The sequence below is a fragment of the Dermochelys coriacea genome, chromosome 17 (assembly GCF_009764565.3).
Source record: "Dermochelys coriacea isolate rDerCor1 chromosome 17, rDerCor1.pri.v4, whole genome shotgun sequence".
Lineage (NCBI taxonomy): Eukaryota > Metazoa > Chordata > Testudines > Dermochelyidae > Dermochelys > Dermochelys coriacea.
The window spans coordinates 23,741,809-23,884,948 of NC_050084.1; the positions used below are offsets into that span (position 1 = coordinate 23,741,809).

Genomic DNA, 143,140 nt, shown 5'->3' on the forward strand with positions numbered 1-143,140 from the left:
CATTCATGCCACGCACTCCAGCAGGAAAAGCTTCTCTTCATGCAGAATCAATTAGTAACTTTGAGAAAATGGTTCATATTTATTCAAGCTTCAATTATTTTTGCCTCAATCTCATCTCTGCCCTAATTTACAAAGCATGTTGGGTCTTTAGATTGCAGCCTTGAAACCAGGCTGTTTCCCAGTAAGGGGTACAAAAAAGTAAAATATTTATGAGTTTCTAACAAAGGCGTATTTTTCTTCTCTAACTCCAAAATGGCTGGGTTCGTTTTCTTCAAGCTTGGCAAGAAATTCTCCTCTGGCCTCACAAAGTGCACCGGTTTTCAGACAAGGGGAGGGTGCTTGGTAATGTTACAGCAGAGCACAATATAGGGTTTCTAATAGGACAATTTTCAGAGTAGCAGCCGTGTTAGTCTGTATTCTCAAAAAGAAAAGGAGTACTTGTGGCACCTTAGAGACTAACAAATTTATTAGAGCATAAGCTTTCGTGAGCTACAGCTCACTTCATCGGATGCATTTGGTGTTTTTTTTTCCACCAAATGCATCCAATGAAGTGAGCTGTAGCTCACGAAAGCTTATGCTCTAATAAATTTGTTAGTCTCTAAGGTGCCACAAGTACTCCTTTTCTTTTTAATAGGACAATGGTTGCATGCATGACTAATAGAGCCACTAGCTAATGCAGCTCCATAATCAGAGAAATTACAGGCAGCAGACCTCTTAGATCCTTCTGTCTCTCAGGGCCAATGCAGGAGTATGCTCTATGTATGCTCTCCAAGCACCTGAGCCTGCAAGGCACTGAAATCATTGCCAATTTTGCGAGAGTACAGGCTGCAGGATTGAGCCACTATCAATTTCAGGGTTTAATAGACCAACTAGGGGGGCTTCCTCCAATTCAGGAAAGTTTTCCTGATGTTCAACCAAAACTGTCCCTTTCTTAATTTTATCCCATTACTCCTTGTATTGGACTAAATAATAATTCTCTCTCCAGTTTCACAGACTTTAAATATTTGTAAACTTGTCTCCTACTTCCTAATGGTTGCTTGGTTAAAATAGACATAGTTAGCACTTTGAATTTGAAAGGAGATTAAAACTCTCCAGCCCCTTGATCATTTTTGCTGCTCCTCTCCGATTTCCACTCATCATGTTCACACCCTTCTAGTAAAAATGAGCACAAAACTGAATACAATTGAATATAATGTTCCTGGTCCAGTCTCATTAGAACCATGAAAAGAGGGATTTGTCAGCTACCAGCTCCGAGATATGATCACTCTGCAGGTACTCATAGAATATCAGGGTTGGAAAGGACCTCAGGAGGTCATCTAGTCCAACCCCCTTCTCAAAGCAGGACCAATCCCCAACTAAATCATCCCAGTCAGGGCTTTGTCAAGCCTGACCTTGAAAACCTCAAAGGAAGGAGATTCCACCACCTCCCTAAGTAACCCATTCCAGTGCTTCACCACCCTCCTAGTGAAAAAGTTTTTCCTAACATCTAACCTAAACCTCCCCAATGCAACTTGAGACCATTACTCCTTGTTCTGTCATCTGCTACCACGGAGAATAGTCTAGATCCATCCTCTTTGGAACCCCCCTTCAAGTACTTGCAAGTAGCTATATAATCCCCCCTCATTCTTCTCTTTTGCAGACTAAACAATCCCAGTTCCCTCAACCTCTCCTCCTAAGTCATGTGTTCCAGTCCCCTAATCATTTTTGTTGCCCTCCGCTGGACTCTTTCCAATTTTTCCACATCCTTCTTGTAGTGTGCGGCCCAAAACTGGACATAGTACTCCAGATGAGGCCTCACCAATGTCGAATAGAGGGGAACAATCACATCCCTCGATCTGCTGGCAATGCCCCTACTCCTACAGCCCAAAATGCCATTAGCCTTCTTGGCAACAAGGGCACACTGTTGACTCATATCCAGTTTCTCGTCCACTGTAACCCCTAGGTCCTTTTCTGCAGAACTGCTGCCTAGCCATTCGGTCCCTAGTCTGTAGCAGTGCATGGGATTCTTCCATCCTAAGTGCAGGACCCTGCAGTTGTCTTCGTTGACACTGGTCCTTGTTGAACCTCATCAGACTTGTTTTGGTCCAATCCTCTAATTTGTCTAGGGCCCTCTGTATCCTATCCCTTCCCTCCAGTGTATCTACCATTCCTCCCAGTTTAGTGTCATGTGCAAACTTGCTGAGGGTGCAATCCACGCCATCCTCCAGATCATTAATGAAGATACTGAACAAAACCGGCCCAAGGACCGACCCTTGGGGCACTCCGCTTGATACCGGCTGCCAACTAGAAATGGAGCCATTGATCCCTACCCGTTGAGCCTGACGACCTAGCCAGCTTTCTATCCACCTTATAGTCCATTCATCCAGCCCATACTACTTTAACTTGTTGGTAAGAATACTGTGGGAGACCATATCAAAGCTTTGCTAAAGTCAAGGAATAACACGTCCACTGCTTTCCCCTCATCCACAGAGCCAGTTATCTCGTCATAGAAGGCAATTAGGTTAGTCAGGCATGACTTGCCCTTGGTGAATCCATGCTGACTGTTCCTGATCACTTTCCTCTCCTCTCCTCTTCTCTAAGTGCTTCACTATTGATTCCTTGAGGACCTGCTCCATGATTTTTCCAGGGACTGAGGTGAGGCTGACTGCCTGTAGTTCCCAGGATCCTCCTCCTTCCCTTTTTTAAAGATGGGCACTACATTAGCCTTTTTTCAGTCTTCCGGGACATCTCCTGATCGCCACGAGTTTTCAAAGATAATAGCCAATGGTTCTGCAATCACATCTGCTAACTTCTTTAGCACCCTCAGATGTAATGCATCCGGTCCCATGGACTTGTGCTCATCCAGCTTTTCTAAATAGTCCCGAACCACTTCTTTCTCCACTGTGCTGCCCTGTGCAGCAGTCTGGGAGCTGACCTTGTTCGTGAAGACAGAGGCAAAAAAAAAAAAAAAAAAAAAAAAACATTGAGTACTTCAGCTTTTTCCACATCCTCTGTCACTAGGTTGCCTCCCTCATTCAGTAAGGGGCCCACACTTTCCTTGACTTTCTTCTTGTTGCTAACATACCTGAAGAAAGCCTTCTTGTTACTCTTAACATCTCTTGCTAGCTACAACTCCAGGTGTGATTTGGGCTTCCTGATTTCACTCATGCATGCCTGAGAAATAATTTTATACTCTTCCCTGGTCATTTGTCCAATCTTCTACTTCTTGTAAGCTTCTTTTTTTTGTCTTTAAGATCTGCAAGGATTTCACTGTTAAGCCAAGCTCTGCCTGCCACATTTACTATTCTTTCTACACATCAGGATGGCTTGTTCCTGCAACCTCAGTAAGGATTCTTTAAAATGCAGCCATCTCTCCTGGACTCCTTTCCCCCTCATGTTATTCTCCCAGGGGATCCTGGCCATCCGTTCTCTGATGGAGTCAAAGTCTGCTTTTCTGAAGTCCAGGGTCTGTATTCTGCTGCTCTCCTTTCTTCCTTGTGTCAGGATCCTGAACTCTACCATCTCATGGTCACTGCCTCCCAGATTCCCATCCATTTTTGCTTCTCCTACTAATTCTTCTCAGTTTGTGAGCAGCAGGTCAAGAAGAGCTCTGCCCCTAGTGGATTCCTCCAGCACTTGCACCAGGAAATTGTCCCCTATACTTTCCAAAAACTTCCTGGATTGTCTGTGCACTGCTGTATTGCTCTCCCAGCAGATATCAGGGTGATTGAAGTCTCCCATGAGAGCTAGGGCCTGTGATCTAATAACTTCCGTTAGTTGCCGGAAGAAAGCCTTGTCCACCTCATCCCCCTGGTCCGGTGGTCTACAGCAGACTCCTACCACCACATCACCCTTGTTGCTCACACTTTTAAACTTAATCTAGAGACTCTCAGGTTTTTCTGCAGTTTCATATTGGAGCTCTGAGCAGTCATACTGCTTTCTTACATACAATGCAACTTCCCCACCTTTTCTGCTCTGCCTGTACTTCCTGAACAGTTTACATTCATCCATGACAGTACTAAAGTCATGTGAGTTATCCCACCAAGTCTCTGTTATTCCAATCACATCATAATTCCTTGACTGTGCCAGGACTTCCAGTTCTCCCTGCTTGTTTTCTTTCATTTGTGTATAGGCACTTAAGATAACACCCTGATCGTCCTGCTTTCTCAGTATGAGGCAGGAGTCCTCCCCTCTTCCGCTCTCCTGCTCGTGCCTCCTCCTGGTATCCCACTTCCACACTCACCTCAGGGCTTTGGTCTCCTTCCCCCGGTTAACCTAGTTTAAAGCCCTCCTCACTAGGTTAGCCAGTCTGCTTACATTCAAACTCCTATCTGATTTACTATCCCTAATACCTCTACAACTGGTTTCTATCAGCATTACTGCTTTCTAGCTTACTTCCCTCCCATTGATTTTGTATGGTTTGGATTATTTTCCCTTAAAATTTTTTTTTCCCAATCTCATTTTGTTATTTTGTGGCCACATTCCTACTCCCTCCACATCCATTTGTATTTATCTGTCCTCACTGCTGTTTCAAATTCCTCCCAATTTAGTCTCATCTGAGGATTCTAGAACATGTTTACACTAGCCTAGATTGTTAAAGGAAGACTCCTTCATTCTTGCTATTCTGATGCTGACTTCAATATCCAGTCTGCCATTTCCTCTAATGAGGCTTACCTTTACTATTATAATTTGTGTTGCTGCTAGCACTATACGGGTCCAGGCATTTTCATTATAACCCATTTTTACCTGCTCAATCTCCTTTTTCACTGAAACTCACCATGTGCAGGCACAGGACAAATGCCGAGTTTTAAAGTTAGAAATAAATCTATTCACCTATTTTTCCAGTGCTGAGAGTACACACAAAAATTTAGAGCAGGAAAAGGATGAGGGCCAGTGTTTGCACTTTAAACAGGTCACAGTCTTTGTTGGGGCCAGAACCTTCAACAGGAAAAGTCACCAGGCAGACTCAAAAATAGATTTAATCTTCCAAAGTTATAAGGGATGAAAATTCGATGCCCAGCTCTTGCAGATATGTAGCTGGCTGTTTGAAGCGCATAACCCTCTGGGCCCACACCAATATGGCTGTCACAGCCTTGCGGGGTGGATGAGGTACAAAACTCTCCACATATGGTGGAGAATGTGGGCATCGACCAGGGCCTGATAGAAGGACCCAAATACACAGGATGGAAACCAACAAGCTCCTGAAATGGCTGCTGGAAAACCAGCAGCAACAGGCTGTACAACAACAGCAGACACAGTTGTTACAGCAACTGGGTACTCAACAGCAACTGCAGGCAACAAAGCAACAAGAATCACAGCAACAGCTGATGCGGGAGTTGGCTGCCCAACAGCAAGTGAGTCAAGATCGACTCTATCAACAGGTGACGATCTTGTTGAATATGGCATCTAGTCCTCCCCCACAACCCAGGAGCACCTGGGGATGGCTTTGGGGGGGGGACTGTCGGTGTGGCTGACAAAGATGGGGCAAGTGGCCAACTCGAGGCCTTCTTAGTGACTTTTGAATGGGTAGCTACTGCCACTCAATGGCCCTCCGAGCATTGGGCCACTATTATAGCCCCGTATTTAACAGGACCAGTGCAGGCCGCTTACCGCAATCTCAACTCACAGAGGCGCTGCAATATGAGAAGGTTAAGGCTGCCATCCTAGACCAGGCAGGCATCAATCTGGAGATGTACTGGCAGAGGCTACGTCAGGAGAAATATCCGCCAGGAGCCAGGCTGCGGGCATTAGGCCAGAAGGTCCACGACCTCTGTTGGAGGTGGCTAGAGTCTGAGTGCCATCCTATTTGCCAGGTGGCTGAGGCTGTAGTGCTGGAGCAGTCCCTCTGGATCCTTCCCATTCGGGGGGGAAGGAATGGGTGCACTGGCCGAGGGCCCTCGCGGAGGCTACATCCCTCACTGAAGACTACATGGAGGCAGAGCCGGAGGAGCGAGCAGGTCGTAAGACAAGGACATCAGGAGGGGGTGATTGACCCCCAGAAGGGGCAGTGCATAAGACTAGCAGGGGCAGTCCCTCTTTGCCCGCCCAACAGACGGGCTCTCCGACAACCCTCAAGGCCCAGGGTCCCTTGGGGGCGCGCCTGTCCCAGGGCCAAGAGGAACCATCAGGTGCATCAAGTCTCCAGCAAGGCATCCTACCCATGGAGGGGAAATCAGGATAGATGCTACCAGTGCGGACAAATGGGGCACTTCAGGAGAGAATGCCCCTACATGGACTGTAATTATGGACAGGTCCTGACGACGGACCAACGAGCCCAGAAGGAGGGCCACCAAAGATTGTGATCCCGGTGCGAGTGGAGGGAACCCCAACCTTAGCACTGGTGGATTCGGGATGCAGCCAGACCATCATCCACATGGGACTGGTAGAGTACTCCTATCACCTCGGGGCACCGATACAGTTACAATGTATACATGGGGATGTGAAGTCTTACCCCACCATTTGGGTGCAACTGGAAGCCGCCCAACAGGAGGCACGTTGCTTAGTGGGGGTGGCCCCTAGATTAGCATACCCCGTGGTGTTGGGGCACGACTGGTCGGGTTTTGCTGACCTTATATGGGGGTGGAGCGGAAAGCCCCAGAAGAGAAAGAGAGCCCACTATGGGAGGCAGGGTTTATTAGGCCAACCAGGGCCACAGGACCCTTGGAGGGGACGTCGAGAGGTCCCGAAGTAGATGAATGGAGTCAGGCCCCGACCGACTGTCCGACACAGGAAGGGACGAGTTGGCTGGATATTGATGGAGATTTCCTGGAGGAACAGAGAGGGGACCCCAGCCTTAGCCAAGCCTGGGAGCAGGCAGCCGGCCGGGCTGGAGAGGCCGTCCTTGGCAGTATCGGCCCCAAGGCCCCCATTTTGAAATCCACAAAGACTTACTTTATCAGGTGGCCCAGGAGCCAGAGACACGAGTCAAAGTGTGCCAATTGTTGGTCCCACGGAGGTTCCAAAGAGGACTACTCCGTCTGGCTCACGCGGTCCCTTCGGCAGGACATTTGGGGCGAGAAGAGACCTTACGAAGAATAGCCCAATGATTTTTATGGACCAGGCATACACCAAGAGGTCCAGGATTACTGTCCCTCTTGCCCGGAGTGCCAGAAGGCCGGCCCGAAGGGGTACCAAGGGCCCCCTTGTACCTTTACCAGTGATTGGCACTCCTTTTGAGCGGATTGGCTTCAACCTGGTGGGGCCCCTGGAGAAAAGTAGCTCAGGCCATAGATACATCTTGGTTGTAGTAGACTATGCGACTCAGTATCCTGAGGCAGTACCATTACAAACAGCCATGGCCCCCTTCATTGCCAACGAGCTATTGCAGATATTTTCCCACTTGGGGTTGCCACGAGAGATATTGACATACCAGGACACCAATGTAACCTCCAAGTTGATGGCAGAACTCTGCCAATTACTGAACATCCGTGCCCTTAAGACCTCTATCTACTATCCCCTGACGGACGGGTTGATGGAACACTTTAATGGGACCCTGAAGGCAATGCTACGGAAATTCTTGGGGGACGACCCCCGCCAGTGGGACAAGTTCCTGCCAGCGCTCGTCTTCACCATACGTGAGGTGCCACAAGCTTCCACCGGGTTCTCCCCATTCGAATTCCACTACGGGAGACAACCCCGGGGATCTTAGACCTCCTGAAAGAAATCTGGAAAGAGCAAGAGACCTGCATCAGAGATTCAGTCCAGTATATCCTCCGTTTGAGGGAGCGGCTTTGCGAACTGGGCACCCTGGCCAGGGAGAACCTGTTACAGGCACAGCGCAACCAGCAGATCCAGTACTATCGGGCGGTGAAGATGAGGAACTTCAAGCCGGGGGACCGAGTCCTGCTGTTACTGCCCTCTGCTGAGCCTAAACTATTAGCCAAGTGGCAGGGGCCGTTCAAGGTGGTCCCTTGATTACAAGATACGGGTGTCTGGACGATGAAGGAACAACTGGATATAACATGTAAACCTGCTGAAGGCGTGGAAAGACCGAGAGGGTTTTATGATTGCCCCAACCTCCCAGAACCCGACTTGGGCATTAGCTGGGGGGTACGAAGAGTCAAGCACAGTAGCCATTGGCTGAGAACTCAACCCTACCCAGCAAGAACAGGTGTGGTAGGTGGTAGCAGCTTTCCGCACAGTATCGTCTGCTCGACCAGGAAGAACGATGGTGACCAGTCACCACATCGCCACTATCCCCGGCCAAAAGGTGAGAGAGAACCACCACCCACTCCCCAAGAAAATGTGGAAGACTATGCGGAAGGAGTTGGAATCGATGTTAACCCTGGGGGTGGTGCAAGAGTCAAAGAGTGAGTGGAGGAGTCCCATAGTCCTGGTCCCCAAGCCAGACAGCTCAGTGAGGTTTTGCCTCGACTTTCACAAAGTGAACGCTATCTCTCGCTTTGATACCTCCCCCATGCCACGGGCGGATGAATTGCTGGAGAGACTAGGCCACGCAGAATTTATTTCCAACCTAGATTTAACCAAGGGTATTGGCAGATTCCCCTGACACCTACCTCACGAGCGAAGACAGCCTTTCCCACACAGTTCAGCCTTTTCCAATTTACAGTGATGCCTTTCGGGTTACATGGTGCTGCGGCTATATTCCAGCAACTCGTAAACCAGGTACTGAGCCCCCATAGTTTGTATGTTGCAGCATACATTGACGACATTGTCATTTATAGCACCAGCTGGGGAGACCACGCGCGGGAATCCTGCGGGCCAAGTACCATCTAGGACAACAGGAAGTGACTTATTTAGGCTGTATGGTAGGGCGAGGGAAATTACGCCCCATGGTAGATAAGGTACAGGATTTGAGGGACTACCGCAACCCTAAGTCCAAAAAACAGGTACGGCAGTTCTTAGGGTTGGCAGGATATAATAGGCAGTTTGTCCCTAATTTCTCGACACTGGCCGCACCCTTGACGGACCTACCGAAGAAAAAACAGCCCCAGAAGGTCCAATGGACGGAGGAATGTGAACGCTTTTCACGCGCTCCGACACCAGCTGACCCAGGAGCCCGTGTTAACCCAACCCAACTTTACGAAGCTCTTCATTCTCCAGACAGACGCATCAGGAGTAGTATAGGAGCTGTATTGTCGCAAGAGGTAGAGAGGGAAGACCACCCCATTTTGTACCTCAGCCAGAAGCTCTTCCCACATGAGACGCACTATGGGACTCCTCCACTCACTCTTCAACTCTTCCACCATCCCCATATGTAGAACGGGAGGCCCTCGCAGTTAAGTATGCAGTCGACACGCTGCGGTATTACTTGTTGGGGAACTCCTTCCTAGTGACTGATCACGCTCCCCTTCGCTGGATCAACAGCATGGAAGAGATAAATGTCTGGATCATGCGGTGGTATGTGTGCCTCCAGCCATATTCCTTTCAAAGTATTGCATAGGTCAGGTAAGGCCCACGGAAATGCAGACTTTTCTCCTGGGCGGGCGAAGAGAAAGACTGGGAGGGGGACAGGGTGCTGGAAACCCTGACTACCGTTCTAATGTGAGTTGGCCATTGACCTATGGAGTCAGCACAGCATCCTGTGCAACAGGATTTATTTTCTGTGAAAGAAGAAAATTCTCTGCAGAAACCTGAGCTGATGCTACATTAAGGCTGCAAATTAAAATATGTAGAAATCAAAACATGATAAAGTTATCACAATTAAAATGCTCCTTAAACCTTTTAAGTGTTTTACTACACTGCAATGTAAACTCCTAGCCAGGCTTCAGTCTCATGAGGACAATGTCAGACCCTTTGGGTCTTGAACCTAGGTCTGTGAGGTTTCTGGGAGCCACCTCACTCCAATTCTCCACCTGGCAGCTCACAGTCAGCAGCTGGGACCAGGGTCCATGAAATCCAACTGGGGCACAAGCCCTGGACCATACACTCTGATTGGGAGAGCTCTATGGCTAATTGGGCCACAGCTCCTATTTAAGCCAGTGAGACTTATGAAGTTGTCCATACAACTGGGCCTCACCCTGCCTCGGACTACTGGTGTGGTATTTACCTATTCTTGACTTTTGATCCTGACCTCCTGCTATCTTGACTCAGCCTGACTCTTGATCCCTGCCCTCCAATTTGTGTGTCTGTTCTGATCTCATGAGGTTCCAACCCAGCCTGATTCCCAGTCATTTGTTCCTGACCCCAGCCCACACCCAATGCTAATCCCTTGGCCAGGCTGCCCACACTTTGGACCTGACAGCTAGTTACAGAGGGCCTGTGTGGCAAAGAGGACAGTGGGACTGGCACCAGGATTTTGGCAAAGACTCCATGCCCCATTCCCATGCTGCTGGTCAAGGTTCCATAGGTCTGGTGGAACAAGCAGCGGAGAGGAACAGGCATTGAGCCTGCTGCACAAATGAGGTGTGGAACTGTAGCCGACAGTTCAGGGAACTGGGCAGAGGTAGAGAGCCTCTTTCAGTACTCAAATGGAAGGACTAAGCCCTGGTACGTTCTTCAGCTGTCTCACACTCCCACCCACCAGACCAACTTCCCCCAGGTGACCAGGCGAACAGGAAGCCCATGTTCCTGCATTTGTGCAAGCCAGGGGGCCAATGGCAAGTCATTTTTTACCTTCCTCTGAAAGCTTTTGGGGGCCCTGCTGGTTGCACTAATGGAGGAGGAAGTTTTTTTATCAGCAAGTTGCATGGGTGTAGGCGACTCTTCTGGTAAGTGGCAATATTCACAAAGATTTATTATTGATGCTTGAGTTCAGACTGGGGAAGAGATTATGAAAAAAAATTTCTAAGTTAACTGAGGTTCAAGGAAAAACTGAATTCTCTTCAGTCCTGCATGAAGGTCAAGGATGACATGAGGCTTCAGCAGAAAACTTAGGAGATTTTATTTTGGGACATGATGAGCCAAAATAACAAAACAAAAAACAAAAAAACAAAAAACCACACCTGATATAGAAAGTGAAAAATCTTTTAAGAAGCCTCCCCTCTCATATTGTTTAGAGCAGGGGTCGGCAACCTATGGCACACGAGCCAATTTTTAATGGCACGCTGCTGTCTTTCTGGACCCAGGCAGACAGCACCGTGCCATTAAATCATAGAATATCAGGGTTGGAAGGGACCTCAGGAGGTCATCTAGTCCAACCTCCTGCTCAAAGCAGGACCAATCCCCAACTAAATCCTGCCCAAACCACTCTTTTCTGCCCCCCCCCGCCGCTCTCCCCTTGCAGGGCAGGCAAGCTTCCCCCTCCTGCCGCCTCTTCCCACAGCGTGCTGGGTTCCTGCCCTTCCTTCTCTCCCTCCCTACAGCTGATGGCCCTTGCTACCAGCGGGGAGAGATAAAATAAAAGCGGAGCTGCAGCATGCTCTCTGCTCCGGGGACCTTGGGGAAGGGGGTGGAATCAGGGCATATCCCCTCCAGCCCCCTGCCGTGAGCCACTCAGGGCAGGGGGCCGTGAGCCACTCAGGGCAGGGGGCCGTGAGCCACTCAGGGCAGGGGGCCGTGAGCACCCCCATGACCACAACTCACACCCCAGCCCTCTGCCCTGACCCCTGCACCCCCCCACACCCCAGACCCATGCCCTGACCCCTGCACCCAAAAAGCCCAGGCCTGACTCCGGCACCCCCCCACACATCCCCAGTCCCCTGCACCCCCCCACACATACACAGCCCCCCAACACTTGAGGCCCTGACTATTGCACCCCCCACATCCTCACTCCCACCCTCAGCACCAAATGGGAGCTCCTGCACACACACACCACATTCCCACCTGCACCCCTTGCACCAAATGGGAGCTGCCCAGGTAAGTGCTCCACACCCAAACCTTCTGCCCCAATCCCGAGCCCCCTCCCTCATTCTAGCCCCTGGCCAGATCCTGCACCACAACCCCCAGCCTGCTCCTTCACCCCCAGCCCTGTGCTCAGCACACTCCCATCCTCATCTCAGTGCAGAGAGAGGAAGAGAATGGCTAGAACCAGGGATAAGGTAGGTACCTACTCTATGTGGACAGGGCCAGGACTCCAGACCGGCAGTGGGCTGAGTGGGGCCAGCAGCCGGGACCTTGGCTGGCAGGAGCTGGCAGATGGGACACCAGACCGACAGCAGGCTGAGCGGCTCAGCCCACTGCCAGTCTGGGGTCCCGGCCACCGGCCCCGCTCAGCCCGCTGCCGGCCTAAGTGAACAGAACCCCAGGCTGGCAACGGGCTGAGCGGGCCGGCGGCATAAGATCAGCATTTTTATTTAAATTTTAAATGAAGCTTCTTAAACATTTTGAAAACCTTGTTTACATACCACAATAGTTTAGTTATATAATATATAGGCTTATAGAGAGAGACCTTTAAAAAAAAACAACATTAAAATGCATTACTGGCACGCAAAACCTTAAAGCGAATAAATGAAGACTCGGCACACCACTTCTAAAAGGTTGCAGACTCCTGGTTTAGAGTCAAATTTTCCAGAAAAAATCCACCCTTGCCTATTATGACTTGTGAAAATTGAAGCGGCTTGGTTTAGTTTTGCTGATATTCGGAACAATATAGGTGCAAGTGTAAAAATCATACTTCTAATAGAAAGCTAGCATCGATCTTATCAATGGAGAAACTAGGTTCCCTGCAAGACTATGGAATACATTTAACAGCCACATTAGGAACCCAAACTATTGCACAAGTGCAAAGCAGCAGAATTACCATTGCTCCAAGAGAGCTTTACATTTTTCATTTCCTGACTTTAGTGACTTCAAATTTACAGCTCCTTTGTTGGCATCCTTTCGTCTGCAAGAGACGGTAGGCACTGCAGCCTATGATGTAACTAACTAGTCCAATCCGAAATTTGCATGATCTTTGGCAGTTATTGCAAATGTCTGTATTTTGGTTAGGAGCTGCTTGCTTCCTACGGGCTCCTCTTCAAGCTGTAGGAGCCAGCTTCTGTCATGGACTTTGATACCCTGATGGAGAGGATTGCGCCACTTGCCACGATCACTTGCCAAGTTTTCCCGTTCGTCAGGATCAATTCCAAAATTCCTTCATATCTCGCTTGTATCTGTCTTTATAGTGAAGTTTAGAATGACCTGTTCTTGTTCCCTCTGATAGCTCCCCTTATAGCATGCCCTTAGGTATGCATCTGTCTTCCAACCTACTCAGATGGCCCAGCCAGCGCAGTCATCTTCGCTTGAGCAGGGCTGTCACACTTGGTAAATTTGCCCTTCAAAGAACCTCTGCATTGGTGACTTTATCCTGCTATTTGGTGTTGAGTATGTGGCGTAAACAAAGTAGGTGGAAACCGTTTAACCTTTTCTCCTGAAAAGCATAAGTTGTCCATGTTTCCCAACCATACATGAGAGTGCTGGGGACTTAAGCTTGGTACATTAACATTTTGGACTTGATGGTAAGCTTTGAGTTGTTTGAGTTAGTTAATGATAAATATGGTGGCAGCCTTTCCAATGCAAACATTTAGTTCTTCATCCAGTGAGAGGTTGATGGTCACTGTAGAACCTAAATAACTGAATGTTTGGACTACGTCTAGCTGGTTTGCATTTAAGGTAATTGAAGGATCTTGTGGAATCCCCTGTCCTAATACCATAGCATCAAGAAAATGGTTGAGAGAGCAAATGCCTGACAGGCATTGAAAGGCAGTCCATGAGTTCTTGTAGTAGATCTTCATTGTGGGCTACGTGGTCAGCATCATCAGCAAATAGAAGTTCCCTGATTACCACCTGTTTTACTTTGGTCTTTGACTTAAGTCGGACAGGTTGAAGAACTTTCCCATCCGATACTGTGTGGAGATGGGCTCCATCTTTCATGTCCTTAAACGCACAGCTCAAGAGTACAGAGAAGAAGATTCCAGAAGTGTAGGGGCAAGAACACATCCTTTCTTCACTCCACTTTTCATCTCAAAGCTGTCCGAAGTGGACCCGTCAAACTGGACAGTTGCTCTCATGTTGTTGTGGAATGAATGTATAAGACTTAACAGGGTTGGTAGGCATCCTATCTTTTCTAATGTTGCAAACAGACCTGCTCTGCTGACTGTGTCAAATGCTTTGGCTAGGTCCACAAAAGGTGATGTACAATAGTTGGTTTTGCTCTCTGCACTTTTCTTCGAGTTGATGCAGAGAAATATCATGTCTATAGTTGATCTTCTAGCCCTGAATCAGCACTGTGATTCAGGGTAGACACAATCCGCCAGCTGTTGTAGGTGCACCAAGATGACTTTTCTGAAATCTTTTCCGGCTACACTTAGTAACAAGATACCCCTGTAGCTGTTGCAGTGGCAGTTTTCGCCTTTATTTTTATACAAAGTGATGATGTTTGCATCATGCATCTCTTGTGGTACCTTTCTCTTTCCAACATTTAAGTAGCAGCTGATGAACATATGGCAATAGGCTGTCTTTCCCGCTGTTGCGGGTTTTGTACCTCATTCACCCCTTCTATCTGGGTGGGGGCGAGGGGTAACCCCACCTTTCTGCACCTATGTCTGTTCTACTACTCCTCCGGTAGTCAGTACGGTGCATCTCAAGGGCCAGAGTCCCCCTAAACTCTCCCCCTAGTGGGTAGTGCAGCCCAGCAGCTGGAGTCCATATAGTAAGCTCCTAGAGTGGTATGGCCCAATGGCCCAGGGTCCCTCTAAATCCTCTGAGGCAAGCGAGGGGTTGGGGAATTATGTCACCTCAAGAAAAAAGGGGGAGGCAGTGACCACCGGTAGGGGAGCCCAGGCCAACCCGCCTTCACTGGGCTCCAACCCTGTCAGAGACGGAGTGATCCACCACGGGGTCAGCGGGGAATCCAACCGAAACACGCTGACCTTATAGTAATGGGAAGTACCACTCCCTTACCTTCCCTGGGTCTCTTCCTACCAGTCCTCCGGCCGCCGTAGTCCCTGTGGTATCAGGGTCTCCAGGGCTCTCAGCACCAGACGCTTTCTGGGGTTCCAATAGCTGCGGGCCTCCAGTCCAGGTTCTTGGCTCTTCAGCTCTCCCGGGTAAGGGCTGTAACAGCTCCTGGGCTGGAGCCTCCGCTGAGTGTCCTTCCTCCTCGGCCACCAGCCCTGACTGAGCAGCTCTGCAGGCTTTTATGACCTGACCTCCAGTTGGAGCATGCCCAGCAGAACCTCAGGGAGCATGGTTTCCTCTGCTAGGAGGGAAGGGTTAACCCTCTTAGTCCCAGTGCGAGGATGGTCCGCCCTGTCGCACCCGCATTTGAGAATTTCTGCTGGGATGCCATCTTTTCCAGGGGCCTTGCCACTTGATAGCAAATCAATCGTCTTGCTTAGCTCTTCTACAGTGGGCACCACACCTAGCTTTGGTATGACCTACAGAATTGGTATTTGGTCCAGTGATTTGCTGGTCATGTTTCTTGAGAGTATAGCTCTGAAAAGTGTTCAGCACAACAAGACAGCTCACTCTTGCATTAATGTAGCATTTTATGTTTTGTAGGTCATACTTAAGGACAGAGGATAATAGATTAAGACATGTGTAATAAGAAAAATAGGAAAAAAATACTACATATGTCAAGTGCAATTTGCTGGAAATGTAATTCTGCATGTCCTGATTTCTTGCAATTGTGGAATCTTAGCACTGCAGTTTTTGCAGATTTTTCTAAAAAGATTTTTAAAGGAGTAGAAATATCTGGTGTTATTCAAAACTCACTGCCACAGGTTTTGCCAACAAAGCTCATAAGCTAGTAGGTCTGCAGTTACTTGGGTTTTATTATTAACAAGGTCTACCTGCTACTTTATTATTATCAAGGTCACCTTGATAGAAAGGCTATTCAGCTTCTGATTAACAAACTCTGCTGGATTCATCACCAGAGTCAATCAGTGGTAGTACTCTGGAGCCTTACGGTTTGTGGAGTTTACCAGCACAACTTGTCAATTGCATTAAAAAGCAATTCGCTACTGCATTAAATAGCTATAGGTGCACACATATCCACAGCCTCTATAGTTCCATGAACACCTTACATGTTACTGACAACATTCCCTATGGTGTGGGCGTAGAGCCACATGTTCAAATGTTAACCTTAATTTTAAAAAAGGTTTTTGAAATTTCAAAAGTTCAGCCATTTTGTAACTAACTCCTCAAAATAATGGTGTCCAATTTTCTTATGCACGAAAAGTATTTGATACCTTGAAAATGACTGAGGGGATTTGGTGCAAACCTTCTTAAAATAAACCAAAGCAAAATAAATTAGACAATCTGGCTTTTGACAGAGACCAAACATTTCAGCACAAAAGCTACAGGTCTTGGAAAACATAAGGTCCATCTAGTCCAGTAGTCTTCCAACAGTGCCCGATGACAATTGCTTCAGAGGGAATGAACAGAACAGGCAATCGAGTGATCCCATCCCCTGTTGTCCATTCCCAGCTTCTGGCAAACAGAGGCTAGATACACTCAGAGCATAGAGATGCATCCCTAATCATCTTAGCTAATAGTCATTGATGGACTTATCCTCCAGGAACTTATCTAATTCTACAGTATTTTGAATCCAATATTACTTTTGGCCTTCACAACATCCCCAGCAATGAGTTCCACAGGTTGACTGTGTGTTGTGTGAAGAAGCGTTTCCTTTTGTTTGTTTTAAACCTGCTGCCTATTAGTTTCACTGGGTGACCCCTGGTTCTTATATGAAGGAGTAAATAACACTTCTTTATTCACTTTCTCCACACCAGTCACGATTGTATAGACCTCTGTCATATCCCCATTCAGTGATGTTTTTTCCAAGCTTCAAAGTCCCAGTCTTTTTAATCTCACCTTGTCTGGAAGCTGTTCCATACCCCAAATCATTTTTGTTGTCCTTTTGTGCATCTTTTCCAATATCTTTTTTCAGATAGGGTGACCAGTATTCAAGGTGTGGGCATATTATGAATTTAGATCAGTGTTTCTCAACTTTTGTATTGGTGACCCCTTTCACACGGCAAACCTATTAATGTGACTCTCCCCTTATATATTATAAAAACTTTTTTTTATTTAACACTATTATAAACTCTGGAGGCAAAGCAGGGTTTCGGGGTGGAGGCCGACAGCTCGTGATCCCCATGTAATAACCTTGTGACCCGCAGTTTAAGAACCTGTGATTTATATCGAGGCATTATGATTTTTTCTGTCTTATTTATCTCTTTCCTAACTTTGTTAGCTTTTTTGACTACCACTGCACATTGAGCGGATGTTTTCAGACAACTATCCACAGTGACCACTCAAGAAAGAGATCTTGGAGTAACAGCTCATTTAGACTCCATCATTTTGTAAATATAGTTGGGGATTATGTTTTCCAACGTGCATTACTTTGCATTTATCAACAGTGATTTTCATGTACCATTTTGTTGCCCAGTCACCCAGTTGAATGAGGTCCCTTTGTAATGCTTGGCAGTCTGCTTTGGACTTAATTATCTTGAGTAGTTCTGTATCATCTGCAAATTTTGACATCTCACTGTTTACCCCTTTTTCCAGATCATGTATGAATATGTTGAACAGCACTGGTCCCAGGACAGACCCCTGGGGGACACCACTATTTTGTAGAATCATAGAATCTCAGGGTTGGAAGGGACCTCATCTAGTCCAACCCCCTGGCTCAAAGCAGGACCAATCCCCAATTTTTTGTCCCAGATCCCTAAATGGACCCCTCAAGGATTGAACTCACAACCCTGGGTTTAGCCCGCCAATGCTCAAACCACTGAGCTATCCCTCCCCACTATTTACCTCTCTCCATTCTGAAAACTGACTATGATTCTATGATCATTTATTCCTATCCCGTTTCCCATCTTTTAATCAGTTATCAATCCATGAGAAGACCTTCCCTCTTATGCCATGACAGCTTACTTGGCTTAAGAGCCTTTGGTGAGGGACCTTGTCAAAGACTTTCTGAAAGTTTAAAGTACACTATATCCACTGAATCACCCTTGTCCACATGTATGTTAACCCCCTCCTCAAAGAATTAATAGACTGGTGAGGCATGATTTCCCTTTACAAAAGCCATGTTGACTCTTCCCTAACAAATTGTGTTCATCTATGTGTCTGGTAATTCTATTCTTTACCCTAGTTTCAACCAGTTTGCCTGGTACTGAAGTTAGGCTTACTGGCCTGTAATTGCCGGGATAACCTCTGGAGCCTGTTTTAAAAATTGGTGACATATTAGCTATCCTCCAATCATCTGGTACAGAAGCTGATTTAAATAGGTTACATACCACGCTTCCTTATGATCATGTGAAAACTGGGAGCTACAAAAGAAAGCTTTTTTCTGTTTTAACTACAGCAGAAAATTCAGGTTCCACTGTTAGAATCCCTACCTAGAGCAGCGGTTCTCAAACTTTTGAACTGGTGACCCCTTTCACACAGCAAGCCTCTGAGTGCGACCCCCCCAACCGTATAAATGTACAACACATTTTAATATATTTAAACACCATTATAAATGCTGGAGGCAAAGTGGGGTTTGGGGTGGAATTGGTAGGGGAAGTAGAAGTGGGTGGCAACCTAGACAGCAGTGAACATGAAATGGTTGAGTTCAGGATCCTCCCAAAAGGAAGAAAGGAGAGTAGGAAAATACGGACCCTGGACTTCAGAAAAGCAGACTTAGACTCCCTTAGGGAACTGATGGGCAGGATCCCTTGGAAAGCTAATAGGAGGGGGCAAGGAGTCCAGGAGAGCTGGCTGTATTTTAAAGAAGCCTTACTGAGGGCACAGGAACAAGCCATTCCGAAGTGCAGAAAGACAGCAAATATGGCAGGCGACCAGCCTGGCTTAGCAGTGAAATCTTCGGTGAGCTTAAACTCAAAAAGGAAGCTTACAAGAAGTAGAAATTTGGACAGATGGCTAGGGAGGAGTATAAAGATATTGCTAGAGCATGCAGGGGTATAGTTAGGAAGGCCAAGGCACAACTGGAGTTGCAGCTAGAAAGGGATGAGAAGGGTAACAAGAAGGGTTTCTACAAGTATGTTAGCAACAAGAAGGTGGTCAGAGAAAGCGTGTGACCCTTACTGAATGGGGAGGCAACATAATGACAGATGATGTGGAAAAAGCTGAAGTACTCAATGCTTTTTTTGCCTTGGTCTTCACAGACAAGGTCAGCTCCCAGATTGCTTGACTGGGCACCACAGTATGGGGAGGTGGTAAGCAGCCCTCAGTGGTGAAAGAACAGGTTAAGGACTATTTAGAAGAGCTGGGCATGCACAAGACCATGGGTCCAGATCTAATGCATCCAAGAGTCCGGAGGGAGTTGGTTGATGTAATTGCAGAGCCATTGGCAATTATCTTTGAAAATTTGTGGCGATCGGGGGAGGTGGCAGACGATTGGAAAAAGGCAAATATAGTCCTCATATTTAAAAAAGGATTGAAAGAGAACCTGGGGAACCACAGACCGGTCAGCCTCACTTCAGTCCCTGGCAAAATCACAGAGCAGGTCCCCAAGAAATCCATTTTGAAGCACTTGGAGGAGAGGAAGGTGATCAGCAACAGTCAACATGGATTCACCAAGGGCAAATCTTACCTGACCAACCTGATTGCCATCTATGATGAGATAACTGGCTCTGTGGCTATGGGGAAAGTGGTGGATGTGATATATCTTGACTTTAGCAAAGCTTTTGATATGGTCTCCTGCAGTACTCTTGCCAGCAAGTTATAAAGTATGGATTGGATGAATGGACTATAAGGTGGACAGAAAGCTGGCTAAATTGTCAGGCTCAACGAGCAGTAATCTACAGCTCGATGTCTAGTTGGCAGCTGGTATCAAGTAGAGCGCCCCAGGCGTTAATGTTGAACAAAACCAGCTCCAAGACCTTTATCAATGATCTGGATGATGGGATTAATTGCACCCTCAGCAAGTTCGCAGATGACACTAAGCTGGGGGGAGAGGTAGATACGCTGGAGGGTAGCGATAGGGTCCAGAGTAAGCTAGACAAATTGGAGGATTGGGCCAAAAGAAATATGATGAGGTTCAACAAGGACAAGTGGAGAGTCCTGCACTTTGGAAGAAAGAATCCCATGCACTGCTACAGGCTGGAGATCAACTGGCTAAGCAGCAGTTCTGCAGGAAAGGACCTGGGGTTTACGGTGAACGAGAAGCTGGATACGAATCAGCAGTGTTCGTTCGTTGCCAAGAAGGCCAACGGCATATTGGGCTGTATTAGTAGGAGCATTGCCAGCAGATTGAGGGAAGTGATTATTCCCCTCTATTCGGCACTGGTGAGGCCACATCTGGAGTATTGCGTCCAGTTTTGATCCCCCCCACTACAGAAAGGATATGTACAAATTGGAGAGAGTCCAGCAGAGGGCAACGAAAATGATCAGGGGGCTGGGGCACATGACTTACGAGGAGAGGCTGAGGGAACTGGGGTTATTTAGTTTGCAGAGGAGAACTACCTGAAGGGGGGGTTCCAAAGAGGATGGATCTAGACTGTTCTCAGTGGTGGCAGATGACAGAACAAGGAGCAGTGGTCTCACGTTGCAGTGGGGGAGGTTTAGGCTGTATATTAGGAAAAACTTTTTTTTACTAGGAGGGTGGTGAAGCATTGGAATGGGTTACCTAGGGAGGTGGTGGAATCTCCATCCTTAGAGGTTTTTACGGCCTGGCTTGACAAAGCCTTAGCTGGGATGATTTGGTTGGTGTTGGTCCTGCTTTAAGCAGGGGATTGGACTAGGTGACCTCCTGAGGTCTCCTCCAACCTAATAGTCTATGATTCTATGATTGGGGTGGAGGCCCACAGCTCGTGACCCCCCGTGTAATAACCTCGTGACCCCCTGCAGGGTCCCGACCCCCAGTTTGAGAACCCCTGACCTAGAGTAATATTTTCAAAAGCGACATTGGAGTCTCAGTGAAAGTCAATGGGACTTGGGCTCCTTAGTGTCAAAGTCGCTTTTGAAAATGTTACCCCCTACTAAAATAGTTCCTTACCTAGATAAGGGCCAGACTGAATGGCCTTATTCATATTTTGAGCAGTTACTCAGACAAGCAATCCCGTTGACTTCAGTGGGGCAACTCATGTGAGTAACTGCTCACCAGCTTGAGCAAGAGATCCATAACCACGCCCTGAACTGCTGGAATTAAAACTACATATTTCTTTTCATGAAGATTTTAACTGGACTAGACTGAACCCCAACCACCATGGTGCCCACAGGGCACTTCCTCCAACTCGATGCATTGCTACTCAATGCATTGTTTACTTCCATGAGTCAGTTTTCAACACGTGATGGTGCAAATTTCCAAACGAACGAATCAGTGAGGTTTCCAAGCGCTGCTGTAGCATATACTCTCCTAAAATCAATCTTACCATCTGCCCTTGAATAATTATTATTCTCGTTGATCAAAAACTGATCCGGTTCATCTGGAATGATATTTTCCTTTAAAATCACTATGCTGTCTCAAACAGAGTATGGTTCCTCAGCCCATGGCAAGAAACCTCCCAGACCAGGCTGACAGACTGGGGCTAGCAGGGCTCGTGTTAGCTCTCTAAAAGTAGCTGTACAGACAGCGTTTTGTGCTGCAGCTTGGGCTCAGAATCCCACCTCTTTCCCTAGCTATATAGCCCAAGCTTCAGCCGAACCACAACTTCAAAGCATTGTCTACACATCTAGTTTTAGGGCACTAATGTGAGCCCCGCAATCCCAAGTCTTTCAACCGAGGCTGGGAGGCTCGCTGTTGCCGGCTGTGTAGACATAGTCAGAGTTCTCAGACTGACTCCCTACAGACACTTCTGCTCTGATACATGTCCAGCTTCTCTCACGGATGGGGGTGTACACAAATACACACCCTTCTTTTTGCATATAAGCTTCCCTACAGTCTTCGTTTAGAGTTTGGATGCTCATTCATCGTTTTTTTTCTTTTTGAACTAAAAAAAAAAATCTAATCAGCTCCTCTTTTGTTAGGGCTAACATCCTTCTTCGACTTGGAATCATATGGCAGGGTAGTCCTCCCACCATGATATAATCTCAAATGATGAGGAAACCAACTTTTACCTTTTCTGGAGTCACATCATCACTCCTCAAAGCAACATAGCAACCTAAGCATCCACTCCCAGGTCTGTAATAAAAGCCAAGGGGCCTCTTGCATAATTTTTGGATCCCAGAGCCCTCCAGTGTCGAAGGTGGGAAAATTCTAGTGCCCAGAGGCCTGGGCTAGCACACAACTGCTGCCAGACAACACTATCTTCTCACTTAGGTGCCATCAAGCAATGGCACACACTTGTTCTGATCCCTTTCTTCTACTTAATTCATTCTCCATTCCCCAGCAGTTTGGGTCCTGCTTCAGATGCTATTGCCACAGCTTGGAACATCTCAGATGCAACCACACTGGCTGTGTCTAAGATGCAGAAGGTAGGTGCATGGACTCTGGAGTTTCCACCTACTGCAGGGAGAGAGGGTAAAGCTCTGAAGAGAGGAGAGAGAGAGAGAGAGAGAGAGAGAGAGACTGACTAGAGAAAGTACTCACCATCATCACAAGGCTTGGGTCCAGATCTCTCAATTCAAATCCAGACTGTTTTCTCCCTCTCTCTATCTTCCTCCAGACTCACCTATAGCAAAGAGAAAAACCAGTATAGAGGCTGAGGGCAGACAGTAATGGTACTGCAGAGTGTGCACAACTCATGCCCAGAAAAGAATTAGCATATGTAAGGTTAACAAGAGCACAGCAACCTACACACCTCTGACCATTAACCTTGTTATCTGGCTTCATCTTCATCTCCGCAGAGTCACCACTAACAGAAGTGCCCTCTGTCAGGGCAACCAGCCTCTCACTATGGCACCTATCTCAAGGGCCAATTGCTTCTCCTGGGAACAAATGTTCTCTCCCCAACATATTGGGCAGAAGAACTCTGTCCATTCCCCAATGGAGAGAGATGGGCAGGGCAGGTCCCTACCTACTCCCTTTCTTTTCACTGAGGGCTGCTCCAACTTCTGGGCAGCCAGCAGGAAAGAGGAGCAGCCTTGGTTAGACAGGTTTATGAGCAGAAAATAATCAAAAGAACACTGAAATGTCCCGGCATGAACATCTTTAACACCCAGGCCATGATTTTTCAAGAGTGATGTGTGATTTTTGGGTGCCAAACTTGAGACACCATAAAAGGGGCCTGAACTCTGGAAAGTGCCGAGCACCAGCATCTGAACATCAGGCCTCATGGAGGTGTCTCGTTAGGCAAGCAAAGTCCCCAGTCACTTAAAAGACTTGTCCTCTCTAACTTCAGGAACAGCAATAAACACTGAGGCCAGTGCACAGTGACTGAGGCATCATCACTGAGACGCTTCAATGCTGGCTTTCCAAAACCTTGAATGGAGAGACAGCATTATCCAGATAAATGGAAAGTCACCTTGGATCTGGAAAGGATGTTTTACTCTTTGAAGATTAGTTCAAGATCAGAGACCTGAACTAAGCATGAAAAGTGACATGAGCAAGCACAAGCTAGTACTCAAGGGGTATGTCATCTCTGGTTGCCCAAGATACCCAAAGGGAAGGCTCCAGACTTGGCAGAACCTTTGCAGTGCAAGAGAAGTCATGAGAACAGTCCCAGCAGAAAAACAGAGGGTCAAGCCTGCCCAGTCAGCCAGGAGACTCAGAGTGAAGAGGTGCAAGCTGCTCCCAGCTGGCAGGTAGAACACGGGAAACAGTCTGCCAGGTATCACATGGAGAAATAAGAGCAAGCCAAAAGGAGGGGGCATCCTGGAAGGGAAACAAAATGGTGATGGGCGGGGGGGGGCAGAAAATCGACAGAACAGGACTACTCCAGTAGTTTTCCTGGTCCTCCCTAGGGAATCTGATTTCTTGGCCAGCCCATGAGAATGAGGACTGGCTGGGCAAGGAGACTGGGAGCTGCAGGAGAGGAGAGGAGAGACCGATCTGATAAGGAGACAGAGTGTGCAGGGAGAACTGGAAGCCAGTGAAAAAAGGGAACATGGGCAGGAGGAATGAGAGATCAGCTGGTAGGGAGGAGGGGAGAATCCAGAGGGGAAAAATAGGATGTGATCAAGTAGTTAAAAGACTGTATCATATAAAAGGAGCTCAATTAAAGTCACAAAGGCAACCTTAATTCTAGCATTTCTCAACTTGTGAGCCTTGGCTTCACAACTTTAAAATGTTCTTTCAACAGTTTTCTTGTGTGCAGTATAGAATGAAAACAGCATACTGCATCATTTGAAGTTAGAGGACTTTTAGGAAAAGATAACTGGAACTGTTGAGACAATGGGACTAACACTCATGGGGAAGTGACGTGGCAGCTGTCACAATTCTCGGGTAACTGACTGACACTTCCTGCTATCTGACCACCGCTAAACCACGCCACACAAATAGGAGTCCCCTCAATACTACATTAAGCTAAACAGTCTGAGTTTAGGGGTAGGGGAAGGCCCTGGCTCCCATTCTCCGAGTCCTTCTTAGCATAGTGCTGGATTCACCAAGCCTCTCCTGATGTTGGTATATCATAGCATGCTGTCCCCTGGTAGGCACAGGGGATCAGTGAGTGGCCTTTTGGAGGACTACTTCTCTGCAGCTCTCCTGGGGTTCCTCTTGGGAGCTGTAGCACTAGCCTCTGTTTGCCTGAAGCTGGGAATGGGCGACAGGGGATGGATCACTGGATGATGACCTGTTCTGTTCATTCCCTCTGGGGCACCTGGCATTGGCCACTGTCGGAAGACAGGATACTGGGTTAGATGGACCTTTGGTCTGACCCAGTATGGCTGTTCTTAGGTCTGCTCTCCCGCAGGGCTGCCCACCAACTATCAGGAATTTCCTGCTTTTCAAACCTTATTCCACCCCGAGATGACTAACAGGGCTGGAGGGGCAGGGGCAGCCATCCCCACAGTAGCTCCAGGTCACCAATGCAGGTTTATATACCTGTCACACACCCTCTCCCTCAGGATTGGGGTAGGGGGTATCAGAGTACCCCATCATGGGGGGAAAACCTGGCACTATGCTAAGCTTTTCCGGCTCAGTGGTTGAGCTGGAACTTATAGGGAGATAGTTACACATGCCAATGCATTATTTGAGTGCATTCAACTAGAGTGCTAAGTGGTCAGTAATTAACTAAAAGGCATTTTCCAATGGATAGTAGCGTAAAGAATCCACGGCCTGTCCCACAATCAAGATGAGCTGGTAAATTTGGACTTTCCAACCAGTCTGGACACCTTGATTGACCTTGCATAAACACTGACAAATGCCTGATGGAATGCTGCCAAGAAAGGTGGTCAGTTTCCTGACTCCCCCAGTCCTGCCATCTCTGGCCCACCAACCCTCACTGCCTTCCCCACAGCCTGACCCCCTGCAGCTTGACCTCTCCAATGCAGAGAGAAAGCTGCATTGGGGCTATGTCTATTACTGTGGAAGACCAGGACATTCCACGATGCGCAGCCCTGCTAAGGTCCAATCTGTACCGTTATCAGAGAATGGCAAACACCAGTCCCTGATAGGGGGGTCCGGGCTGGGGTGGTGCTCTCCACCTCTCCTCAGTACCCAGCATCAGCACCTGTCTGCTGGCAACAACCAAGCGGGTCCCAACATCTCCAACTCCACCTGCAAGTCCAACAGCTTCCATCTCAGAGGTCCATCTGGAGGTATTGGTGGATTCAGGTACTTCAGACAATTTCATGAATCAGCACTTTGCACAAGTACATCAGATCTCCACCCAATGCAAGAACTCTCTGGTCTTGGTTGAGTCTATTGACAGCTTGCACCTTTCATCAAGCCCAGTTATCCATCAGATCGCACCAGTGCTTAATTTGTAATGCAAGAGGTGCTGGGGCACAAGCAATTTTTTACATTCATAACTGATGGAGCAAGCCCAAAGTTGCCCGGCAAATTAAGCACTGGATCACATCCCTGAAGGTTGTGACTCTCCAGGATCACCAAGAGACTCTCCAGTATGGATTTATTTGAGCACCATACCTTTCCAGTTGTTCTCAGCATGCTCTGGACTCACTACCTCTGCATTTGTTGGTGGGCAGGCACAATACATTTTAGCTTCCCACATTGCTGACAATTCTGTCTTCTGAAAACCAACTGTAGGGACCTTCGACTGGGAACCCCTTATAGTTCACCTCAGACTAGAGATTCTGAGTCTGTCATCTAGTCCCCAGGGAGTCTAGTTACCCTCTGTGACCCCATCCACTGCCTCTACGTTACTGATTAAATAAAAGAATTTGCTGTGTTCAACAAAAAGAACACAAACATTTTGCCCTTCACAACTATCACTGTCCCATCAAGCTCCAGCGAGAGCAGAAGTCCCTTTTGGTTGCATCTACTCCCTTTCAGAGTCAGAACGTCAAACTCTCCATGACTACCTCCAGGAAAATCTACTAATGGAGTTTATCCATCCGCCCATGCCTCCGGCTTGGTACCAATTTTCTTGGTGAAAAAACAACCACCCACTACAGATTGTTAGGGCCTTGTGTTGACTATTGGGTGTGAAACAGCATCACAATTCCATTTAACAAATTTGGGCATAAACTTTTGTGGGCTAAAACCCACTTCATCGGATGTATACAGTGGAAAATACAGAACATGAAACAATGGGTGTTGCCATACCAACTATAACGAGACTAATCAATTCAGGTGGGCTATTATCAGCAGGAGAAAAAAAAAAACTTTTGTAGTTATAATCAGGATGGCCCATTTCAAACAGTTGACAAGAAGATGAGAGTAACAGTGTGTGGGGGGAGGGGGGGAATAAACATGGGGAAATAGTTTTACTTTGTGTAATGACCCATCCACTCCCAGTCTTTATTCAAGCCTAATTTAATGGTGTATTACACGAAGTAAAAACTATTTCCCCATGCTATGTTTTCCCCTACTGTTACTCACACCTTCTTGTCAACTGTTGGAAATGGGACATCCTGATCATCACTACAAAAGGTTTTCTTCTCCTGCTGATAATAGCCCACCTGAATTGATTAGTCTCATTACAGTCGGTTTGGCAACACCCATTGTTTCATGTTCTCTGTGCGTATACATCTTCCTACTGTATTTTCCACTGCATGCATCCGATGAAGTGGGTTTTAGCCCACAAAAGCTTATGTCCAAATAAATGCGTTAGTTTCTAAGGTGCCACAAGTACTCCTCGTTCTTTTTTCTGATACAGACTAATACGGCTACCACTCTGAAACCATTCAAATTGATACCCTTTCCTCCTCAATAAGCTTTTTGAATGGCTCCACTCCACAAAGGTTTTTACTAAACTGGACCTTTGTGGGGCCTGCAATTTGGTCTGGATTAGAAAGGAAGATTAGTGGCAGACCATCTTCCGTACACAGTATGGACACCGAGTACCTGGTCTGTGCAATACCCCAGCAACATTCCAGCACTTCATAAATGATATCTTCAGGGATGTATTAGATCATTATGGAGTCATTTATCTCAACGACATCCTCTTCTTTTCTGACAATCGAGCGTCTCATGATCTGAATTTACACAGCCCTAAAGACTTTGTCAACTCCATAAGAACGGCCATATTGGGTCAGACCAAAGGTCCATCCAGCTCAATATCCGGTCTACCAACAGTGGCCAATGCCAGGTGCCCCAGAGGGAGTGAACCTAACAGGTAATGATCAAATGATCTCTCTCCTGCCATCCATCTCCACCCTCTGACAAACAGAGGCTAGGGACACCATTCCTTACCAATCCTGGCTAATATCCATTAACGGACTTAACCTCCATGAATTTATCCAGTTCTCTTTTAAACCTTGTTATAGTCCTAGCCTTCACAACCTCCTCAGGCAAGGAGTTCCACAGGTTGACTGTGCGCTGTGTGAAGAACTTCCTTTTGTTTTAAACCTGTTGCCCATTGATTTCATTTGGTGGCCCCTAGTTCTTATATTATGGGAACAAGTAAATAACTTTTCCTTTTTCACTTTCTCCACCCCACTCATGATTTTATAGACCTCTATCATATCCCCCCTTAGTCTCCTCTTTTTCAAGCTGAAAAGTCCTAGCCTCTTTACTCTCTCCTCGTATGGGACCTGATCCAAACCCCTAATCATTTTAGTTGCTCTTTCCTGAACCTTTTCTAATGCCAGTATATCTTTTTTGAGATGAGGAGACCACATCTGTATGCAGTATTCAAGATGTGGGTGTACCATGGATTTATATAAGGGCAATAAGATATTCTTATTCTATCCCTTTTTTAATGATTCCTAACATCCCATTTGCTTTTTTGACTGCCACTGCACACTGCCTGGAGAAGTCTATCTGAGAAGTCCAAAAAGTGTGAATTTGACCAGGATACAATAGGAGTTCTTAGTTAAATTATCTTCCCTACGGGACTAATAATGCACCCACACAAGGTTGCGGCCATCTCCAACTGGGCCACACCAACAGACAGCCACAGGGGCCAATGGTTCCTAGCTCCATTAATTTCTACAGTCAGTTCATTGAGGGATTTTCCACCCTAGTTGCTCCTGACTGCACTTCTGTGAAAAGGAAATCAGTTCAGCTGGCCGTTGAAAGCCCAAATTTCCTTCCATTAGCTAAATGAGAAGTTCACCACAGCACACATCTTGGTTCACCCTGCAAAACCATTCATGGTGGAGGCCACCACATCTCATTTCACCCTGTGTGCAGCATTGTCCCAGCTGGCAGGTCTTGTTGGTCAACTTCACCCATGTGTCTGTTATTCTTGCAAGCTAGCCCCACAGAGAAGAAATATGATATATGGGATAAGGAACTCTTAGCTATCAAGGCAGCATTTGAGGAATGGTGTCACCTACTGGAGGGGACCAAGTTCCCTGGTCAAGCGTTCACAGATCACAAGAACCTGGAATACATTTGAATGGCCAGACACATCAATGAATGAAAGGTCTGTTGCTCCCCCTTCTTTGCCCAAAAAGAAAAGGAGTACTTGTGGCACCTTAGAGACTAAACAAATTTATTTGAGCATAAGCTTTCATGAGCTACAGCTCACTTCATCGGATGCATTCAGTGGAAAATACAGTGGGGAGATTTATATACACAGAGAACATGAAACAATGGGTGTTACCATACACACTGTAACGAGAGCGATCACTTAAGATGAGCTATTACCAGCAGGAGAGTCGGGGGAGAGGAGGACCTTTTGTAGTAATAATCAAGGTGGGCCATTTCCAGCAATTGACAAGAACATCTGAGGAATAGTGGGGGGGTGGGGAAATAAACATGGGGAAATAGTTTTACTTTGTGTAATGACATTGGTCAAACTGGACAGTCTCTACGTAAAAGAATAAATGGACACAAATCCAACGTCAAGAATTATAGCATTCAAAAACCAGTCGGAGAACACTTCAATCTCTGGTCACTCGATTACAGACCTAAAAGTTCCTTAGAGACTAACAAATTTATTAGAGCATAAGCTTTCGTGAGCTACAGCTCACTTCATTGGATGCATTTGGTGGAAAAAATACCCACTCCGAGACCTAAAAGTTGCAATTCTTCAACAAAAAAAACTTCAAAAAACAGACTCCAACGAGGAGACTGCTGAATTGGAATTAATTTGCAAACTGGATACAATTAACTTAGGCTTGAATAGAGACTGGGAGTGGATGAGTCATTTCACAAAGTAAAACTATTTCCCCATGTTTATTCCCCCCCCCACCACCGTTCCTCAGACTTTCTTGTCAACTGCTGGAAATGGCCCACCTTGATTATCATTACAAAAGGCCCCCCCACGCCCCGCTCTCCTACTGGTAATAGCTCATCTTAAGTGATCGCTCTCGTTACAGTGTGTATGGCAACGCCCATTGTTTTATGTTCTCTATGTAAATAAATCTCCCCACTGTATTTTCCACTGAATGCATCCAATGAAGTGAGCTGTAGCTCACAAAAGCTTATGCTCTAATAAATTTGTTAGTCTCTAAGGTGCCACAAGTACTCCTTTTCTTTTTGCAAATACAGACTAACACGGCTGCTACTCAAACCCTTCTTTGCCCAGTTTGACTTCATAGTCACTTATCGCCCAGGAACAAGAAATGGGAAAGCTGACGCGCTGTCCCATAAGGCCAAGTACCTGGAACCGGGTAAGAACACTCCCTCTATGATTTTAAACGCATCCAAATTCATAAATGGCACAGCAGACAACAGCCTAATTGTGTCAATTTGTGCCTTGTTACCCAATGACCCCTTCCCTCCTCAGATCTACCAGACTCTGGAGAATATCAATGTCTCTCCAGCCTCCAGGTTCAGGTTCAGGTTCCAAGGTGAGGTCCTCTACCATAAAGACCATATCTACATTCTAAATGGGCAACCTATTGATTCGGTCACAGAAAGGTCCAAGAGTTTCCCTATTTTAGGTTGATAGTCAAACAGCACCAACCACAGGGGTCAACTTTCCAGCGACTTGCAGGTAGCTATTCACCTTTGTTAATGGGAGAAGGCCTGGGCGTCTTACATGGTGCTATGAAGGGGGCTAGCTTCTGGCTCATCTGAATTTCCAGTTATAGGAAATGTTATGGCTAAGGGCCTCCAGAGGTACCTGCTGCAAGGCCCCACACGTTTTACCTGGGAGACTTACAAATTCAGCATCCCTTCTCTGTTGAGTACAGCTGCTGCAATGGTATATAGAGAGAAAGCCTGTTCATTACTATCCCATTAAAGGCCTCAAAGACAAGCACCCAGATTGGGTTCAAGTCCTGAAGTAGATCGGGAGCACTCAGCATTGGGGTATCTACTTATAGCAGCCTGTCCCTCTTACATGGGCTGCTGCATTCTGAACTAGCTTCCAGACCCAATTCTCAGTTACACTGAGGCCCATTACACCGCACTAGCTGTACAAAGTGACCTTATACTCACTCTAAGTCTCCTTTGCACAGCCACAGTAGTATAAAGGGGTTTAATTGAGAACTGGGAACTCCAGGTGGCCAGTTGACCAGGGTGCAGCAGTCCTGCCTAGAGGATATAAAGGTGCATGTGACTATCCAAGAGGAAAGGGCATAGTTTCCTTCGTGCTTAGCCGACAGCAAAGGTGGCATTTCTGCCTTCTGCTGCAATGAGCTCAATTAATTTATAACTACTTTGTAGTTACCTCCCTGCCTGAAAGCAGACCACCACCACCACACAATCGGCACCAGCTGTAACCAAATCAGATATCCTACTGTGATTATAAAGAGAAGATTCAATGAGAGCCTGGAATAACTCCAAAAGAAGCCAGAAACCCCACACAGCAGGTCAGATGGTATGTACCAGATATGGGTACATGCTGTGTTCGATTTAGGCTTGGAAGGATTAAATATTTATCACTTAATGTTGATAAATATCAATTTCACTGTACACAAACAAACCATCAATAACAGAAATTTACTGACAGGCAAAAATGCTGATTGAGAAATTGGACTGATTTAAGGCTATTTACTTTGCACATTTTGACATGTGATGTTGACAATTTGTGTTTTAGCTGCTATAAAGCTTCAGCTTTCTGAATCTCAACATCTATCATTAAATAATTATTGTCTGACCCCCCCATATTGTGAATAACTACTTTCTAATACTCCCTGTAATTTTCCACAATTGTAAAAATTTACATTGCTAAAAAATAAAAAAAAGCTTAAAACCCATAATTTTGTGCAACTGTGAAAATTTACAATCAATAAACACTGATATTATCCAAAAAATTATCAAAAATAGGTATCAAATTCTGCCAAGCCTAATTACAGTTACAAGGGACTGTATTGCCTACAAGGGAGCATGCCTAACTGATGGGTCTGTAAATGTAATGATCAACAGGGAAATCATTGAGTAGGTGTGTTTCTAGCGAGGTCTCCCAGGCATCAGGTCTTAGCCCCACACTATTTAATATTTTTTATCAATCACCTGAAAAAAAAAAAACAGAAGTCATCACTGATAAAGTATGCAGATAACACAAAGACTGGGGGAGTTGTAAATAATGAACAGGAAAGGTTGCTGACAAAAAGTAATCTGGATCGCTTACAGGATGGGGGACTCTATCCTGGGAAGCAGGGACTCAACTTTAGAGGTCTTGGTGAATAATCAGCTGAACATGAGATCCCAGTGTCATGCTATGGCCAAAAGGGTTAATACGACTCTTGGATGCATAAACAGGAGAATCTCAACTAGGAGCAGAGAGGTTATTTTATCCTTGTATTTGACAGTGGTGCATTGCTGCTGGAATAGTATCCAGTTCTGGTGTCCATAGTCAAGGATATTGATAAACTGGAGAGGGTTCAGAGAAGAGCCACAAGAATGATTAAAAGATTGGAAAACCTGCCTTATAGCAATAGACTCAAGGAGCTCAGTCTATTTAGCTTTAAAAATAAAGAAGGTTAAGGGGTGACTTGATCACAGTCTATAAATACCTACATGGGGAACAAATATTTGGTACAGGACTCTTCAGTCTAGCAGAGACAGGTCTAACACGCTCCAATGGCTAGAAGTTAGACTGGAGATAAGATGTAAATTTTTAACAGTGAGGAGAATTAACCATTGGAACTACATCACTGGCAATTTTTAAATCAAGATTGGATTTTTTTTTTTATTAAAGAAATGTTATGGCCCAAAAGGAACTGTTGGGGACATTCTCTGCCCTGTGTTATGCAGGAGGTCAGATCACATGATTACAATGGTTATTTTTGGCTTTGGAATTTGTAAATCTATTAATCTAATTTACAGGGCAAGCCAGACACGTGACTGTTGCACATCAGGTGGCATCAAGAATGGACTCCTTGTTCAGCTTTGCTTTTTAGAATCATAGAAGATTAGGGTTGGAAGAGACCTCAGGAGGTCTTTTTGACTAACTCCTACTGTTTTGTCATTAGAAACTGGCTTGGGAATAGAGTCTACTGCCTATTGCATGCTCTCTAACAGTGCCAAGCTTGCTGTCAGTGCAGTACAAATTACAGAATAGTCATGGCTTGGCAGTAACTGTGTCCTCTCAATCACAAGCAAGTCAGAGAGCTAAGGTTCCCGCACAGACTTGAAGGAGACTCCTGCTCACTTCTACAGAGTAAGAAGGAAGCTCCAGCCACAAGCCACTCATGCAGTCAGACAGTATACACTGCCATATGCTGCTACAGATTCTGAATATGCAATACAACCCCTTGGTGCCATCACTCTCTGCTCTCCCATCATCACCAGGCCCTCAACTAGGGATTTACCCCATTTAACTCACCATCAAATCAACAGCCATGGAAACGCCAGAGGACAACAGGAGTTCAAAACAGAGAGCAGCTTTAGAGTTACCAGCTTTGCAGGATTCTAGCCCTTCTGGTTGAGATTTGAACTGAGCTGGAACAGTCAAGAGCAGGGATGGGCAAACTTTTTGGCCTGAGAAATTGTATTCAGGGCCACGAATGTAGGGCTGGGGCACAGGGCTGGGGTGCGGGAGGGAGTGCAGGGTATGGGAGGGGATGCAGTGTGCGGGAAGGGACAAGGGATTGGGATGCAACAGGGGGCTCAGGGCAGGGGGTTGGGGTGCAGGAGGAGTAGGGCAGAGGCTTAGGGGGCTCAGGGCAGGGGTGTGGGCTTCGGCCCGGCGCCGCTTACCTCGAGCATCTCCAGGGTGGCAGTGGTGCAGAGCGGGGCTATGGCAGGCTCCCTGCCCGCCTTGGCCCCGCACCACTCCCAGAAGCGGCCAGCATGATCGGCAGTGGCTCCTGGCGGTGGGGTGGGCTGGGCCACGCGGCTCCACCATGCGCTGCCCTCGCCTGTGGGTACCACCCCCGAAGCTCCCATTGGCCACGGTTCCCCGTTCCCGGCCAATGGGAGCTGCAGGGGGCAGTGCCTGCAGGGGAGGCAGCATACTGAGCCCTCTGCACCCCCTCTATCCTAGGAGCCACAGGGACGTGAAGCTGGAAGCTTCTGGGAGCAGTCCGGGGCTAGGGCAGGTAGGTAGCCTGCCTTAGCCCTGCTGCGCTGCAGGGCTGGCAATCCAGCAGGCCAGATTGAAAGCTTAGACAGGCTGGATCCAGCTTGTGGGCCATAGTTTTCCCTTCCCTGGTCCATAAAATCATAGAATATCAGGGTTGGAAAGGACCTCAGGAGGTCATCTAGTCCAACCCCCTGCTCAAGGCAGGACCAATCCCCAACTAAATCATCCCAGCCAGGGCTTTGTCAAGCCTGACCTTGAAAACTTCTAAGGAAGGAGATTCCACCACCTTCCTAGGTAACCCATTCTAGTGCTTCACCAACCTCCTTGTGAAAAAGTTTTTCCTAATATCCAACCTAAACTTTCCCCACTGCAACTTGAGACTCCTTGTTCTGTGATCTGGTACCACTTAGAACGGTCTAGATCCATCCTATTTGGAACCCCCTTTCAGGTAGCTGAAAGCAGCTATCAAATCCCCCCTCAGTCTTCTCTTCCGCAGACTAAACAATCCCAGTTTCCTCAGCCTCTCCTCATAAGTCATGTGCTCCAGCCCCTTAATCATTTTTGTTGCCCTCCGCTGAACTCTTGCCAATTTTTCCACATCCGTCTTGTAGTGTGGGGCACAACACTGGACACAGTACTCCAGATGAGGCCTCACCAATGCCGAATAAGGGGAACGATCACGTCCCTCAATCTGCTGGCAATGCCCCTACTTATACAGCCCAAAATGCCGTTAGCCTTCTTGGCAACAAGGGCACACCGTTGACTCATATACAGCTTCTCGTCCACTGTAACCCCTAGGTCCCTTTTTGCAGAACTGCTGCCTAGCCACTCGGTCCCTAGTGTGTAGCAGTGTATGGGATTCTTCCATCCTAAGTGCAGGACTCTGCACTTGTCCTTGTTGAACTTCATAAGATTTCTTTTGGCCCAATCCTTCAATTTCTCTAGGTTACTCTGGACCCTATCCCTACCATCCATCGTACCTACCTCTCCCCCCAGTTTAGTATCATCTGCAAACTTGCTGAGGGTGCAATTAATCCCATCATCCAGATAATTGATAAAGATGTTGAATAAAACCAGCTCCAAGACCTGAAGAGGCATTCTGAGGCATTCTACTTGATACCAGCTGCCAACTAGACATCGAGCTGTTGATCACTGCCTGTTGAGCCTGACAATTTAGCCAGCTTTCTATCCACCTTATAGCCCATTCATCCAATGCATACTTTATAACTTGCTGGCAAGAATACTGTGGGAAACTGTATCAAAAGCTTTGCTAAAGTCAAGATACATCACATCCACCGCTTTCCCCATAGCCACAGAGCCAGTTATCATAGAAAGCAATCAGGTTGGTCAGGCAAGATTTGCCTTTGTTGAATCTATGTTGGCTGTTCCTGATCAACTTCCTCTCCTCCAAATGCTTCAGAATGGATTCCTTGGGGACCTGCTCCATGATTTTGCCAGGGACTGAGGTGAAGCTGACTGGTCTGTAGTTTCCAGGGTTCTCTTTCTTCCCTTTTTTAAACATGAACACTATATTTGCCTTTTTCCAGTCGTCCGGGACCTCCCCCGATCGCCATGAGTTTTCAAAGATAATGGCCAATGACTCTGCAATCACATCCGCCAACTCCTTTAGCACCCTCAGATGTAGTGCATCTGGCCCCATGGACTTGTGCTCGTACAGCTTTTCTAAATAGTCCTGAACCACCTCTTTCTTCACAGAGGACTGGTCACCTCCTTCCCATGCTGTGCTGCCCAGTGCAGCAGTCTGGGAGCTGACCTTGTTCATGAAGACAAAGGCAAACAAAACACCATTGAGTACATTAGCTTTTTCCACATCCTCTATCACTAGGTTGCCTCTCCCATTCAGTAAGGGGCTCACACTTTCCCTGACCACCTTCTTGTTAACATACCTGTAGAAACCCTTCTTAGCATCCCTTGCTAGTTGCAACTCCAATTGTGATTTGGCTTTCCTGATTTCACTCATGCATGCCTGAGAAATAATTTTATACTCTTCCCTGGTCATTTGTCCAATCTTCTACTTCTTGTAAGCTTCTTTTTTGTGTTTAAGATCTGCAAGGATTTCACTGTTAAGCCAAGCTTATCGCCTGCCATATTTACTATTCTTTCTACACATCAAGATGGTTTGTTCCTGCAACCTCAGTAAGGATTCTTTAAAATGCAGCCATCTCTCCTGGACTCCTTTCCCCCTCATGTTATTCTCCCAGGGGATCCTGGCCATCCGTTCTCTGATGGAGTCAAAGTCTGCTTTTCTGAAGTCCAGGGTCCAGAGTCACAGAAACCAAGGACAGATGCTGGATGTTTGAAAAGCGGGGAAAGGGTCCTCACATCAGGCTCACCCAACAGCCAAAACTTCCATTCTCTGGTGAAAAAAGGCCTAGCCATTCAGACTGCCCGCTCCTTGAGGGAGGAACTGCATATATCCGGTACAGCACTAAGCCATCATCATCTGCACCTCAACAGGAAGACATGCAAGTGCCCAGGACAATAAAAAGCAACATCATGGATTTAGGTCTACTTCGTTTCTGGAGGAAGAACAATACCCCTTGCAAAGAACTTGCTTTCTCAGTCAGGCACTCCTTATACTTGATTTCTAGACAATCCCAGGTCTCCAGAGAGCTCTACCCATGAAACGTTTCTAACCCTGTACCAACGAGCACTAATATCTACTTTTCAGAGTTACAGGAACTAAGAGGCGGATCCTCTTGGCACTGTAATAATTACTTACACAGTAGCCTTGGGTGTAAACACTCATGATTTATTATGAATCTTGCAATATTTGGTGTTTTAATACAAACCACGGCTCTTGACTTCCCGTGATGATGTGAGAATCGCAAGTACTGGTCCTCGTGGTTGCAGTAAAAAAGCCTAAAAATGTGACTTGAGTGTACCCTAAAGGTCCAGAAACCAGAAGGAAAAAAAAAAAACCTTAAAAAAATAGTTTTTAAAACGTAATGATTTTTAGGGCCTGACTCATGAATTTTGGCTGGCAATACTGTGTAAAGCAGCGATACTGGATTCTTGGAAAAGTGTCTGTAAAACAAAAACAGTGGTGCAGTATCAGACCAGATTTTATGAGATTCTGTTAAGGTAATGTTGCATGGAAAGTTAATCCAACTTGTCTGAAAGAAAACGCACAAACAAAAAAACTGGAAAGAAAAAAGACATCTCTACAATTTGTTCTGTGCTATAGTGTTCCTAAAACATTACTAGGTTTGGCTAACCTCAGAGAGGTACAGACTGAAAGCTGTTTGGGGCAGGGACCATCTTTTTGTTGCGTTTGTCACAGGGTGCTGGAACAATTCGTATAGTGGGGGTGCTGACAGCCATTGAACCAAACCCTATGTTTCATGGAAACCACTTCAAGCCAGCAGGTGCGGCAGCAACCCCAGCACCCCTAGTTTCAGCATCATTGTTTCTGGAGTGCCTAGCACAACAGGGCCCCTAGTCGGTGACTGGAACTCTGGTGCTACCACAATTACAAAGGAATCTTAAATGAACAAACAAATTTACTCAAAAATTTCTAAGAGCTATTTTTCTTTTGCAGCAACAAAGTGAACACATTGTTAGTTAATGGTGTAAATGTGCACAAAATGTGCATGGCAGAAAGTACCCAAAGACCCCCAGAAGAGTTTTTACATATGATGGGTGCGTGTGTATGTATTTTACATATACAGATAGTTTTTTAAAAGGAGGTTTTAACTTCTTAACTTTGTGCAACTCTGACATGCCAAGTCCTGAAAAATAGAATGGCTTTCGTGGCCAAAGTTAATATACCCAGATGTACTGATGAGGAAAGAGGTGCTGGAGTCACCTACTCCATTCTCTGAAATGCTGACACTGAAATCAAATAACCACAATTAATCCAGCGAGTAAGTCATAATTTTTTAATAAAATCTTTGAACACTGGCTTCCCTTATTACTATGGAGGAGGCTACATTACTCCCTGACACTACAGAGGAACAGTCACACCAGCGTTAGCCAAGTTGACATAGCTGACAGTTCCGATGGCCACACCTGGCAGGCATATGGAAACTGGTTTTGGGATCAACCTCTCTGGATAGGAACAGGCATGATGTGATAAATCACAAGCCTTGGTACTCTTCTCTTGCTCTGTGACTTCACAAAAGATACACTTTTCATGGCGTCACACTGTTGCCATTGCTGTCCATGCTAGCCACTGACCCAGACTGTAATGGATAACAGCCACATTAGAGTCTGAGAATTTATCCTAGTGTTCTTCTCTAACCCTAACCAATTCTTGAAGAAAGCTCTGGGTATAAGGGGAACCTGTCAAGACTCTCAGGTCACCCATTTCTGTATCTGAACCACCAAGCCAGTTTTAACTAGCATCTGTTTGGAACGATTTCCATCGCTGTCTCCACACACAGGTTTGATTTCATTAATGAACTCACTACTAATTTTAATGAGCAAGGAAGGGGATTCAGATGAGCTTAAATCTGTTGCCTAAATATTTTGAACGTTGGATTTTCTTTGCCAGATCTAAAAGTGTACTATCATGCTGCCCCTTAAAAAAAACAGGATCCTGCTAAGGCAATGTTACATCAAAAGTCAATACAAATTGTTTCTGAAAGAATACACACTCAGACAGAAAAAGTAAAAAAGCAAAAAAAGTCTCTACAAGTGGATCATGTACCCTATAGTGATCCCAAAACATTACTAGGTTTGGTTAACCTAAGGACAGATTGTATGCTAAAGACAGCAGGGACTATCTTTTTGTTCTGTGTTTTTACAGCGCCTTAGAAATTAGCCTGTTGTGGAGTGGAAACAGAATAAGTTTGGTAGATGCAGACCAGCAAGCAAGTTTGTATCAAGTGACTGCTCCCTATCCATACCAGTGGTGCGACATACGTTTCACCAGGATGGATGCGTGCCAAAGTTAATGCTATAGGTAATCCATCCTCTTCGTACTCATCTGGTCTAATTCACATGTTGTCCTTTTTAACTTGGGTGATGGGAACAGAGGTGGAGATTAATTTTTTTTTTAAATATGCTTGGCTGTTTTTGTAATAAAGACAAAAATCCATGTCTCTCCTAAAGCTAACACACTAATGAAACATGCCAGATCTTCTTTTGTTGTCAGATGAGGAGCTTCCTTATTCTGCCTGAAATTAAAGTTACAAGTTTGGCAGAGTTCTCTCTCTCTCTCTGAGCAAACCCTCTTTAAGAAACGAACCTCAGAATAATGCAATTTCTCCATCATCTTTGTCTGATCAAGAAAACTTTATGATTAAATAGGAAAAGGAACTGTCACACCTTCTCCAATCAGAAGCACTGATCTCCAGGGCTGAAATCCCAGGGCTCCTGAAGTTAATGTACTTTTTATCAACTTCAACAGGACAAGGATTTCTCCTTAAGTCTTTTATACAGTTTGTTTCATTTTAACACATTCGTTAAGGCTTAACATAAGACAATGACACCAGATACTAGTATTAGTGAAAATAAGTAAGATGCAAGTTACATCTGACAGATATTAGAGTCACTTCATTCAATAGGACACCCTGCTTCACAAAACTCTGTTACCTCAGCACTGATCGCTTCTTCTGTGTTACGCTGCGGGGAAAAATATAATTGTCTTTTTAGTATCAAGTACTTTGGAGTCTTGTATCTTGGGTATTTGAACTCTGAGGAATGTAACAGATAATCAGATGCTAATTCAGTTTTTGGGCCAGCTGCTCAATCAGTTATTTGAAGGAGGGTAAAATCTCCACTCTCCTTTGTTGTCCGAATGGGTTCAATAGGCCTGGAACCTTGCATCTCTGTACAAGACAAGGAAGGCACACTCTGATAAGGGATACAAACTCACAGCATGCACTGTGCTTCTGCAGATTCCTTTAGCAAAAAGGTGAAAATAGTGAAATTTAATCCTCTACTCTCCTTTCTGCTTATTTTATTTCCATTTTTCTCCACTTCCTCCTGTCTCTCTCGTTATGTCTCTTCCTCTTCTCTAAACTCTGTGTTAGATTTAACAAATATGAAGTTCTGATCTAATTAGACAAAAACCTTCTGTTGCATTTCACGTCTGACTTAGCAATGCAGGCCAGAACCCTGTGCAGTGTATTTGTAATGGGACTGACTTTGGGATCTGTGGATTGGATCATTTTATAACATTAAAAATATATTTTAAAAATTAACCACCCTCCAGCCAACTCCTACCATTCACCCTCCTCGCCCAGGAAACAGCCACACCCAGGATCACGCTTCAATACTTTGCTCTTTCTATATTCAGGGGCCCCTGAGATTACAGGCTAGAGCAGTGGTTTTCACACTGGGATACACAAGCTCTTGTCAGGGGTACGTGAGAAAAATCCTGTAATGCCAGACAACACATTTTATTTAGTAAGACTTGGCAATCTAACAACAGGTATATTATGACCCTATCTCAGATGGGGGTACATGGTAGACTACATTATTTGGAAAGGGGTACGTAGCCTAAAAAGTCTGAAAACCACTGGGCTAGAGCAAGAAGACGGTCATGCTGGGTAGCATTTTGGGGGCAGGCAGGTGGGGAGGAAGCTTCCAATCCTTAAACAGGGAGCAAAGTTGGCATCCCTATAACTTACACCTTCTATTTTTAAAGGAAAATGAGGAACTGGAGAAAGAGGATGGGGGGGGGGGAACAGGGAACTGAGAGGGTGAGAAAACTGCTCACCCTCTCAGTTCCCTGTTTTTTGTTTTACTGGTGCTAACAGTCAACCTAGAGGAGAGGGAAATAATGATGGAAGAAGCAGCCTAAGGACACCAGCAAGGCAACCAGACCCCTACCAGCAAAGGGTAGGGGACAGAGGTCATTTGCATGCTGGCACATGTCTGTCTTTGGAAGCTAGTGCCTCAGGGTCCCTGTGTTCGGGCTGTGCTGCATTCTGGATAACATGGTGCTCCCCTCAGCAGCTGCCTGCCGATTTCCCTTCACTTTCCTCAAGTCTCCCTTGTATCATGCGCAGTCCCATGTAAGTTGGGAACCTCTGTCTCTCTGGGCAGGGAGACTGCCCTCTATTGTCAATGGGACAACAATAATCCTCCCAAGGGAAGACTAGGACAAGTACCAACTCTTCAGACAAAGGAGCAGATTAAATTCAACTCAGCACACAACCCCTCAGCATTTATTCACTCATCCCAATGACTGCAGGAAATCTCAGAAGTGCTTGCTCCCATTCCAAACACCAGGTCCCTGTGCACACAAACACACCCTGCATTCTCTCCCCTCAGCCACGCAATCAGTGCTCCTCCCTCCCATAACACTCAACCCTACAACTTGCTGACCAGCCTCTCTCTCTCTCTCTCTCACAGCAGAGAGTCATCAACATCACTCCTTCTCTGGAGCTCACCCTGACATCAAGCTGGTCACAAGGTTACCCGCATCGTCCATCAAGATTTATGGAATACATCAACCAATCTACTTCGAATTCCCACCTGCTTCCCCCCAGTGACCCAGTGCACACCATCTGCCTCCATGCACTCTCACCCCAATGCTGGACACTGCAAACATCAGTTAAAATTAGTCACCAATGCCCAGGTGCTGACCAAGAATGAAGATGCCACAAATGGCTGGGCTGACTTCACCTGTGGGACTGGAGCTTGCTGGAGTTAAGCTGTCACAGTGAGCAACTGCTGCTTCAGGAACTCTGCTTCCACCTTGCCCTAAGGAACCGCCGGGACTCACACTCAAGAGAGGCTCTGTTGGGATGTGCAATTTGGGCAGTGCCAGGGCATAGGGAAACACTGGGGCTTTCCACTAGACCCAATCCAGAATTTCTGCCTCCAACTCCTACGATTCTCTTATTAGATCAAAGCAGTCAGAACTGCTGCATTACCACTTCCCTTTTCAGAGGGATCCCATCCAGAAGAAAAGCACCTCCAGTGGCAGAGGGAAAGTTTCTCTCTGGCTAGGCTCTTCAATTACTGCCATTGCAATGATGATGCATAACAAAAGGTGCAAAACCCCCAGAAAACAGGGACTTCACAGCTTAACAGATACTTCTGCTTTCAGGGCCAAGGGACTTTCCCTTCCCATGGGTGGCAACGAGCTGTTTTAGGGCTTGTCTACACTCCATACATTGCAGGTCCACGTGAGTTATTTTGCCTTACAGTGCCTGGCCTCCACACATTGTTTTTGTCAGGAACCATCTGGTGTTTTAACCCCACTTTGGAAGTGGGTTCACTGAGCTGTGGGATGAGTTTACCTACAGCAGAGTAGATGTGGATATATCCCCATCCTGAACCCACTTGCCAAGTCCTCTTACTGCTATTTTGCTGCTTAGCTGGCTACTGGAGGTATCCTGTCTGTTTACCTCTGTGCCCTGTACTGCTCTGGAGCTATCCTGACCAAATGTCACCTCCCCATCCCATTGAAATGCTGGCAAGCAGACTGGTTCTGACTTTTGAGATTCCAGCTTTTGTGGAGTTCACAAATCCCTGTCAGTCTCTTGACTACTGAGCAGTCCAGTCTCGTTCTTCACCCTGGTACCATACTGAGATCCAAGACTTCACTGCCCTCTGGGAAGAGGGGCGTGATCAGGCATATCTGAATGGTAGTCACTTAGCTCAGGGGTACAAGCTGCTATCATAACAAATGCAGGCTAGGTGGCATGTCCAGGACAGCCTCTAGTACCATGGTAAGGCAAAGGCACTCTGCTGGAGTGCAGACCTGGTAAATACTATAGAAAGTCTGGGAGAGCCAGAACATCCTGCTCATACTGTGAGGAGCTGGACTGTCTGATTGTGGGCTCTCTGATTGATCCTCCAGATGAGGATCTTGTCAACTCTTGATCCCTGGGGCAGAGACAATCGCAGAGATCCAGAACCCTCCAATCACAGCCAGAGAATCAACCCGAACCACGTGCAGAGACCCAAATTGTGGCAGGGACCAAGACCAGTAAATATGAAATGACATGTTACATCAGAACTGAATGGGGAAAGGGGTAAGCAACTTAGTTCTGGGCACCATGAGGACACTACCATATTGGTCTACCTTCTCTCTGTCTCCTGGGCTTTTAATCATAGAATATCAGGGTTGGAAGGGACCTCAGGAGGTCATCTAGTCCAACTCCCTGCTCAAAACAGGACCAATCCCCAACTAAATCATTCCAGCCAGGGCTTTGTCAAGCCACTGCCTCATACCTCCGCTACCCAAACTGACAGTCAGGCCAGACACTGCAAATTCTATTCCTTTATTTCTATAAATATGCAAACATAAAAACACCACTTAAGCTTGCTGTATATTGCTGAACTCTCCCCTACCGAGGCACTTGCTAGTCTTCACCCATCCAATTGACCCCACCATCCCCACGGCAGTACTGCATGGACTAACCTGAAGAAAGGCACTTTTATTGCTGCAGAAAATACAGAAAAGTATAAAAATCATGTTTCTGGCTTCTAGTTTCATTATTGCCCTCAACTTAGCACAACCATGAGTTGTTATGCATTAATCACTCAAATCATGCTACATCCATTTCCCAAAAGAAAACTATTTTAAGGAACTTAAAGGCATTCATCCCTCTGAATTACTGCAGAATTCTGTTAATTTGGCAGTGCACTTTCTGCTGATCTGTGAGTTAAAAAGGAGAACTTTCTGCACAAGCAGTGCTCTAATTTAGCAGAGAATTTTGCACCACTGGTGCAAAAGTTCCATTTGTCATTGCAAAACAAACAAACAAACAAACAAACAAACAACCCAGGCTTTATAAAGATCCTAGTATCATGAACCTCTCCAGACTACCCCACATAAATAAGGCTACGATTTAGTCATGGGTATTTTTAGTAAAAGTCATGGATAGGTCATGGGCAACAAACAAAAATTCATGGCCCGTGACCTGTCCATGATTTATACCGCTGACTAAATTTTGTGGGGGAAGGGAGGGACACACTGCTGGGGGGCACCTCTGGGACCAGCAGCACCAGGTCATAGAGGTGCTGGGGGCCGCTGAGCAGCAGCTGCTCTGGCCATTCCGGGACCAGCTGCTCAAGCAGCCCCTGGCACCAGCCACAGCGGCTGCTGCTCAGGTGCTCCCTGGGGCCAGTTGCCTCAGCAGCTGACTGCAGAGCCACTCTAGCAGTGGCCAGTGTGGCTGACCCCAGGGCCGCATAAGCGGAAGTCCCGGAGGTCGCGGAAAGTCATGGAATCTGTGACTTCCACAACCTCTGTGAGCCCTACCCATAAATATTGGTGAACTTTCCATGGTGATCAACCAGGCCTTGCAGCACCATGGAGAAATATCCTTTCCTGTTGTACTCCAAGGCCTGGGGCCAGAGGTAAAAAATAGGCAGGTGGCCCCAATTTGGGAGCTGTATCTGTGCAGACCTGTTAATAACCGCCTGTGCAGTGCCCAGTCTTGTGACCTGGGGGTCAGCGTCTAGGACAGAAGGGACTACTAGATCATCTAGTCTGACCCTCTAGGCAAACACCACCACCCACCACTGGCACAGTGAACCCAACAACCAAAATAAGAGCAAAGTATTACCACTCACAGGAGACTGAACTAGTATTATGTGCCACAGGCAAAACAGACAGGACCAAGGCAAACCATCGCTAGAGCCTCCCCTAATGGCAGGGAAACGATTGAGTGAAATATACCCAGATAATCCTGCCAAGTGACCCAAACCAACAAGCTGCTGACGAAGGTAAAAAATCCCTAAGGTCACGGTCAATCTGACCTGGGAAAATTCCTTCCCAACCCCACATAAGGTGATAAGTTAGACCTGAGCCCATAATCAAGGCCAGACAGCAGAGCCTTCTGATAGCAGTGCACATTTCTGTGACAAAAGCCCCACCAGTTGATCTACCAACATCAAACTGGTTAGTTGCTGATCAGTAACAATCATGGGTGATTAGCTTCCAGATGGCAATAGCCACATGCTTCTCCACATGCTTCTCCACGCTTCTCCTGTGGGCAGCTCTCATAAGTGTTCTGCGGCGGTAGTTCCAGGAAGAGCTCTGCACAGATCACTGGGAAAAGGGCTTTTGACATCTTGATATTCTGCCACTACTGCTGGTCATCCCAGTCTGCAGCACTGTCCTTTCTTACCAGTGCCAGTGGACTAAGCCCAAAAGTGGCGCTCCATGGAGTTAAGCTGCTGCAAGAAAAGACAGAAATAGTTCCACCTGATTTCAGCATCCACCTTCTCAGGTGCCCTTATCACTCTGGTTCTAAATTCGTGCAATGATTTCAGACATGCTTGCAGCAGCCTGTTTATATTCATCACCATGAGGATTGCAGCAATCGCTAATATTTCCTCCATGCTGCCTGACAATGCTTTGAAAACGGCACTGGCTTGCAAACCCCAGATGGAGGATGGAATGAAAGAAGAATCATGGAAATTATTTAACCTCAAGTCCCAGAATTCCATTGTCTTCTGGTAGGTGTCCCACATGCACAGCACAAAAGTGCACATAGCAGAACACATATAGCACAACAACCGAGCAATGCACCATGGGATGTCTGACCAGAATGCTGAGCACTTGTTTCAAAACACCACAGTGCTGTCTGGCTGCAATGTTACCAGACTAAAGCATCTCAGTTGTGGGATAAGGTAGTGCACTGCTCTCACAACACTTATTACAGTTCACTAAATGTGGATACACAAACCCTTCGGCATGTTTCCAGAGTAGACGTGCCCTTATTCTATAGAGCTAATCCCTGCAGATGAAAAAGCACAGAGCGTCTCAGTAAGGTTAGACAACTCAGCTTGCCTTCACCTTCAGCTAAGAAGCTGCTCTTGTCCACCCCTACAGCTAACTGACTGAGCTTGAGAGGGTTAAGTTCTTGTCTACATGGTGTGTTAGGCTGTACCTGAGGGTTGTAAATTCTAGTCCGCACCAGCAACTCTCACACAGTAACTGGCCCTTGGGGACCCTGCTAGTGCACACTAGAAGTTCGCTAGTGCACATTAACGTAATCCCAGAACTACATTAAAAGCACACTAAGGAATTTATAGTGCATGTCAGCAAGGTCCACAAAGGCCACTTAGTGTGTGACAGTCACTAGTGCACAGTAATTCAGTGCAGACAAGCTCTAACACTCAATCTGCTGTCTTTTCTCCATTTGTCAGTAATGAGGTAACTTTTAAATGCTACATCAAATCAACTCCAAAGTTTCAGGAAATGTTCTAGGCACCAGTGGGCAGAATGCTAGTGATTTTGGTGAAAGTTAGCAAATCGGAAGGGAGACACGGAGACCCATGGAGCTTCCAGCATTTCATCAGGAGAGCCAACAGCTTCATCTGGGTTTTTAAGTATCTACAGAACAAAGATCCGGTTGATAGCAGCTGTTTTCCAGCATAAACACCCCCAGCTCAGCTCTGTCCATAGTCCCGATACAGTTTAAAAGGGGGGGGGGGCGCACACCTTATAGAGACACTGGCCTGTCTGCTCAGTGGGGAAAGGGAGCAGGGGGGGTGGGCAATGAGGGACCACAGAGTCCCTGGCATGGGGAGAGGACAACGGGGCAATGGTATAGAGGGAGGAGGGCATGGGAAACAGAATCCTTTGCTTGCCGGGGCTCTGTGAATGCAGAGAGAAGGAGCACTCTGGTATAGGAGATAGGGAAATGGGGGGGGCACAGAGATGCTGGGATGGGAGGTGGGCTTGCAGGGAGTCCCTGAAATATAGAGGAATGGAGGGCGCTTGTGGGGGAGAATGAAAAGATGCAGGAAGCCCCCTGGTGAGCGCAGGGAGCTTGCCAAAGAAGTCTATGACACCCTAGTTTGAATAATGATCATATCCCAGTTATTTAAGAGCTCTAGATAGCGAATACCTTCTCTGCACAACCCTCCCCTAGAGCACAGGGACTTCAGCGCTAGTGGAAGAGAAGCATACAGCACTTCCACTTCCTTTTTCCCCTGACAAGGGAGTGAGGAACGAGAGAAAGAAAAACCCTCTAGCAGCACAGTGCTGAGACACTGGTGAATGACGCCTCTAGGAAAGGCACCGCTTACTGAGCTCCCACATCTCTGCTTGCAGACAGGTATCCTCAGGCTGAGGGTACATCTACACTGCAAAAAAATGCAGCAGCGAGTCTCAGAGCCCGGGTCAACTGACTCAGGCTCGCACCATGTGGCTAAAAATAGTAATGTAGACATTTCCGCTGGGGCTGGAGCCTGGGATCCGAGACCCTTGCTGGGTTTCAGAGGCTAGGCGCTAGCCAACGTGGGAACGTCTACACTGCTATTTTTAGCCCCACGGCACACATCAGTTTACCCAGGCTCTGGGAGTTGCTGCTGCTGGGTTTTGTTTTGTTTTTTGCAGTGCAGACATACCCTAAGAGAAACCTAGATTTGCAAGGGAGGATCTGCTTGTATAAGCACAGGATCTGAAAAGCCTCAGCAGGGCAGACTCAACCCTTTCTCCTTCTCTGGTATGGACCACAAATCCCATGTAGTTTCCTTGATACTGGTAAGATGAGACTTTAAAAACCACAGTCCCACCCACTGTGCATAAACATAAACCCCCATAGTCCTGGGTGCAAGAGAAGGGTTTGCCCATGAGTCCTTGATCGAATTGTCCCTTCCTGGCATGAGCATGCAGAGATGTCGTGCATTGGCAGCTACCCTCCAACCCACAAGTGGCTGACTTTATCTGGGAGTGGATGTGTCATTACACAAAGTAAAACTATTTCCCCATGATTATTTCCTCCCCTCCCCCCACTGTTCCTCACACGTTCTTGTCCACTGCTGGAAATGGCCCACCTTGATTATCACTACAAAAGGTTACCCCCCCCCCCCCGCTCTCCTGCTGGTAATAGCTCACCTTACCTGATCACTCTCATTACAGTGTGTATGGTAACACCCATTGTTTCATGTTCTCTGTGTATATAAAATCTCCCCACTGAATGCATCCGATGAAGCGAGCTGTAGCTCACGAAAGCTTATGCTCAAATAAATTTGTTAGTCTTAAGGTGCCACAAGTCCTCCTTTTCTTTTTGTGTATTACACTAATTACACTGGTGCTCTGCTATAGAGGGACAAGGCATTCAGTAGGAAGGGAGCATCTAAAACAGACTTCCTACACCTGTGGGAGAGTACCCTGAACCCCAGCTCTCAATGCACACAGCTCTCCCATGCCTCTGGGCATTTACAGTTCCCTCTCAACACACAGCCTCCTCCCGAGGATAGAAGCAGTGCCCTAATGCATCCCACACACTACCAAAGGGGCAGAGTCGATGACTCCAACATACAGGCCTGCATCCTATAGGTGCACAAACAACTTCCCAGGTCTGTAGCCACCATGCCCAAGTGGACAGCGGTGGGGAGGCTGAGAGTTCCCCCCGGAATAGTTTGAAATGCCAGGCTCAGAAGTCTGTCTTTTATAAAAACTTATAACATTTCAGAGCAAAAAGTTTACATCAAAAAATGTAAGTGCCCTGAGGGCACTGATGTGGGAGTGTGTGTGGAGGCCCTGCTCCAGTACCACATGCACACTGCCCCAGGTGCCTGGCATCTCCTAGCAGATGCAGATGCAAGATTCCCAAATAGCAAGATATCCACAGAGCCTTGCCTCGTCCACCATGTGCCTGTGCTGCAAACAAGACAGTAGCTTCCGTCTTTTTTATATATATATTTTTTAATTCTACCCAGCTTTGTCACACAAACACTGCACTGCAAAGACAGCACTACTCACACACACACAGCCAGAGCATTAGGAGAGTACAAGAGTGTGTGTGTGTGTGTGTGTGTATGTACACACACGTACGTACATACACACACACGCGCGCCTCTCTCTCTTTCACACACACACACACACACACACACACACACACACACACCCCTACCCCTGAGCACTGGGAAAAAGTTATTAAAACAACAATAAGGCTTTTAAAAGCATTTTTAGGAAACCTCTGCCAAACTTTCCATTACTCCCAGCTAGAGAGCAGAGTGGTGCTGAAAAGGTCCAACACTTTTAAAAGATAATGACAGCAAAAGCATTAAGTCACTGAATCATTTTTGCTTAAACTGTCCAAACACAAAACAAAAGCAAGAGTAACAAAGCCCCAAACCCTTGGCCAGACAACAGGCCTGAAAATTTTCAGCTCAAAAAGAGAAAGATTGACAACTGAACAAGAGCTTTAAAATGGAATGCTTAGGGTATTTTAACTGCAGCTGTCACTAAGTACTCCAATAACGAGTGAGTAATAGGTATACATCAGTTTTGCTAGACTGAACAAGACAATTTCATCTTAGAATGCAGAAATGTATGCGCTCAAAAGGGAATAATTATTCTACTTCTCACTGAGCCAATTGTTCTCTACTATCTCCCAACTCACTTAACACCAGAGAACTGTGCGATTTGGAGCTTCTGATCAATTGTTTCACTCAGAGCTTGGATGCTTTTGGGGTAAAAAGGCTTAGAAGAGACTTCTCAGACCCATCTTCATACCCAAAAAAAGTCATTAAGATGTAGTTAAAGTTGATGAGTATTCCATCATTTAAAGAAAATGCAAAAGGAAACTACCAGAGTTAAAAAAAATCCAAAGTTTGGAAATTACTTAAGGGTGTACAGATCATAGTAAGATAATTACTTATATTGTAACTCTGGTAGGGTTCTCACTGCATAGCATAGGACTGGCACAATTCCCCTACCTTGGAAGTTTGTTTTGTTTTAACACCCAGGACAGCAGGAGCAGGGTAGAGTGTAAACCAGGCCTGCAGTAGTGATCTGTGCCACATCGGATGAAAACAAACACTGCCCTCCAAACATCCCAAACAGTTCCTCAATCACATGGGAGGAGAAGTTCCCAGCAAGAAGAATTAATTCTAGAGAATCAAAACTGTGTTTCGGGAGAAAACTGAACAAGTTACCCAGGAACAAGCACCTTAGAAAAAGGACATCTCTAAGGGAGTGACAAGTAACTCGACACCTTCAAAAATACAAATATACAGGCAAATAACTCTCTCACCTCTAAAGGTATGACCCCCTGCAGAGCAAGAAGCTTAAGGAATGTCCCCAAAGAAAAAAGGAGAGAAAAGCTGCAGAAGAAAGCAATAACAAGGCCTATGACAGCGATACAAGCAGGGAGGAATTGGTTTGGTTTTGCTTTTTCTGTATCACATTAACACCATTATCTCCCTTAAGAGGAGCCAGGTACCACTTTCAACTCCAACATCAGACAAAACATTCAAGTCTGTAGAAAAAGATAATGAACAGCAAGAAAATCCCATGTAAAAAACAGTGCCCTGAAAGTCACATCCCAAAATAAAGCATAGCTTTTGGGGGGAATGGGAGAGATTTTCCAACCCTACCTGGAAACAATCTCAGGAGCAGAATACAAAGTGGGATTCCCTGCTTGAGACTGAATTCAAAGAATAACTATTGGAAAGACGTGGGAGGGGATCATTCATCTGCTTTGCAGATGTCTAAAATGGAAACAGCTCCAAGGCAGGCCATGGTGCAATCTTGTCTCCAGTCAAGGTACCCTTCATCTGGCTTTTAGTTTCAAGCCAGCCAGGTGACATGGTCCTCTCAATAACAGCATGAGCCAGCAGACTAGTGTCAGATGAAAAAGAGCAGAGTAGACTTTCCTGAGGACTTAGTCCTCTCCAAACAGGGCTCCAAGAACCTTTGGACTCTGGGCATACAGAGAAGGGTATCCCTGGAATGGGCATGCAGTTGTAGGAAGAACATAGACAGGGCAATAGGCTCCAACACTGCCTTGGAAAGTAACCTCACATGAACCCACACTAACATCACGTTCTTGTAAAACCTGGTATAAGGCAGGTCAGTGTCTTGGGCCTGAAGCTCATGCTGTGAAGTAAAAATCACTAGCATCAGGACAGGTTTCAGAGTGGCAGCCGTGTTAGTCTGTATTCGCAAAAAGAAAAGGAGTACTTGTGGCACCTTAGAGACTAACAAATTTATTAGAGCATAAGCTTTCGTGAGCTACAGCTCACTTCATCCGATGAAGTGAGCTGTAGCTCACGAAAGCTTATGCTCTAATAAATTTGTTAGTCTCTATAGCATCAGGACAGTAACCTTCCATATAGGAAATGTAAGCTCTCTGAAACCAAACAGTTCAGATGGAAAATACACATTTCACTCCTTGTTTTTGGTATCAAACATTAGTATTATACCGCCCAGCTGGGGCCAAGCAGTAGTACAAGAAAGCCTATAACAAGTAACAAGCAATCTAAGTAGCCCCTGACAGGCATCAAAATGCATTACTATTTATAAATCAATCATCTGATCCTCCTAAGAGAAATCCTATCTCTTTAGACTCTCCTGCAGAGGACTGGGAGGGGTGGGGAATGTTTCTCTAGATGCATGTCCTTTATTAACTCAGTAGAAGCCAAATCCAATCTTTTAAAAGATAACATACTTCAGTCATCAATGGATAGTCATCATAGCTCTCCCCTATATGGGGGAAAATTTATTATTAGTTTAGCTCCTGGAGACATTAAATTGGAAAGCATAGGAAATAGAAAAGTCTGTCAACATACTGAAGGCTAGATTGTTCATTTGCTCCTTGCCCCTAATATGAAGCAGTGCATAGCAGTGCTGTTCCAGGAATCCCCGAGAAAGAACTGTAAAGGAATAGGTGATGTCAGAGGGGAACAAATGAAAAACCTGCATAGATTTGTTTCTTGTTTGGTAATTGGGTGGACTTCTTTTTGAAGCAAATGTCAGGGGTTATAGGCATCTTTATTTATTAGGTTCATCTATTTGTGGAAAAGTAATAATACATAAAACAAATAGTAAGCACTACCTTTTGAGACTTCGATTCCTCTTGTTTGTAGATGTGTCTAAGCTTATTCTACAAAGGCTGACATTTTCCTGCAAAGAGAAGTAAAAATCTCATAGTGAAAAACTATGCATTGAAATCCAGAGAAGCACTTTCAAAAAACACAATACCCATCCCTTTGACTTAGGGCATGGCTACACTTGTGAGTTAGAGCACATTAAAGCAGCCTCGGGTGCCCTAACTCATGATACGTCCACTCTGGCAAGGCACGTAGAGAGCCCGGACTCCGCAGCTGGAGCGCTCCTGGTAATCCACTTCGACGAGAAGCATAATACTTGCTAAGTATGGAGCACCATGGTGCCAGTGTGGATGCCCCCGTCTATTAATGCGCTCTGATTGGCCTCCAGAAGTGTCCCACAATGCCCGTTCTAGCCACTCTGGTCATCACTTTGAACTCTACTGCCCTGCCTTCAGGTGACCAACCATCAGACCCACCCTTTAAATTCTCTGGGAATTTTGACAATCCCTTTCCTGTTTGCTCAGCAAGGCATGGAGTGCTCTCAGCGACTCTTTCCAGGTGACCATGGCTCCACGCACCAGGTGATCCCCAGTATGGAGCAATAGCGAGGTGTGGGACCTCATCAGTGTTTGGGGGGGGAGGAAGCTGTCCAATCCCAGCTGCGCTCCAGCCGAAGGAATTACGATACCTTTGGGCAGTTTTCAAGGGACATGATGAAAAGGGGCCATGACAGGGATGCACTGCAGTGCAGGATTAAAGTGAAGGAGCTGCGGAATGCCTACCACAAAGCCCGAGAGGCAAACAGCCACTCCAGTGCTGCCCCCGTGACCTGCCGTTTTTACAAAGAGCTGGACACAATACTTGGGGGCAATCCAACCTCCATTCTGAAGTGTCCACCATGGACACTTCAGAGCCCAGTTCAACAAGGCAGGAGGAGGAAAATGGGAGTGAGGGTGCTGAGGAGGAGGGATGCAGCCCAGCATCCCTAGATGCATGCAGCCAGGAACTGTTCTCAAGCCAGGAGGAAGATAGCCAGCTGCAGAGGCCGGTGCTTGGGGAAGAACAAACACCAGAGGAGGTGCCCAGTAAGTGGCTTTTATTTTGGGAAGGAAGTTGTTCGTTGCAAGGTCTTGGGGGTGAGGAGCACAGCATTCCAGACAGGAAGGCTGAGTATGATAACAGGACATACGCAAATCTGTGATTGAACCATTCCCCAACCCACCCTCTTGCCCTGTTTCCCAAGCAGTTGTGTTTCTTTTCAATAAATACATTTTTTGTCTTTGAAAACATTCTTTATTATTGCATTAAGTAAAAGATACCTTAGTCCAGGAAAGCAACAGGCACTGCAAGTCACTGTAGCAAACACAGATTCCTGCTGCTAACATTGGAACCTCTGCACTTCACTCCTGTGCAGGCACCAAACATTATTGGTGGCTTTCAGCCTCAAATTGCTCCCTCAAGGCATCCCTAATCCTTACAGCCCCACACTGGGCCCCTCTAATAGCCCTGCTCTCTGACTGTTCAAATTCAGCCTTCAGGTGTTGAATCGCGAAGTTCCATGCCTGAGTGAATTTTTCACCCTTCCCTTCAAATATATGTTATGGAGGGTATACCACGTGGATATAACCGTGGGGATGTCGTCATCGGCCAGGTCCAGCTTCCCATACAGATGGCGCCAGTGGCCCTTTAAACGGCCAAAAGCACACTCCACAGTCATTCTGCACTGACTCAGCCTGTTGTTGAACCGCTCCTTCCTGCTATCAAGGCTCCCTCTGTAGGGTTTCATGAGCCACGGCATTTAAGGATAAGCGGGGTCTCCCAAGATCACAATGGGCATTTCTATTTCCCCTACAGTGATCATCTGGTCTAGGAAGAAAGTCCTGGCTTGCAGCTTCCTGAACAAGCCTGTCTTCCAAAAGATGCGTGCATCACGCACCTTTCCGGACCAGCCTGCATTCATGTCAATGAAACGGTGATCCACAAGCACTTGGAGAACCAAAGAGAAATATCCCTTCCCATTAACATACTCGGAGGCTAGGTGGGCTGGTGCCAGAACTGGAATATGCGTCCCATCTATCACCCATCCACAGTTAGAGAAACCCATTTGTGCAAAGCCAGCCACAATGTCATGCACGTTACCCAGAGTCATGGTTCTTCTGAGCAGGATGCGACTAGTGGCCCTGGAAACTTCCAACACCACGATTCCAACGGTGACTTTCCCACTCCAAACTGGTTAGCAACCAATCGGTAGCTGTCTGGAATTGCCAGCTTCAAAACTGCAATAGCTGCCCGCTTCTCCACAGGCAGGGCAGCTCTCAATCTTGTGTCCTTGCGCTGCAGGGTGGGGGTGAGCTCTTCACACAGTCCCATGAAAGTGGATTTTCTCATCTGAAAGTTCTTCAGCCACTGCTTGTCATCCCAGACTTGCATGACGATGTGATCCCACCACTCAGTGCTCATTTCCCGAGCCCAAAAGTGGCGTTCCGTTGAGGTGAGCATGACCATAAATGCCACAAGCAATCTCGTGTCATATGCATTATGGAGTCGACATCATCGTCTGGCTCCTCACTGTCAGTTTGTAGCTTAAGGAGTAACTCGACTGCCATTTGTGACATGCTAGCAAGACCCATCAGCATATTCCTCAGCACTTCGGGATCCATTCCCACAGACCGAAAGGGAAGACAGCGCACGTAGTACAAAAAGCATTGAAAAATGGCGCCAAATGTGGACGGAAGAACAGGGATTGCTGGGATGCGAAGTGATGCATCATGGGGCGTTGAAACAGGACCCAGAATGCCCTGCATCCCTCTCCCCCCTTCCCACAAGCCACAGCACCAAAATGGGAAGAGGTGCTCTGTGGGATAGCTGCCCATAATGCACCACTCCCAATACCGCTGCAAGTACCGCAAATGTGACCACTCCAGTGCGTTTGCAGCTGACAGTGTAAACACACTGCAGCACTTTCCCTACTGAGTTCTCCGAGGGCAGCTTTAACTCACAGCACTCTACATCTGCAAGTACAGCCATGCCCTTAGCTTCCCTCAATAACTACAAGCAGGGAAGGGAGAGAAGATTTTTGAAGATTTTTTTGTAATTATTTGTTACTTATAATTACCCGAGAGGCACTCAGATACTACCAAGGTGAGCATCACATATGATTAGATAGAACAAAGATTTCATTTCCACTTGGTGCTGTAATTTTTTTCAGTTAAAAGTAATCTTGTGTTAACTTTCATTTCTCTACTTTCACGCAAGGAAGTGTCCATGAATTTCTAATGGAGACAAACTGCACGCTCCCCTGAGAAATGGTGCCTCTGAGCTCTGGCATCTTTTCGCTGTATCTTCAGCCCAGTACTTGCCAGTGCTTTGGAGTGTTGGATTAAAATTCAAAATGATCTGGACAAACTGGAGAAACGGGCTCTGAAGTAAATAGGATGAAATTCAATAAAGACACTTAGGAAGGAACAATCAGGTGCACACATACAAAATGGGAAATGACTGCCTAGGAAGGAGTACTGTGGAAAGGGATCTGGGGGTCATAGTGGATCAAAAGCTAAATATGAGTCAACAGTGTAATGCTGTTGCAAAAAAAGCGAACATCATTCTGGGATGTATTAGCAGGAGTATTGTAAGCAAGACATGAGAAGTAATTCTTCCGCTCTACTCTGCGCTGATTAGGCCTCAATTGGAGTATTGTGTCCCGTTCTGGGTGCCACATTTCCAGAAAGATGTGGACAAACTGGAGAAAGTCCAGAGCAGAGCAACAAAAATTATTAAAGGTCTAGGAAACATGACCTATGAGGGAAGATTGAAAAAATTGAGTTTGTTTAGTCTGGAGAAGAGAAGACAGAGAGGACATGATAATTTTCAAGGACATAAAAGGTTGTTACAAAGAGGAGGGAAAAAAATTATTCTTATTAACCTCTGATCAGGGGGCTGGAGCACATGACTTATGAGGAGAGGCTGAGGGAACTGGGCTTGTTTAGTCTGCAGAAGAGAAGAGAGAGGGGAATTTGATAGCAGCCTTCAACTACCTGAAAGGGGGTTCCAAAGAGGATGGATCTAGGCTGTTCTCAGTGATGGCAGATGACAGAACAAGGAGTAATGGTCTCAAGTTGCAGTGGGGGAGGTCTAGGTTGGATATTAGGAAACATTATTTCACCAGGAGGGTGGTGAAGCACTGGAATGGGTTACCTGGGAAGGTGTTGGAATCTCCATCCTTAGAGGTTTTTAAGGCCCGGCTTGACAAAGCCCTGGCTGGGATGATTTACTTGGTGTTGGTCCCGCTTTGAGCAGGGGATTATACTAGATGATCTCCCGAGGTCTCTTCCAACCCTAATCTTCTATGATTCAAAGAAGCAATGGGCTTAAACTGCAGCAAGAGCGGTTTAGGTTGGACATTAGAAAAAACTTCCTAATTGTCAGAGCAGTTAAGCACTGGAATAAATCACCTAGGGAGGCTGTGGAATCACCATCATTGGGGCTTTTTAAGAGCAGGTTGGACAAACAGCTGTCAGGGACGGTCTAGATCATTGCTACTCAAAATGGTGGTCTGCGGAACGGCATCGGCTGCTGGACTGCGCGCACATTGGAAAAAAAAAATTTGCCGGTCCCCCACATCAGATAGCTTGAAAAGCACTGGTCTAGATAATACTTAGCCCTGCCTTGAGTGCAGGGAACTGGACTAGATGACCTCTTGAGTTTCCTTCCAGTTCTATGATTCTACTCCACTCCCCTGTAGGGCATGGGAATATAAAGTTGAGGTCAGGATGGTCTTATCTTAAGGGGCAGAGGCACACTCAGGAAGAAGCTGTCCCAAGAAGAGAGATTCATTGTGCTCATAATAATGGAGACAGAGTTATAATCTACATGATCACACCGTGCATGGGGGTGATTTTGTTGGGAGTCCCTGAACACAGCCATACCAATCCACCCTCCACAAAAGCCAGGGATAAGGAGACATTCTCTGAAGAGCCCCACATGTAGTAACCTTCACCCTGGCACTACCACCTGCTGCAGCTGTGATGCAACAGCACAGAATGCTGTCCTGGGGAGAGAGACAGCCAACGAGAGGGCAGCTCGGGATCCACTTGAAGGGGCAGTTGGGGAAAAACAGCTGTTAGAAAAGGAGAAGAATCTCAATGCTGAGCTAGCAGATGAACGAGAGCCTGGGTAGGAGGTGAGGTGATACGAGAACAGGCCAATAAAAGCAGGAGATTGGGAAGTGAGAAAGAGGAAAATAGGAATGGTTTCAGGTCAGGAGAAGCAGGTACTACTGGAGAAAGGCAGTAGAGAGAAATAAAATCTACAGACTTACCAGAGACAGAGAGTCGGGGGAAAAACTGAAAGGAAGTATCATTGGTGAAAAAGGGAATTGATCAAAAAGTTGTGTTAGATGAAAACAGAGCCTGAAAATATTAAATGAAAAGCCCACCCACAAACGACCTAAAGTGAGTGAGCAGAGAAAATGACTGTTCGAACATCTGTTGAAGGAATACAGTTCAAAGGTGCCTAATGGACAAGTGAGGGCCCACAAGGCAAAGAAACCCCACTTGTGGATAAACTCTGTAGAAAGAGGTACAGCCACAGGAACATCGAATCCATGGAGCACTTCAAGCCAAAGAGAGGAAAAGAAAGGACAGCAAGCGTGGAGCTGGACTGAGAGCCAAGGTCAGGAAGAGTTTCTTCTCTGAAGTGACAGTCTATTGTAATCTCTTTTGTTCTTGTTAACAACCATGCATTTGGTACTAACTGCACAGCATGTCCAATCACACAAAAGGTTAACAAGTTGGTAACCTATAGTTTAATATTGTAAGTAGTAAGCCTTTGGTAATGTTCTATATTATCTATGCTCCTGGCACAAGTTTGGGATTTTCCCTTAGAAAGTTATAAAAATTTCAAATTATCCCTTTTGTTGTGGTTTGCCTCTCCTCACAGTTAACATAGCCTAGCCAAGCTGGGTCACCACACACACACTTATCAGTTCTACAAAACGCACAAAAACAAACAAAACGAGGAGAGTATTTTGGGAAACAGAGGCAACAATGTAAGTTGGAGTCCCTTTGACCTCAGAAGCAACATTCTGAGGTCTGAACACCATCCTGACAGACTCCTGTCTGGTACTGGCTGGAGTTGCTGCTCCTAACATATTGCTCAAATTCTGCCCTGAGAGATGGGCCAGAGACTTCAGCTTGCTGGAGGGTTTCACTACACATGCTAACAAAAAGACCTCCTCCCGGCTAGGGTACAAAGCTGCAGGAAAACATGAGATTTGGAAGATGTGGTAAATAACACCAGCAATGGGGTGACACAGCTCTGGAAACTTACTTGCCCACCCTGCCCTCTTCAGAACATTAAATAAATTTTCATTTTTATCAGTGAAAGTTACAGTGCCCATTGCTGCAAACACACACTGATTTACAAACCCCTTTAATTAGATGTATCGAACTAGTGCCTGAACAAGTTAGTTTTCAGATACTCCCTAACTATATGAAAACCTCCTTACTCTCTCCCATGAATGCCCTGAAAGCTATCTGAACAATGAGAAGACTAGTAATTAAGCAGACTTCAAATCAGAATGACCAAAAAGCACCCTTACCACTTAGGGCTTCACATGCCTCAATATAAACCAAGCAAATACATTATAAGGTAATAAACTAGGAAGCCACACCAACTCAAAACACCCAACAGTCATTCATGAACACCTAAAGTATCAGATAAACTGGCAAAAAAAGGTGTCTTCAAAACCAATCCCCAGCCTCGGATGTTAGCCACAAACTGCTCCAAACCATCCCCCCATGTAGGGGAGTTTGTGGCCAGGCATCCCCAGCAGCCACATACTTCTAGTCAAGAGGGAGAATGACCTGTTGCCTCAGATACTTAGTCAATTAAACAGATGGACTCAGGCCAATGATGGCATAGGGAATCCACTAACATCTTGACAAACCCATGAGGTCAACAGATGTCACTGCCAGAATCATCTACTGCAGCAGGTTGGTACAGCAAGTGTACATCATGGACCTCCCCAGAGAGGCAGTAGCAAGTGGCTTTCAAGAGGGGCTTGCACACAAGAGATGGTAACCAGCCAGTACACTTAAAGAAACTTCCCAATAGAGGTAGGAAGAGGAGGGATGTTTTACCCCTTGTATTACTTTAGGAAGGAAGGAGGTAAGGGAAGAGACAAATATGTCCCTGCTATAAGATTCTTCAAACACAAGAGTATGTAAAGAGAGAGCAACAGTGCCAAAGTCAACCAGGCCTTTACAGCAACTGTGCAATGGCCAACATGCTGCTTCCCTTAAACTGGGTTGACTACATTAGATTGATCAAACCTGTCAGTGTCAAAGTACAGCATCCCAAGGGGTCTGAAAGGCTGTCATTCAATATAAATGACAGTCACTTGCACCGGTTCAGGTCATCATTTCAATTTAGAAATCCTACACAACTGAAATGAAAGAGAAGTTTCCTTATTAGCACGACAAACTGTACAGATGGCTTCAGAGTGGTAGCCGTGTTAGTCTGTATCAGGAAAAACAATGAGGAGTACTTGTGGCACCTTAAAGACTAACAAATGTATTTGGGCATAAGCTTTCATGGGCTAAAACCCACTTCATCAGATGCATGGAGTGGAAAATACAGTAGGCAGGTATAAATACATAGCATATGAAAAGATGAGAGTTGGCTTACCAAGTGGGGGGTCAGTTCTAATGAGATAATTCAATTAAAGTGGAAGAGGGTAATTATCAACAGGAGGAAAAAATCACTTTTGTAGTGGTAATCAGGGTGGCCCATTTCAAACAGTTGACAAGAAGGTGTGAGTAATAGTAGAGGGTTCCTACTGACCCCACACTTGGTAAGGAAACTCCCATCTTTTCATATGCTGTGTATTTATACCTGCCTACTGTATTTTTCACTCCATGCATCTGATGAAGTGGGTTTTAGCCCACGAAAGCTTATGCCCAAATACATTTGTTAGTCTCTAAGGTGCCACAAGTACTCCTCGTTGTTTCTACAGATGATGGTGCCCAGACACTACATATAACAGGAGTGGCCAAAATTACTGAACCTCCAAGCCGCATACAATAATCTTCAGAAGGTCGAAAGCCACAAGACACATACAACCTGCCCTGCGGAGCAGTACTTGCTGGAGTGCGGGGCTTCTGCCTTGATGCTCCCCCCCCAGGGCTAAAGTCCTTAAACTCCCCCCCCCCTTCCTGCAGGGTAGAAGCCCCTAGTCCCCCACCATGCCGCAGCAGGACAGAAGCCCCGAGCTCCCCCCTGCCCAGTCTTGTAGGCAAAGAATGGGTGGGGTGCTTTGGAGGCTCCTAGAGGCCTCCTCCCCCACCAACCTGCACTTTTAACTGTAAAAGAGCTGCATGTGGCTCACAAGCCACAGTTGGCCACACCTGACATAAGAACGACGCCCATATTGGGCCAGATCAAAGGTCCATCTAGCCCAGTAACCTGTCTTCTGATAGGGGCCAATGCCAGGTGCTTCAGAGGGAATGAACAGAACAGGTAATCATCCAGTGATCCATCCCCTGTCGCCCATTCCCAGCTTGTGGTAAACAGAGGCTAGGGACACCACCTTTGCCCATTGTGGCGAATAGCCATTGATGGACCTATCCTCCGTGAACTTATCTAGTTCTTTTTTGAATTGGGTTATAGTCTTGGCCTTCACAAAATCCTCTGGCAAAGAGTTCCACAGGTTGACTGTGCACTGTGTGAAGAAATACTTCCTTTTGTTTGTTTCAAACCTGCTGCCTATTAATTTCATTTTGTGACCCCTAGTTCGTGTGTTATGAGTAAATAACACTTCCCTATTCACTTTCTCCACACCAGTCATGATTTTAAAGACCTCTATCATATCCCCCCTTTGTCATCTCTTTTCCAAGCTGAAAAGTCCCCGTCTTATTAATCTCCCCTCATATGGAAGCTGTCCCAGACCCCAATCTTTTTTGTTACCCTTTTATGTACCTTTTCCCAATTGCAATATATCTTTTCTGAGCTGAGCGAACCATGGCTTTATATATAGGCAATATGATATTTTCTGTCTTCTTATCTATCCCTTTCTTAGTGATGTCCAACATTCTGTTATCTTTTTTTATCTGCTGCTGCACATTGAGTGGATGTTTTTGGAGAACTATCCACAGTGATTCTAAGATCTCTTTCTTGAGTGGTAACAGACAAGCTAGACCCCATCATTTTACATGTATAGTTGGGATGATGTTTTCCAATGTGCTTTACTTTGCATTTATCAAAATTGAATTTAATCTGCCATTTTGTTGCCCAGACACCCAGTTTTGTGAGATCCTTTTGTAGCTCTTCGCAGTCTGCTTTGGACTTAATTATCTTGAGTAGTTTTGCATCATCTACAAATTTTGCCACCTCACTGTTTACCCCTTTTTCCAGATCATTTATGAACATGTTGAACAGCATTGGTCCCACTACAGACCCCTGGGGGAAAACACTATTTCCCTCTCTCCATTCTGAAAATTGACCATTTATTTCTACCCTTTGTTTCCTATCTTTTAACCAGTTACTGATCCATGAGAGGACCTTCTCTACATCCCATGACTGCTTACTTTGGTGCGGGGGTTCTGTCAAAGGCTTTCTAAAAGTCTAAAGTACACTATAGCCACTGGATCCCCCTTCTCCACATGCTTATTGACCCTCTCAAAGAATTCTAGCAGATTGGTGAGGTATGATTTCCCTTTACAAAAATGGGACTCTTCCCCAACAAATTGCGTTCATCTAGGCGTCTGATAATTCTGTTCTTTACTATAGTTTCAACCAATTTGCCTGGTACTGAAGTTAGGTTTACTGGCCTGTAATGGCCGGGATCGTCTCTGGAGCCTTTCAAAAATTAGCATCACATTAGCTATCCTCCAGTTATCTGGTACTGAAGCTGATAGGTTACATCCCACAGCTAGTAGTTCTGCAATTTCACATTTGAGTTCCTTCAGAACTCTTGGGCGAATATCATCTGGTTCTGGTGATTTATTACTATTTAGTTTATCAATTTGTTTCAAAATTTCCTCAAATGACCTCAATCTGGGATAGTTCCTCAGATCTGTCACCTGAAAAGAATGGCTCATATTGGGGAATCTCCTTCACACCCTCAGCCGTGAAGACTGATGCAAAGAATTCATTTAGTTTCTCACAATGGCCTTATTGTCCCTGAGTGCTCTGTTAGCATCTTGATCATACAGTGGCCCCACTGGCTGTTTAGCAGGCTTACTGCTTCTGATGTACTTTAAAAAAAAAAAAATTGCTATTACTTTTTGAGTCTTTGGCTAGCTGTTCTTCAAATTCTTTTTTTACCTTCCTAATTATATATTTTTACACTTCACTTGCCAGAGTTTATGCTCCTTTCTAAGATTTAACTTCCACTTTTTGCAGGATGCCTTTTTGCCTCTAACTGCTTCTTTTATTTAGTTGTTTAGCCATAGTGGCACTTTTTTGGTCCTCTTACTATGTTTTTTAATTTGAGGTATACATTTAATTTGAGCTTCTATTATGGTGTCTTTAAAAAGTGTCCATGCAGTTTGCAGGGATTTCACTTTTGGCAGTGTACCCTTTAATTTTTCTTTAACTAACTTCCTCATTCTGTGTAGTTCTCCTTTCTAAACTTAAATGCTACCGTACTGGGCTGTTTTGGTGTTTTCCCCACCACAGGGATGTTAAATGTTATGGTCACTATTACCAAGCATTTCAGCTATTTTCACCTCTTGGATCAGATCCTGTGCTCCACTTAGGACTACATCAAGAACTGCCTCTCCTCTTGTGGGTTCCAGGACTAGCTTCTCCAAGAAGCAGCCATTTAAGGTGTCAAATTTTGTCTCTGCATCCTGTCCTGATGTGACATGTACCCAGTCAATATAGGGATAGCTGAAATCCCCCATTATTATGGAGTTCGTTTTATTTTTATAGCCTCTCTAATCTCTCTGAGCATTTCAGAGACATCATAACCATCCTGGTCAGGTGGTCAGTAGTATCTCTCTATTGCTATATTCTTATTATTCAAGCATGGAATTACTATCCATAGAGATTCTATGGTACAGTTTGGTTCATTAAGATTTTTACTTCATTTGACTCTACGCTTTCTTTCACATATAATGCCATTCCCCCACCAACACAAATTATTCTGTCCTTTCAATATATTTTGTACCCTGGTATTACTGCGTCCCATTGATTATCCTCATTCCACCAAGTTTCTGTGATGCCTATTTTATCAATATTCTCATTTAATACAAGGCACTCTAGTTCACCTATCTTATTATTTAGACTTCTAGCATTTGTATACAAGCACTTAAAAATTATCACTTTTTAGCTGCCTACCATGATGTGACATAAGACAGAGTGCAAGGAAGGGATACAGCCCCTCAATGCACCTTCCAATCTCCCACTCTTTGGTCCTGGGCTACTGAAATCAATGGAAGCATTGCCATTGAACTCAGTGAATGCAGGACATGACCATCAGGAAACAAGCTTCTGCTTTTCAAACATGACATGCTTTCTGAGCTAACGGCACAAAAGTATCAGGGCAGGGCAGTGAATAGACACTGGGACACAGAAAATTAGACACGCACTAAACTAGACATACCTGGGCCTCCTGACTAATGTATCAGGGAGTTCTGGACTGGCAGGAAAACCACTAGAAGTCCTGCAGACCTATTCCACTGAAATAGACCACTGAATAGTTCAAATCTAACAGTCCACAGACAGAAATGTCAGTTTCAGGGGAAATTGCACCTTTGAATGTCCCTCCCCACAATTTTCAGAGTAGCAGCCGTGTTGTTTCATGTTCTCTGTGTGTGTGTATATAAATCTCTCCTCTGTTTTTTCCACCAAATGCATCCGATGAAGTGAGCTGTAGCTCACGAAAGCTTATGTTCTAATAAATTTGTTAGTCTCTAAGGTGCCACAAGTACTCCTTTTCTTCTTTCTTCTTCCTCCCCACAATGTTCCTTGAGGGCATCCACTTAAAGTTTTAGGGTTCAGCCATCACCTCTCTTGGGGTGGAGACCTGCATTTCTCCCTCTCCAAATCAGGGGGTTAGACTGCAAGCCCTGTGCAACTCACTGCCATTTTCCAGCAGGTCTGACTTGGGTAAAGCATCTGTGGTTAACTCTTTCTCCAGGGGCTACAGCAGTGTACGCTAATTACTAACCAGCCTTCACAAAGCAAATTGCATTTATTCTTAGGTGGAAAGCATTACAGAGAAAAGACACCATAAAACACAATAAAAGTTCCTACATACATAACTCTTTACCAGAGGTCACCCATCAGCCTTACTGGGCCTGAGCAGGCCAAAGTCTTTCCAGCCCTTCTGCAAGAGTTGGGGGCCCCTTTTAGACAGAGGGTCTGTCTGTCTGCTGGATCAGAAAGAAGCCTTAGAGTCAGTTTAAAAGCAGCCTTTTTATAGCAAAAGCCCTTTCTTTGGCTTTTAGTCTCTGGAAAACCCAGCTTGAACCAGTGTATGCAACTGTCCCCAGGTGAGGCAGGGGGATAACAACCTAAGTAATTCTTCTTAATCACCCCCCATTGTTCTCCGTTCCTGGCAGAGTGGTGGCAACTCTCCCCCTCTACAGTTCCATATAAGCCCTGGCCCACAGCGCTACATAAACCATTCATATACTTAATAGAATAATATGGTCCCCAGAGATATTGCATGTGGTTGCAGTATCTGTCACAAATAATGATACTGACATTGACAGAATTATTCAACCCATGTTACTGTCTGGGTTGGAAGTGCATGACTTTAACTGTTGTGACAATGGGGCCTACAAATTAACGCTGACTGTGAGCTCAACTGTGAAAAGGCATGAAAGTCATGAAGCGTCACTATAACTTACAATAACAAACGTTGATGGAAAAAGTTGCAAAGGGGAGACAGATTGAACTCGTCCAAACAAAAAGACCTTCTAATATAATTCAAGGACTGTATTAAGATCATGCTGGGTAAACAAGAAAAGCTTTTCCACCCATCGTTCCCTTTTGGAGTCCTTACAGAAGGGAACTTTGGGAGAAAAACTGGCTCTTGGAGCAAGTTTTACCATTATGGCTGCCACACTCAGCATTTCCTGGGACCCCAGGCCTTTGTCATCCTGATCCTGAGAGGTTTCAGTGTAGCAGCCATGTTAGTATGTATTCGCAAAAAGAAAAAAAAAGAAAAGGAGGACTTGTGGCACCTTAGAGAAATTTATTTGAGCATAAGCTTTCGTGAGCTACAGCTCACTTCATCAGATGCATCCTGAGAGACCTGTTCTGACCAAACTGGGCCAAAAAGAGGGATCCAGATGATATTGTCATTTCTACCAACTCCAGCGGAATCCCACCTGGAATGTGAAACTCTGTCACAAAACCTCTCCTTGCCCCAGTGTCTTCTTTACACTGCATTTTGACCCCAGGTTAAGGATTTTCTGACCCATGCTCAAACCTAAGGCTCTGGCATCCACACTGCAGTGCACAGACGTGAGTGAAAGTAACCCTATCCCATAGTGGCTAGCACCCCCCAACACATGCGCACTGCATGTTGATACTCTAACCCTATGAGTGTGTTACACTGTGGGAAAACTCTACTGCCCACCCTGCTTCCTAACTCTGAGGGCGCTACTGATGGGACTCAGGAACAGAGGAGTAGATAACTGCATAATTAGCTCCTTTGGTGGCTGTCTCAGTAGAATGACTGCAGTTTTAGATGGCTTTATGCTGAACTACCATTAACGTGAGAACAGGGCTCTCCACCTTTAGGCTGAGTCAGATTGGCAGGAAAATGCCCATATGCACCTGTGAAGAGAATTAGGACATCAGTCTCCAGGGCTGTCAAACTATTATAATGAAACTTTGCAATTCTTAATTTTTAAAATGGGACATTCAGTGACGGTGTTGTTGTTTGGTTTTTTTATATATTTTTGTCTGTTTGTTTTGAAGTTTGACATAAAAATGTAGGTTTCAAAGGAAAAACACACACACAGAGTCTGCGGAGTGGTGAAGGGCATCCCCAGGGCTCCTCACCACCCCAGGATCCCTTATTCCTGCCCTTATCCCACACCACAAGAGGCAGGGATAAGGGATCCCTGGGAGGCTGTGGGTAAGTTTTGGGGCTAGCTCCCACTCACTGCCCTCAAACTGCACACTGCCTGGGCACCCCTACACATGCAGCCAGAGGGAGCTAGGGGGAAGCACCTGGGAGCAAGACACAGAGAGCAGAGCAGAGACCAAGCAGCTGACCTCCACCAAAATCTGGGTGTGCTCATGACTAGGAAATAACTCTTTTTGCAGAAAGCATCTTCTGATTGGTCTCCATTGAAAACCCCGCAGGCTCTCTGATAGCATGCATGCAGACTGGTGTCCAACAGATAACAGGTTAATGCTGATCATCGGAGCTGCTACGGTTTGCAAAGGGAGGTGTGGCTTCCGTTTGCAAGAGTGTAATAGACTGCACCACAGATTTTTGGCATAGAGAGGACTAAGGAAGGTGCCCCAAGGAACAGTGGGATACATTCAGAGCATTTCCAGGATCGAGACAAGAGGGGGCCAAGACATGTAGAGGAAAGCAATATATAAGAACTGAATTCTAGGTCCCAGCTTAATATGGGCTCGTACCCTTCAGCTTTGCAGGGTCCGCTGGGACCCTAGGGTCAAGCCCAAGATTAACACCGTTGGTATCTGGACGCAAGGGGCGTTAGGCTTATCACTTAAACCGTGCTTACTTTGCTGTGTAGACATACCCTAAGTGATTAAAAGAGCTAGGTTACAAAAAATGGGGGAAACACAGCCACTCCACTCCCTACGGCTGAGCGTGGGGACAGGAAGGCAGGACATGGGCCCCAGGGAGTGGATGACTAAGTTGAAATCTCTTTATGAAAGATAGAGCTGTAAAGACATTCTTTGTCACCTTCTGGTTGAGGTAATTTCCTACCGTTTTTTAATGCATTGGCCACTCTTATTTCAAGTGGCCCAAGTGATGGAGTTGTAATCCACACACTTCCTAGGTGTGGTGTTCTGTCCAAATCTAGCAGCAGCAAGACCACTTAAAGAAAAGGAGTACTTGTGGCACCTTAGAGACTAACAAATTTATTTGAGCATAAGCTTTCGTGAGCTGTAGCTCACGAAAGCTTATGCTCAAATAAATTTGTTAGTCTCTAAGGTGCCACAAGTACTCCTTTTCTTTTTACGAATACAGACTAACACGGCTGCTACTCTGAAACAAGACCACTTAGAGATTAACGAGTCTGCTCTACAGCCTTCGCTAAGAGCTATATGGCTTTTAGCTCATGCATGTAACTCCAGAGGTCCCAGGTTCGATCCCGTCCTGACCACCAGGGTCTATCGGTGTTACACAGTCACCACCATTTTCTGAGAGAGACTAGTACCACACAGTGGCAGATTTTCCCTGACTTAGTTTTGTCCTGCTACTCCTACTTATCTATCATCCTAAATCTCTCTCCAGCCTTGTTTGTCACCCACTTGACAGTTGTAGGTTGATGGCCCCTCTACTCAAGCTATATATAAAAAGTAGGTTGCGTTAATGACTGTTCCTTTAGTTTTCCCACCCATTGCAAGCTTAAATGAACTGAAAGTTACCATAGTTGCTCATGCACATATGTTTGATCTAAATAAATCTCATACCTGCAATTCTGCAAACAGGTGCTACATGATCAGAGGAACTCCAGCAATTATGGCTGCTCAGCAATCAATACATAGAAAAGGGTACTCAGCTTTTGATGACACTTCAACCAAAGCAGGAAACTAAAACCAAATAAACACATCATCCATTGCTATGTGATATCATTCCCAAGTCTCAGCAACATAAACCTCTTAGCCAACAGAGCAAACAATCTCACCTAAAAATATAAACAATGCTGTAGGCACTAGATGGAGATTAGGAAGAACAGATCCAAAACAGGTTAGACTTGCAAGATCTACACAGAATGGCAGATATTTTAATCACAGTGATTTGTGGACAGACTTCTTTGCAAAGACAGAAATAGCAAGTATATTAAACTGGAATTGGAAACTGGGAGATAAATTGCACAGTGCAATCCTAGAAAGATCAAGCATACAGCCAACGTGACTGAGAAGAAATTAAACCAGGGAGAGGGGAGCACTTTTCACTTCAATGTCTAAAATATGAGAAACAGCAAGACGGACAGAACCTCAAATTATCAGAAGTGAAAGAAGACTTCACTTGTCAAGTGAATTCAAACCCCATCTGCGAGTGAACCTTGGAAAAACAAAGAGAAAGCACTGCCCCATCAGCCATGAATTCATAGCCCTCAAGGCCAGAAGGGACCACGGACCATGTCCTCTGACCTCCTGCGTAACAGGCCAGAGACATGACCCAAGTCATTCCTTTAAAAAGGAATAAAGCAGCTAACCTGCATTTAAACCGGCCAGCGATGTAGCGGGGAGCGAGCCCATCGCGGGGACAGGGGCTGCCCAGTGCCCAACAGAACATCCTGGGGAAAGGGGCCTGCCGGGCAGCTGGGCAGGTCTGAGGGGAGAAGAGGAACCGCTCGGGGAGGGGAGAAAGGGAGAGAACCGGGGGCGGCCGGGCTTCCCTCAAGCAAGGGGCGGAGGGAAAACGGCGGCTCGGCTCGGCAGAGCTGTGGGGGCGGCCGGGGACCGTGGGCGGGGCGGGGCGGGCGGCCCGTGGGGCGAAGGATGAAGCCCAGGGCGGGCACAAGGGATGGGGGGGGCGTATCGGGGACGCGCACAGGGGCACGCGCGCGGCTCAGCCCAGCGGGAACGCGGGCCTGCCCGCAGAGCTCGGCCCCGGAAAGGCTGTGGGCGGAAGACCCCGCGCTCAAGGAGCGGAGGCGCGCTAGGCCCGGGGGACGGGACGGGAGCGGGCCGCGCAGAGCCTATACCCACCACGGGGGTCTCACCTCGGTCCGTCTCCGCCACTCCCGCCCCGCCGCGTACACCTCCGCGCACAGAGCCTGCCGCTGCGTCCAATCAGCGCCCGCCCCGCCGCGGGCCAATCAGAGAACGGAATCTCCTCCCGCCCTGCGGCACCGCCCAGCCTGGGCCCGCGGAGATCGAACCGCCCCTGCACTGCCAGCCTATCGGGATCGGGCGAGGGGCGGGACCGCATAGCGAAATGTCCAGTGACAAATCACAGCGCGTCCCGGCGAGCCAATGGGCGGGAATACCGCCTCCCCCGGCACCCCAGGCGAACGAACCCGCAAGTATTGGTCGCTCAGAAAGGTGGGGCCCTACCTCCCAGGAATTGGAAAGGGGCACTTCCGGGTCACTGGGGCCTGGCGGGTTGAGACATGTCACTCAGAGCCCTGGCCCCGCCCCGTTGCGCTCTGCCGGCTGGCGCGGTAAGGGCGGGGCGGGGCAAAGGGCTTGTCCAATGGCAGCGGGCAGCAGAGTGCGGGAGCCAATGACTAAGCCCGGCCTCGCCCAGGCGGGGGCGCTGCGGGGCGGGAGTGTTGGTCGGGGGTGCGGGCGCAGGCGCAGGCGCAGGCGCAGGCGCAGGGCCGGGGGAGCTGGAGAAGTCCCGGAGCAGGTGCACGAGGACGGCCAGGGACCCGGAACGGCCCGCGTGGCTTCACCAAGGGCACGTCAGGCCGGGATCACCGGCTCTGCGCATGAGCCGGCCCGGAAAGCTGCCGCTGCTCTGCCCCCGCCCCCGCCCCCACCCCACCCCTTCCCCTGAGCTACCGGCTGCAGCAGGGGTCGGGCACGCCCTGCACTCACCGGGCGGCGGGAAGTGGAGCGACCCAGCCCCAACCCGCCGGCTCGTGCCGGGGGGGTGGTTTTCCCCTGCCCCCAAGCCTGCTCAGACCCACCCCCAGATTTCTCCCCCAGCTGCAGGAAGTTCTGCAAACTCCCCCACTTCCTGCACCTATCATTCCTTAGCTGCAGGGGGAGGAATCCTGTACAGGGAGCTGCTCCCCTTTCACCCAACCTCCATGCATCCAGACCCTCCCGCTGAGCCTCACCCGCGCACTCAGAACCCCCCCCGATGAGCCCTACTCCCCCTGCACCTGGATCCCACCCCACCAAGTCCCACTCACCCAGCATCTAGACCCCCCATTGAGCCCCACACCCCCTTCCCAAGCTCTATCCCCCACATACCCAGACACCCCCTGCTGAGCCCCAACTACCTTCACCTGGACCCCCCTGCAGAGTCCCATTACCATTGCACCCAAAACCACCCAAGCCCCTGTGCCTCTTGATTTCCCCCCTCTCCCCCACATCTGGATCCCCCATTGAGCTGGCTGCACCCAAATTGTCCCACACAGAACCCTCTCAACCCAAACATGGGTCCCCCTACAGTAAGCCCCTCCACACTTGGATCCCACCTTGCTGAGCCACCCTGCCCACACCTGGTGCACCTGGCATGGAGAGGCAAGACCCTGGGGTGTTTCTGGGGCAGGCCTGGTCCTTGCGCTGTGTCAGGGTTGGGTGCAGCCTCACTGCTGAGTCCATGTTGTGGGGAGGAGGGAGAGCAGCACAGTGATCTCCCACCTCTGTGCAGCCAGTGGCCTGTGCTCCCCAATGCCATGTTGGAGCCTCCACATTTATTTGACAAATGAAATTTGCAGAATTTTTAATTTTTTGGAGCAGAATTTTTATTTTATTTTTTGGTGCAAAATGCCCTCAGGAGTAATTGGTGTCTGTCCTTTGTAGCTCTAGTGCCAAACGTTATGTCAGAAAGATCAGGCAGCCACAATCAATACTTTAAGGAAGATTCTCTGCTTTGTCCCCTCCCTTCCCTCTTCTGATGTGGAGCAAAGGAAAGGAAACCACTCCCAACCCCTGCTGGGAATGCTACTGGTGTGGGAGAAGCCCCCAGCACTGGTGTATAGCTTTATAGCCAACTCTTACACCACTGGTGGAAAGGGGTGCTCTCGGGTGAGATGGAAGTGGCTGGAGTGTTCTACACTCTGGCTGTCCCCAGTTGGTGTATGGTCCCTTGGGGACTGTTGCCAGCTGGCATAAGTTAGAGCAGCATCTCCCAGACAGTTCTGTGCCAGGACTGGGGCAGAGACTGGGAGAGCTGTAACTAGTTCTTGGCTTCCCCTGCGCTTTCCCTCACCTGGGCTATCCCTGTAGGAGAGGGGAGCCATCTTTTAACAGGCATTGCTCTAGCCTCAGGCAGAGTCAGCTGAGTTCTGCCCCTGCCGCCAGCAGTGGGTTATTTTTAGATATCACAATGTCACTCCTACCACTGCTTATTTATTACAGCCCAGCAGGGATGCCGGTGATGGAGCACCTAGCACTCCCTTCTCCCTTTCCCCTGTGATGCAGACAAGAGACAGCAGCTTCTCAGAGCTCTGCCAGCTCACACCCACTGCAATCCCCAGTGCAGCTCTGAAGTGGTGGGAGGCTGCTGAGGAGGACACAGCAATGCAGTTGATTCAGTCCAGAAAGCAACAAAGCTAAATTCTCCTTTCATCGCTTCACCCCATTAGTCCTAGTTCTACCCCCCATGTGTCATGCCAAAGAACCCTGCTCCCTTTATGATGTTCTTGCCTTGCAGTGGTGTAGACGGGTGTCTCTCGCTCATCATTAAGGACAAAAAGGGCTGCTCTAGAGGGAGAGGGATCTGTTCTTAGCACTGGTGCCAAGGACAGCAGTAATGGGCTTAGGTTTTAATAAAGAAATGTGGGTTAAGCACTAAGCCAAATGTCATGGACCACTTGCAGCCTCGGCACTCTGAAGTCTGGAGTTGACACTGGGCAGAATGTGGCCCTAAAATTATGGAGAATGAGAACAAGGTAGCGAACAGCTCAGTGAGGTTGGGAAATCACCATTGCACCTATTCAAGGCTCAGTCTGGCTGCCATCTAATGGGGATGACTTGGAGTGAGCTCAGTTAACCCAGCCTCGCTGTAAGGGGAACGGACACAGGCCCCTTCTATTCCAGGGGCTCTGTGAATTGCTGATAGCGAGAGGAGACAGCTGCTGCTGGCTACACTCCATGTTCCCCCCAGAGTTCAGCAGAATTAGCCCATGTGATCAGCACCAGGTGTGAGCACTGTGTTAGTCTAGCCTAGCTGTGAGCAGCCACACTGCAAAGCCCTGCCCGAGTTACTGCATCCCCACTGGTGCTGCGCTCCCCTGTGGGTCACTAGCACGTTTGAGGCATAGCCCATGGTTCTTTGTGCTGCTGCAAGGTGAGCCGCTGTATGACTCTTTCCCAGTGCATTTGTGGAACATGCCTGTCCTGGGCACCTGGGGCGGATTGTGGAAAGGCAGATGTGGACAGTGAGCACTCGAGTGATTTAGCCTGCATCCTCGCGGCAAAGTGGGTAGGCTCCCAGCCCCAATGCAAGCAGCACCATGCTCGAACCCACTGGTTCAGCTGGGGCAGCTAGCATGGTTGGAAAGCCCAGGAGAGAGGGTTTTATATGTGGAGGGGAGGGGACAAGAGCCTGGGCTAACTACAGTGAAGACGCCCCTGGTGTTGATATCCCTAATGGGAGACTTCAGCTTTTTACCAAGAAGGATGCGGCTGAGACTGACTTGTCTGACTGTCCTGGGGACTCAAAGTCTGGCTACCGGAGGGAATGATCAGAGTGCGTACTGGATCTCAGGGATGGGGCCATCTGGGATGTCAGTGCTATAGGATCTAGATAGCTGGGGGGTGCTGCTGTCTCTCGCTAGGAAAAGCCATTTTATAGAGATGTGGCAGCAGGAGCTTCAGGCTGATGCTGCGGTTGTCCTGTCACAAAGAGAAGGCACTTCCCCAGGGGAAGGGGCTGGTGAGAAGCTGAAGGCACTTCTGGCAGTTCAGAGGAAAGCTACAGGTGGAGAGTGTGCAGGCAGCCGGAGGAGAGACCTTGAGCTTTGTGCCATTGTTGAATGTGCAGACGCTGCCCTTCAGGAAGATGCCGACGCTGACTGTGGCAGGGCTCCCATGGGACGTGCTCTGTCTTATCTGGAGAGGAGAGAGAAGAGCGACAGTTCACCAGTGCAGCCCAGCAGCAGAGGCCACACAGTGGCTCTTCCTCCCCAGGATGGACTTTGCATTCACTAAGGATGCCATGTGTGCGGGAGTCTCATTTCTAAGCCAGAGCTCCTTCAGGTGAGCCTGGGGAACTCCCTTAGCTCTTAGGGATATCATATCCTTGAAGGCAGCAGGAGCAGGGTAGAGCACAAGGCTGGTCCCTGCTGAGTATAAATGCAGCTCTCTGAACGTTCTGTCACTTCCTTCCTCAGCAAAGACGGTCACTGCAAGAGAGACACTGGCTCTTCCACCAGCGATTCTGCATCCCAGCGGTGCTCATGAATATCCCTTCCTCTGCCTCCCAGTCTGATCCAGTAAATGGACCACTGCCTCTGGTATCCAGGGTCAGGGGTTTTGGGGAAGGGAATGGGGAGAGGCTGAATTTGGGGAGCTTGAGAGAGGTTTTTACTTGTGCACATCTGTCCACTCTGCAGGGGTTTTACAACTGGTTTACACATGTGCCCAGAACTCTGGGTGCCCTCCATCATAATGAACCGTCTTTTGTTCTTCTCTGACTCCCTCCAGTCGGTCAGTGCCTTGCTGGTGATGCTGTGCCCAGAACAGTCTAGAGTGTGCAAAGAGTCAACTCGCCCTTGCTCCATCATATGCTGTCTCTGTGTTTAACGCAAATCACTGGCTTATTGCACTACAACTTGTGGCTACCAAAGCCCCAAGCTTCCGCTCAGCAGCACTGCTTCCTGGCTGGGGGTTTGTTTTGGGAGTTTTTTCACCAAAGGAATTTTCTGCATTTCTCCACCATGAATCTCATTTTGTTATTTCCTGCCCACGTTTCTATACTCTGGGATCGGCCATGTCCCTGATAATGGTCCCGACCCCTGCCAACTTACTCCCCTCTCTTCCTTCACAATGGCAGATATTTAATAAAAGCAGGTCTAACACTGTTCTTCCCACAAGATACATTGCTGAAGATCACTTCCTTTCTTTCCTGAGCATCCTGCCGGTTTTCCATCCCAAGAGTGTCACATACAGCCCAGTGGGAGATCATTTTACACTAAGAGTGTAATAAATTCAGGGATGAAAGTAAGGCAGTACAGGCCAGTACCGGCCCTACCGCTTTAATGTCGCTGCTCCTTTTGCACCCCCCATCGGCAGCCCTGCCGGGTCCCTATCAGCAGGGCCACTGATGTGGGGGCACAAAAGGGGCAGCAACGTTAAAGCCACGGGCCCTTTAAATCACCATTGGAGCCACGGGCGGCACGGGCCAAGGAGCGCAGATGGACTGGCTGGGGGATGCTGACTCCTAGCCCCACCTCTTCCGCCTGAAGCCCTGCCCCTTCTGGGGGGGCCATACTGGTAAGAGCACCATTTTACATTCATCCCTGAATAAACTTCCGCTTTAGTAATATCCAGATATTGTAGCTGCTGCAGTCCCATTCTCCACTACCTTTATGGTTCAGTCTCAGAGAAGCTATTGTTTGGCTGAGATGATTTGCCCCTTCTCCCTATGCTGCTTCCTGCTCAGAGTTCCAGTGCCCTGGAGAGGATTACAGAGTTTTCTGTTTATTACATTGCTTCACTAGGGATTGAAATTGCACTCCCCGGATGCCGAGTTTCCCTCCCCTTTTGCTTCTTTCCTCTTCCTTCCTGGAGAGGTGTAACTCTTGTGGCTTCCCCTGTGTTTCCCTAGAATTAAAAGTCCTTTTCTGTGCTACGTGTCACTCATTTCTTCAAGCACAAAGCTGCTCTAAGAAGAGAAGATTAGCCACAGAAAGTTTTGACTACTAGAACTTGTCTATCCAGGCCTTTTCCTTCGAACAGCCAGTGTCTACGGAGAGAAGATTTTAGTTCAGTTCAGAGGATGGGGAGATCTAACTCGCCTGAACCCTAACGTAAGAGGAGAAGCTGCCTTCAAAGTGGAATCTAGATCGGCCAGACCCTGGTCAATCTGGAATCAGGAATGGAAGGTGAATTTACATGCTACATCTGGAACGAGAGCCCCGTCCCTTCAAAACATGTGCAGTTACTGGTCATAGTAGAAATATTTGTTGAGAGACTCCAGAAGAAGATACTTACTGTGGGGCTGATTCTAATGGCCTGGGAACAGATAGAACTTTTTTATCATGGTAGTTCTTTCCTTCGTGGGCATCTGATGAGGAAAATTTTGAAAAGAGAGCTGGACCTGAGATGGGGAGGAGAGGTCAGATCAGATCAGTCACAATTCCAGGGGACCGGCTGCACTTTAAACACAAAACTATCTGCTACTAGAAAGCATGGACCTTGAATAACATTGGGGAGAACAGGCAGAATCAGGAGCAGAAATTCCCCTGGGAATCTGCATGATTCACGCAGGTGCCAGGCTGCACCTCTACCTCCACTAGAGCACCTGCGTGCTTGAGCCACCTCTGGTACAAACACCTCACATGCTATGCATGTCACAGTGTGTGCCTGCCATCTGTCATGGCAGACATGCCCAGGCTGCTCCTGTCAGGCCCAAGAATGCAAGGAATGCTGCTGTGGTCACCAAAACCATTTCTGAACAAACTCTCCAGGGCAGTGGCTCTTTGAGAACTGGATGGCAGGGTGAAGCTGGAAGGTTCCATGACAGCTGGTGAGAGAGACAAAGAAAAAGGGGCTGAAGGGGGAAGAGCAAGCTCAAGAGGAGGGAGGTAACAGTGTGGAGGAACCAGGGTCCCAGGTGGAAGAAGAAATGGACAAAAACCTGCCCCCACCAGAAGGCTTGGAGAGAAGATAGGGAGAGGGTGTGGGCTTGATGCAGAAATTATTGGATGAGGTTCCCTGGCCTGCGGTATGCAGGAGGTCAGACTAGATCATCGCAATGGTTCCTTCTGGCCTTAAACAATGTGATTTGTGTGAGTGAGATCAACACAGAGAATGTCCCCATGGTCACTTCCCAGCAGAGCTGCAGGGTCTGCACTTACCAGCTGTGTAGTGGAGGAAAGTAAGTAAATTGTTTGTTTCTGAAATGTACATTACTGGGCCATCTTTGGAACAACAGCTTGAGTGGGTATGGATGGAGGGAAGTTTCACAGCAGAGCCACACTCCCGGGGCTAGACCCAGGCCCACAAAGGGATTTAGGCACCTGCAGCCCAATTTTAGGCACCATTGTGGCCCACAAAACTGCTGCTCGGCAGTAGGCGCATAAACTCTATATTTCTACTGGAAAAGTCTCCTAGATGCCTATATTCCTGCCGCTGGCCATGCACTCAGAGGCCCATCTCCCAGCTAACTCTCAGCACAATCCTCAAGCTAGGTGGAGACAGACGTTCCCCTTAGGGTGACCAGATAGCAAGTGTGAAAAATCAGGACAAGGGGTGGGTGGTAATAGCGCCTATATAAGACAAAGCCCCGAATATCGTGACTGTCCCTATAAAATTGGGACATCTGGTCACCCTAGTTCCCCCACCTATCTTGCCTGTGGGGGACAGTCCAGTAGATGTGCTCTGAGCATGCCTAACTCCATACAAAACAGCTGGGAGATGGGGAGAGGACAGGAAGATGTGTCCTCTATCCCCCTGGTTAGGGCAGTCACCTGGGATGTGGGAGACCCCCGTTCAATTCCCTGCTCTGCCTGATGAGGAGACGGGATTAGAACAGGATGAGCACTCTGACCACTGGACCGTAGGGTCACTCACACTCTGTCTCCAGCTCAGTTAATTATTTATCCACGGAGGAATGCCTGCAATAAGAGTGACCAGGGAGCCCCACAACAGACTATCCTAGAGCCCTCTCCGGAGACAGGAGCCCCCTATTCCTATCAAGCAGATGAGGGACTTGAAACTGGGTCTCTCTCATCCCAGGGGAGCCCTGACCACTGGATTAAGGTTTTGAGAGAGGATACGATTTCCTCACGGATTCTGTGGCTTTAACAAACCTCTGTGAGTTCTTTGGCTTCAGCTCCAGCCACTGCCATAGGGGCTGGAATCCCCCCACCGCACCGTCCCGCTTGGGTTGTCAGTGTCCCCCCACAGGGCTCGAGCTTCACTCCCCTGGGTGGTCAGACCCCCCTGTTATTTTTAGGGAAAGTCAGGGATGGGTCATGAGCTTCTGTGCATTTTTGTTCGTTGCCCACGCCCTGTCTGTGATTTTTACTAAAAATACCCGTGACAGAATCTTAGCCTTAGTTATGAGGGAGGATGCCCCCACCCCTGATCATATGGGGTGGAGCTGGGGTGCACCACCATTCTTCCTGCAAGAAACAGCTCACACAGAGGGGTTCCTGGCTGTGGAGCACAAGGGGAGACAGGCACCTCCCTGCAGCCTGGGCTTAGGTGCCTAACGCTCTGTGAGGGATGGGGCTTAACACGGACATTGGCATCTCGTTGGCATCTCCCATTGGCCAGATTAGGTGGCTCCCCACCTACCAGGCTGGCTTTTGTGGATGCCATCCTTTGGGCCTGTCTCTCCCCATGCACCTCACAGGGAGCCTGGGGCCTAGCTAACAGTGTGTGGAATCCACTATGTGGCAGGTTGCTTCCTATTTGGCACTGCAAGGCCTACGTCCCTTTGTGGATCCGGCCAGGCCATTGCCTCTCCACTCAGATTCCCCTGAAGACGTGTGCTGTAAACTCTGCTAAGACTCCCCTAGTCAAACAGACACAGAGCATGTTTTTAATATACTGTAGATGCCTGTAGGGGGTGATTTGCATGAGCAGCCAGAGCTCCTCATGGGGCTGGGGACAGGTCCCTGCTGTGGTACTGCTGATGGTTAGCAGGGGAGTGTGTTCCCAGTCACCCAGCAGGAAGGACAGAGTCACCTTTCGGAAGATCTCTTCCAAGGGGAAGCGGCAGGCATTGGTTCGGAGCTGCTCTATCAGGCGGGTGATGAAGACAGAGCCAGTTTTCGGAGATCTCCAGGACAAAGTGTCTGTGGAGAAAAAAGGCTGTTACACAACGTGGAGCAGGGCTGCTTCTCCCTCTAGACTACAACAGACACTGGAGATATGGGGGCTGGGGCTGGCAAAGGGATTTCACCCTTCACAGAGCAGCTGGGAGTGCTCAATGAGGCTGAAGATAAGGGAAGAGAAGAGGAATTATTAGGAGGGCAAAGCTGAGCAGTTCTGGCCCAGTGGCTGCGGGGTGGGGGAGAGGAACAGGCGGGTCAGGCTGGTAAGGCTGTTCATTGCCGATCGAGGGCTGCGAGGGATAGCCACAGACACAGCACTATGGCAAGCAGACCCATTCATAGCTGAGGCCACAAGGGGCCTGTATCAGGGTAGCTTCCCCATGGGCTGGAGAGCCGAAGGCCAAGCCAGCCCTGATGACAAGGATGAGCCATGCCTCGGGAGAATCAAGTGGTCCCATGGTAAAAGGCAGCCAGAAGCTGCAGGCTGAGAGTGACTGAGCCTGCCAGAAGCAGGAGAAAGCTCTCCAGGCAGGGAGAGATGGACAGACCCTCAGGGAGTCTGGGGCTGGGCCCAGCTGTAGCTGTAGCTCACAAAAGCTTATGCTCAAATACATTTGTTAGTCTCTAAGGTGCCACAAGTACTCCTTTTCTTTTTGCGGATACAGACTAACTCAACTGCTACTCTGAAATCTGCCTCAGGCTGTGGTTTGTTTTGAAAGCCTTTGTGTTAGATGCTGGGAGAGGGAGCCTAAACTACAATCAGGGGGCCAATGTGCACCAGAGGCTCAATAAACAGGATCCTTTGTGTTTGAATTACTCTGTGAACTGTGACGTCTCCAAGGGCTGCAGAAGAGATGGGACAGCCACAGAAGGGCTGGAGAGCAACCTCCAACCACAAGAAGGTGCTTGGGAGGCAATAGGTGGCCACACAGCTACAGGGCCATTATGATTATCTAAGCCAGTGGTTTCCAAACTTTGTTCCTCAAAGGACTCCTTTGGCATTTTACTAAGTGTCCTGGACCCCTTTCATTCCCAGTCCTAGCAGAACGCCCTGCCAGTGCGACCTCCCACACACAGTGTGGTCACACTGCACAGAGGATGCCATTTTGGTCTAAAAAGGGCTTCCTCCATGCAGCAAAAGTGCGAGAACATTGTTCTGGCATATTCCGGCCCTCGCTCAAGGGATGGACTCCCATGTGACCCATGGTGGACCCCACTTTGGGAACCACTGATCTCCTGTACAGCACAGGCCAGAGAACAAATGGAAAGGGCAAAAGCAGAACAGATCTGAGTCTCCGGTTATCCCAGAGAGGGACCATCACTTGCAAGGCTTTCTGGAAAGCTCACTAACGAGAGGGCTTCCCATTCCAAGTCTCTGGGTCACAGATCTCCTGCAGGAAATCCAGGGCTGTTGGGCCCTGACTGCACTACAGCACCACACCCTGTTACCCCCACTCTTTGCCAAACTAGGCTCTGCTCAATCCAGTTTAGTGAGTCCCCTCTGCAGAGCTAGATACACAGCACTGGCCGGGGGCCAAGAGGCTACTAGAAACTGTGAGTGCAGCCTCCCGGCTCTAGGTGCAGCCAGGAATGAGCCTCTGGACTTCCTGGCACACGGGCTGGCCTCAGAGGACTCCAGGCAGTTGGGTGGGTGGCTTGTGCTCCAGCATCTAAACTTTGCTTTCAAAAGAGGCCTCCAGCCAGTGTTCCCTCTAGTTTTTTACGTCCATGTGTGGAATGAATTTTGTTATGTGCATCAATATGGAGGTGATGTGTGGTGGGGATGGGGCTGAGGGGTTTGGAGTGTGGGAGGGGGCTCAGGGCTGGGGCAGGGGGTTGGGGTGCAGGGGGTGGTGGTGTGAGGGCCCTGGCTGGGGGTGCAGGCTCTGGGGTGGTCCTGGTGATGAGGGGTTTGGGGTGCAGGCTGTCCCGGAGCCGCAGCAGGGAGAGAGGACTCTCCCCAACCCTCTCTCCCACAGCAGCATCTGGGCTGCGGGGGAGAGTCACCTCTCCCCACCGCAGCAACTCCAGGGCTGGGGGAGAGTGTCTCTCCCCACCGTGGCAGGTCCAGGGCTGGGGCCAGGGGAGAGGCACCTCTCCCCGCTGCAGCCCTGAGCACCTATGTGGCCCTTGATAGGCTGCTGTGCAACGCACAGCTTAGAGGGAACTTAGACACCCAAAGGGAGATGTCAGAGAGCCAGGCCGAGAGGCAGGATTGAATGGCAGGAGACAGGCGAGGCATGGAGAGAGCTGTGTGAGCCATCAGCATAGAGATGAGAGCTGAGTCCTGTGAAACTGTCCAGGGAGTGAAGGGAGATGAACCAAGGGCAGAACTCCTGGGAATTTCCTGAGAGTGGCAGGGGGCAGACCCACCAAAAGGGCTCATGTTCAGAGGGGTAGGAGAGGACAGTGTCTCAGTGCCCAGCGAGTGGCTGAGAGGTTGAGACTGGAGTAGAGTCCCTATGGGCTGGCCAGGAAGAGGCTATTGGAGACTTTGGTGGGAGCAGATCAGCAGAGCAGAGAGAGCAGATCGGGGCTGGAAGGGACCCCAGGCAGAGCTGGATGCATGGGCTCAGCCAGTTTAGAGCCAATGCTCTCGGTGCATGTCACAGCCCCATCCCCCACAGCCCCAGGCCGGCTCTTGGCAGCCAGTTACCTGGCGTTGTAGCTTGGAAACAGATGAAATCGCTCTCCACGTGTATTTGGTGACTTGCATCATCTTCTAACCCTTCAGGGGGCAGCGGAATGAGGCTGGAGCCATCTCCCGGGAGCTCTGCAGAGTCACTCACCCACACCTGTCCGTGGTTCTCTGGGAAACATGGGCACCAGTTACGGCCAAGATCAGGCCATGTTTTCCCATTCCCACATCCCCATTCCAGTGGGTGCCCTTCCCCTGGTGGCAGGCCACCAGCCACGTCCCAGGGTGCAGGCTCACCCCCACGGCAGGCCTGAATGATGATCACTTTGGGTTTTTCCAGCAGTGCCTGGCAGTTCCTGTTGTTGAAGGTGCTGTAGATGGTATCAATGGGAAGGATGTCTGTGGACTCGTCTTGGTAATTTGTCCCGCACAGGCCAGCCCTGATGCCATGAGACATGAGCACAAGGAAGGTGCTATCTGAGGTCCAGTGCTCGTTCCGAGCAGCAAACTGTTTCAGGGTCTCCACCATGGCCTGAAAGCAACGCGGGGACAGCAGTGTCAGTGTACAGCAGCCAGAAGAATGACTGCTACTCCTGCGGGCACCATTGAGGGGTGGCGGGACAAGACCTCCAGCAGCAGCAGCCAGTGCCCTCTTGGATGGAGGATTCCCATGGAGAGAGTGTTCCCATCCCAGAGAGGGCTTCGGGAGAGATCTGACATCCCTCTACTGGCAGCTCCTAGGAGGAACCAGCCCCAAGACCCTTGCCAAGCGGGGACTGAGCCAGGAATGAACCAAGCAAAGGTCACAGCATCTTCTCCAGGGGCCTGGGACAGTCACTGGTGGCTTGGGGAGATCCTGTACCTGGGCGTTTAAGTTGCAGTGGATTTCCACCTTGTATCCCAGCCCTTCTAGAAGCCTCTTCATCCCATTCATGTCCACGTCAGCCCCGTTCCTCCTGCGGAGATGGTCAAACTCAACATTACAGATGATGAGGGCCAGGCGGGTTCGCGTTGCCTTGTCCCGGATGGAATAGATCTGTAAGAAAGGAAAACTCACGCTGGGCCGGTCACGACACAGGCCTCATTTTAGGGGCCCAGTGCACGTGGCAGGACGGAGCCATGACCCATAGGGAGGTTTTTACCCACATCTCTAGATACCACTCCTCAAATTACCAAGGAGCCCCTTCTGCTCCATGCCCCTTAGCATCCATACAAGGAGACTGTCACATGGCTTCTGGGCAGTAGGGTTTCTGTAGAGGAAGAGTGCCCCCCCCAAGTACCCTCTCATGGGGGCTGTTGTTGAAGGGAAAAGGGTCTATGTCATCCTGGTGGATGCAGCCAAACTTAGCCCAGTACGATACTGTTCACACAGCCAGAAACATAGCTGGGGCCTCTACAGCCAAACAGCCCAGCACAGCTGGGCCAGAGGCTGAGTGGGAAGAGCTAGGATCCAGCCTGATCCCAACGTCTGCATAGCCAGGCGGTGGAGCATGGGGTGGTCTCTGACTGGGATTCGTGTCAGCTGGTGGAGGGCTACTGCAATTTGAGTATGTGCGATTGTTTCTATGGGGTCTGCTAGCAAAAATGAGTCTGCGAGGCTGCGCAAAATCCCAGGAAAGCACTGCCTTGGGCCGGAGCTCCTGCCTTCAGAGCATTTTTAAGGGGTCAATGGAGCATGAGGATGATCTTGGTCTTTGGTGTATAAAGCAAACCTGCCTGTGATTAGTCCCTCCTGCCCGCATCGCGTGGGGCTGGCTGGGCATGGCCGTCCACAGAGGAGCCTGCAGCACACTCACAACCATCACGGAGAAGCTTAGCTTCCTCTTGGTGACTGTTCCCCAACTGCTCGGGTGACCGAGGGAGGGCTCAGAAAGATCTTGCTGCTTCCAAAGCTTCCCCCCTCCCTGACACCACACAGCTGATCTGGCATTGGAGGCACCTACCAAGGGATCGGATCAGCTGCCCCAGGCCATCAAGCTGCTGTCAGTGCTTCAAAGATATCTAGCAGAAAGGGGCAACTTGCAGTCTCCGTGCTGCTAAAATCAAACACTGTCAAACCGCCGAGACCAACCACTTCTCTGGCCCCACACAGTACAGACAGAGGTGTAGGGCTTGGGGGGCAAAATTGTCAAGGGTGCTTTCCACCCCCCCTGCACCCCAGTCCCTGGGGCCCCATCGGGGAGTGCAATGGCACTCATGTTGTACACATTCACAGTGATGCTAGAGGTAAAATCTGGCTTTAGCCAGCAGGCTGTGCCTGAGCTCTGGGGTCTCTGCCACACACACGCCCGACAGGGGAGGAGCCCAAAGGGAGCAGCACAGAGCACCTCCTTTGCTTCTTCCTTCTGGATCCGCTGGATGAATTCCTGGGGGCAGGGCCAGATCCATTCCTGAGATGGCGCTGGTTGGGTTTCTGCAGCAGACCCTGGGATCATAAACCCCACATTAGCTGAAAGGAGGCAGTTAGTAGCTGGGAGCCACACGTGCTGTCCTGAAATCCCCACTGGGAAAGGCAGAGGGAGAAATGCAGAACAGCCCACATCTCCTCCTGAGACAGGGAGCAGCAAGGTGAGGCGGCTCACCCTCCACATTGGCTAGTGCGATGGGTTGGGTCTGCAAGGGCACAAGCCACTGCCTGCTGGGGGGCTGGGATAGGCAGGGCTATGACTGTCCAACTTGGGGGAATATCCCCCATTCAGCAGAGACAGCCTGAGTTGTCCCTCTCCATCACCATGTCTGCATAGCCCCTCGACTGCCACTATGCATCTGGGAGTGACAGGATCATGGAACGTGGTGGGTGGACTCAGGGCATCCTTGCCCCATTGTGCCATGGGTTCCCTGCTCTGGAAAGAGGGAAGCATCTCCACACTCTGAGCAGCATGTGGGGCCTGGCTCAGCTGCTGCCCAGCCCTTGCACCAAGGGGAGATCACAGTGTGAGGAACCCCTCCCCCAGCGGGACACTCATGGGGCTGTGCAAGCACCTCTGCCGCTCAGGGCAGGAAGCTGCTCTGTCCTTTGCTGATGCCCAGCAGTGAGGTGTGGGTCAGCCTGGCCTCTCTAGCTGCCCTGCTGTTGGGAATCATGGGTCTGGGGAATCCCAGTGCAGACAAAGCCTGTGTTTGGAAAGAGCAGGCATGTCTGTGACATTGGCTCTGCCATTGCTGTGGCTAGTGGGAAATATGGGCCCAGGCAGCAGCACCCAGGGCTTTGTAGCTCGTTTAATAACCAGCGTGCAGATGTCACACACCCTAGAGGGGGAGAGAACCCTGCACGGAGAGGGGCTCCCAAAGGCCAGCGCCCATGGGAGAACCCCTGCACAGCCCAGCCTCCTGCCCAACTGTCCCGTGCATGCAGCCCCATAGAGACTGGAGAATCAGCTGTTGTGGCACCACTCACCCGACAGGGGTCTGAGCCCCAGCTCTGTGGCCAGGTGGACATCTCTGAAGCAGAGGCGCTCGATGAATATTTCGCTGGCTCTGGCACCCTTTTTCCTCACCGCATCAATCAGACACCTGGCTTGGTCACTCTTCTTACTGCAGCTCTCCCTCACCTCCTCCACTTCCTCCTCGTTCAGCACCTGTCTCTCCTGCAGGTCATCCAGGAGGGTGCTGATCACAGCCTTGCTCACACTCTCCACAAACCTGATCCGCACGTTGCTTAACTTCCGATCTGTAAGAGCAGCCACATGAGCCCCTGGGACCTCCCCTCAGGCCCCGCCAGCCCTCGGGGTATTTGTACCTGGCCATGGCGGTGCCAGGCCCTGTGTGCATGTACCATGCTATACCAGGCAGCTCCTTCACATGAGGGTTGCACTAGTGGAGCTCCGGTAGGGACCAGCTGATACAGCCTGGCCCACCCCACAGCCTTCCATGTACACCCCACACATTCCTTCATGCACAATCCCCCAATTTTGCCACTCACTCCACCAGCCTCCAGCGCCTGCCCAAGCACTCACACACACTGGGCCGGCTCGCTAACCCGGGACATTTTTATGAGGTTTCCATTTAATTTTCAAGACTAGCAGCCTTCATTACAGTGAGTCCCTCGCTGTTCCTGGCATGACAAGACCCTGCAGTGAGCCCTGCCTGTGGCTGCACTGCTCGGCAAGGGGAGACCTGTCCCAGGCACTCAGTGAGGGGTTAGCTCAGACCTCCAATGGCAATGTCGCTGTTTCACGTGCAAGTAAATGGTCAGGTTAAATGCTGTTGGTGGCAGTGACAACTGCTTTCAGTCAGGGTAAAGAAGCAATTAAGCTCCCTTGTGGAATCAGAGAGCTGACACAAGAGGAGCAGCCGCACATGCCAGCCCATAAGGAAGCCAGCTACAGCTGTGGAGGGATTTCACTGAGTGAGGGTTGGGGCGGGGTGTATCTGAGAGACACGGCAGATGCACCAGAGGAGCAGCAAGGAAGCATCAGACACAGCCACGTTCCCATGGGTCTTGCAACCCTGAGAAAAGCGCAGAGCTCCAGGAGCTGCGAGGCCAGAGACTGGTGACCCAGAATGCCCAGCTGCTCCGCTCTGCGCTGAACGGGCAGGAAGTGGCAGAGCTAGAAGGGCTAATGAGTAGTCTTAGCTCCGCCCCTCCCCAGAGTGACACTGTCTAGCTTCTCTTTCGCAATGGGGACATGGCTCCCTTTGCGTTACAGCCTGCCCGTAATGGGGGAGCGGGAGGGGAATGTCATAGGAAACTTAGGGCTGGGCTACACTGAAAATTCACATCAGGCCTAGCTACGTCTCCCAGGTGCAAAACAATCCACGCCCTCGAGAGAGAGATGCAGGGCAAGTCTACACTTAAAAGGCTGCATCAGCACAGCTACACCCCTGTAGCGCTTAAGTGAAGACGCTCCTACGCCGGCAGGAGAGTTTCTCCCATTGCCGTGATTAATCCACCTCTGCCTGAGGCAGTAGCTGTGTCCACAGGACAAGGTCTCACTGACACAGCGCTGTCTGCCCAGGCTAGGTGGGTGTAACTACAGCGCTCAGGGGCATGGATTTTTCACACACCCAAGCATCTAAGTCTGTAGTGTTGCTCTGGCTGTATGCCTGTATCTATCCAACCCATCCCCTGGTGGAGGAAGCACTAGGTCAGTGGAAGAATTCTGCCATCGATTTAGCTGCCTCCTCTTGGGGAGGTGGATAAACGACTGTGATGGAAAACCCCTCGCTGCAGGGAATGGCCCCACTGCCAAATTTGAAGTGCAGACATCCCCAAAGGCATGGACTACACTAGGAAATTTGGTCAGTAGAACTGCTTTGCTCAGGGGTGTGAAAAATCCACTCCCCAGAGCAACGCAGTTAAACTGGCCTAACCCCTGGTGTACACAGAGCTAGCACTCTTGGGAGGTGGCGTGCATGTGCCGATGGGAGAACCCCTCCTAGCAGGGTAGGAGGGATTCACTGAACTGCTCCAGCAACACCCCTATGGCATTTCAGCCATAGACAAGCCCTGAGTGTGTAAACGTAACGCAGCCACTAGTGCTGAAAGCTTGTAACTGTTTTTTCCTAAAGCTCCCAGGTTGTCTATAGTCCAGGGCTTGCCCTGGGGAAGCAGAGAGGGCACCAGATCAGTTCTTTACGGGGGGGCAGTGTTGCCAAGGCAGAGGAGGAGAGTCAGCTCCAGCTAGACACCTAAACCCAGATCGAGGCACCCAAGTGCGAATAGCCTGCAATAGTCAGGCCACCGATTTCGGGACCTAAATACCCAGGCGAACATGTCGGCCTTAACCTTTGCCCTCGTTCCCTCTTCTGTAAATGGGGCTGGGGAATAGCCTGTCATGGGCAGGGTGGGGTGTGGATGAAGCGCTAACAATCCCCAGATGGCATGTTCAGCCCCTAGCAGTCAGGGAGCTAGTGGCCCCAACACCCAGCTTCTTTGCAAAAATCTTTCTATTGCAGGCAGCTGGGCCTGGCCCCAGCTCACACCGGCGTGCTCTGCACTTGTGGAAGGAGGCTCCCTGCATGTGCAGGTTCGGCCACATCGCAAAGGATCCTTGGCCTGGCTCTCCGTGAGCTCCTGCCATTGACTGGCCAGGTGGGGGAGCAGGGGAATGGGGCAGCTCTGTGTAGGGCACAGGTGGGGGATGCTGTGGCACTGGTCTGTTGGGCTGCTGGCCAGCTCTCCCTACCCCAGGCTGGATTCAATACCTTGGGGCCCTCCCTCAGGGCATGGTTTATTCCTTCAAACAAAACCCACCCAAAGTAACACAAAACAGGTTGCAGGAGCCCTGCCTGCCCCCTCCAGGGCCAGTCCAACCTCCCCGCCCCTCCCCCTCCTGCAGCTCTGCTCCAGCTGAGCTCCCTCAGCCCTCCACAAAAACCCCTGGCCCCTTCCCAGCTGGGGCTGAAAACTAAACAGGGCTGGCCGGCCTCATGTCCTTAAAGGGGCAAAGCATCCCCTGTGACACGTCCCTTGTGGGGGGAGTGAGGAACGAGAGGGCACTGGCCCTGTCTGAGCGGAAGGTGGCAAGGAAGGCGGGATACCATGCAACAGTCCTCATCGGAGCGGGGAACAGAGTGAGTAGAGGGTGGGAGGGGGCCTGGCGCCATCCAGAGGGAGTGGGCAGGGATTGGGAAGTTGGAGGGGGGGACTGGCCCCATGGGGGGGAGGAAGGAAGGAGGGGAAGAACACAGCATCAACTCCACCCCGGAGGAGCAGGCAGGAGCATTTACTCAAGCCCAGAGGCCTGGCCTCGTGTCTGGCAGGAGCAGAGGCTGCCCACGCCTGCAGCTGCCAGGTCCCAGGCAAGGTGTGCACCAGGGCCTGAGGAGGGGGACAAAGCAGAGCCCAGCCTCCCTCCTGTCTCTACCTGGGGCTGCCCAGGCCCCTTCACTCACCAGCCATTGCCCCCGCTCAACCTGCAGGGTTCACCAAGAACTCTCAGTAACGGAAAGTGAAAGTGATGCCTGGTCCCCTCCTCTTCCTGCTGCTCCCAAAGCCTGCGCTGGTGTAAGGGGAGCGGAGCTCCACACACAGGCACGGTGGGGATGGCCAGCTGTCAGGGCTCCAGACAGGGCCCGGAGCCCAGCCCCACTCTGAACTCAGCGTGTTCAGCCAGAAGCAGCTGGTTGAGGGAGCATTGCTCCTCCAAGGGCACAGGGCTCTCCCCAGCCCTGGCCAAAGTGGCGGTGAACCCTGGAGGAGGCCCCCCACCCTGGCTCCCTGCCCCTGGGCTCAGAGGATACAAGGGGGGCTACATGCTATGCAGCACCACGGCCGGCCCACTCTGAGGAGCAAAGCTGCTTTTAAAGAGACATGAGAGGGAAGGGTCCCAGGCTCATCCCTTCCCCACGCCTAACCCCCATGCACCCTCTGCCTCCCACCTCCTCTTCTCAGCTGTCTGCTTTCATGGGGTGCAGCCCTAGGGTGACCAGATGACAAGTGTGAAAAATCGGGACGGGGATAGGTGTCTACATAAGAAAAAAACCCAAATCTCGGGACTGTCCCTATAAAATCTGGACGTCTGGTCACCCTATGCAGCCCTCACCCTAGGGAGGCTGGTGAGCTGGAGAACAGTGTGGCAGCTGAGGCCTGGCACACATGGGGGATTTCTGAGCCAGGCCCCTGATCAGCATCCAGGCCCAGGGCAGGGTGTGCAGCAAAGGCACAACTCTCTGTGATAATCACTTCCTTTCACAGCAATGAGCACTGGGAACAGAGGAGCCAGGGAATAAATGACACCTGCCAACCCCTGTGATTTTATTAAAAAGAAAAGGAGTACCCGTGGCACCTTAGAGACTAACAAATTTCTTAGAGCATAAGCTTTCGTGAGCTACAGCTCACTTCATCGGATGCATTAGCTCACGAAAGCTTATGCTCTAATAAATTTGTTAGTCTCTAAGGTGCCACGGGTACTCCTTTTCTTTTTGCGAATACAGACTAACACGGCTGCTACTCTGAAACCTGTGATTTTATTGCAAGTCTCAGATGCAAGACCCTAGCTCTGCATAGGCAGGAAACCCAGCATCACTACTAGGTGGCTACTGCCACCTGCTGGTTGGCCAGGGGAGGTCAGCCTTGGAGCATTGCCAAAGAAGAAAAAGCTTGGGGCTCCGTTAGGGGGAGTATTGCCACACGGCCTGTCGCAGGCTTGCTGTCATTCTCATAGCCTCACTGATTGGGCCCTGGTTATTTGTCTGCCATCTCCTTCCTGCCCAAGGCTGGAGCACAGCACTCACAGCCTGAGCTTCAGGGTGCACTGGAGAACAAACACGTCAGCCGAATCCAAGGGAAATTCCTGTCTAACTTCCTCTTGGGGCACTGAAAGGAAGGAAGTCCTACCGCCATGGAAAACCCATCCCCCACTTCAGTCATTGTAGGCCCTGTCTCCACTGAGGGACTTTGCTCGCCTAGCTGCAGTGCCATTAGGGTGACCAGCCAGCAAATGTGAAAAATCGGGACGGGGTGGGAGGTAATAGGAGCCTATATAAGAAAAAGACCCAAAAATTGGGACGGTCCCTATAAACTTGGGACATCTGGTCACCCTAAGTGCCGTTGCCATGCCGCTCTAGTCCCCATGGCCTTAGTCTCACCCTTTCAGGCAGGTTTCAGAGTAGCCGTGTTAGTCTGTATCCGCAAAAAGAAAAGGAGTACTTGTGGCACCTTAGACACCAATAAATTTATCTGAGCATAAACTTTTGTGAGCTACAGCTCTCTAAAGTGCCACAAGTTCTCCTTTCCTTTCAGGCAGGTTTTCCAGACTTCACATCATTCCTATGGCTCTTCTATGAACCATCCTAATTTGTCAGCACCTTTTCTGAAGTGTGAACACCATAACTGGTCTCACCAATGTCCCACACAGAGCTAATATCACCTCGCTGCTCAAACTCAAGAATCCCCTGGTACCTCCAAGGATCACATTAGCCCTCTTAGCCACAGCATCACACTGGGAGCTCACGTTCCTTCAGAGACATTTCTCCTTTCCTGTTGCTTGGAGACCCCCTTGCAGTCCCCTTCCCACTTAGCTCAGGGGGTTGCACTGACTCTGCTGCTCCTTGGAAATTAAAACTTTCACTCCCATGATAAGCATAGGGCAATAAATAGCAGCAGAGAAGGAAAAGGCAACTAGACCACCATGAAACCAGCAAGCACTGCTGCACTGGTCCTACACACTCACTGACACCAAGGGCTGCTTCTATCTTCCACTGCTGAGGGAGAAACCTTCCCCTCCTACTGTGCCTGCCTACAGCCTGGGGCTGAGAACTGAGTCTGGAGCATTTGGACTGGGACAGACAGGGACCCAGGCACTCCTTAGTGGAGTCTCCAAGCCCAGCAGAACAGGAATGGTCAGGCTGTGCTTCTGCCTTGGAGGATGCACACTGGACTGTTAACATCGATCTTCAATAATACTGGGAGCCCCGGGGAAGTTCCAGAAGATGGGAAGAAAGCTAATGTTGGGCTAATATTCAAAAAGGGTAAATGGAATGACCCGGGTAATTATAGAGCCATCAGCCTGGCATCAATCCTGGGCAAGAAAATGGAATGGCTGCTGTGGGACTCGATTAATAAAGAATTAAAGGAGGATAATGTAATCAATGCTAATCAACAGGGGCTTATGGAAAACAGATCTTGCCAAGTTAACTGGATATCTATTTTGATGAGATTACAAATTTGGTTGATCAAGGTGACAAGTGTTGATGCAATAGACTTCTATAAAGCGTTTGACTTGGTACCACCTGACATTTTGATTAATAAACTATAACAATATAAAATTAACATGGCACATATTAAATGGATTAAAAGTTGGCTAACTGATGGGTTTCAAAATGTAACTACATGAAGAATCATCATCAAGCAAGTGTTTCTAGTGGGGTCCTGCAGGAATCAGTTCTTGGCCCTATGCAATTTAACATTTTTATCAGAGATCTGGAAGAAAACATAAAAACCTCACAATAAACTTTACAGATGACACAAAGACAGGGGAGTGGTAAATAACTAGAGCCCTGCGTGGATACAAAATTTGTATCTGCATCTGATCGTCAATCCGTAAAAATCATTCACAGATGCAGATATCTGGATATAAAGCAGGTATCTGCAGATTTACAGGGTTCTATAAATAATGAAGACGACAAGTCACTGACACAGAGCAATCTGGATTGCTTAGTAAATTCTGCACAAGCAAGCAACATAGAACAATGGAAGTTGGGATCCTTTGTGGATCTGGGCCAAAGTACCTCCCTGGGGTTCAATAACCTAGCAGACAAAGGTATAATAAGATCCAATGGCTGAAAGCTGAAGGTAGAGAAATTCAGACTGGAGATAAGCTGCACATTTCTAACTGTGAGGGTAATTAACCATTGGAACAATTTACCAAAGAAATTTAAAAATCAATATTGGATGTTTTTCCTAAAAGATCTGCGGTATTCAACCAGGAATTATTTCAGGTGGTTTAGAATCTATAATCTATCCTAATGAGGCATTTGCCGCTCCTGCGGTGAGCATGTTCTACTCCAGCAATTTGGAATCAAAGAATCAATAGTTCTGGAGCCTGGGAAACAGCAAGGTCAACGCACCCCTTGTTCCAGGCTGCGCTCATCCCAGTCCAATCCCAGAAGGAGACTGCGTCCAGGAGCACAAGGAATAGGAACACAGGAATTGCCAGACTGATCCATTTAGCCCATACCGTGTCGGGCAGTGGCCATCATCAGACGCTTCAGGGCAGATGCAGGAACCCCGCAGTAGCATCCCTGGGATAATCTGTCCCTGTAAAGATCTCCTCCTAATCCAGAGGTGGGCAAACTATGGCCCGCAGGCCACATCCGGCCCACAGGACCATCCTGCCCGGCCTTTGAGCTCCCAGCTGGTGAGGCTAGCCCCCGGCCCCTCCGCCGCTGTCCCCCCTCCCCCGCAGTTACGCTGTGCAGGCAGCACAGCTTCTGCCCACCCACCTCCCAGGCTTTCCAATAAGCCTGTCCTGCCACGCTGAGTGGCATGGTAAGGGGGCAGGGGGGAGGTAGATAAGGGGCAGGAGGTCCCAGGCAGCAGTGGGACAGAAAGTGGTTGGATGGGGCGGAGGTTCGGGGGCAGGGGGGCGGTCAGAGACAGGGAGCAGTGGGGTTGGATAGGGAGTGGTGTCCCGGGAGCGGGGGGGGTGTCAGAGAGTGGGTGGGTTGGATAAAGGGTGGGGTCCTGGGGGGGCAGTTATGGATGGGAGTCCCGGGAGTGGAGCGGTCGGGGACAAGGGGGGGGGGGTTGGGAGTTCCGGGGGGCCTGTCAGGGGCCACGGTGTGGATAGGGGTTGGGACAGTCAGGGGACAGGGAGGTTGGATATGGGGTGGGGTCCCCGGGAGGGGAGGGATGGTTGGGGAGGGGGGTCCCAGGAGGGGGCAGTCAGGGGACAAGGAGCAGAGGGTGGTTGGATGGGTCAGGGGTTCTGAGGGGGGCAGTCAGGGGGTGGGAAGTGGGAGGGGGCATATAAGGGGCAGGGGCCAGGCTGTTTGCGGAGGAACAGCCTTCCCTACCCAGCCCTCCATACCATTTCGCAACCCCGATATGGCCCTCGGGCCAAAAAGTTTGCCCACCCCGTCCTAATCCCTAATGATCAGAGACCAGTTAAGCCTCGAAGCAGGAGGGTTTAATTTCCCTTCCCAAACTCTTCTTTTAACATTAATTGTTGAGTCAAAGTTTTTGTTATCCAGATAAATGCCCAGTCCCTATTTGAGTCTTGATAAGCACGTGGCCTCAATGATGTCCCATGGCAGTGAGTTCCACAGTCTTATGTGTTGGGTGAAAAGGTATTTCCTTTGATCTGGTCTGAGTTCCCTGACTTTTAATTTCATTGATGTCTCCTGGTTCTTGTGTTGTGAGGCAAGGAGACGCTCCGGACTCTCATTCTGCTAAGGCTGAGAGAACATGATGCCCAATTCACTGCTGCCCCACTCCCCTTGTCTTGCCTCTGGGAGAAGGCCTGTAAGTTTAGATGCCTCTGTGCTGATTTGGCTTTATTTTAAATACTGTACAGAGTCCCAAGAAGTTATACACAAAGGCAGTGCAAAAGTAGGCAGAGCTCTGGTTCCAGCCTCTGGTGGAGGATGGGAATCTCCAGCATGGTTGGGGTGGCACACTGGAATCTGGACAGATTGGACTCTGATCCCCCACCCTAGAGCTCAGAGTCCCTGAGAAATGGACCAGTGAAGGGGCTGTGTGTGCTTGGAGGCAGCTGGGGAAGGAGGCTGGGAATGGGAATAACCTTAAGACCCCAAAGAAAGGATTCAAATAAGAGGGAAGAACAGAGCCAGGGAGCCCATGGGCCACTGCCCCAACACATTGTGGATGCAAACGGAAGGGCATGATGGCCTGTGGGGAGCCTCAACTCCAGATCTGCCCTGGCCCACTGAAACAAGCACTGAGGCCAAATCATCTCCAGCTGCATGGGGTGGAGAGAAATCCTGGCCCTGGCAGCGCAACCCTGCCTCACTCTCCGCTCTAGCCTGTCACACAGATGGATGAGTCAGGTGCCGAGCCTTCCATCCCAGTGGCCCTGCTTGTGGACAGGGGCCACACCTCAGAACTGATCTGTCCCCAAAAGGATCCCCATGTCCTTCGTGTGGTGATCCAGGAGTAGGCAGCCCTGGGAATCACGCTGTCTCGACCTGCACAGGAAGGAGCTCTATGGCAGCAGCAGAAAGTTGCAGATGGCAGTGATGAACTCTTGGGACTTATCTGCATGGACCCAGTGGCCAGCACCTGGGATATACTGGATCTCTGCCTCGGGAAAGAGCCGCTCGATCTCTGGGTAGTCCTCGGAGCTGCAGGGGGAAAGAACGTACTGGAGACCTGGGGCTCATGCTGAGATCCCCCCGCAACACAATCAGCCCAGGGCTCACGCTGGGATCCTGCCATACAGACGCCTATCCATCTCAGGGAGCCCAGGGCTCACTCCACCCCTCAGTACATGTGGCAACAGAGTGAGAGGGAACAAGATGTGGGTCTCAGGGCCACAAGAGTCCCAGGACTCACCTGACATAGGGGGAGTCAGATCCTGCTAGGAAGAGTGTGGGTCCTGGGTAAGGCGCGTGGAACACAGGGAAGCCCATGATATTGGCCATATGGTGGGAAATGGCCTCCAGGTTCACCCGCCACACGTAACGGCCCTCGGCCTCCACCAGGTTGGTAAGCAGGAACTGCCTTACCGCCGACACCTGCAGCCAGGGTAAAGCATGTCCATTTGTCACAGCGCATACACACATGCCAGCCAGGGACGCCCCAGGACACTCCATCACACACCTGCACTAGCAGACCTGTCACGCCAGGTGTCATGTGTCTGCTCCAGCATCCTCTCCCTACCACAACAGTTGTGCTGGCCACAGTGCCAAGCCCCAGTGCGGGTCCTATTGAGGTTCAGACAGGCATTAGGGCCAGGACTAAGGGCATGGGGATGGAAAAGCGCTGGCTGGGGCTGGAGACTCTGGGGCAGCATGCTCCCACTCTGGGAGAGGGGAGGGTTACTTGTGGGCTACCTTACCTGGATGGCTGGACGCAGCTGGTCTTCCGCCAGCCGGCGTGCTGTGGAGCGGGGGATTCCACTCGGGATGCTCACTCTCCTCATGGCAGAGATGTAGGCCAGGAAATCTGTCACAGCCACGCTCTCTGTGGGACTAATGTCTACAGACACCAGGCGCTCTACGAGATCTGGCTGGGGACACAAGCGAGTGTAGGGATCTCACTCCAGCAGGAACCCTGCTCAGGGCCACAAGGATCCCAAGGAATGGTCAGAGGGCCCCACATACAGTTGCATCCCCAAGAAAGGCTAGCTCTGGGGAGGAGCTCCTACCCAAGGGCCTTCCCGTCTGACCTGCCTGCCATTCCCCAGCAAAGATCCCAGCACACACAATAGAGCGGACAGCAAAGGCAAAACAGGGCGTTCATATCCAGTTTACGTTTCCATGGCACCCTGACAAGTGAATGCTCCCAAGCCCTTTATAGGCTGTACAGCAGGGAGCTGTCAGCTAGCCCTGAAATGCAGCCACCTCTGGGGTGGAACATGACACAATAACTCTGACTGTGAGAACGTGGATTAACTCCCTGGATGAAATGGCAGGGAGTCACAGGAGACAGAACCCAGCAACCTGACTTATGACAGTGGGTGTTGGAAAATGAGAGGGAATCTTTAAGAGCACAGGCAATGAAGTCTTCATTGGAAAGAGAGCATCTGTAGGTGCACAGCAGCCCTAGGACTATGCTAGGAGGTTGCTTCTATGAACATAAAGAGAGAAGAGCCCCTGGTACCGAACTGCCATTCCATTTCCTGCAGTACTGTGTGCTACCTGGCGTCTGCCATGAGAAGTGGTCAGACGGATCCCACTCAGTTTAGGTGCGAGAAGATCCTAGCTCCCCCTGAATGGATCCCTCCTTAAGGCAGGATCCATTAGCTTCATGCGAGCAGCACTCTGGAGCCGTCATACAGAGGGAGCCTGTCCCAGTGAGATGTGCTGACTGTGAGCTGAGTGCACAGATCAGGCCACTGTGCCAGGGGCCCAGAGAAAGGAACAAACCCCTCCACCTTGCCTTCATTCAGCCTTGCCAAGACAGAACAGGCTGGGCTCTTATTCTTCACAGAAGAGCAACTATGACACCACCCAGCGTGCCCTCCTGCACCCACAGGGAAGGGGGTTTGTGCTCCTTGTCAGGCCCTGTGGGGGAGAAACCCATGTGGTGGGGGAAGGGCAAACAGCAGCAATTGCCCCAAACTCTGTATCCAGCTGGCTGTTCCCTGGCAGCCACACATGCACGTACCTGCTGCAGTGCCAGTGTCATGGCGGTTTTGCCACCCATGCTGTGGCCAACCAAGATGCACTTGGGGAGGCGCAGCTGACGCAGGAGGCGCTGCACGTCCAGGCTCATGGCCTCGTAGCTCATGGTAGGGCTGTGCGGGCTCTCGCCGTGGTTCCGCGCATCCACTGTCAGCACCTGGCAGGGAAGAGGAGCTGCGGCAAGCTGGGCAGGGCGGGCCCAGCACTCGGGCCCTTGGCTGCCCCCGGCCCTGCCCTGATCCTCATGCTCACCTTGCGGCCACTCCGCTGCACTAGGGCCTGAGCGATGGCACGGAAGTTGCCCTTGCTACCCAGCAGGCCATGCAGGAAGATGAGTGGGGGCTGCGGTGCAGGCCCATCGAACACCATGTAGGAGAGGGGTAGTGGCCTGCAAAACATGGGCACTGAGCTGGGCTGGGAGCAGGACACTGCTGGGCTGAACACAGGACAGAGGCCAGGAGCAGGACACGGGCTGGGCAGGCTGGACCAGGGACGTAGGATTACCATACGTCCAGGTTTTCCCAGACATGACCTCTTTTTTGGTAATCTGCCCTCAGTCTGGGCAGATTTTTCAAAGAAGAAGAAATATCTGGGATTTTTCCTTATGGAGCAGTTGTTGCAGCTCAGAAAGAGTCGTCTCCGTGCCCCAGCTGATCCCTGCCCTGCACTGCAGATGACGGGTCCTGCCTGCTCCGATGGCGCCAGGTAATCGGAGCTACCGAGTGCCTCTCCCCAGGGCTGCCTGCCTGCCGCGCCACAACCTCAGAGCCTGGCTGGGCGGGTGTCAGAGACAGGCCCTGCCTCCCCACCCAGCGGAGAAGAAAAAGACTCACAGGGAGTCTCATGCATCCGACGCAGCGAGCTGTAGCTCACGAAAGCTTCTGCTCTAATAAATGTGTTAGTCTCTAAGGTGCCGCAAGTCCTCCTGTCCTTTCTCCTTACAGTGTGTGTGATAAAACCCATTGTTTCATGTTCTCTGTGTGTGTGTATATCAATCTCCCCACTGTTCTTTCCACCAAATGCATCCGATGCAGCGAGCTGTAGCTCACGAAAGCTTCTGCTCTAATAAATGTTAGTCTCTAAGGTGCCAGTCCTCCTGTCCTTTCTCCTTACAGTGTGTGTGATAAAACCCATTGTTTCATGTTCTCTGTGTGTGTGTATATCAATCTCCCCACTGTTCTTTCCACCAAATGCATCCGATGCAGTGAGCTGTAGCTCACGAAAGCTTCTGCTCTAATAAATGTGTTAGTCTCTAAGGTGCCACAAGTCCTCCTGTCCTTTCTCCTTACAGTGTGTGTGATAAAACCCATTGTTTCATGTTCTCTGTGTGTGTGTATATATCAATCTCCCCACTGTTCTTTCCACCAAATGCATCCGATGCAGCGAGCTGTAGCTCACGAAAGCTTCTGCTCTAATAAATGTGTTAGTCTCTAAGGTGCCGCAAGTCCTCCTGTCCTTTTTGCGGATCCGGACTGACTCGGCTGCGGCTCTGGAGCCTGTCCCCGGGAGGTGCCGCATCGCTGCCCCCGTGACAGCGCGCACCGCACTGTCCCGCACCTCGAGTGTGAGGCCACAGGTCCCGCTCCAGCACCCCCGGAAATGCCCCCCCGGCAGTTACTCCCCGCCCCAGTGCCCTTGACACGCAGGGGCCCGGCCCGGCCCGGCCGGCCGGCGGGGGAGAGAAGCATTGTGGGCGGGGCGGACCGCGTACGTCACCGAAGTGCGCTCGGGCGCGCTGGCGCTGGCGCTGGTGGAGGCGGCCGCGGCGCGGTAGGGCACGCGGGGCCCTGCCGGCAGCTGCGGGGCCCGGAGGAAGCAGAGCCGGGGGCGGCCGAGCCAGCGGAGCATCCTGGGGCGAGGCGGCGCGCGGCGGCCACCAAGGTGACCGGCCGCGCGACACCGCCTCACGTAGGGGTAGAGCGAGCGACTCACCGTCCCCAGGCCCCGCCCAGGCCCCGCCCCCGGGAGCCAGAGTCGCCCCGCCCACCGCGCCTCGCGGGAGGGGTCATGACCTCGGCCGCCGCGCGCCGGCCCCAGCGGGGCGGGGCGGGGGCCTTCAGGGAGCGTTGCGAGTGCGCGCTCCTGGCCCGTATCGGTCACGTGAGGCGGGTTTGCCGAGGGCGCGGCCGCACGGGGTCCCTTTGTTCTGCTGAGTCAGCAGCGCCCCCGGGCTCGGCTCGCGCCCTCCCCCCCCCGTGGGGCCCGGGACCGGGGGGTTCGGGCCGCGCCCTCCCTGCCCCGTGGTGACCGGCGCTGCCCGAACCCTCCCCCCACCCCCCCGTGGTGACCGGCGCTGCCCGAACCCTCCCCCTTCCCCCCCCCCCGTGGTGACCGGCGCTGCCCGAACCCTCCCCCCTCCCCCCCCCCCCCGTGGTGACCGGCGCTGCCCGAACCCTCCCCTCCCCCCCCCCGTGGTGACCGGCGCTGCCCGAACCCTCCCCCCCCCCCCCCCCCCCGTGGTGACCGGCGCTGCCCGAACCCTCCCCCTCCCCCCCCCCCGTGGTGACCGGCGCTGCCCGAACCCTCCCCCTCCCCCCCCCCCGTGGTGACCGGCGCTGCCCGAACCCTCCCCCTTCCCCCCCCCCCGTGGTGACCGGCGCTGCCCGAACCCTCCCCCCACCCCCCCCCCGTGGTGACCGGCGCTGCCCGAACCCTCCCCCCACCCCCCCCCGTGGTGACCGGCGCTGCCCGAACCCTCCCCCCCCCCCCCCCCGTGGTGACCGGCGCTGCCCGAACCCTCCCCCCACCCCCCCCCGTGGTGACCGGCGCTGCCCGAACCCTCCCCCCACCCCCCCCCCGTGGTGACCGGCGCTGCCCGAACCCTCCCCCACCCCCCCCCCCGTGGTGACCGGCGCTGCCCGAACCCTCCCCCCACCCCCCCCCGTGGTGACCGGCGCTGCCCGAACCCTCCCCCCCACCCCCCCCCCGTGGTGACCGGCGCTGCCCGAACCCTCCCCCCACCCCCCCCCCCGTGGTGACCGGCGCTGCCCGAACCCTCCCCCCCCCCCCCCCCCCGTGGTGACCGGCGCTGCCCGAACCCTCCCCCCCACCCCCCCCCCCCCGTGGTGACCGGCGCTGCCCGAACCCTCCCCTCCCCCCCGTGGTGACCGGCGCTGCCCGAACCCTCCCCCCACCCCCCCGTGGTGACCGGCGCTGCCCGAACCCTCCCCCTTCCCCCCCCCCCGTGGTGACCGGCGCTGCCCGAACCCTCCCCCTTCCCCCCCCCCCGTGGTGACCGGGGGGGGGGTTCGGGCAGGCATCCCTGCAGGGGCCAACACTGTCTCATGTTTCTCTGTGAATTATTGGGCAGCACTCCCCAAGCTGGCCTGCCTCTGCACTGTTACTCTCCATATGTAGGGGAAACAGCCACCCCACACCAGCCCCTCTCCTGGCTTGCACTGGAGGGGTGGCTGCCCTGGCCAGGTGTCCTTCTCTCCCTCCCTGTCTTGGGGAAGGGGACACCCTGCCCCGATCGGGAGCCCCCTTCTCCAGCCCTGCTGGGACAGATGGCTGCCCCAGCCAGGGGCCCTCCTCCCCATCTCCTGCATTGTCCTGGGGAGTTGGCAGCTTGTGAATGGCATGGAGCTTTGGATTTGGGTGCGATAGTCCCTGCTGGTGCTCACTGAGCGTGCCTGGGGTGCTGTGCCACCTCTTCTGCCCACCATCCTACCTGGTATGGGCCTGGCCCTCTGAAGGGGCAGGGGCCTGTGTTAATCATCTCCTAGGGTTTGATGACAAGAGCAGAGAGTGAGAAACCAGTTAAACAGGTGGAGTCTGGCAGGGTTTATGGGCTATCAAGCAATAAAACCACCTGGGACAAGGCCTCAGACCCTTCCGATAAGCCAGGCCATGTGAGGGAACAGGGCTGGGCTGGCTGTGCGTATGTGACCACCTGGGTATTCGATGTGCTCAGCGTCATTCCAGACTAGTTCTGTGACCTTTGCCCAGGTACCCAGCGGATAACTGTGGCCCTTGGTTCAGGGAATCTCCAGGTTGGGCAGTGCAGGAAGAAGTTGTCTAATTCTGAGGAGGGATTTGATCTGTGGATTTGTAGTGTTGCATGGTATTGGACTTAGGCAGGCCTCTCCTCCAGTATTAAACTGGGCTGTCCCGTCCAGCTTTTGTAGGGTTTGTTTCCCATCCAGTACTGATACAGAACTGGATGTGGTTTTGTCCCGTATTGGACAAATGCCCTTTTGAAGAGCATGCTGTTCCGCCCCTGCTAGGTACATGCAAAGTCATGGTGGCAAGGGGGTGAGGTGAAGTCATGCCAGCAGGGGCATGCCCACGCCATTCCCAGAAGTACTGTCATATCCGGTATCCAGGAATGCATGAGTGGCCACCCTAAAGTGGAAGCAGGCTGCCAGTAATACAGTAGACGCTGCTGCTGGGCTCACCAGTACGTGAGGCCTCTGTATCGTAGCTGCCCGTGGGAAGGCCAGAAGAGCCATTTCAGTCTAAAAAGAAAAGGAGTACTTGTGGCACCTTAGAGACTAACTCTGAAACCTGTCATTTCAGTCTAAGTCTCTCTGCCTCTCCCCAAATTCAAATGTCATAGAATCATAGAATATAAGGGTTGGAAGAGCCCTCAGGAAGTCATCTAGTCCAATCCCCTGCTCAAAGCAGGACCAACACCAACTAAATCATCCCAGTCAAGGCTTTGTCAAGCCAGGCCTTAAAAACCTCTAAGGATGAAGATTCTACCACCTCCCTAGATAACCCATTCCAGTGCTTCATCACCCTCCTAGTGAAATTGTGTTTCGTAATATCCAACCTAGACCTCCCCCACTGCAATTTGAGACCATTGTTTCTTGTTCTGTCATCTGCCGCCACTCAGGACAGCTGAGCTCCATCTTCTTTGGAACCCCCTTCAGGTAGTTGAAGGCTGCTATCAAATCCCCCCCACTCTTCTCTTCTGCAGACTAAATAACCCCAGTTCCCTCAGCCTCTCCTCATAAATCATGTGCCCAGCCCCCTAATAATGTTTGTTGCCCTCCGCTGGACTCTCTCCAGTTTGTCCACATCCTTTCTGTAGTGGGGGGACCAAAACTGGATGCAATACTCCAGGTGTGGCCTCACCAGTGCCAAATAGAGTGGAATAATCACTTCCCTCGATCTGCTGGCAGTGATCCTACTAATACAGCCCAATATGCCGTTGGCCTTCTTGGCAACAAGAGCAGAGGCAGCCTGGTTTAAACAATGTTTGAAGACTAATCTTTAGTAGTCTTACGTTTCACTTTTTTGTCCCCTAACTCTGTAACAGTATTTAACAAAATAAAACCAGGAAATGGGGTGGGGGGGGAACAAGGCACAATGCTGAATCATATCCAGCTTCTCATCCACTGTAATCACTAGGTCCTTTTCTGCAGAACTGCTGCTTAGCCAGTCGGTATCCACCCTGTAGCAGTACATGGGATTCTTCCTTCCTAATTGCAGGACTTTGCACTTGTCCTTGTAAAACCTAATCAGATTTCTTTTGGCCCAATCCTCCAATTTGTCTAGGTCACTCAGGACCCTATCCCTACCCTCCAGTGTATCTACCTTTCCCCCCAGTTTAGTGTCATCTGCGAACTTGCTGAGGGTGCAATTATCTCATCATCCAGATCATTGATAAAGATGGGTTTCAGAGTAGCAGCCGTGTTAGTCTGTATTCGCAAAAAGAAAAGGAGTACTTGTGGCACCTTAGAGACTAACAAATTTATTAGAGCATAAGCTTTCGTGAGCTACAGCTCACTTCATCGGATGCATTTGGTGGAAAAAACAGAGGGGAGATTGATATACACACACAGAGAACATGAAACAATGGGTTTATCATACACACTGTAATGCATCCGATGAAGTGAGCTGTAGCTCACGAAAGCTTATGCTCTAATAAATTTGTTAGTCTCTAAGGTGCCACAAGTACTCCTTTTCTTTTTACTGTAAGGAGAATGATCACTTAAGATAAGCCATCACCAGCAAAAGGGGGGGAAAGGAGGAAAACCTTTCATGGTGACAAGCAAGGTAGGCTATTTCCAGCAGTTAACAAGAATATCTGAAAAAAGAAAAGGAGTGCTTGTGGAACCTTAGAGACTAACACATTTATTAGAGCATAAGCTTTCGTGAGCTACAGCTCACTTCATCGGATGCATCGGATCCAACTCTCTCGTTGGAGTCTGTTTTTGAAGCTTTTTTGTTGAAGGATAGCCACTCTTAGGTCTGTAATCGAGTGACCAGAGAGATTGAAGTGTTCTCCAACTGGTTTTTGAATGTTATAATTCTTGACGTCTGATTTGTGTCCATTCATTCTTTTACGTAGAGACTGTCCAGTTTGACCAATGTACATGGCAGAGGGGCATTGCTGGTACATGATGGCATATATCACATTGGTAGATGCGCAGGTGAATGAGCCTGTGATAGTGTGGCTGATGTGATTAGGCCCTATGATGGTGTCCCCTGAATAGATATGTGGACAGAGTTGGCAACGGGCTTTGTTGCAAGGATAGGTTCCTGGGTTGGTGGTTCTGTTGTGTGGTGTGTGGTTGCTGGTGAGTATTTGCTTCAGGTTGGGGGGCTGTCTGTAAGCAAGGACTGGCCTGTCTCCCAAGATCTGTGAGAGTGATGGGTCGTCCTTCAGGATAGGTTGTAGATCCTTGATGATGCGTTGGAGAGGTTTTAGTTGGGGGCTGAAGGTGATGGCTAGTGGCGTTCTGTGATGGCTAGTGGCTTGAAAAACAGACTCCAACAAGAGACTGCTGAATTGGAATTAATTTGCAAACTGGATACAATTAATTTAGGCTTGAATAGAGACTGGGAATGGATGAGTCATTACACAAAGTAAAACTATTTCCCCATGTTATTTCTCCACCCCCCCGACCCCCCACTTTTCCTCAGATATTCTTGTTAACTGCTGAAAATAGCCTACCTTGCTTGTCACCATGAAAGGTTTTCCTCCGTCCCGTTCCCCCCCCCCCCCCCCCCGCTGCTGGTGATGGCTCATCTTAAGTGATCACTCTCCTTACAGTGTGTATGATAAACCCATTGTTTTATGTTCTCTGTGTGTGTTTATCAATCTCCCCTCTGTTTTTTCCACCAAATGCATCCGATGAAGTGAGCTGTAGCTCACGAAAGCTTATGCTCTAATAAATTTGTTAGTCTCTAAGGTGCCACAAGTACTCCTTTTCTTTTATTGATAAAGATGTTGAACAAAACTGGCCCCAGGACCAACCCCTGAGGCACTCTGCTTGATACTGGCTTCCAAGTAGACATTGAGTCGTTGATCACTTCCCATTGAGCCCGACAATCTAGCCAGCTTTCTATCCACCTTATAGTCCATTCACCCAGTCCATACTTTTTAACTTGCTGGCAAGAATTCTGTGGGAGATCGTATCAAAAGCTTTGCTAAAGTCAAGATATATCATCCTTCACTTTCCCCATATCTGCAGAAGGCATATCATAGAAGGCAATCAGGTTGGTCAGGCATAACTTGCCCTTGGTGAATCCATGGTGACTATTCCTGATCATCTTCCTCTCCTCCAAGTGCTTCAAAATGGATTCCTTGCGGACCTGCTCTGTGATTTTGCCAGGGACTGAAGTGAGGCTGACCAGTCTATAGTTCCCCGGGTTCTTTTTCTTCACTTTTTTAAATATGGGGACTACATTTACCTTTTTCCAGTCGTCTGGGACCTCCCCCAATCGCCATGAATTTTCAAAGATAATGTCCTTCTGGGCTAAGTTGTCTCCTGCCCAGACTGGCTCCATGAGGTTGTTCTGGGAAGTTACAGTAGCAATAGCTGAGCGGTGGGGGTGGAGGGTTGCTGTTGGCTGGAGGAGATTCTTGCCTTTTTTGTTGTCAGAAGCCTCTGTTTGTGCTCATCTGGCCTGATATCAGATTGTGTGAGAGGGCAGGGGGCAGGGAGGAAGGAAGGATCCGAGTCTGCAAAGAAAATGATGAATGGATGGAGGTGACCAGGATGCAGCCCAGTGGTGGGGTCATGGCTCTCAGCATCCAGGCCTGAGACAAGACGTACCAACTGCATCAAAAGCACAGGTGTGTCTGTGCATGTATGTCTGGTGTGTGGGGTGAGCTGCTGTACACGGGTGGAAGGGGTGTCAGGTGAGTGTGCACATGCACACTTCTGTGGAAGGACATAGACTAATGGCTTGTCTGCACATTTTTGTATAGACAAATCAGCGCAACGCAGCCCCCTTGTGTGGCCACACTTCTCCTGATATTAAGTTGCTTAGACTGGGAGAACTTATCCAACCCAAGCAACGCTGCTCCTGCTCTCAACACCTTTCTGCTGCTGTAATTGCAGACACACGGGATTATATCAATTTATCTACGTTGATTTTTCTACTATTGTAGTTGTCTATGCAAAGCTGTGCTTGGACCAGCCCTGAAAGGGATCTCTGTCCCTCCATAGCACCAGGGCTTTGCTCTATAATACACACTGAGGCCGCTTCCTGTCCAGCCCCTTCTCATTTCCTCCACCTCCTGCTTCTCATCACAGTGCTGATCATGGATGCCTCCTCTTGTGAGGGAGCTGTGCTGGTCCCTCAGGGCGTGGCTCTGCTTCAGCAAAACACGTGCAAGCACAATGTGCTCAGCATTACACAGCAGTGTACGTGACATCCAGATGGCTTTCTGTCCAGCTGGGGGCCAGGGTTTGATTCCTTATTCCCTCCTATGAAATGTTGTGGGATTACCTCAGGTGTCTGGGGTGAATCACTGCCACTTGCTCACAGGATGTGGGGGAGTGGGGAGTCCTGTCTGTGCCCACCATGAGAAACCCTCCCTATCCACTGGCTGCTGGCACCACAGGCAGTTACATGAGCCCCACTCTTTTCTATAGGAACATAAGAATGGCCATACTCGGTGAGGCTAATGGTCCATCTAGCCCAGGATCCTGTATTCCAATAGTGGCCAATTCCAGCTGCTACAGAGGAACTGAACAGAATAGGGCAATTATCCAGTGATTCATCCCCTGTTGTCCAGTCCAAGTTTCTGGCAGCCAGAGGCTTAGTGCCACCCAGAGCATGGGGTTGCATCCCTGACCATCTTGGCTAATAGCCATTGTCCCCCATGAACTTACCTAAATATTCTTTGAATCTAGTTATACTTTTGGCCTTCACAACATCCCCTGGCAGTGAGTTCCACAGGTTGACTGTGTCTTGTGTAAAGAACTCCCTTTTGTTTGTTTCCAACCTCCTGCCTATTAATTTCATTGGGTAACCTCTGGTTCATGTGTTATGTGATGGGGTAAGTAACACTTCTTTATTCACTTTCTCCACACTGTTTATGATTTTATAACAGGTTTCAGAGTAGCAGCCGTGTTAGTCTGTATTCGCAAAAAAAAAAAAAGGAGTACTTGTGGCACCTTAGAGACTAAAATTTATTTGAGCATAAGCTTTCGTGACCTACAGCTCACTTCATCAATGCATCCGATGAAGTGAGCTGTAGCTCACGAAAGCTTATGCTCTAATAAATTTGTTAGTCTCTAAGGTGCCACAAGTACTCCTTTTCTTTTTTATGATTTTATAGACCTCTATAGTAGGGGTTCTCAAACTGGGGCTCGGGACCCCTTGGGGTCGTGAGGTTACTACATGTGGGGGGATCATGAGCTGTCAGCCTCCACCCCAAACCCCGCTTTGCCTCCAGCATTTATAAAGGTGCTAAATATATAAACAAGTGTTTTTAATTTATAAGGGCGGTTGCACTCAGAGGCTTGCTATGTGAAAGGGGTCACCAGTACAATAGTTTGAGAACCGCTGCTCTGTAGTATCACTCCTCAGTCATCTCTTTTCCAAGTTGAAGAGTCCCAGTCTCACTAATCTCTTCTTGCATGGAAACTGTTCCATACCCCTAATAATTTTTGTTGCCTTCTCTGTACCTTTTTCCAGTTCTAACATATCTTTTTTGAGATGGGTGACCAGAACTGTATACAATATTCACAGTATATGCATGCTGTGGATTTATATAGTGCCATTATGATATTTTCTGTCATTATCTAAGCCTTTCCTAATGGTTTCTAACATTGTTAGTTTTTTTGACAGCTGCTGCATACTGAGCAGATGTTTTCAGGGAACTATCCGCAGTGACTCCAAGATTTTTTTCTTGAGCAGTAACAGCTAATTTAGATCCCATCATTTTGTATATATAGTTGTGATTATGTTTTCCAATGTGCATTACTTTGCATTTATCAGCATTGAATTTCATCTGCTGCCATTTTCTTGGCCACTCACCCAGTTTAGTGATACCCCTTTGTAAACCTTTGCAGTACGGTGTAGATTTAACAATCTTGAGTAATTTAGTATCCTCTGCAAATTTTCCACCTCACTGTTCACTCCCTTTTACAGAATCATCTACGAATATGTTGAACAGCACTGCTCCCAGTGCAGACACATAGGTGACCCCACTATTTACCTCTCTCCACTGTGAAAACTGACCATTTATTCCCACCCTTTGTTTCCTATCCCAAGACTGTTCCTGTTCCCTCTTATCCCAAGACTGCTTACTTTGCTTGAGAGCCTTTGGTCAAGGACCTTGTCAAAGGCTTTCTGAAAGTCCAAGCACACTATAATCACTGGATCATCCCTGTCCACATGATTGTTGACCCCTTCAAAGAATTCTAATAGGTTGGCAATGCATGATTTCCCTTTACAGAAGCTACATTGAATCTCCATCAACATAATGTGGTGTTCTATGTTTCTGGTAATTCCAACAGTACCAATTTGCCTGGTACTGAAGTTAGGCTTACTGTCCTGTAATTGCCAGGATCACCTCTGGAGCCTTTTTAAAAAATTAGCGTTACCTTAGCTATCTTCCCATCATCTGGTACCGAGGCTGATTTAAGTGATAGGTTACATACCACAGTTAGTAGCTCTGCAATTTCATATTTGAATTCCTTCAGAACTCTTGGGTGATACCATTGGGTCCTGGCAACTTATTACTGCTTAATTTTTCAATTTGTTCTAAAACCTCCTCTAATGATGCCTCAATCTGGCACAATTTCTCAGATTTCTCACCTGAGAAGAATGGCCCTCATGTGGGAGTCTCCCTCACATCCTCTGCAGTGAAGACCAATGCAAGGAATTAATTTAGCTTCTCTCCAACAGCCTTGTCTTCCTTGAGTGCTCGTTTAGCATTTTGATCATCCAGTGGCCTCGCTGACTGTTTGGCAGGCTTCTGATGTACTTAAAAATGTTTTTGCGGTTAGTTTTTAAGTCTTTTGCTAGTTGCTCCTTAAATTCTTTTTGGCCTGCATAATTATACTTTTACACTTGACTTCCTAGAGTTTATGCTCCTTTCTATTTTCCTCACTAGGATTTGACTTCCAGTTTTTATAGGATTCCTTTTTGTCCCTAATCCCCTCACTTACTTTGTTGTTTAGCGATGGCGGCGAGGTTTTTTTCTTGTCCTCTTACTGTTTTTTTTAAATTTGGGGGTACACATATAGTTTGATCCTCTCTTAGGGTGTTTTTAAAAGTTTCCATGCAACTTGCAGTCATTTCACCCTTGTGACTGTTCCTTTTAATTTCCATTTAACTAGCCACCTCAGTTTTGCATATTCTCTTACAGGCAAGCAGTTTACAGACCCCACTTTGTGATAGTCAAGTGTTCAGTTCCTTGTATTTTGGGCACCCTTAATTTGCACCCATCCACTACCTCTGTGGAAGCAGTGCACCCAGTTTACTGGTTTCACTTCTGTTCAATACTGTCCTTTGCACATGGCACTTATATAGATCTATAATAAATAAAACCAAATTGAAGTTTAATTAACAGAGCTTGAAATAGAGGTTCAAATAAAAAGAAGTGGCCAAAATAAAGAGTTTTGAAACATTAGGTTCCAATTAAAATAAAACACAATCCACAGCCTATGCTTATTAACGAGTGACTTTCCTGTCTAACAAGGTATTCCTCATCTAATGGTCAGTCCTTGCACCATTTGCCCAGTTCAGAGAGCTGGAATCTAACTTTCATGAGGCACCCCTGCTGACTTTCTCCTTGGCATAACAACTTGTGCCATTTCCTTTGCTCTTCTACAGTTACAGGCTATTTGTGCTGTCTCCACAGATGTTCACCATTCCCAGTGGTGATCGAGCTAGCCCTGAGACCCCACCTTGCCCCAGGTGTCAAGTCTCACTTCAACAGTTGTGAAGCCTAATCTACATTTGACATATCTGCTAAACTATTTTCCACACTACTATTGTGCAATAACCATGGCAACCACGTAGTTCTTAACTTTTGGCAGAGACTCCATGTCAAGGTTCCTTCCCCACTCTGAACTCTAGGGTATAGATGTGGGGACCTGCATCCCCACATGACCCCCTTTGATGACCGGTTGAGAAGTTGGTCGGACACAGGGGTAATAGACCTACCTGGCATATCTAAGTAACACCTCCATTTTGGGGACTGTGAGGTTTACTCAGAGTTTGTGATGTTCATGGAGGAGCATGCACACACTGTAGTATGTTGAACAGGAGATGCTCGTGGGCCCTCCCCATGCACAACAGACACCAAGTGGAGTCCACCTCCTTCCTCAACTCCACTTTGGGTGGAGAGGGATTCTGGTGCCCATTGCTGCACCTTGGGTCTCTGCACCTCCCCTCATTGGGCCTTGGTCTCTTGCCCTTGAGAGATGTCTGTGTCCCTAGCCGTATGTGAGGGTCACTGGGGTCACACACCCCAGAATCCCTGCCTACAAATGGGGCATTAGGTGCCTATGTTCTTTTGTGGATCTGGGCCTGGGCCCTAGCTTGAGGCTGAGGGTTCCACTGGGCAGCAGGCTGCCTAGGGGCTAGGTGTTGCAGTGCTGAGTGGAGCAGCGCCTTTGAGGATCTGGGCCTCAGAAATTTAGGTGCCACTGAATACCTCAAACCCTGGTCCTGGAGGCACCTGAAATCCCTCAATGGCTAAATTTCACTGTAAAAGTCCCCTGGTTTTGTTTCTGCTGCTGGGCCTCACGCTAGGCCTCCGGACACCTGGCTCATGCTTAAGCGCCAGCAGGATCCTCAAAGCAGGTGAAGATAGGTGTTCGTTCCCCTGTCTATCTTGCCTACCTGCCTGAGGCCCATACAAAACCAGCCTGAAGAGTCATTGTCACCCTTATCATAATCTTTAGCTCAGTGGCTAGGGCATTCCCGTGGGCTGTAGGAGACCCAGATATAATTCTCCTATGGGTTGTGGGAGACTCAGGTGTAATTCTCCCCTGACCTGATGCGGGGAGAGGATTTTAACAAGGGTCTCCTTTCTCCCCATCAGGCAAGGGGAGAATTACACCTGGGGCTCCCACCTCCCAGGAGAGGGCACCAACCACTGGACTTTGGGCTAGTCCAATGTAGGGTTCTCGGAATCTCTCCTATTGAAGCTGTTCTGCCAGAGATTTCCCTACACACCTGCTGAATTTCCCCAACACCCACCCACCCCCAGTTTTGTGAACTAGTTACATGCAGTGTTGCCAATGTAGTGATTGTTTGGACATTTGAATTGAAATTGAAACATTAATACACACTTTAAAAGCATATAAAGTGTATGATAAAATACATGTATCTGAAAAAGTGTAATAGATTTGAAAAGTATGAACATGGACTAGCTTCCTTATACAGCTGTTGTTTTTTATGACAATGTCAGTGCATTCATTTCCGTGATGGTGGCGAACCTAATAATTTCAAATTATGATTTGTAAGTAAAGTCTAAATGGGCTCTCCCTGACAGCTAATGATGAGCTGGGGGGAAAGGCTTCAGGACCAGATTATATTTACATTCACACCTAATCTACCTAGGTATCCAGGAAACAGAGCTGTGTGGCCCAAATGATGGATTTTGGCTGGGGCTGGGTTACAAATCACTTGTGGGGGTGGGGGGGAGAGTAATGAAATCTTGTTGTTCTTACTGTATGAGTAAAGGGCAGTAGAACTGTACTTAGCCTGTGCTGATTGAAGGCATCAAGAGAGAGGGTGGGGATGGGTGTTTTGCTTGATAGTCTCTCTGAGTCACAAGTACTATTTGACTTGACCCTCTCCACTGTTTAAAGATGGAGCTGATTAGGCTCCATAGATAGTCTTTTGTTTTGTTAAGTGACCACTACAGCTGAAATCACTGATAATCAGGTCTAAGTGCTTAGATGTGCTGTGGGACAGTGTTTCTGTGGAAGAGATGGCCCAGTCTGCACTAGTAGCGAGGTTCCTCCACTGAGAGCTGAAATCACTGAGAGCTGGGTGGAACCTCAAGAGACCAACTTGCAGAGGTCACAGTGGCAGGTGACAGCAGAAGGTGATGGTGCAGGGCCACTGGCAACAGAGTGATGGAGTGAACAGTGGCACAACGAAAAACAGTGGCCAGAGCGAACAGTGAGCAGCTGGAGGAATGAGCAAGGTGCCTTCTTGCCCCGACCTGGTAGGTGAACTCATGTGAAAGAACCTCTGAACTCTGAGTCTCCACTGACCAAGGACAACACTGGTGAGTGTTAATGAGGCTGTTAAGAATGCTGGAGACACAACACAGTTCATGTGAACAAACATGGCTGTGGCATCATCCTTTCTATTTAAGCAAGAGATACCACACACTACAAACTGGAGGCCAATGCTAAGTGCATTGTCACTTGTTCATCCTGAAGTTGAACACTGGTTCTGAACAAGACCAGCAAATGCTCACTATCTTTCTGCAAGAAACTCAACTGACTGGCTAGAAGCATGTGGTGCAACAGCAAAAGACTCAACAGTTGAAAAAGTGAAGAACTCTCTCACCACATTCAAAAAGTGTGCATATATGGCTGATGAATGCACCGTTGCAAATGGACATCAAGTATTAAGTCATTGCATATGTTATCTTGATGTCAGCGGTAGGCCAGTAGACGCATTTCTAGATGTTCAAGTTATAGAAGACACATCGGCTGCGTCTATGACAATCCACATCTTAGAAGAGTTAAATGCTTGTCAATTGGACCCCAAACAGATGGCTGCTTGTGCATTTGATGGAGCTGCAAACTTCTCTGGAAGACATGGTGCAGTACAAGCTTTGCTCAGAGAAAAATGTAACCTTAATCTCTCCTATACACACTACAGAGGCCATCTACTCCAACTAGCGCTGCAGACTCTTCAAAAGACATTTTAAAAGCTATAAATTTAATGTCTTTGTTATATTCTTTTTTCAGCAAGAGTCCAAAAAGACTGAATATCTTGGAAAATAGAGAAGATACACTGGGACTGAAATTCAAATTAGTCCAACCTGGGAAAACCTTCTGGCTTTCTCATGAGCGATCCTTGGCTGTTGTCTTAAAATTACTTCAGCCATTCTTACTGACTTTGGAAAGTATCTACCAAGATGGGATGGATCTAAGTAGTGAGGCTGGTGGATTACTTTTGCTATTATGTTCAGAGAAGACTATTGCCATTCTCTCTCTTTTGTAAGTCTGCTGTTGAAACCACTTGGGTCATTAAACAATGCCATCCAGGCATCTGTTACAACAGTAGTAGATCTTTGTCCAGCAATAGAAGCTACATTTGGAACAATCAGAGCTATCCATTGCAAAAGTACTGGAAGAAGCAAAACTTCAGTCCAGAAGTTGACTAATGAAGGTATTTATATTGAATCTTTAAATGAAGAGGACAAGAAATGTTTGCTAAGACAACTGAAAAAGTACACAGACTTGATTCTTAAAAATCTACAACAGCAACTTCTTGATTCTACTCAACCCCTACGTAGCTTTTACAGATCCCTGCCCTATAAAATACCAACAGCTGAGTGGAGTGAGGCACTACCAGCAATGGGGCTGCCATGTGCCTGGGACAGAATAGAGAATTTGAACACAGAGTGGAACATCATACGATGATGAATGAAGATTTGACTTCAACTTCTTTTTTATCATCACTAGTGGCTCAAGCCGATCTTTATGCTCTGTTTTCTGGGATGAAAGAAGTAGGAATTCATCTCTTGCTACTCACAGTCACAACAGCTACAGCTGAGCGCTCTTTTTCATCATTGAATAGAATTTTGTGTTCTGAAAGAAGTCGCCTTTTGCCTGATCATGTGAATGAACTAATGAGCATATCAATTGAAGGAATGGAAGTACTGAACACATGAGAAGCCACCAAAGATGAATGCATTGCATTCAAGAAGTTCATAAACAGAGTCGTGCAAAATTATAACAAGAAACCAAGAAGGATGTAGATATAGTGCTTTATAAAAGGCTTGAGTAGCCAACTTTAATTTGTGTGATGATTTTAAAACATGAGTTAAATCTAATAAAATGGTCATGAAACATTTTTCAGTTTTTACTGTGGTGCCATACAGTCCACCTTCACCCTCAGTCTCACCCCTCATCGGCCCTGACACCCCCCTCCCCCGTAAATTCAAACACCCCCCCCCCCATTTCAATTCCTGGGGAAAACACTGTATTCTACTTTAGATAAACACTAACTAGCCATTGGGCCAGAGAGCAGTAGTGTGTCTACAGTGCATTCAGAGATATGATTGCAACATGTGTAGATATACCCCAGCTGGCCTTGAGCAAAGGTAGCTCAAGTAAGCCACAGTGCCTAGAAAATCACACTGATGCTCAAAGCCTGGGTTAGGCCCAGACAGTGCAAGGGGAGAAAGAGACACCTGAGAATGGGATCCGCAGAAGCCAGCACGTTAGGTAGGGAGCCGCCTAAGCTGTCCAATAGCAGATGCTGATGAGAGGGGTGTATTCTAAGCCCCGCTCCGCTTAGGGAGTTGGGAGACCCCCTGTCTCTACTAGCAATGCACAGCCATGAACCCCTTTCCTGGAACTGGTGCCTCAGCTGATTTTCACAAGAGGGGGAGGAGGTGCTGCCACCTCTTCCCTTATAGCTTATGACCCAGTGGCTAGAGCACTCCCCCGGGATATGGGAGACTCAAGTTCAAGTTCCCCCAGTGCCTGTAGAGGAAAAACAAGGAACAGAGATTTCCCACCTCTCATCAGCATGCTCTAACCACAGGGCTATGGGGCAGTCTGACATGGGTCTGCCTCAGTCTCTGCTGGTGAAGCTGTTCCACTGTGGATAAAATTATTGATTAGTCATTGGGCCAGTGAGTGAGAGAAGGAGTCTGTAGCCTGGTGGTTTGGGCATCTTCCTGAGAGGCAGGAGACCCAGGCTCCCCTCCCCCTGCTCCAGTGATTATTTATCCAAAGTGGAAAAACTCCAATAGGAGAGACTGCTGGAAGCCCACCCCCCCCCCATCCCAGTATGCCAGCCTGGTGGTTAGCACACTCCCCTTAGGGGTAGAAGACCCAGGTTTCCCATTGGGTAGGGAGAGAATGGACACCCTAGAGTGCACTAGGGTGTCGGGCTAAACATACTGGGGAAGGCAGCTCCTGATCCTCCAGCTGGATTTTGAATGGGCCCTGACCACTAGGCATGTTCAGAGCTGTGCTTGCTAGATTAAAGCTAGTTAATTTCTGCCTATGGGAGCTGAAACTCTGATTGCAGTGTAGCGTACCTACCAGATCAGACCTTGCGGACAAGATGGGCATCCATGCTCCTGCCTGTCATCTCTGGTGAGGGTCCTGCTGCCTAGAGGGAGGCAGCAGTGTGCATACCCAGAGGCAGAAATGCAGGCATGAGGCATCTTTCCCCTGAAAATGGAGGTGCCTCATGAGTTTAGGTGCTTATGGATGGTTAGGGGCAGCCGAGTGTAAGTTTGTGGATCACAGTGCTGCCTAAAAATAGGCACCTAAACCCCAGATGTAGATCCTAAGTTCCTTTGTGGACCGGGACCTTACCACTTTTCATGGCTTGTGCAGTGGGAACCAGTGCTGCTGCTTTTAATGCAGCTATGGAGTCGTGACAAACAATGTTGAAAGCAAACTATGGGTATAACTCAGGGTTCATCTACAGTGCAGTCTGAAGTGTGATTACAACTCATATAGGGATACCTAAGCTAGCTTTCTTATAACTAGCATGACTCAAAACAGCAGTGAAGATGCGGTGGTGCACACCTGGAGCTGTACAAACCCACCTGGAACTCTCGTTACGTACACCAGGGGCTGTGCTGCCACATCTACATTGCTATCTGTAGCCTATGCCATGCCTACCTGGGTGCACTCACACAGCTGATTGCAATGTAGACATACCCTAAGGGTGTAAACAGACTTAATTTGCAACAATTTCACCAGGAAGTCTGGGAATACCCAGGTAAGTTTCCATCCCTAACCCTGCCTCAGTCTTTCACCTTTGCTGACATGCCTCTTAATGGTGCAAGGCTGCTTCACTCTCTGGTGCACCTGCAGCATGGATCACAATAGTCTGCACTTTTGCTCTACCCCTGTACTCTCCCTTCCAGCCTGTGTCAAGCCCCCGGGGTCTCAGTCTCTTGCAAGGATGTCTGTGATGCTGGGGCTCCGTGGTGTGCGTGGATGGATGGGTCCAGGTGGGTGTGTATCTGGATAGTGTCATCTCTGACATACTGCAAGGGTCTGTGTGGTCAGGAGGGGCACCAGCCCACAGTGAGGTGGGGTCTGAGAGCAGGGTCTTGTATGCCCCATATGGGGGTAATATTTGTGGTGTCCAGGGCCCAAGTTGAGCTATGAGGTCAGGAGATGAGCAGGTGGGGTCCATGCTTTAGACACAGGTGTCCTGAGTTTTCTCTGGGAGAGGACGTGTCCTATGGGCCTCAGCGGAAAATTAAAAGGGGCAGTGGTAGAGTTGTGGCTGGAGAGCTAGAGGGGCTAAGTCTGCCCTGCCGCCTGAATAGCCTCCTTTGTGTTCACTGCAAGGGCAAAGGCGGTGCGGGGCCCATGATTGCAGCAGCACGGGTATGGAATGGCCCTGAGGGGTCAGGCGAAGAACACCGCCTTTCCTGGGCCCAGGACCCAGCTGGTTACTGACCCCACCGGTCAGTGCTCAGCTCAAGCCAGCAAGTCACATACCAGGTTAGTTTGGCCTAAACAACAAGCGTTTTTGTTGCTGATTATCTAGGAGAACTAGCTAGTCAGGTGGGCAGACCTACCAGGTACTGTGGAGAGCAGATCCAGGCGAGTGCCAAATCTGTTAGAGTATGGCAATTCTCTAGGGTGGGCACCAGGGCTAGTCTCTGCCCAATCCCCAGAGAATGCAGGACTCCGGACTACTTCACCACCCCGTGAAGGGCTTTCTCATGGCCTTGCAAAGGAAGGTCAATTCCTGGGTGGGACATCTGCTTGGTAACATGGGATGAAGGACAGAGCCAGTCAGGGCCTGATCTCCGCACTTGCTAAATAGTCTCTGTGGCTCCTAAGATGTGGGGAGGTGGCAGGTGTGGGATGGGGGGGAGTCTCCATGAGCAGCTCCATTCAGAAAGCTGCACTCATCCCCTGCAGCAGGGCCACTTCCCCAGCGACTAATTCTCAGGTAGATTACAGAGCAGGACAAGCTGGATGTCCTCATGGAGGAAAGGGGAGGGGAGCAGGAACCCCTCAATCCTAGCCACTATACTTGGCACTGTCACCCCTTGCGACACCCCTTGAGCCCAGGCTGGGCCTTTGCAGAGCGCCATGCTCCCTGCACAGGCTGGGGAATCTCACCCTGGGTGTGTGTGTTTGCCTGTCTAGTGAAGTGTGGAGGGCAGGAGGGTGTGGCCTGTCCATCTCACACACACTGTGCTGGTGGCAACAGGCTAATGCAAATAACAGCTTGCTCAATCCTGCCCTTCCCCCCATACAGGGAAGAGACCTGTCCCCACCTAGGCAAAGCAAGAAATACACTTTGAACTATGCTTGGCAGGGAAAGTAAACAGAGCAGAACTTGAGCTGCTTCTCCAGTGTCTGTTAACCCATCAGCTCATGGCGGCAAGCTTATCTGAGCATCTCCCTAGAGGAGACCTCCCCCTGCCTCTGGACATAGGGAAAGAACCCCCTCACTGGAATGGGACCCCACTCTGTCTCTCACTGGGATGGTGGGACCTGGAGAAGAGTAAGCCCCTGGGCCTGCTGTCCAGCCCCAGCTTGGGGAGGTAGTGGAGAGGGAGTTTGCAGCATGAACCCATGGGAGAGGAGAGGGCTTACCGAAAAGTGACCTGACAAGTCACTTTCACTTGAGCTCTCTGGTTCATCCTTGCCCTTCCAGACAGAAGCCCGAGCCAGGGCTGCAGCCAGAGGAGGGAAAGCTGATTTCTAGCACATTGCTTCATACGCCAGAAAAGGACACATCACTCAGCTGTTACTGGAATTGGACAATTTTATGAAAAATGTAACTCAGTACAAAGCAGCAGAAGCAGGACTGTCTAAGTGCGTGTAACAGGGCACAGCCTGTCCAGGCAAGTAGGCAGGTGATCAGAGAGTTGATAGCCCTGCACACCCCTGCTCCAGTGTCTGCTGGCCTCCTTTTCCACCATGGCAAAGGAGGGCTCTTCATTCCTCTCTTTCCCACAGAAGCCACCTCAGGGCCCCCAGAAGCATCAGCTACTGTTCCATGGCCCAGGATAAATCCCATCAGCGCAGGTGGGTGCTAGGAGGCAACAGCTTCCTTCACAAATCAAATCATAGTGAAAAATCTCTCCTAGCTACAAGAAATCATCTGTATTTACACAGCCATCAAACCCGCAGGCGGGCACACCCAGGGCCGGGGGGGTAGGGTAAATGCGGGGTGGGGGGGGTGCTCCCAGCAGTGCCTCAGAGAAAACTTCTGAGAGGTAGGGAAAAGGAGGGGTCCCAACACCCAGGGCACAGCCAGTGCCAGCTGGGAGACGCTGCTGGCACGTTCAGCACAAATACCGCTTCACCCTTAGTTACCCATCCGCCCCCCCCCCGCCCTGGAGCCTGACTCTGAGCCAGAGTATTCGCTAGGATGCCACCTGAACCAGCTGGAGGAATCCGTTGGGTTTGAAGGAGGAACGGAGCCCAGTGGGGTTTCTCCAGCCGGTGGGGATGAGGGTGTCTCAGAGCTGGGGTGCTACAGATCAAAGACAAAGTATCTACAAACAGAAATGAGAGTCTTAGCCAGGGTCTTGCTTCCCCTCGCCAGCAGCCCTGAGGGAGACGGAGCAGTTCCTCCTCCATCCAGCCATTGGAATAACAGTCGAAGTCTGGTGAGCAGCCAGCCAACCATCGTCCTTGGGGCAGCAAGGGGTGGCTGTGTTCCCCTGGGGTCCTAAGGGCTACAGAGAGCAGCGGGGGAGGCAGTGACAGTCAGGAGCAGTCTGATGAATGGATCAGAGTAGGCAGGAGGGGTGCTGGGCTGCCTCTCTCACACGTAGTTCCTCTTGTCGTAGCTGGGCCCGGTGGATCTGGGAGCAGAGTAAGCCACCTTGGCTGGAGCGTACTTCTCATCCTTGGGGGGGCAGGAGCAGCAGAGCAGAGCCCCCCCAAACAGCTGCAGAACTGCAGCTGCCCAGCCCACGTACAGGGAGGCTCCCAGCTCCCGCTTCTGTGACTCTATCACCACAGGATTGTAGAAGTCGCGGATGATGGTGTTGGCCGACCAGCACACGGGGATGAGGGTCATGATCCCAGCCAGCAAGAAGATCACTCCAGACACGATGGTGATCTTGGCCTTGGTTGTCTCATCTTCCACGCACCTGGTGCACTGCGCTCCGATGAGGGCAACCATGAGGCCCAGCACGGCCAGCATGATGGCGATCACCACCAGGGCGCGAGCCGCCTGCAGGTCCTGGGGCAGCGCCAGCATGGAATCGTAGACCTTGCACTGCATCTGGCCCGTGCTCTGCACCACACAGTTCATCCACAGCCCCTCCCAGATGATCTGGGCTGTCACGATATTGTTCCCGATGAAGGCCGTCACCCTCCACATGGGCAGTGCACAGCACACGATGGTGCCCACCCAGCCCAGCACCGACAGGGCCACCCCACTGATCTCCAGCCCCATCGACATCTTGCCACGCCCTAGATACTTTCCAGGCAATGGCAGAAAGGGAGCGGGACTCCTTAGCTGGCAGCACCTGCAGGCACCTGTTGCTGTCTGTGTAGGCTCCAGAGGATCCGCTCACTCCTGAGTGCACCTGTGTCGGTGGCTGCCTTATATCAGTGAGTGGAGCCAGGGCAGGGCTGCATTACCTCAGTGCTACTCACTCACGCAGGGGTGGGGTTTCACCAATGGACTCTTTTCCTTTCGCTGACTCCTCTGCCACCACCCCAGCCCCACTCCCCCTTTGTTTATGGAGATGGCATTGGTAAGAGAGGAGAATGGGGGAGGAGGCAAGGAGTGGAGCTGGAGCCCTTCCCCGCTGGGCCCTGAGTTCCAGCCTGCTGTTTTCATGGCCATCCCTGGTGACAGATGCTCGCTGGGCTGGTGCCAGGCAGACACAGTGCTAGGGATTAGGAGAAAGACTGGAGTGGATTCCTGTGCTTCCTGGAAGGGGCTGCCTGGGGGTGTCATCTCAGACTCCAGGGAGGACGCAGCAGACCCTGTAAGGGCAGGAATGGAACACGCTGCTTTTAGTAGCTGCTCTTGTTCCAGGGTCAGAGTGGAGGCCGTAAACCCAACTCTGTGTCCAGACTGGTGAGGCCCATGGACACATGCCCGAGAGTCCACTCCTCAGGCATCAGCTGGTGACATGCAGTGGGAAAGCCACCAGCCTCACCAAGGCATCCCCCCAGCACCAAACCATCAGCCTGCACACCTGCCAGAATCGACTGTCACAGACACACGCAATCAGTATAGACGCAGGAAAGTCCTGCCTTAAGGAGCCAGCCCTGGTGCAGTGACCTCCTGCTGCTCTGTCGGTGTGGGCAGTGGTCCCAAAGATGTGGGAGAACACACCAGCCCCATCCCACTCGGCTGAGTGAAGTCACAGCTCTCCTTCCCTCTGGACGAGGGAAGAGTTCTCTATTCTCCACCCCATCCACTTTCCTCTTCTCCTCCCAACTGGAAAATGCGAAAGAAAAAAAGGGACAGTAAGATTGGGAGGAGGGGGGGGGGCTGGGGTGAGCGGATTTTAGGTGGAAAAGACCTGCTGGGCTGGAGACAGATGGAGATTATTTCCCTATTCTTCCCCCTTGGAAATCTCTCCATCCAACCCCAGGCAAAGCTAGCAGAGCTGCTCTCCACAAAGGGGACCAGTCACCTATCCCACAAGCCCACATCAGACTGTCACACCCCAGGCTGAGTCCTTAATGGTCCCGCTGCTCCAAACACACATAACCAATTAATGTGCCTGCCCCCCCCACACTAATTCCTGCTGCCTCCCCAACCCCCCCAACCGATTTGTGTAACCGACCCCAAGCTCCTGTCCTGGGAGTTGGGAGGTACTGGCGAGGATCCTGGCCATGAGCCCTGTCCTTCATTGGCTTGGAGGCTAGCATTCAGATGAGCCTGATCACAGCTGCTCTCTCTACAAGGCAGTGGATCTCAAACCAGGACCATTCTGGAGCACAAGGCAGGACTGCTTATTAATCAGGAGCACGAGAGAGGGGTGCAAACTACACAAGAGCTGGAAACACCAAAGACTACCTGGCTTCACACCAGCATGTAATCAGGAAGGTGACATGGGCAGGATGCCCCCACAGCAGGTAAAAGCACAGGATGACTCACAGAGTCAGCCATGCTAGTGGGTTAGCAGTACAAGGATGCAGCAGATACATGTCAATTGGTTCATTTGATGCAACCATAGCTCTCTTGCTGTGGGTAAACTCATCCCACCACAGTGATCCCACTTCCAAAGTGTTAACAGCTGTTGGATTCTCAGCAAAGCTGGAGGCCAGATGCTTTAATATGGAGTAACTCAAGTTGACCTGCAACAAATGTCAAGTGGAGGCCAGTCCATAGCATTTACAGCACTGGAACAGGCCCTTATGACTGCTTCTGTCAAAGCCACCCATGTTTCAAAGCCCTTTTCATAATGGACACAGCTGTCAGGCCTGACTCCACAAAGAGATGTAGGCGCAGTGCTATTAAGTATTGCCATGCTGAACTGTAAGTGCCTTGAAAATCCCTGGCACACGCCGCCATCCACTCAGCTGCATCCTGCACCCAGGCTCCCCATATAACACATGGGGAGAGAGGGACACGAGCCACAAAAGCCAGCATGTTAAGTGGGGATAGCCAAGGGGAGATGTGTATCTTAAACCAAGCCCCTTTCTCAGAGGTGGGTGCCTAAGTCCGGGCTGCAGGGAGGTTAGCAGTCCCTGAAGAGGGACATGCTGCCTGGAGTCAGACGGCTGGTGTGCCCAAGAGGTTCCTTGTGAGAATGAGACAGGTACCTGCCTCATTGCAAAACGGCCGGAGGAGGAGGAGGAGGAGGTGATACTGCCGCCCACCTTACAACTTTTAGCCCAGGGCTCAGAGCATTGGCCTGTGATGTGGATGACTCAGGTTCAATCCCCCTTCTGCCAGAGGGGGGGTAGGGATTTGAACAGGGGTCTTGGGGGGGGAGGGGCACATGGGCTGTAACCATTGAGCTCTGGGATACTCTGACCTGGGACTTATCTCTTACTCAGGATAAATGGTCACTTGGCCAGAGAGAGAGTGAGTGCATGAGGATGGCTCTTGGCATGGTGGAGAGGGCATCCACCTGGGAGATGCAGGGACCAGTCCTCCTGCTCCACAGTCTTGTTAATTATTTAATCCACCAGCTTCAACAGGAGAGATGGCGGGAGCCCCATATCAGAGTATCCCATTGCTCAGTGGCTAGCACACACTCCTGGGAGGTGGGAGACCCCTGTTCAAATCCGTGCCCTACTTTGGCAGAGGTGGGACTTGAACCTCAGTCTCCCACATCCCAGGTGAGTGCTCTAACCAATGGGCTAAAAGGAACTGCCTCCTGGCAGGTTTAGAATGGGAGTTGATCTGGAAGGCAACCTACAGGCACACCTACTGGATTGCACCTTGCACTTGAGCTAGGTGAGTGAAAGCCTGTCTTCCCCCCACTGGGGCTTAGGCAGGAGGTGGGTGTCTGGGCACCTAGAGGAGGCAGCAGGCACATGCCCAGAGGCAGAAACTTAGTCATTGAGGGAATGTATACCCTGAAAACCACCACTTGAGTTTAGTCACCTCCAGGCATCAGTGCACGGGAGCATTGTGGATCACAGTGGAGCCTAAAATGGACTTGGGCACTGAAACCCTAGATGAGGCTGCTACGTACCTTTGTGGATCTGTGGGCCTTAGTGCTTACAGACTGGGAGGCAATATTGGCCCAAGATCCTGTGAGAAGAGACATGGGGACAGCACTGAAGCTTGGCTGTCCCCAGGAATGGAGAATGTAGCTGTTGTGGAGTTGCTGTGGTTTCATGAGAAAGAACAGAATCTCCAGGCAGCAGGAGCTAACAGCTGGCTCTAGGTTAGCTGGACAGGCTGGCCTGAGTTAAGATGCTCTGTCTATATGTTGACTATGACTCCTGTTAAGTTACTGGCAATGAGTGATCATAAAGACTAGTGGATTGCTTGAATATAAAACGTTTCATGGTCCCAGGAGTGGGGTAAGTGATACAAGGAACTGGAAGAATGAAAAAACACACAAACACCTTAGGGTTGAATGAAATAAGATGGATCAATTAAGTATACCCACATTTTTTTAAAAAAAGTTCAGAAATGCTGCAGAAAACTGGAAAAGGTTTAAATGAGAATTTGACTTATTTTTGAGGACGTTGGGATCCGCTCACTAGGAAGATGAACAAAAGATTGCCATCTTGTTGAGTATTGCGGATACTGAAGCAATTTCATTATATAATTCATTTGATCTTAGAGAACAAGCTGGCTATGAGTTTTTCTTGAAAAAAATACTGTTTGCCAAAAAGAAATGAAACATTTGAAAGATTTCAGTTTCACTCGAGAAATCAAATGGAGGAAGAGACTTTTGAATAATTTTAACAGATGTAAAGATAAGAAGTCAGACATGTAATTTCCAGAGTCAATCTGAGTCAATGACAGGAAATCAAATGGTGATGGCCATCAAAATATCAGTGTAAGAAAAAGACTGTTAGAAGAGCCTGATCTAAATCTGGAAAGAGCAGTGAGAATTTGCCAAACTGCTAAACTTAATCAATTGCACTTTTTAGAAAGAAAACAGAGTGATGTGAATATAGACTTAATAAGGAAAAGAAAACAACAAGATTATGGAGAAAAACTGAGTGAAAGTATTAAAGGTAAAACAAATGAACATATGAAAAAATGTTCTAGATGTGGAAGGAAGCACCATAGAATCATAGAATCATAGACTATCAGGGTTGGAAGGAACCTTAGCAGGGCATCTGTCCAATCCCCTGCTCAAAGCAGGACCAATCCCCAACTAAATCATCCCAGCCAGGGCTTTGTCAAGCCTGACCTTAAAAACTTCTAAGGAAGGAGATTCCATCACCTGCCCAGGTAACGCATTCCAGTGCTTCACCACCCTCCTAGTGAAAAAGTTTTTCCTAATATCCAACCTAAACCTCCCGCACTGCAACTTGAGACCATTACTCCTCATTCTGTCATCTGCTACCACTGAGAACAGTCTAGATCCATCCTCTTTGGAACCCCCTTTCAGGTAGTTGAAAGCAGCTATCAAATCCCCCCTCATTCTTCTCTTCTGCAGACTAAACAATCCCAGTTCCCTCAGCCTCTCCTCATAAGTCATGTGTTCCAGTCCCCTAATCATTTTTATTGCTGGATGCTTTCCAATTTTTCCATATCCTTCTTGTAGTGTTGGGCCCAAAACTGGACACAGTACTCCAGATGAGGCCTCACCAATGTCGAATAGAGGGGAACGATCACGTCCCTCCATCTGCTGGCAATGCCCCTACTTGTACAGCCCAAAATGCCATTAGCCTTTTTGGCAACAAGGGCACACTGTTGACTCATATCCAGCTTCTCATCCACTGGAAACCCCTAGGTCCTTTTCTGCAGAACTGCTGCCTAGCCATTCGGTCCAGTCTGTAGCGGTGCATGGGATTCTTCCCTCCTAAGTGCAGGACTCTGCACTGGTCCTTGTTGAACCTCATCAGATTTCTTTTGGACCAATCCTCTAATTTGTTTAGGTCCCTCTGTATCCAATCCCTACTCTCCAGCGTATCTACCTCTCCTCCCAGTTTAGTGTCACCTGCGAACTTGCTGAGGGTGCTGCAGTCCACACCATCCTCCCAGGGGTGGTAGCTTTGTAGAAATGTTGGTGGTGCCCAGAACCTGCCCCCCCGACTCCACACCCCCAAACTCTGCCCCCCACCTGCCTAAGGCTCTGGGAGGGAGTTTGGGTTGGGGGATGAGGTCTGGGATGCAGGCCCTGGGCTGGGGCAAGGGATTGGGGTGCAGGCTCTGGGAGGGAGTTTGTGTGCTGGGTACAGGCTCTGGGCTGGGGCAGGGGGTGGAGGTACAGGAGGGAGTGAGGGGTGCAGGCTCTGGGAGGGAGTTTGGGGGCAGGAGAGGGTGTGGTGGGGAGGGGGTGAGTGTGCAGGAGGGGGTAAGGGGTGCAGACCCTGGGATGGAGTTTGGGTACAGCTCTGGGCTGGGGATGGGGATGTAGGAGCAGGTGAGGGATGCAGGCTCTGGGAGGGAGTTTGGGGGTTGGAGGGGGTGCAGGCTCTGGGAGGGAGTTTGGGGGCAGGAGAGGGTGTGTGGGAAGGGTGTGGGGGTACAGGCTCTGGGATGGAGTTTGGGTGCTGGGTGCAGGCTCTGGGCTGGGGCACAGGGTGGGGGTGCAGGATGGGTGGAGGGGTGCATGCCCTGGGACAGAGTTTGGGAGGGAGTTTGGGTGCAGGAGGGGGGTGTGTGGGAAGAGGTGGGGGTGCTGGGATAAAATGAAGCTACAATGTGCCGGCGCCACAAGATTACAAGGATAAATTAAAAGTGGAAAGTCAGAAGCAGCACTTGCCTGCTTTGGTATATTATATTTTGTTGTACCTGTTGTGACGAAGTGGGAATGTTCTTAATGTTTTCTCTGAATACTGTGTGGGTGCCTCAGTTTCCCCTATGCATTTCTTAAGGATCTAGGTGGTAGGATCAGGGTGTGTGATTGTTGTAGAGCCCCAGAGGGTCAGTGTGATGCTGTCTGCCACACCGCGAGCTTGCCACAGCAAGTCTGCCTGGGCGGGGCTCCTGGGGAAGCTAAAGGGCCCTGCACCCCAACTCCGCAGTCAGACGTGACTCTCAGCCGGCCGGGAAAACAGAAGGAACACAGTCTAAATCAGAGCTTGTAGGTACAGAAAACAGGACCCCTCAGTCAGGTCCATCTTGTGGGGTGGGGAGCCCAGACCCAAGTTCTGGGCCTCTCCCTGTTACATAAGAACATAAGAATGGCTACACTGGGTCAGACCAAAGGTCCATCCAGCCCAGTATCTTGTCTGCCGACAGTGGCCGATGCCAGGTGCCCCGAAGTGAGTGAACTTAACAGGTAATGATCTAGTGATCTCGCTCCTGCCATCCATCTCCACCCTCTGACAAACAGAGGCTAGGGACACCATTCCTTACCCATCCTGGCTAATAGCCATTGATGGAATTAACCTCCATGAATTTATCCGGTTCTCTTTTAAACTCTGTTATAGTCCTAGCCTTCACAACCTCCTCAGGCAAGGAGTTCCACAGGTTGGCTGTGTGCTGAGTGAAGAAGAACTTCTTTTTATTTGTTTTAAACCTGCTTCCCATTAATTTCATTTGGTGGCCCCTCATTCTTATATTATGGGAACAAGTAAATAACTTTTCCTTATTCACTTTCTCCACCCCACTCATGATTTTATAGACTTCTATCATATCCCCCCTTAGTCTCCTCTTTTCCAAGCTGAAAAGTCCCAGCCTCTTTAACCTCTCCTCGTATGGAACCTGATCCAAACCCCTAATAATTTTAGTTGCCCTTTTCTGAACCTTTTCTAAAAAGATTTTATTTATTTTTTAAATTTATTAAATTTGTTAGTCTCTAAGGTGCCACAAGTACTCCTTTTCTTTTTGCGAATACAGACTAACACGGCTGCTACTCTGAAACCTGTGAACCTTTTCTAATGACAGTATATCTTTTTTTAAGATGAGGAGACCACATCTGTATGCAGTATTCAAGTTGTGGGCGCACCATGGATTTATATAAGGGCAATAAGATATTCTCCATCTTATTCTCTATCCCTTTTTTTATGATTCCTAACATCCCGTTTGCTTTTTTGACTGCCGCTGCACACTGATAGAGAACTATCCACGATGACTCCAAGATCTTTTTCCTGATTAGTTGTAGCTAAATTAGCCCCCATCATATTGTATGTATAGTTGGGGTTATTTTTTCCAATGTGCATTACTTTACATTTATCCACATTAAATTTCATTTGCCATTTTGTTGCCACGTCACTTTGTGAAGAACTTCAAAAAGATCTCACAAAACTGTCTGCTTTGGTCTTAACTATCTTGAGCAGTTTAGTATCCCCAGCCAGCTCCAAACTGACACTCCCTCCAGCCCCTCCTCTGTCCTTTGTCTCTTTTCTGGACAAGGAGGCCACCTGATCTCTTTGTTCTCCAACACCTTCAGTTGGCACCTTGCAGGGGAAGGGCCCAGGCCATCAGTGGCCAGGAGACAGGCCAGTGTCAGCCATACTCTATGCAGACAGCATCACACTGGCCCTCTAGGGCTCTACAAAATCACACACCCTTATCGCACCACCTAGATCCTCAAGAAATGCATAGGGGGAACTGAGGCACCCACACAGTATTCAGAGAAAACATTAAGAACATTCCCACTTCGTAACACCTGTATACAACCAATTATATACTTTGAAGGGTGTAAAATGGACAAGTATTGTGCTAAACATGATCATACCCCAAACTGACTGCCAAATTTAAGTTGCGTGTTTTTCCTCTCAGGTGAGGGCTCTGGGTGGGGCTGGGGATGAGCAGTTCACAGTGCAGGAGGGGGCTCAGGGTTGGGGTGCCGGGGTCGCAGGCTCTGGGGTGGGTTGGGGTAGGGCCGGGGATGAGGAGCTTGGGGTGCAGACAGGCTTCCCCAGGGCTAGGGTCAGAGAGGACCCCCTGTAGAAGTGAGCAATGAAATTGTTTTTAATTGTTCACTTTATTAATATAACTTCATAAGTAAAGTTTTGTAAATGAAACTACATTCATTCATAAAACCAGGTACCCCAATAACTGGCTAATTGAAACTCATTTCACTTTCAATCCAATTGCTGCTTAAATCGCTGAAACTTGCGCTGTTTCAACATTGTAACTTCTGCTCACTGTTTGCCATTCCTTACACTTGTCCATATTGTAACTCAAACTCCATTTTAACTTGTCCCAAACTCCATTTTGAAATGCTCACTCCATTTTGTAAAAGCTTGCTGCAACCTTCAGTTTTGCAAAACCCTGCTGTAATCTTATTAGTTTAGTTTAAATGTGTGAATGAGGTATGTACGGATAATGGAATCAATCTCTAGCGCCAGCCTGTCCTGATGAAATAAAGTTCAAACACCTAGGGCTGAAGATGCAGACAACAGCCCTAACCAAGTAAGAAGGGTCCACCCTAAAAAGAAAAGAACAACAAAAGTACAATGGAAGGAAGATCAAAGTCAGGTTCCAGGCTGAAAGTCATGCCTGCAATTGACAGGGGATCAGTCAAACCGAACCCAGAGGCAGCATGACACAGCAAAACCTATAGACTTTGGATTCAAACTAAAAACCTATAAAAAAGATGGGTGAGAATGAAGACTTTGGGTAACGTTCTGCTTCCAGCATCAAGGGGCATTGGTGCACGCCCGACAGAGACCCAGCCCTTCCTCATGCCTGGCTTTCCTGGCCAATTAGCCATCACCAGCTAGATCCCAAACTATGAACCCAAGCCACGAACTCAAGCTACATTCAGGACTGGTAACTATCTAGCAGCTGCAGAACATTTGGGGGGGGGGGGTGTGTACATAGGTATTAGATATTAGTTATTGGTCTTAAATCAGATTGTGTTATTATAATAAACATAAAATCTTGTCTTGTCCCCTGAAACGATCCTGTGCAGTTTTGTCTGTGTAACATTAATGGTGGAGAATGCAGTGGGGGGAGCAAGCACAGGATCCACGATTATTATAAAAACTGGCATGCACCCCGCCAGCTTTAGTAAGCCTGACACTGTAGGGAAAAGACTGGAAACTTTCACTTAACTAACCAGAAACTCTGAAGGAAATAGGAGTTTTGGTTTGAATCTTAGCTGAATAGTGTATATTGCTCTCTCCGGAGTTGTAAGTTGCTCTTCCAGGAGTTAAAAGGGGAAATTGCCCTTTCAGGAGTTGAATAGTAAAATTGCTGTTTTAAGAGTTAGGAGGTTACAGTGCTTAATATTTATCAGTTTGGGTTTGTGCTGTGGGTGGTTGGTGCACAATTGTTGGGGAAAATGTTTAAGTAGACACAGTCTAAAGATGGCAAAAGAGAAAACCAGGGAACATTGTCTTTTGTACAAGAACCCACACCCTTTAAGCAAGCACTATAGAGGTTTGGACACAGCCCGTGGACTGAGGGAGGGATGGGAGATGTATGTACCATTTCAGATTTGGAGGATAGGCTTGCACGGTATATAATCCTGTACAAGCCTACTCCGACCAAAAGGGATTCAGCAGCAGTCTGGCTTTTGCGGGACGCATGCAGGGACTTATACTCCCGCGTGATATCTTGCCAGGAGGAGAATACCTCCCTGCATGAGAGACTCACTCATATGGAAAGAGAGGCGGAAAGATGGAAAGTGATAGCAACGGGGGGTGCAACGCCAGTTAGACCCTCTCAGGGAGGCAAGCAGGGAGGGCAAACAGAAAGAAAAAAGGTTAGAGGAACAGGTTGGGGAAAAGGAAAGATTAGGAAAAGAAAATCAAGCGTTGCAGGGCATGGTAAAGAGGTTAACCATAGAACAAAGTAAAGCTCTCCCCGCGGATCACAGCCGCCGCGAAACTCTTACCCAGCACCTTAAACAAAGGCTTGGGTTCGCGAACCGCCAGATAGCAGCGGCGACGGCTGGAGAGCGGGACTTCGCTCCCCAAGATGATGTCCCTGGGTGGGAGGATGCCCGGTGGGAATCTAGCGAGGTCTGGGCAAGAGAGATCGGGAGCAGCAATCCTGAGCCCCAGGGGCCGGTTGCAGCCATTACCAGCGTTACCGTGACAGACACAGACACCGCTGCAGGGACGAGCACAGCCACTCCAACCGCCCTGTGTCAGCAGCGCATCTCCAAGCAATGGCAAAAATGCTTGGACCCTGAGCCGGGAACGTTTCTCCCAAAGGACTCTGCGTGCGCTGCAACTGGCAAGCCGAGCAAAGGGGACGGGCCCGGAGTTACACGCCGCAGGCTGCCTGCCCGCAGCCCCCGAACTGCAGGGAGGCGTTGCCGGAGTGATCCGAGAAAACAGGGGAAAGGACACTTCCCTACCCCTGTTTGCGAGCCTAGGGGAACAAACGGGTCGCCGCCATCTAACGATACAGGCGGCCAGCATGAGGCAGGAACCTAATGAAGACCCCGAAGGGTACCTATCCCGCTGGGGACTAATGCAGGTCATGGCAAGCATCACCCATCCTGAAAACGCCCACGGAGTACCCGCAAATAAGCCCGATGCAGTAGCATTGGGCACAAATGCCTTCAGGGACTGCCGGGCCTCTTCTCCCACACTATGCCAATAAGCTCAGCCTGTGGGCGCCTCGCCAGCCGCAAGCATGACCGAGCGCCGAGATCCGATCACACAGATCCCCCGCGTTCTGCCCCGCTCGCCAAATGACAAAGGGAAGAGCTCCCTTCGCGGCTGCGAGGCACGAATGACCTACTCAAATGAGAGCGGCGATATGGGAATGGGGGCTCCTGAGGTCGCTACCATGGACGGGGGAATCTTAAGCAACAGAGACATTATGCAAGTCCAAACCCCCGTCCTTCTCAAAATAATGATTCCCAAGGACATGAAAGTGAGGGACAAAATTCCTATGACTCCCAGATCCGCCGATTGTCTTGACGGGCGGTAATGCGACAAGCTGGTAATTGGGGACACTGGGATGGAGCCCAAACCCGAGATTTAGCCCAGGAAGCCCTGATAACACAGGAGAATCAGGGGCGTGTGACTAGCATAGCCGCAAGTGCCCCTCGGAGCAATCAGAACTAGGGGTGCCTGCTGGACAGGAGCACCCCACATAACATAGGAGCACAACAATGGGGGCTGGTAGGTAAAATTTGATGGGATTCCGGAGGGAGACTGTACATTTATGTCCAGCAGGAGAATCACCTTCCTACGCTAGCTTTAATTGATACTGGAGCCGCTGTCTCTTTGATTAAAACCGCTCCACAAGCAGGGGAGAAAGTGCCATTACAACAAGGTTTATCACCTGCACAGTTATTATTTAACAGAAAGCTTAGAAACTAGGGCTGTCAAACAATTAAAAAAATTAATTGTGATTAATCACATGATTAAAAAATGAATTGTGATGAATCATGTGATTAATTGCACTATTAAACAATAGAATATCGTTTATTTACATATTTTTGGATGTTTTCTACATTTTCTAGTATATTGATTTCAGTTACAACACAGAATACAAAGTGTACAGTGCTCACTTTATATTTTATATTTATTTTTGATGACAAGTATTTGCACTGTAAAAAAACAAAAGAAATAGTATTTTTCAATTCGCCTAATAAAAGTACTGTAGTGCAACTTTTTTATCATGAAAGTTGAACTTACAAATGTAGAATTATGTAAAAAAACCTTGCGGGTCCTGGCAGGCATCCTCATCCAAGTGTGTGCTTCATCCTCATCCCAGAGGTAGAGTCACTCTCTGTGTCTGACAAGGTGGGGGAGGGACTATCTTTTCTTGGGCCAACTCTGATGGTGAGAGACAAACTGTCCTTTTTACCCAGAGCTCTTCTTCAGGTCTCTCAGCTTGTCCATCTCTCACCACACACATCTACTCTAGCTCTAGCTCTCTCTCTCACACACTGTTTGCCTTACTGCATTATTGCCTTGGACCTGTCAGGATCAAACTCCCATGATGCTGGGCGCTCTACCAACACAGACGCAATCCAATCTAGTGTTATCTAGTCAATGGTGTCTCTAAGAATCTTTAGCATCTAAGAGCTTCTGTTCAAAAAGGAGTCATACAGCCATAGAGTTTAAGGCCAGAAGGAACCATTAGATCAGGGGTGGGCAAACTTTTTGGCCCGAGGGCCACAACTGGGTGGGGAAATTGCATGCAGGGCCATGAATATAGGGCTGGGGCAGGGAGTTGGAGTGTGCAGGAAGGGGCTCAGGGCAAGGGGTTGGGGTGGAGGAGGGGTGCGGGATGCATGGCTAGGAACGGGGAACTGCAACCCCTCCTGCACCCCAACCCCCTGCTTTGAGCCCCCCTCAGACATCCTGCACCCCTCCTCTGCCCCAACCCCTGCCCCAGCCCTTCCTGCACACCCTATCTCCCTGCCCCAGCCCTATAACCAGGACCATCTTTTGGTCACCAGAATGCAGCAAGTCAACAATTGTTCAGTTTAACCCCCTCTTGACTCCTTTTGCCGGCCTGTCCCCATGGAGATTGGTTCCCCTTCTACTGAGATGAAGGCTATCCAATCTATTTAACCCCTTCTCCCCATAGAAGGTGGACCAACGTTCCACAAAACCAAAACCCTCCGTTGTCAGTGGTTCACTTCCAGAATCTTCTGCCTTCGCTCATGGGACAGGAAGGATCTCAGAGAGGATTGCTTGGACTTTCTTCTTCTTCAGCACACTTCCGAGTTCCCTGGAGTCATCTACTCTCTGCAAGATATCCCCTAATGCAGTGTCATTAGTGTCGGGTCTCGCATCTCCCCGCTAGTGGTTACGTTCAGTCCCATCCCAAAATAACACAATACACTTAGTACAATAAGGTCTTCCAAGGACATTAGAGGAAATTGCCGTATCTGTCACAATGCCTTCCCTGGAGAGCAGCCACCTGGCCGCTCCAAAGGGTGGATTGGGACAGAGGGGACTCGGCTGAGCAGCAACCTGATGACCTGCCCAGTGTCTCCTGAAGATGATAACAGCTGGATGGTGCAGCAGACTGCAGGGCCTTTTCCCCACAACAGTGACATCATATAGCTGGGATGGATGGAAGCTCCTCTGAAGGTTTGAATAAACCTGGATTCTGTTCCAATGCCAAGCTCTAAAGCCTGTGACGATGCCCATCTCTCCGTTATCTGGGAAGATTTTCCTGCAATGAGTTAAAAGTTCAGTTCCCCCCACGGATGAGCAGGACCCCTAATGTTACTACATGTTCCCTCCCCACAAGGGCGCCAGAACCAGGGCTGCCAGGGGGCCATGACCCTTGCACTTTTTGAAAGTGGGGGAGGTTTAGGGAGGATACACGTTGTTTTTCAATTCACCTCATACAAGTACTGTAGTGCAATCTCTTTGTTGTGAAAGTGCAAACTATAAATGTAGATTTTTTTTTTTACATAACTGCACTCAAAAACAAAACGATGTAAAACTTCAGCACCTACAAGTCCTCTCAGTCCTCCTTGTTCAACCAATCGCTCAGACAAACAAGTTTGTTTACATTTTCAGGAGATAATGCTGCCCACTTCTTATTTACAATATCACCTGAAAGTGAAAACAGGTGTTCTTATGGCACTATTGTAGCTGGCGTCACAAGATATTTACGGGACAGATGCACCAAAGATTCATATGCCCCTTCTTGCTTTGGCCACTATTTCAGAGGACACACTTTCATGCTGATGAAGCTCCTTAAAAAAATAATGTGCTAATTAAATTTGTGACTGAACTCCTTGGGGGAGAACTGTATGTCTCTGGCTCTATTTTACCTGCATTCTGCCAGATAGTTCATGTTCTAGCAGTCTCGGGTGATGACTCAGCACTGTTCATTTTAAGAACATTTTCAATGCAGATTTGACAAAACGCAAAGAAAGTACCAATGTGAGATTTCTAATGATAGCTTCAGCACTCGACCCAAGGTTTAAGAATCTGAAGTGCCGTCCAAAATCTGAGAGGGACGAGGTGTGGAGCGTGCTTTCAGAAGTCTTAAAAGAGCAACACTCCGATGCGGAAACTATAGACCCCAAACCACCAAAAAGGAAAATCAACCTTCTGCTGGTGGCATCTGACTCAAGTGATGAAAATGAACATGTGTCGGTCCGCACTGCTTTGGATCGTTATCGAGCAGAACCCGTCAGCAGCATGGATGCATGTCCCCTGGAATGGTGGCAGAAGCATGAAGGGACATATGAATCTTTAGTGCATCTGCCACATAAATATCTTGTGACGCCATTATCTCCTGCAAATTGTAACCAAACTTGTTTGTCTGAGCGATTGGCTGAACAAGAACTAGAACTGAGTGGACTTGCAGGCTCTAAAATTTTACATTCTTTTATTTTTGAATGCAGGTTTTTTTACATAATTCTACATTTGTAAGTTCAACTTTCATGATAAAAAAGTTGCACTACAGTACTTTTATTAGGCGAATTGAAAAATACTATTTCTTTTGTTTTTTTACAGTGCAAATACTTGTCATCAAAAATAAATATAAAATATAAAGTGAGCACTGTACACTTTGTATTCTGTGTTGTAACTGAAATCAATATACTAGAAAATGTAGAAAACATCCAAAAATATGTAAATAAATGATATTCTATTGTTTAATAGTGCAATTAATCACATGATTAATCACAATTCATTTTTTAATCATGTGATTAATCACAATTAATTTTTTTAATTGTTTGACAGCCCTAGTTTCTAAGCTTTCTGTTAAATAATAACTGTGCAGGTGATAAACCTTGTTGTAATGGCAATGTTCTATAATTTAATAGTGCCAAATATAAATTAGTATTCATTTCTTCAGCTTTTCTTAGTAATCTTTTTACTATTTTATCACCAGTTGAATATTTTATCACCAATGAATAGCCCATTAGATTGTGGGTAACCTGGATTTGATGATTACGGGGCTGGAGCACAAGACTTGTGAGGGGAGGCTGAGAGAACTGGGCTTATTTAGTCTGCAGAAGAGAAGAATGAGGGGGGATTTGATAGCAGCCTTCAACTACCTGAAGGGGGGTTCCAAAGAGGATGGATCTAGACTGTTCTCAGTGGTAGCGGATGACAGAACGAGGAGTAATGGTCTCAAGTTGCAGTGGGGAAGGTCTAGGTTGAATATTAGGAAACTCTATTTCATTGGGGGGTGGTGAAGCACTGGAATGGGTTACCTAGGGAGGTGGTGGAATCTCCATCCTCAGAGGTTTTTAAGCCTTGGCTGGGATGATTTAGTTGGTGTTGGTCCTGCTTTGAGCAGGGGATTGGACTAGATGGCCTCCTGAGGGCTCTTCCAATCCTAATATTCTATGATTCTTTGATTTTATGTAATATGTTTGAAATATGATAATATGCTATGGCAAAACTTTTAAATTCTTGACTGTGAAACTGAGGTCCATTATCCGTCATTACCATATTGGCAATGCCATGCCTTGCAAAAACTTGTATTTAGTTTTATTCGTGACTAGTTTGGCACATGTGCTTTCTAGTATAGATATTTCAGGAAAATGTGAAAAACAATCAAGAACTATCACATATGCATGTCCTTTATATTCAAATAGATCTAAACCTGTGATCAAGGTCTTAAGTTTTCTTGAATAAATGCCATAGATTGTTTAGACTGAACATTTCTACATTTTGACATGCCACATTCTTTAATAAAATCCTTTATGTTTGGGTTCATTTGTGGCCAATACAGAACCTCTCTTGCTCAGTTGTTTACATTTTTCTATGCCTAAATGTCCCTCATGTATGTGTTTCAACATCTCTGCTGTTAGCCCTAATGAAATTACTCTCTATTACCTTTAAACAAAATTTCTTCAATTACTGATAAGTAAATAAATTGATAATATGGCTTTGGTATCTTTTTATTGTATCCTTTTTCAATAAATGTAATAAAACTTTATAAACAGTCATCCAATCTAGTTGCTTGTACAATTTCTTCTCATATGCTTTCTGATATAGGGAATGTTTTAAGTACAGCTACATGTACCAAGTCTTCTTCTTCAGTTACATTGGTTACATCATAAGCTTTAGAAATAATTAATGATTTGCCTGGCTGAAAATCTAATTTTAAATCATAAAAATACAATTGAAAATATAAGGTTTGTAACTGAGGAGGAATGTCTGTCACGTTCCTTTTTAAAATATTAACTGATGGTTTATGATCTGTTTCTGACCATACTGATCTACCATATGTGAAATTTTTGGTATGCAAAAAACAATGCCAAAGCCTCTTTCTCTATTTGAGCATACTGACATTCTGTTTTTGACATTTGTCTAGATGCATAAGCAACTAGTTTCCAAAGATCACTTTACTTCTGCAACAGAACTGCTCCTAGGTCTTGTTTGGATGCATCTGAAAGCAATTTGGGAAGTCTGCTACTATTAAATCATTTTAATACTGGAGCTGTTTTTATTAAGTTTCTTAAACTGCTTAAATTCTTGTTGATGTTGTCTGTCCCATTTCCACTGATTAATTTTACAAAGTAAAGCCTTATATATATTTTTTCCCCTGCTAGGTTAGGTATGTATTTTCCTACAAAATTAGCCATACCCCCAAAATTCCGTAATGACCGCCTCCTTCTCTTTTGGATAAGCAATATTATCAATGGCTTGTATTCATTGTGGATTAGTCTGTAATCCCTGACTGGGCAGCTTTTTCCCTAGAAACATTAATTCTTGCACTCTACCATTATATTTATTTGTGTTAAGTTTCAGTCCTGCTTCTTTTGCTCCAGATATTGCTTTAGCTTATCTTATATCATGCTCTTAAAAGTTCTTCCCTATATTATTATATCATCAATGTACATGTGTGTGCCATCTGCATTTTCAAAACTCTTTTGAATTGCTCTGTGAAATGCCCCTGGAATTGAACATAATTCAAAAGGTAATCTTTTAAAGCAGTAGCATCCAAAAGCTGTGTAAAATGTACATAGCAATTGACTTTCCCTCTCTAACTGTATTTGCCAATATCCATTCAAAGCATCTAAAGAAGAAAAATATTTTGCTCCTGACGTTTGTCCAAATATTTCTTCCCTGGTAAGTATTGTTAAATGTTTCCTTTTAACATACTCATTAAAGGCTTTTGGATCTAAGCATAAAGGTAAGGATCCATCTTTTTTTCTGTTCTCTGTGTGTGTGTATATAAATCTCTCCTCTGTTTTTTCCACCAAATGCATCCGATGAAGTGAGCTGTAGCTCACGAAAGCTTATGTTCTAATAAATTTGTTAGTCTCTAAGGTGCCACAAGCACTCCTTTTCTTTTTGCGAATACAGACTAACACGGCTGCTACTCTGAAACCTATCTTTTTTTCTGCTATTACTAATGGAGTCACCCACTCAGTGGGCTCTTCCAGTGTTTTAATTGTATCTAAATTAACTATCCTTTCCCCTTCCTATTGTACCCTATTTCTTAAAGTGAATAGTATTTTTCTAGTTGCGTGTATAACTGGTTTCTTTGTTTCATTTAACTCTATTTTATACATTGTATCCAATTCACCAATGCCAGAGAATAACTCTGTAAATTGCTGTTCAATTTCCAGTGTTTCAGAACCCTGAACAGTCTGAATTCTACCAATTAGATTTAGTGCTAAACATGTTTCTAAACCTGAAGTAGAAACTTAACTACTACAAATCTTATGTCTTCTAAATGATCTTTAACTATGACCTGTAATTCACAAACACCTACAACAGGAATTTTTTACTCCTATAAGATTGTAAATTAATATGTGTTTCTAACTCTAGGTTTTACTTTTAGACATTTTATAACTTCTCCTGACTTACATTAGCTTATGCACCTCTATCTATTACATTTGAAATAAATATTCCATCCATAGACAGAGTAACTGTCCAATCCTCCTTGTAGTTCACACAGTGACTCTGTTTCAAAATACTCAGAAACAAACTTTCTGCATATGTAATGTCAGCTCTGTATTCCTTATTCAGGAATTTTGAATGAAATGTATTTTTCCTGAGTTTTTCCAGACTTCTCCATTTACAAACTTTTGCAGAATGATTCTGTTTCTTGCATATATGACAGGTTTGACCATATGCTGGACCTTGTTTACATTGATGGAGAGGAGAGGAGAGTGATCAGGAACAGTCAGCATGGATTCACCAAGGGCAAGTGATGCCTGACTAACCTATTTGCTTTCTCTGAGGAGATAACTGGCTTTGTGGATGAGGGGAAAGCAGTGGATGTGTTGTTCCTTGACTTTAGCAAAGCTTTTGATACGGTCTCCCACAGTATTCTTAACGGAAAGTTAAAGAAGTATGGGCTGGATGAATGGACTCTAAGGTGGAGAGAAAGCTGGCTAGATCGTGGGGCTCAATGGAGTAGTGATCAATGGCCCCAGGTCTAGTTGGCAGCCGGTATCAAGCGGAGTGCCCCAAGGGTCTGTCCTGGGGCCGGTTTTGTTCAATGTCTTCATTAATGATCTGGAGGATGCATGGGCAGCGAGGGTCCCCGGGCGCCAGGAATATGCAGGGCTGGGGGCCCTGCTCCACCGATATCTGGAGCTGGGGCTCTCCCCGGCCCGGCCCTCCCTGCCTGAATGAAGGCGGCCCTCCCGTGTCTGCCCGGGGGCGCTGCTGCTGGTGCCTGTGAGGCAGCTGGCTGCTGCACCTCAGGAGGGGGAGGGGAGGAGGCACCACGTGCTTGCCAGCCCTCCCCTCCCGCGCACCCCCAGAGGAGACGCGGAGGGGCTCCCGGGAGACACGATCAGCCGGAGCGGACCTCACCCACCTGAGCAGCTGCTGAGGCTGCAAGTTGCGCTCTCACCGCTGGGTGGCAGCAGAGTCTCAGAGCTGTGCTCCCGAGCGCGCTTGTCACCGCGGCTGCCTGGGCCCGGCTGCTCCACGTGGCGCCAGGCTTCGCTCTCTGCGCCGGGCTTTCCCCTGCCGGACTTTTCACGGGTGGGGTTCCTGGCCGCCCACGGATGGATCCATTTCCATTCGTCTAGGCACGCTGTCTCCTCCCCATCGCCTCCCGTCCAGTGACTGCGTTGCCAGCCAAACATCCAGTTCTGTCTGCGTAGATATGTACTGGCCTGGGAGCGCTGCCACAGAAGCTTCGCAACTCCATCCCTGGCCTGGAGCTCGGCATGGTGCGCTGAGCCCTGATCCAAACACCCTTGAATCACTTTCCTCCTCTAGGTTTATGGCAGCCTGTTTAATACACCGTTTCCCCTTACTGACTCCTGAGCTGCCATCTGTCAGCCAGACCTGCTTCTCCTGCCCTGCTGTGTCTAATGCCCGTGGGGACGGTGCCTTCTCCAGCGCCATCCTTTGTTCTACAGTCACCTCCGGGCACTCCTGCTTAGTTCCCTTTTCAATTAAAGCGTGAGTCAATAAATCAGGCTTAGATACCGTTTCGGTAACGACCCCTCCACCCTTGACCAGGATGAGGGGCCATTGAACCATGCGTGGATTGGAGACCTTACTCCCTATCAGTTTGCCAGATAAGATATATTGGAGGGGGCTATGAGTACTTTGACTGGTGATAGGTGCTGTGCTCCTGAGAGGTTCAAAGGACTGGATTGCCCAAACGGCTGCGAAACATTCACGCTCACAAGGATCAAAATTTAACTCAGCACCTTGAAGTTTTTTAGAATCATATGCTACTGGCACTAGTTTGCCTTCCTCATTGTTTTGCAAGAGAGTAGCTGCTAACACAATCTTATTTGCAGCTAGTCTGATAAAGAAGGGCTTTGACTCATCGTGGAAGCGTAGAGCCGGGGCTGTGACAGCCTTTTGCTTTAATGTATTTAAGGCGGACTCTTGTTCTGGTCCCCATTCCCACTGGGTCTTTTTCTGTAATAACTTCCATAAGAGAAGTGTGATCTCTGCATATTTATAAATATGTGGCTGTAGGAAATTGAACCCACACAGCAGAACTGGTAAAGAGTGCACATCTGTAGGGGCGGACATATTTAGTAACCCTTTCACCTTGCGCTGATCCATTTGCCTCCCCTCCTTCCTGACCACTATACCTAAGTAGGTTACCTGTGGTTGCACCAGTTGTGCTTTCTCTAAATTTACCTTAAGCCCTGTTTCTTGGATTAATGCCAAAACATTTTCAGTAAGTTTCTGTATTTGTTCCTTGGTTTCCCCAAAAATCAGAATATTGTCTACATAGGAGAAGACAAACGGTCTTTCCTGTTGACTTAGATTATCTAACACATCTACTACATGTCGGTGTGCAATAGTGGGGGAATCTTGGAAACCCTGTGGTAATCGACAAAATGCAAATTGTTGTTGGTTTACGGTGAATGCAAACCTATCCTGTGATTCTGGGTGTAGGGGTATGGCAAAAAAGCAGGTTTCAGAGTAGCAGCCGTGTTAGTCTGTATTCGCAAAAAGAAAAGGAGTACTTGTGGCACCTTAGAGACTAACAAATTTATTAGAGCATAAGCTTTCGTGAGCTACAGCTCACTTCATCGGATGCATCCGATGAAGTGAGCTGTAGCTCACGAAAGCTTATGCTCTAATAAATTTGTTAGTCTCTAAGGTGCCACAAGTACTCCTTTTCTTTTGGCAAAAAAGCAGTTAGCCAAATCGATCACTGACAAGTATTTGGAGGTGGCTTGTACTTTTTGCATGACCTGTGTCATATCTGATACAAGTGGAGCCAGGGGTACAGATCCTTTATTAATCCTTCTATAGTTAACCGCCAGGGCTTCCCGTCTGCCTTTAAAACTGGCTACACGGGAGAGTTAAAAGGGGAGTTAGTTTTTCCGATGAAGTGAGCTGTAGCTCACGAAAGCTTATGCTCTAATAAATTTGTTAGTCTTTAAGGTGCCACAAGTACTCCTTTTCTTTTTGCGAATACAGACTAACACGGCTGCTACTCTGAAACCAGTTTTTCTAATAACTCCCTGTTGTTCTGTGTCCTGTACAGTCTGTATCAGTTGAGCTTCTGCTTCCTTTGAGTAGGGATATTGGTTTTGAGGGGGTACCGATTCACCTACAATTTTAACACAGGCATTGATCTTTCCACAGTTTTTCCACTGAATGCATCCAATGAAGTGAGCTGTAGCTCACGAAAGCTTATGCTCAAATAAATTTGTTAGTCTCTAAGGTGCCACAAGTCCTCCTTTTCTTTTTGCGAATACAGACTAACACGGCTGCTCCTCTGAAACCTGTTCCACAGTCTGTTTTGCTTTGTGTCCAGACGGTGAGGAATTTTGAGCTCCACTCCTCCGCTTGCTCTGTAGCGAGAGCAACAAGTTTACCTCCCCCTTTGGTTACAACGATGTCCCGCTTCCCCTGCTCAGAACAGTCAGAGGGTATTTCTAGTTTCCATAATATGCCCCCAGGTAAATCGATTATGATGTTATCATGTTTCAGAGTAGCAGCCGTGTTAGTTATCATGTTATCATGTTATCATGGTACAGCCAATCTGTTCCTAAAATAATTTCGTCAACCATATCGGTGGTCTGAATTAAGTTCCCTTTTGTTTCAAAACCTTGTGTTAAAAATGGGACCTGTGCCCATTCCCAGCCTATACTTGGCTTTCCTTGGAAAGATTTCAAAGTGACTTGCTTCACTTTCTCCCCTGCCTGTGGAGCGGTTTTAATCAAAGAGACAGCGGCTCCAGTATCAATTAAAGCTAGCGTAGGAAGGTGATTCTCCTGCTGGACATAAATGTACAGTCTCCCTCCGGAATCCCATCAAATTTTACCTACCAGCCCCCATTGTTGTGCTCCTATGTTATGTGGGGTGCTCCTGTCCAGCAGGCACCCCTAGTTCTGATTGCTCCGAGGGGCACTTGCGGCTATGCTAGTCACACGCCCCTGATTCTCCTGTGTTATCAGGGCTTCCTGGGCTAAATCTCGGGTTTGGGCTCCATCCCAGTGTCCCCAATTACCAGCTTGTCGCATTACCGCCCGTCAAGACAATCGGCGGATCTGGGAGTCATAGGAATTTTGTCCCTCACTTTCATGTCCTTGGGAATCATTATTTTGAGAAGGACGGGGGTTTGGACTTGCATAATGTCTCTGTTGCTTAAGATTCCCCCGTCCATGGTAGCGACCTCAGGAGCCCCCATTCCCATATCGCCGCTCTCATTTGAGTAGGTCATTCGTGCCTCGCAGCCGCGAAGGGAGCTCTTCCCTTTGTCATTTGGCGAGCGGGGCAGAACGCGGGGGATCTGTGTGATCGGATCTCGGCGCTCGGTCATGCTTGCGGCTGGCGAGGCGCCCACAGGCTGAGCTTATTGGCATAGTGTGGGAGAAGAGGCCCGGCAGTCCCTGAAGGCATTTGTGCCCAATGCTACTGCATCGGGCTTATTTGCGGGTACTCCGTGGGCGTTTTCAGGATGGGTGATGCTTGCCATGACCTGCATTAGTCCCCAGCGGGATAGGTACCCTTCGGGGTCTTCATTAGGTTCCTGCCTCATGCTGGCCGCCTGTATCGTTAGATGGCGGCGACCCGTTTGTTCCCCTAGGCTCGCAAACAGGGGTAGGGAAGTGTCCTTTCCCCTGTTTTCTCGGATCACTCCGGCAACGCCTCCCTGCAGTTCGGGGGCTGCGGGCAGGCAGCCTGCGGCGTGTAACTCCGGGCCCGTCCCCTTTGCTCGGCTTGCCAGTTGCAGCGCACGCAGAGTCCTTTGGGAGAAACGTTCCCGGCTCAGGGTCCAAGCATTTTTGCCATTGCTTGGAGATGCGCTGCTGACACAGGGCGGTTGGAGTGGCTGTGCTCGTCCCTGCAGCGGTGTCTGTGTCTGTCACGGTAACGCTGGTAATGGCTGCAACCGGCCCCTGGGGCTCAGGATTGCTGCTCCCGATCTCTCTTGCCCAGACCTCGCTAGATTCCCACCGGGCATCCTCCCACCCAGGGACATCATCTTGGGGAGCGAAGTCCCGCTCTCCAGCCGTCGCCGCTGCTATCTGGCGGTTCGCGAACCCAAGCCTTTGTTTAAGGTGCTGGGTAAGAGTTTCGCGGCGGCTGTGATCCGCGGGGAGAGCTTTACTTTGTTCTATGGTTAACCTCTTTACCATGCCCTGCAACGCTTGATTTTCTTTTCCTAATCTTTCCTTTTCCCCAACCTGTTCCTCTAACCTTTTTTCTTTCTGTTTGCCCTCCCTGCTTGCCTCCCTGAGAGGGTCTAACTGGCGTTGCACCCCCCGTTGCTATCACTTTCCATCTTTCCGCCTCTCTTTCCATATGAGTGAGTCTCTCATGCAGGGAGGTATTCTCCTCCTGGCAAGATATCACGCGGGAGTATAAGTCCCTGCATGCGTCCCGCAAAAGCCAGACTGCTGCTGAATCCCTTTTGGTCGGAGTAGGCTTGTACAGGATTATATACCGTGCAAGCCTATCCTCCAAATCTGAAATGGTACATACATCTCCCATCCCTCCCTCAGTCCACGGGCTGTGTCCAAACCTCTATAGTGCTTGCTTAAAGGGTGTGGGTTCTTGTACAAAAGACAATGTTCCCTGGTTTTCTCTTTTGCCATCTTTAGACTGTGTCTACTTAAACATTTTCCCCAACAATTGTGCACCAACCACCCACAGCACAAACCCAAACTGATAAATATTAAGCACTGTAACCTCCTAACTCTTAAAACAGCAATTTTACTATTCAACTCCTGAAAGGGCAATTTCCCCTTTTAACTCCTGGAAGAGCAACTTACAACTCCGGAGAGAGCAATATACACTATTCAGCTAAGATTCAAACCAAAACTCCTATTTCCTTCAGAGTTTCTGGTTAGTTAAGTGAAAGTTTCCAGTCTTTTCCCTACAGTGTCAGGCTTACTAAAGCTGGCGGGGTGCATACCAGTTTTTATAATAATCGTGGATCCTGTGCTTGCTCCCCCCACTGCATTCTCCACCATTAATGTTACACAGACAAAACTGCACAGGATCGTTTCAGGGGACAAGACAAGATTTTATGTTTATTATAATAACACAATCTGATTTAAGACCAATAACTAATATCTAATACCTATGTACACACACCCCCCCCAAATGTTCTGCAGCTGCTAGATAGTTACCAGTCCTGAATGTAGCTTGAGTTCGTGGCTTGGGTTCATAGTTTGGGATCTAGCTGGTGATGGCTAATTGGCCAGGAAAGCCAGGCATGAGGAAGGGCTGGGTCTCTGTCGGGCGTGCACCAATGCCCCTTGATGCTGGAAGCAGAACGTTACCCAAAGTCTTCATTCTCACCCATCTTTTTTATAGGTTTTTAGTTTGAATCCAAAGTCTATAGGTTTTGCTGTGTCATGCTGCCTCTGGGTTCGGTTTGACTGATCCCCTGTCAATTGCAGGCATGACTTTCAGCCTGGAACCTGACTTTGATCTTCCTTCCATTGTACTTTTGTTGTTCTTTTCTTTTTAGGGTGGACCCTTCTTACTTGGTTAGGGCTGTTGTCTGCATCTTCAGCCCTAGGTGTTTGAACTTTATTTCATCAGGACAGGCTGGCGCTAGAGATTGATTCCATTATCCGTACATACCTCATTCACACATTTAAACTAAACTAATAAGATTACAGCAGGGTTTTGCAAAACTGAAGGTTGCAGCAAGCTTTTACAAAATGGAGTGAGCATTTCAAAATGGAGTTTGGGACAAGTTAAAATGGAGTTTGAGTTACAATATGGACAAGTGTAAGGAATGGCAAACAGTGAGCAGAAGTTACAATATAGACAAGTATAATGAATGACAAACAGTGAGCAGAAGTTACAATGTTGAAACAGCGCAAGTTTCAGCGATTTAAGCAGCAATTGGATTGAAAGTGAAATGAGTTTCAATTAGCCAGTTATTGGGGTACCTGGTTTTATGAATGAATGTAGTTTCATTTACAAAACTTTACTTATGAAGTTATATTAATAAAGTGAACAATTAAAAACAATTTCATTGCTCACTTCTACAGGGGGTCCTCTCTGACCCTAGCCCTGGGGAAGCCTGTCTGCACCCCAAGCTCCTCATCCCCGGCCCTACCCCAACCCACCCCAGAGCCTGCGACCCCGGCACCCCAACCCTGAGCCCCCTCCTGCACTGTGAACTGCTCATCCCCAGCCCCACCCAGAGCCCTCACCTGAGAGGAAAAACACGCAACTTAAATTTGGCAGTCAGTTTGGGGTATGATCATGTTTAGCACAATACTTGTCCATTTTACACCCTTCAAAGTATATAATTGGTTGTATACAGGTGTTACGAAGTGGGAATGTTCTTAATGTTTTCTCTGAATACTGTGTGGGTGCCTCAGTTCCCCCTATGCATTTCTTGAGGATCTAGGTGGTGCGATAAGGGTGTGTGATTTTGTAGAGCCCTAGAGGGCCAGTGTGATGCTGTCTGCATAGAGTATGGCTGACACTGGCCTGTCTCCTGGCCACTGATGGCCTGGGCCCTTCCCCTGCAAGGTGCCAACTGAAGGTGTTGGAGAACAAAGAGATCAGGTGGCCTCCTTGTCCAGAAAAGAGACAAAGGACAGAGGAGGGGCTGGAGGGAGTGTCAGTTTGGAGCTGGCTGGGGATACTAAACTGCTCAAGATAGTTAAGACCAAAGCAGACAGTTTTGTGAGATCTTTTTGAAGTTCTTCACAAAGTGACGTGGCAACAAAATGGCAAATGAAATTTAATGTGGATAAATGTAAAGTAATGCACATTGGAAAAAATAACCCCAACTATACATACAATATGATGGGGGCTAATTTAACTACAACTAATCAGGAAAAAGATCTTGGAGTCATCGTGGATAGTTCTCTATCAGTGTGCAGCGGCAGTCAAAAAAGCAAACGGGATGTTAGGAATCATTAAAAAAGGGATAGAGAGTAAGATGGAGAATATCTTATTGCCCTTATATAAATCCATGGTGCGCCCACAACTTGAATACTGCATACAGATGTGGTCTCCTCATCTTAAAAAAAGATATACTGTCATTAGAAAAGGTTCACAGGTTTCAGAGTAGCAGCCGTGTTAGTCTGTATTCGCAAAAAGAAAAGGAGTACTTGTGGCACCTTAGAGACTAACAAATTTAATAAATTTAAAAAATAAATAAAATCTTTTTTAGAAAAGGTTCAGAAAAGGGCAACTAAAATTATTAGGGGTTTGGATCAGGTTCCATACGAGGAGAGGTTAAAGAGGCTGGGACTTTTCAGCTTGGAAAAGAGGAGACTAAGGGGGGATATGATAGAAGTCTATAAAATCATGAGTGGGGTGGAGAAAGTGAATAAGGAAAAGTTATTTACTTGTTCCCATAATATAAGAATGAGGGGCCACCAAATGAAATTAATGGGAAGCAGGTTTAAAACAAATAAAAAGAAGTTCTTCTTCACTCAGCACACAGCCAACCTGTGGAACTCCTTGCCTGAGGAGGTTGTGAAGGCTAGGACTATAACAGAGTTTAAAAGAGAACCGGATAAATTCATGGAGGTTAATTCCATCAATGGCTATTAGCCAGGATGGGTAAGGAATGGTGTCCCTAGCCTCTGTTTGTCAGAGGGTGGAGATGGATGGCAGGAGCGAGATCATTAGATCATTACCTGTTAAGTTCACTCACTCCGGGGCACCTGGCATCGGCCACTGTCGGCAGACAAGATACTGGGCTGGATGGACCTTTGGTCTGACCCAGTGTAGCCATTCTTATGTTCTTATGTAACAGGGAGAGGCCCAGAACTTGGGTCTGGGCTCCCCACCCCACAAGATGGACCTGACTGAGGGGTCCTGTTTTCTGTACCTACAAGCTCTGATTTAGACTGTGTTCCTTCTGTT

General features: G+C 48.6%; 3 protein-coding genes and 1 long non-coding RNA gene across 7 annotated transcripts; all 4 read right to left on the reverse strand.

Moving 5' to 3' along the window:
- Positions 1–9,789: 9,789 nt before the first annotated feature.
- Positions 9,790–68,624, reverse strand: LOC119844537. Of its 2 annotated transcripts, none has more exons than XR_006276276.1 (4): positions 68,300–68,624; positions 51,410–51,477; positions 22,340–22,421; positions 9,790–10,697 (listed from the first exon to the last, which is right to left on the reverse strand). It is a non-coding gene; the product is annotated as an uncharacterized LOC119844537 (long non-coding RNA). The 2 variants fall into 2 exon arrangements; XR_006276275.1 differs by lacking the exon at positions 9,790–10,697 and adding an exon at positions 12,259–15,294.
- Positions 68,625–69,979: 1,355 nt separating this feature from the next.
- LOC119844751 (caspase-1-like) lies at positions 69,980–95,388 on the reverse strand. 3 transcript variants are annotated; one of them, XM_038376074.2, is made up of 10 exons: positions 95,385–95,388; positions 87,728–87,732; positions 86,679–86,693; positions 83,239–83,511; positions 82,169–82,266; positions 80,704–80,877; positions 80,139–80,373; positions 79,860–80,012; positions 77,115–77,224; positions 69,980–72,308 (listed from the first exon to the last, which is right to left on the reverse strand). In XM_038376074.2, the coding sequence occupies exons 3-10, from the start codon at positions 86,683–86,685 to the stop codon at positions 72,096–72,098; spliced, it is 1,263 nt and encodes a 420-aa protein (XP_038232002.1). In that variant the 5' UTR covers positions 86,686–86,693; positions 87,728–87,732; positions 95,385–95,388; the 3' UTR covers positions 69,980–72,095. The 3 variants fall into 3 exon arrangements, with proteins under 3 accessions (XP_038232002.1, XP_038232003.1, XP_043355673.1); XM_038376075.2 differs by lacking the exons at positions 87,728–87,732; positions 95,385–95,388 and adding an exon at positions 74,412–74,517 and having other exon boundaries at positions 72,171–72,308; positions 86,679–86,812; XM_043499738.1 differs by lacking the exons at positions 69,980–72,308; positions 87,728–87,732; positions 95,385–95,388 and adding an exon at positions 74,544–74,943 and having other exon boundaries at positions 86,679–86,814.
- On the reverse strand, positions 91,393–96,549 carry ABHD11 (abhydrolase domain containing 11). Its single transcript, XM_038376045.2, has 6 exons — positions 96,304–96,549; positions 94,845–94,980; positions 94,576–94,749; positions 93,305–93,475; positions 92,800–92,981; positions 91,393–92,588 (listed from the first exon to the last, which is right to left on the reverse strand). The coding sequence occupies exons 1-6, from the start codon at positions 96,438–96,440 to the stop codon at positions 92,450–92,452; spliced, it is 939 nt and encodes a 312-aa protein (XP_038231973.1). The 5' UTR covers positions 96,441–96,549; the 3' UTR covers positions 91,393–92,449.
- Positions 96,550–114,738: 18,189 nt separating this feature from the next.
- LOC119844742 (claudin-3-like) lies at positions 114,739–116,640 on the reverse strand. The gene has a single exon (XM_038376050.2). It carries the CDS (start codon positions 116,400–116,402, stop codon positions 115,758–115,760), a length of 645 nt encoding a protein of 214 aa, XP_038231978.1. The 5' UTR covers positions 116,403–116,640; the 3' UTR covers positions 114,739–115,757.
- Positions 116,641–143,140: the final 26,500 nt, after the last annotated feature.

What these genes read in the sequence shown, in the direction of transcription:
- LOC119844751 (XM_038376074.2), bottom strand. An exon ending in AGAAGGAAGAAGCAAAGGAG is followed by an intron (nt 80,878 to 82,168) that starts GTGCTCTGTGCT and finishes CCTTTCTTACAG; the next exon opens with ATCTATTCCATCCGGGACAA. An exon ending in ACTGCAACTTAAACGCCCAG is followed by an intron (nt 80,374 to 80,703) that starts GTACAGGATCTC and finishes CGTTGCTTTCAG; the next exon opens with GCCATGGTGGAGACCCTGAA.
- ABHD11 (XM_038376045.2), bottom strand. Translation starts at nt 96,440, where the DNA reads ATGCTCCGCTGGCTCGGCCGCCCCCGGCTCTGCTTCCTCCGGGCCCCG. An exon ending in CCCGAGCGCACTTCGGTGAC is followed by an intron (nt 94,981 to 96,303) that starts GTACGCGGTCCG and finishes CATGTTTTGCAG; the next exon opens with GCCACTACCCCTCTCCTACA. An exon ending in TCTGACTCCCCCTATGTCAG is followed by an intron (nt 92,589 to 92,799) that starts GTGAGTCCTGGG and finishes TTCCCCCTGCAG; the next exon opens with CTCCGAGGACTACCCAGAGA.
- LOC119844742 (XM_038376050.2), bottom strand. Translation starts at nt 116,402, where the DNA reads ATGTCGATGGGGCTGGAGATCAGTGGGGTGGCCCTGTCGGTGCTGGGC.